Below are 144,179 nucleotides of genomic sequence, written 5' to 3'. Positions count from 1 at the left end.
GAAGAGTAGCGGCACACCCTCTGACCTTGGTTGCCTTTCTTTTTCTTCTTGCTCTTCTTTCCTTTCTCCTTCTTTTTCTCCACATCTGAGGCTTTTCCTGGTTTCTTTGAATCCTCTTTTGCGTCTTTTCCCTTCTTCTTCTTCTTGTCCGACTTTTTCTTCTTTACCTTTGACGGAGGCACAGGAGGTTCAGCCTCTTCCTCATCGTCCCCCTCTCTCTCCACGCCGTTCTCCACCTCTTCCTCCTCTTCTCCCTCCTCCTCTTTTGGCTTTTTCTCTCTCGCCCTGCTTTCAGATCCAGGTGAACGGGGAGCGTCAGCACTCTCCTCCGCCCCCTGCTGAGCAGCTGATTGGTCTTCACCATCACTCATCTTTCTGCCTTGTGCACGACCCTCATCCGTTTTCTCCTCAGCTTCTTCCTCTTCCTCTCCCTCTCGCTCTTCCTCTTTCTTTCTCTGAGCCTCTTTCTCGAGCTGCTTCTCCCTCCTCTCTCTCCTCCTCTGCTCTCTCTTCTCCTGCAGTTCCTTCTCCTCCTTCTTCTTCCTCTCTTCCTCTGCCAACTCAGCTTCCGTCTTTTTAACCCGCCAGCAGCCGTCCCTCCATTCCCACTCCATCTGGCTCTGCGTGTGCTCGGCCTCCGCTGAGTCGCCGGTCTGGTTGTTTCTTGAAGCCGTGCTGCTCGTGTCAGCGTCTCTGCTCATCGGCCACATGCTTTTCCCGCCGCCCTTCCCTTCCTGTGCGCTGGACGTCTGAGCGGCCCCCTGCCCGCCGCCGCTGCCCTCCCCGTCTTCCTCCTCGTGCACCTTCTTGATGACGGTGGTGACCTGCTCGGAGAGCTGGTCGCTGACGGCGTAGGTGGCATCGCTGACGGCGTTGGCCAGGTCGTCCACGCGGCTGGTGACCGAGTCCAAGATGGAGGAGATGTTAACAGACGGGAGGTTCTGCTGGAAGCTCTTGAAGAAGGCCATCTCTCAGCCGGGGATCCTGTCGCCACGCTGAGCGCTAGATCAGCTCATTAGAGGCACTGACACGGACATGTGGTCGTTAGCAGCGTCACACTGTGAGCTCAGACTCACACACACATGCACGTGAATATTGTGAAGATATAAAACATCTCACACAGGGTCTATGACTTCACTATTTTTATTTTTTTTACATTTTTACAACTTTGGAGGACAGTTCTATCGGTTATGATGGTATTTTAATTTCAATATTAAATCCTGATGTACAACTGCAAATGTGAGGTTTGCTTCTTCATGTGGATTCTGTGATAAATAATGTAAATATAATGATGTCTAAAATGGTAACAATGGAAAGGGTCACCTTTAATGAAGTGTTTTCTCTCATGTTCCGTTGTGTGAATAAATCAAATAACTTGAGGGTGATTAAATTAATTGTGGGTTTAAGTTTAGAATTTTGTTTCGGTTACATTTGAGACATCTGAGGGTTTAAAGGACTGAATCTCACCAGTAGTCCCCCTCACGTGTGTGTAGCCGCAGCAGCAGTGTGTGTTAAGTACCTGGCTGTGTGTTGTTATAACCACTGAGCTGTGACAGATCGTCGGGACTCCCCACTGACAGCTTGTTGCTGAGGTAAAGAAAAAACAGAGCCATCAACGCCATGAAGGCTGATATGGAAGACAGGACACCCAGAAGCTCAGGAGAGACTGAGGAGGAGAAGAAGAACAGAAATAAAGAAGGAGGGATGAGGGGCGGGGGAAGGGAAGACGGACAGAAAAAGAGACATTGAACAGAAATTAGACAGAAGACAGAACTTAAGCAATACTGATCATGGAGATATGCAGCTAGTTACGATTTGCAAAGTCAAACACAGAAAAAAATGTCCCCATGGCTGCAAAGAAAAACAAAAAGAGACGGCTTGCAAGATTTTAAAAAAGACTTTTTTGAACAAAAATACCTTTAAGGCCGTAAACAACTCTCCTTTGATTCCATAAATAATTTGGTTTGATGATAAGACGTCTTATTTTGGGATCAAACTCCCTGAATGTTGCCTCGTCAGGGAAGCATTAAGCAACGCGGTGGTTTTTCCACTTCAAAGACACATCAGATAGGATCTACAGCGAACACTGTATGTAGGCCAAGCGTACTGCATGGAGCCACGCAGCCCACCACCACCACCACCACCGCTGCTGCTGCTGCTGCTGATGGGCTATTTATACGACGGCCTCAAAGGGAACGAATCCGACTGAAACTCCGTATGAAGCCGGTGAAAGCGCCCAGGGCCTGAACTTAATGGGCTCCAACACAGACTCACATGCAGAGGAGGGGGCGACGGAGCACGGACGGTGTTTCCAGAGAGTGAACGGCTCCGAGGAAAGGGCAGCTGGGGAAGTAAAGGTCGAGCCACACGAGGGGTCAGAGCTCTCAGTTTTGATTCAGTGGTTTGGCCAATTAAAAATCCTCCATCTGTGTGTTTATGTTTCCTGATATGAAAACTCTGATTTTACAGAATAAACACTGCAGGAAAGATTTACATTTATATTTTTTATATTTACATTATTCATCATCATTTGTCTCATGTTCAGCTTTAAGGCGTCATGTTCGCTCCTTTCTGGGTTGTGATATGTTTGATATGTTTGTTTTCACCGCTCTGTTTGTTTGTTTTTAAGAAAGATTGAAACAATATCCGTTTTTCCCAGGGAGTCATTTATGGATCCTAATAAAAAATCTATGAGCGATTGAAATTTGGTGCAGCTAGATTGCATGTAAGGAGACGATCAGGCCTTGGTGGAGGTATGTATTTATATCTACTTTTAACTTGTGGTGTATTATTGCATTTTTGTAACTTATTACTTTTGCTGCCTGTCTTAACGAGGTTACTGTTGTTTTTGGTGCATTCCTGGTTAAATAAAGGTTGGATAAATAAACAATTACAGCTGAATTGATTAGTCGATAATTTTTCAAGTAAAAATCCCATTTTATAGTTTCTCAAATTAAGTTTTCCCTTTTTTATCTTCCTCTAATGTGATGCTCAGTCGTTCATTATGGGTTTGTGGCTGTTAATTGGACAAAATAAGCTTTTAGAAGACATCCACTTTGGTTTAGAACAAATGGGGAGAGACATTTTCCAAACAGTTAACTGACAAATGAAGAAAACATTCAGCCGACCAATAAATGATAAAATAATCATTGGCTGCAGCTTCTTGAAAAACTTTACTGGTACATTTCAGGTAGACGCCTCTGGTGAAGCAGAAACAGCTCAAACGTTATATTGCAACATGTTGTTTGCAGCAGGTGACAAGAGGAGAGGAAAAAAAACATAGTTTGTCAAACCTCCTCACTACAGACTGAACTTATTATGGACAGACTGGTTTCACCATGGCAACAGGCAGGTCCACTGCAGCCTGTCATCTGAGGCCGCCTGCTGCCGACTGCTGAGATGATCGATGCCTCGTTCCCAAAGAATGAGAAGAGGAAGAGAAACGAGCGAGAGCGAGACGTGGCAGCAGAGGCTTACCTTCTCTAAATGAGCATCCTATTCAAAAACAGCTGCTCCCGAACTAAAAAAGCACCACTGCAACGACATGATCTCAGAGGAGGGAAAAACAAAGCTGTGGTGCTCTGGAATAATCCGACGTTGTAATAAATCCCTCTCACTCAGCGGCCGTCCAGCACTCGCCAGGGTTTACGTATCGGCTCGCCCGCTGCTGACTCTCTGGTCGATTGAGCCGGAACGACCTCTGCAGCCACAGGCGCCTCAGCCTCCCTCAGTCAGGAGTGATCGGCTTACGGCCCCCGGTGCCCCGCAGAGTGATGACACACTTCATACACGGCCCTGCTCCGTAAATGTCGATGACAGCTGAATAATTCAGACACCTGAGGTAACCTGACCCCTGCGCCAACATACGCTGGGAAGTAGAGTGGCAGCGAGTCGGAGAGCTCACCCCGCGATCAGTCATTTTTTATGTAACAGCCGTCATTCTCAGTTAAAAGACGGATGTTTCTAAAAGCGAAGCAGGTTAAAATGGGATTTGTTTTTTCTCCCCTTGCACTTTCTGTGCCTTTCAACTCCCCTCTTTCACCCCCGAGTGTGTGCACGTACAGCTTGTGTGTCTGAAGTGAATCAACAAGAAAATATAACAAGAACAAAACTAAATAAATGTGTTTTCGCAGCGTATGAACTGACACTGAACTGTTTGAAATGAGCCTCAGGAGTGAATCTGTCAGGTATCGACTCCAGAAAGCTGACGAATAAACACGAAAACACAACCGTGATAATTATCTCAGAGGGCATCAACAAAATAAAGCTAATATTTACGACACGTTTCTGGGAACACAAACTACGTGAAAGTTCCTCATTAGGACTTTTAACCTGCATTTTATTTATTCATGTGTTGACTTTTTATTCCAGTTTAGGACCGCTGCATATTTAACTCTGCTGTTGTTGATCGGCTTGTTTAAGAAGGAGGTGGCCAATCTGGAATTGTTGCTTACACATGGAGCTCTGATACGAAAACAAAACCTCCGCGATGAATAAATCATGAACACACAGCTGCCTACTTTTGCTGAAGTGAACTAAAACCTGATATACGCCATGCATAATTCACCCGTAGACATTGTGCTCTCTGGGATCTCTATAGAGAAACTTTGTGGAGCATCAAACTTCAGGGACGATTCACAGGAAACAGGGAGGTTAAGAGCTTTGGGTCAAACGGAGTCGGGCAGGGGGGGGGCGGGGGAAAAAGAAGCAGACATTCATGCTTACTGAGACGCTCGAGTGCAGGGAGGAGGTCTAACGGGGCCTTACCTCTTCTGGCACAGACGAGCTCATGGACACCACAGTTTCGGCCCCCTCCTGGGAGAGAGAGACAGGTGTAAAGTCGGCAGTCAGAGGTTAATATACGATTTCGTGGGCTGGAGAAACATATGCTCAGGCCTCGGGTAAGAGGAGAGAGCAGATGGGCATCATGTCAGCAAACATTAAAACTGATTAGCTGGAACCAACCGGAAAAAAAACACAATTACACGGGTAATTTTGAAAATCAAGCTGACGTAAATTTACCACTACGGCGATGTGTTTGTAGAAATAGATTTTACAACACACGATGGAGGAATGTCATTTCAAAGTTTGACATTTTGGGAAATCGTTTTTTATTGTTTTCTTGCAGTTAGATGAGAAGGCCGATGCCGTGACTGAAAAACATTCAGCCACAAGCTAAGCTAAGCTAACCTGGTTTCAGCTTCATGTTTAAAGCAACTCAACTTTTTCACCTTGAGACAGCAGCTTCTAAATGAGTCTGATGATTCCCTGACCTCATCCCCACTCCGCTCCCTGAACATCTGCTCTTCACTATGTAACTTTGATGAGCGGGTCAGTCTCCTGTGAGATGAGTGGAGCTGACTGAGAGTCACAGTGTAAATCAGTTAAAAAGACTGATGAGTCATTAAGAACCAGCGTTTATCTCCAATACTCTGCGAGGAATCTTTTAAAATATCATGATATCTGAGCAGAGTTTGGTGTATTAATTGTTTTTTTGTCTAAATTAAATCCACCAAAAGATATAACATGGAATTATGTATCATTAAAATGTCCAGAAACGACGAGACTAAGTTATATATTGAGCGCATGGAGCCCAACCGAATGAATTACCACATGTGGCTGCAGGGGGCGCTGTTTCTCAGTAAACGTTTAACAGGGTTGCTTTAACAGGCAGATATAAGTATTTTTTAATCATTGCTAAAAACATCAACAAGAAGTTCCCTGTAATAAAGGTCAACTCAGTGCTAAAGACCAGTGAGTTAATAAATTAAACATGATTTTCTATACTTTCTATAATTTAGGTACGAACACACGCACGGTCTAAACACAGATCTGTTAGTGAATGAGGCCCAACGAGGACGAGTGGATTCACACTTTACTTTACATTACATTTTACTGACATGCTGTTACACGACCTGGTGGTTATACCAGTTTCTTTACCCCCCCCCCCCATGTCTTGGCTTGTCTCTCATAGAATAAGCCCGTCTCCAAAGTGCTGCGTCACCACAGGAGAATGGTCTGAGCTGCTGCACCCAGTGTTTTGCAGTTGGAGAAAGAAAATGCTCTGGTTTGTTTGTATTTTCTTTCACCACTCACATGTCGTGGGCGGGGCTAAGCCCCGGGATGCAGCGACGGTGCACCTGCAAAGTAGAGTTGGGGGGGAAGCTTATTTTAGTAAAATATTTGCGCGTGGGGGAAGTAAAGAAAGACGTATGTGGACTGTGTGATTGCACAATACAAAACTTGCCATTTTCCTCCTTAAGGTCACTAGTTCATATCATAGAAAAAATTATTTTGTAAACAGGAACCTATGTGGTGGTGAATCCTGATCACATGACTTAAAATACACCTACTCTCTTACTTCTAATGTACAAATACTTTAGACATTGACACACTTTTCCAGTTACACGCAGCAAATTTTGCCGTCTCTGAGGTTTCTACGTTTTTTCCGCCTGTTAATAGTTTTTTTTTGGGGGGGGGGGGGCTGTTTTGTCCAGAGAATGTTGCACCTTGTTCCGCCCAATGAGACAAATGGTGATGTTTGAATATGAGCTGTACAAATAGAATGGGATTGACTGATTAAAGTGGAGGGGAAGAGGAGAGCGCTGCATCAGGAGCCCAGTGGCAGGGTTACAGTCAGGGTTATCTATCTCGCTCTGACTCTATGTAGCTGTCTCTCTCTCTCTCTCTCTCTCTCTCTCTCTCTCTCTCTCTCTCTCTCTCTCTCTCTCTATGTCAGGTCTATCTCTCTCTTTACCAGGTCTTTCTGTCTCTCTCTCTCTACATCTCTCTCTCTCTCTATGTCTCTCAGGTCTCTCACTCTCTCTCTGTCTCTCTCTCTATGTCAGGTCTAGCACTCTCTTTATCAGGTCTCTCTCATTCCCTCAATGTCTCTCACTTTCTATCTGGTCTCTCTCTCTCTCTCTCTATCTCTCTCTCTATGTCAGGTCTATCTCTCTCTTTATCAGGTCTCTCTCATTCCCTCAATGTCTCTCACTTTCTATCTGGTCTCTCTCTCTCTCTCTCTCTCTCTCTCTCTCTCTCTCTCTCTCTCTCTATGTCTGGTCTATCTCTCTCTTTATCAGGTCTCTATGTCTCTCTCTCCCTCTCTTTCTCTCAGGTGTCTCACAGCATCAACACTGCTGCACACTTGGCTGCACGTGACACGACGAGCACAGTGACGGGTCACGCGCCTGCTCTTCAATGACTGCGTCTCTTTGACGGTGTCCCGGTCACTTTCAAACCCTGAGGAGACACATGTCCATCAACATGTCCGCCATTGTATGCAGATCCCATCCCCCCCCCCCACCCACCTGAGCTGTTCCCGGGACCATTAGAGCAGAGGCTCAACTGCACGTGCACATTTAGAAAGACAATAACAGCGCAGTGATTTATAACTCAACATGTTACTGTGTGAAATCGATAATAATCTATATTCATCCGCAAAGTTATCTAGTTCTTAAACAGTAGCAGAGCACAGCAGTTGGACACTGTTGTGAATTTATCATGAATCAATCACTACATGAATCAATCACTACACTGCCAAGTGTGTTTTAATCGATTATCCCCCCCCCAGGCGTGATCGGGACAACCGGAGCACCGGGGCTGTGTGTGCTCCTCCTGCCCGCCTCAGCATCCTCTCAGGCGGCTCGTGGCTCTGAGCATCCCTGCATCACCAGCCCCGCGAAGCTAGGTAGCTGCTGTCCCAGCACCGCGCTGCACCACGGACCCATTTATTAACACACAACAACCACCATGATAACAACAACAGACCGGGGAGGGACAGCAGGTCGTTTTCTACACGACGGTCTCTGTCCGTCCCGTTCAAAGTTTCACACGCGTCCCGCAGGACACCACAGTACTCACCGTCTATCGCCATGATGCTTCGTGTCGGACTCTACCAACTGTAAGGGGGGCGAGGGGGGGACGGGGGGGACAGGTTGTGTAAGGGTGCAAAGTAGAAGTTATGTTATGATACAGTATGATACATTATGTTATTTTATGTTACAGTATGATACATTATGTCAAGTTATGATACAGTGTGATACATTATGTTATGTTATGATACAGTATGTTACATCATGTTAATTCATGTTACAGTATGATACATTATGTCAAGTTATGATACAGTGTGATACATTATGTTATTTTATGTTACAGTATGATACATCATGTTATGTTATGATACAGTATGTTACATTATGTTATGTTATGATACAGTATGATACATTATGTTATTTTATGTTACAGTATGATATATTATGTTATGTTATGATACAGTGTGGTACATTAGGTTATGTTACGTTATGATACATTGCTTTGTTATGTAATGTGTTTTTAATGTTATGTTATTTTATTCTACAGTCTGTTATGTTATGTAATGTTGTGTTATATTACACAGGTACCTTATGCAAGCTTATGTTATACTGTTATGTTTTTAATCATATCTTAGGTTACAGTATGTTATGTAACATAACATCTTATTACAGTAAGTTACTATATGTTAGGTTATATTGGTATGTTATGTTACACTATGTATGTAATGTTATGTTACTGTACGTTACAGTATTTTATGTTACAGTGGGTTATATTATCTCTTGTTTTGTTATGTGACACTGTTACATTATTGGTATTTTATGTAATATAATGTTACATAATGTTACGTTATGTTATGTCATACTACATTGTTATGTTATCTTACATTATGTCATGTTACTTAATGTTATTATGGCATGTATCGATATCTGTTGTTATACCTTTCTCAGTTGTAAAAGGAACCACATCAGCCAGCAGGGGGATCCAGATGTTTTGAGGGAATAGATAAACCCAGACTGTTGCATAAAGTATTGTGTTAAATATCATCGAATATGTGAACAGAGCGCAACTTGATGCACTTTTGGAAAGAGGCTCAAACTACACAGCCCGGGGTGTCCACATACTTCTGGCCACATTCAAAACCCGCCCGGGCTGAAGTGATGCCCCTGCGACCGACCTGCTGACGTCACTTAGAAGACACGCCCACTCCGGGGTTTTCCTCCTCTTGCACTTCCGCAAAGTTTCCACCTCTTCACCTCCTCCTACCTCCTCTTCCTCCTCAGCGAGTCCAGACGCTCCGACACCTTCCGCAGAAACATGAGTGAAATCAAGCCCCCCAGTCCCAGTGGGGCCGAGGACAACGGGGAGGAGAAGGACTGGGCCGAGGCCAAGGCTTTCTTTGACAACCTCAAAACCAACAAACCGAGACCTGTGAGTATTTCCACCGGAGGAGGGAGAAACTTTCTCCTCTGCTGGTTCTGCACATCTGACGTCTTCCTGTCTCTCCTCCATTGCCTCCCAGCCCAAAGCGCAGTACGCCGTCACCATCGCCGTGTCCTCCCGCACCCTCTTCAACATGGTGGCCGAGAGGAAGATCTACGAGGAAGAGGGGGTCGAGAAGTACGTGGCGTACCAGGTGGAGCACGAGAGCGAGCCCCTGAAGCCAGGCGCCGCGTTCCCCTTCGTCAAGGTACGGTGGCCCGGAGTGCGCCGGCTGCGAGGTGTCCACAGGGTGGGGCCCAGGTCCCCCCCCCCCCCCCCCCTGTGGACTTTGTGTATAGCAGACAGACATAGAGTACAATGTGTAGTGGGTGACCTGCAGTGTGTAGTTCCTCTCTGTGTTGCACCTTGTGGGTGACACGCCCCAGTAGGTTGTGTCAGGGCAGGTATTTGTCTCTTTTGCACCGACAGGTCTACAATCAGATTCCTTTAAATAGTAGAAACTAGATTGGCACACAGTAGAGCGCACACACTCATAAATATCAGTTCATATTCATCAAGATCCATTGATTAATCCCTAGGAGAAACAATGGAAATGTGGAAAAATGCCCTATATCGCAATATTGGTTAAAAAGCTGTTTCTAGATCTGCCCCAAGTTTGATGGGTTCCTCCCTGACCCATCCAGCATCCTTCCAGATAGTTTTGTGGAAATGCAGCAAGTAGTTTTTGCGTAATCTTGTTCACAGTCTTAACTAAACTTTTCTGTGGCTATTGATGAAAATAATATTGTGATAATTACTGATATTGATTTATCCCCCCAGCCCTGGTCTCTCTTCATCATCGACAGATGTTCTCTCCTCAGTTTCAGGCAGTTTATTCTGTAAAAGTCAGATATTACCCAGCTTTCATTTCATAGAGGTTCCTCGCTGATTAATACAAATTCTTCCCAAGTGCCAGAACAAAGAAGAAAAAGGAAATCAGTCTTTAAAAACCTTAACGCTCATCTTTGCCTCAGAGCTGCTTCACTTCCTCCTGAGTGCTGTCAAACCAGCTCTGAAACTCCAGCATTCCTCAGCAGGAAGCTGTGTTTTGAAGGATAAAGTACTCTACAACTACCCACACGGGTTGATCGATGTCCAGAGCCGAGCATTGTGCCGGCCTGGTGATGCTCACCAGAACACTACTTATTCATGAGCAGTTTCACTGGGGGAGAAAGGAAACGACACAGGAAGAGTGATTGCAGCCGTTAACGCGACGACTCAGTGACACAACAGATCTGTTACCTGCTGGTGCACAGCTGACGGATTCTTTCCTTTGCATCAATGCTTTGTTCTGTTTGTTTTGATATTTTTCAAGCAGCTTTTTTGAATGGAAGATTTGCTCTAATTTCCTTTTTGACGGTAATCTCCAGCCTTGCATCACATGACCAGTCACCAGTGTCACACATGTCCATGCAAAGATGAGCAGAACTCCCTGATGATGCCGGTTCTGTTGTTTCTGTGTTGTTTCAATGCCTCGATGTTCCCCTTTACAGATTCTCTCTGACATTACTGAAAGAAACATGTGGTAACGATGTTCCAGTCGTTGGAGCCCCGTGTTGACACAACACCCGGGTGTCTGATGTGAATCTCTGCGTCCTCTCACACAGGCGCTGATGAACGTCAACGCTCGGCTGAGGGAGCTCTACCCCGACAGCGAGGAGCTGTTTGACATCGTTCTAATGACCAACAACCACGCACAAGTCGGGGTGCGCCTCATCAACAGCATCAATCACTACGGTACGCGTCGGGCTAAGACAAACATCGTGGATTTACTGATGTTTGCAGTCCAGTCACTCTGGATTCGAAGAGGAGCTGGGTAATTAGAGTGGGGTTTCTTCCACTTGCTTTTTATTCTTTCAGATTTGACCATCGAGAGGTTCTGTATGACCGGAGGCCAAAGCCCAGTGGGTTACCTCAAGGCCTACTTGACCAACCTGTACCTCTCCAAGGACTCAGAGAAAGTGACAGAGGCCATAGAGCAAGGTAAGCTGCCGCTGGTTGAAGAATCAGGACTTCTGTTAAACGCGATCCTCTCCGAAACCGTTTAGAATCTTAAATAGATCACAAGTCTCTCAGCAGCCGTGAGATGTTTCCGTACCTCGCTGATATTTACACACTCGCACGTTGACTTAGTGGCTGACTCATTCACACTGTGTGGAGAAATCCCGACCGCACACTGTGCAGCAAGAAGGAAGGCGGCGTATGATTTATGGCTCCCTGTCGTCTAAAAACTCACCAAACAAACGGTCATGAGGCGTAAACACTGAAAAGAATTCATCTTTAAAAGGTAAATTGACAAAAAGTGACGGGGAAAAATCACTGGCAAATAGCAGGTGGTTCCAGATTCTTAAAAATCCTTTATCTTTCACTCTCAACTGAATCTATCTGGCTTTCACAAAAGATTAGACTTGATTAATTAACATGTTTTTGTTCAACATATGCAAGTGTGAGGAATCCGTGTTTACGTCCACAGCCGCCCACAAACAGCACACGTGATGCTATTCACGCAGCCTGGAGCAGGTCAGATGAGACTGGATCTGACCTGCACATGGACAGACTTCACACCAGCTAATGCTTCGCCCGCACACTGGTGTTTATAACATGTTTCGGTCACAGCTTATCATCACAGGAGACGTGTGGAATTCAGATTTGTCTCCAGCAAATCTCTAAAGTGTTGTTTCACAGTTGTTACTTCTTGTGAACGACCACATCGATAGATAGATAGATAGATAGATAGATAGATAGATAGATAGATAGATGGATAGAGAGACATAGTGTAGTCAGTCAGCAGTGAAATGTAAGTCCACATGTATGATATTAGTCAAAACCTATTATGGTCTTTTAGTTCATCCTAGCCTTTGCTTTATTTGCTTTTACACATTTTTTAAGATGTCATCCTTTATTTTTTGATTTGTTCTGTTTTCGTTGCTATGTTCTCTATCTACCTTTTTCTTTTAAAGTACGTTATGCTGCATTTGATCAAAAGTGATATATAAATGAGGTCATCATTTGTATTATTTTTATTATAATATTATTAGTATTATTAGTATTACTATTAAACTACTGTTAGAACCATAAATACCTAGTGAAGTCTTGTAGGCGAGGAACTTTACTGAACTGTGTATAAAAGATATCAAATTAAAGGTGCACACTCCTCTCCCCTCGCTCAGGAATCGCTGCAGCCACGATGTTTACGATGGACACCCAGAGCCAGCTGAGCGACACTCAGCTCAGGGTGGCGTTCGACGGAGACGCCGTCCTCTTCTCTGACGAGTCTGAGATCATCGTGAAGAAACACGGCCTGGACACTTTCTTTGAGCACGAGAAGGAATTTGAGAACAAACCTCTTGCTCAGGTAACCTACACTTTAATTTAACCACCATGACTTTAATTTAATTATACCGGATCCTGCAGAATAAACTGTTCCTCTTCATGAGAATGCAGAGGTTCAAATGGACTTCCTAGTAATTATGTTTTGCATTGTCCTGTATATGAAGAGCTGTCAGGCAGGTTTAGAAACCCGCTCAGCTGAAAGTAAAGACTTTACAACCACAGCTGAATTTTTGTCTGTGTGGATGTGTGTGTGTCTTTAGGGTGGGGAATTGGGTTTAGATCAGAGTTAGTTAGTTTGTAATGGTTATGGTGAAGAGATAGAGAACGCGTTATGCTAGTAAGTGTTTTATTGATAGAAATACAATTATTTGTTTTATATTAGTCTTCCCATTACCTCTGTTGAAACACTTACTCCACATCATATGTGATATGCGTTAATATAAACCATATTGATACTATATATCATTTTATACAATAATACTGTCTTTTGCACACTCTGTCTACATATTCTTACACTCATAGTATGTTATATTATCTATTGTATCGTCAAATACTTATATTTATACCCGTACTATATATCATATATTATATCATACTCTTTGTATATTCTTTGTATATATAAGTCTATATACACATATTTATACATGTGTACATGTTATTATTATTATTATATTTACTATTATTATTATATATACTGTTGCTGCCATTATTACTATATACTGCTATTATATTGGTATAATTACTATCATATATAAATATATATTATGTTATATTATATACTATATATACTGTACTATTTTTTATATACTGTCTAACAATAACATTACCATCATATCATAAGTACTATTACCATCATCTGCCACTGCACCTTATCTACCTATTTATCTTGTGTTTCTGTTTTTTATTCTTTCTACCTCAATATTTTTTATTTTATTCTATTTTATTGTATTTTATTGTATTCAAATGTACCGGCTGCTATGACGACTTAATTTCCCTTCGGGGATGAATAAAGTAATCTATCTATCTATCTAAATCCGGTTTAATCAACTTGATACTCGAACTGTTTTACAGGGTCCTTTAAAGTGTTTCCTGGAGGCTCTGGGGAAGCTCCAGAGAAAGTTCTATGCCAAGAACGAGCGCTTGAACTGTCCCATCCGAACCTACCTGGTCACGGCCCGCAGCGCCGCCAGCTCGGGGGCTCGCGTCCTGAAGACCCTGCGCAGCTGGGGCCTGGAGATCGACGAGGCCCTCTTCCTGGCAGGTGCTCCCAAGGGGCCCCTGCTGGGGAAGATCCGGCCGCACATCTACTTCGACGACCAGATGTTCCACATCGAGGGCGCCAGGGATATGGGAACTATATCTGCACACGTGCCCTACGGGATCGGACAGAAGTACCACAAGGGCAAACTCATCGAGCAGCCCGCTAAAAAGGAATAATTATTTTCAAATCTAGAGGTTCACCATTATGCCTTACACTACTTCCCTTACTGCTGTTTTAGATGAGAAAAAACAGATTCCTCACCTGTTGTGACCACATGTTTACCTTTTGAACGGTTATATCAATGTGTAGTTTATTTTATATATCTTGTTTTTGGCTTCTGGTTCTTGTCATGTAATACATAACCACATTGGGATAATGCTGTTTATTTGCTGTGGTTCCTGTTTCTTCTACATTGGGTCTATTATAGTAACATCACCAGCCAGGTTGAGGGTATATTTCCAACTGCAGCCAACATTTTTTGTTGTCTCACATTTAATGTCTGTCTTTGCTGCTGATGCGCAAACATTACACTCAAACTTTCACAATCATCTCCTGTGAGTTGTTTACACTTAAGCTGTGTATATGTCGGGCATCGCACTGTAACCACACGTTGCTTTCATGCTTCTATACGGGAGTGACAACACGATGTCTGTATACTGGAGGCGTTTTAATGTATTTTATATTGCAAAAGCTCTAAGAATGTATAAATATCTGAATATCATCCAGGAGTTTACACAGTTACACTTGATTGTAAATATATCAACACTGATATTATTTCTCTCTATTTTGCATGTATTGTTTTTATGTTGCAGTAACACTGTAATATTTTTACACCATTTGACTTTTTCTATGCTGTGATGTGTGTGTTTTGAAAAAAAAAATGATGTGGTAGATAAATAAAGAAACGTGGACGACACTTGTTTGCTTCTGTAGTTGAAAGTAAATGGGACACAAGTACAATCTTCAGGTACTTAATACTCATTACATTTCAATATTTGGCGGGGGGGACATTTAGTTGTACTTTTACTCAGGTTGTCTGCTTCTATACTTTCTCCCGCCTCTGGTCTTTGTACATCTCAGCAGCAGATGGCGCTGTTTATCTGTAATTGCCCACCTCGATGTCTTTAATTGTTTCAAGTTTTAACTTTTATTATAGTATAAGAAATAAATCCTTTTCCCTCTGTTTGTTTCAACCGAGCTCCCCCCCCCCCCCCCCCCCCCCCCCCCCCCCTCCGCACATTGTTCTTTGTGCTGAAATATCACCCCAAGCAAAAATAACAATTAAAATCAGGCCTAATTGGAAGTTAATGAGATATGCTGCAGTTTCAGATGTATTAGAAATAGCTGAGGTTTATCCTCCTGGACTAACATAACACTTGATATGAGGATTGCTTGTGTCTGTGCGTGTGTTCCTACGTGTTTGTGTGTGCGTCCTTGTGTCTGTGTGTGTGTGTGTGTGTGTGTCAGGAAATAGCTTTGTTTTTAAAGGGAGAGATCAAGAACTCAAGTTATTAATGTATATGTATGTTTTATTCATACTGGACGTATTCAGATGCTTTATTTTTGTAACAGTAGAGTACCAACAATTCCATAGCAACTAATGGTTCTGCTTTTAAAATCCTTGAGTAAAAGTACAAAAATAGTGAAAGAAATAAAATAAAACGAGTATTTGATGCAGAAATTCTAAAAAGTATATTATGGGGTCCTTAAGACTGTGAGGTTTTTGGTGTAAAATCTGAATCTCCAAAGATAGTTGTCTACTAAATGTAAACAGTCAAGTATAACTGCTATAACTATTCAATTTATTGATCCCCATAAACTAGTTTTGCCTTTGACAAATGAGTTTAATCGTTTTAAGCAGAGTGTTCTGGTTCCTGTTTCTCAGAAGAGAGGATTTGATGCTTGTCTTTGTCCCACATGTTCGTCAACTGAATATATTTGAGTCTTTACACAGTTGATGGCATCACCACCAGCTCTGGGGAATTGAACAGGCATATTTCACTATTTTCTGACAAAACTCAAACAAACAAACTGATCTATTTGCACTTAAGTTTGCATAAAACGGAGAAGCTCAAGTAAAGAGGTCAACCTTCATTTCGAGGAGCGCACTTGAGGAAATGTTTTAAGTTTTCATCACAGCCAAATGGTTTCAGTTCATCGTTGTTGCTTCTGGATTCTGTTTCAGTTTGTGCGACGCTCGGATTCAGCAACAGGCATCTTAACCAATTTGGTCACTATGGTGATGACTGTGAATCTTATTCCCTGCCTTAAATTTTGTGAAGAGGAGAAGATAGTGAACGCCCGGGGGGGGGGGGGTCCAGGTTTATTCTAATTTTATAATATTTTCATCGGTGGAGAATCTTCGCGCCGAGGCGATGTTTTGACAGATTGTGTGTTTGTGTGTGTGTGTGTGTGTGTGTGTGTGTGTGCATCCCCGAGAGCTGGGACCAACTGGCTGTTGCCATGGATACTCGGTGCTGACACCACAAGAACTGTGTAGGCTTGTTGAAGATATAATTAATAACAAAGGATTAGAGGCAAAGGTAGCATGGGGCTCAGTGTGAGAAACCTCATCACACAGTTACTATAATTGGCATCTTGTCCTTGTGTGTGTGTGTGTGTGTGTGTGTGTGTGTGTGTGTGTGTGTGTGTGTGTGTGTGTGAAAAGTTACCAGCAGAATAACTGTGGAAACATGACTCTCGTTCTCGGCCGCTGCATTTATCTTCCTGACAAGCAATTTGCTCTAAATATGTTTTCTTGGTTGGTGGCCAGGAAGTTGTGAGGTAGATGTTTTTGTGAAAGTCGTTTGTTTGGACCAGTGTTGCCTTGTTGCCCTAATGCCGACAAGCTGGATTATCTCATAACCACTTATTTAACATAATTAGATAACTGACAATTATATAATAAATTATCGTCTCGGCAAAGAACACACGAATGGTGTGTCTGATGTTTACATGAAATAAAGACCAGAGTCCAGTTGTTGCCAGACCAGTTTTTGGATTGATTGCCTCTAAAATAAGAACAGATGTTGGTCTCAAAGTGAAACCTTAAATTTTTCGTCATCATGTCAACGTGTTAAATTGTCCGGTATTTTGGTTTATAACTAAATTCATTCAAAGCGAGTGTCAATCCTTATAGCTTTAGCTGTAGTTTGTGATATTGATGGTGTAACAAAGTAAAGCTGCTTTCAGACAAGCACTGAACTCCGAATAATCTCCTGACATCCTCCGAATAATCTCCTTACATCCTCCAGACAATCTCATGACATCATTCAGATAATCTCCTGACATTTTCCAGATAATCTACTGATAATCTCCTAACAATCTCCAGATAATCTCCCGACATTCTTCAGATAATCTCCTGACATCCTCCAGATAATCTCCTTAGAATCCTCCAGATAATCTCATGACATCATCCAGATAATCTCCTGACATTTTCCAGATAATCTACTGATAATCTCCTAACAATCTCCAGATAATCTCCGGACATTCTTCAGATAATCTCCTGATATCCTCCAGAAAATCTACTGAGATTCTCAGAGTAATCTACTGAGATTCTCAGAGTAATCTCCTGAGATTCTTTCTATATTTTCCTGATATCCTCCAGATAATCTCCTGATAATCTCCAGACAATCTCCAGATAATCTCCTGACCTGCTCTTGATGGTCTATATATGTGATTGCAAATGTCCAAGGGAAAGTCCCCGGAGTTTCTCCTGCCGGCTCCCTGGTATGAGTTCTGGATAGTGTCAAAATAAACTCATGTTAAAAACCCAGTAAGAGATCCTCCTCCGGAATCAGGCAAGTGGGCGTGTTGATGACTTTTTAAATATGCTGCAGATGCAAAAGAGAAAAAAAGAAAAGCAGTGCCACACACATAGAAGACACCAGTGAAGATGTCACGTGAGCTTTTGTGATAAGGGCACAGAGTACATAACACCTATCTAATGCATTTTTCACAGAGATTATAAATAGTTCTAGGTGCATAACAATAAAATAAGAAATAGCTTAGCTAATGTCTTTTGAATGCAAAAGAGCCAAAAAGTAAACAATGAATCGGACTGTGCTGTGTGTCGACCCATGTGTGTGTGTGTATGTTTTACATTAAGGCTCCGCTGACAGAAAACTGTGGTCTATGGTAATGACATGTATTGAGGTCAGCTGGTCCCCCTCCCTAGAAACGCATCCTTATAGAAATCAGGGTATATCCAGACCCGCTGTAGTCGAAGCTATAGATTGAGATTAAGTCGTTGTGCAGTTCACGTGTTCACATGTTTACATCTCTGACGTCTTTGATCCAGCACCAGTGCTCTGGAATAGTCTGTGCCAACATGCTTCCTGTTAGAGTGTAATTGCTGTCTTACTGATGCTGCAGCAGACCTAACTGCGTGCTCTGCAGGGATCCCAGGAAACCCATCTCCAAACTTCCACATTGAGCTGGCCCTCATTCAATTTAGTCCATTCTCATTTGATTGCACAGTGTGCTCCGCTGAAAGCGACCCCACGAGTCCAGAGGCATTGAGAAGTGCCTCCGCATGAGATGGATTAGTAATGCCTCATCGACGTGTTGCTTCCTCATTTAGCTCTTCACACGTGCACCTGTCTATTATTGACAAGCTCAGCCAAGATACAAGATGCTGTTAGCGAGCTCCACACCCCCGATACCCATTCTGCAGACCTGCAGATGGGAGCAGGTTAGGTGATTCACTGAAAAATGCTTCTAACGGGTTTGGAAATCAATCGCTGCTTTGCCTTTGAAAGAAACGAGCCGGAGAGAGGGAGGCAGCGATCGTGCTGATATCACGTCGCTTGAAGTTTTGGGTCGGGTTGCCCTCATGCACGTTATTAATTCACTGACACATTTTATGAGTTTGTGGGGTAAAAATATTAAATGGTGCAGCGTTAGAGTAGGAGATGACTTTTTCCCTCAGGCGTTTTAAAATCTATCTGGCCTGTGCGAAAGGGGATCGGCTGCTCTTTGTCACCGCCATCTTTAATACATGTCCCATGCTGTTTCATTGCCGTTGCTGTAATTCAGTCACAAGTCAAACTGGCTTTTGTCATTTTCTTTAGAAGCATCCCAGTGACCCTGTTTGCCGGCCAGTGTTTAGCACGAGGCTGTGAGGACAGATGGGAGAGCAGCCTCTGATGAAGTGCAGGCCGAGCAGGGACAAAAAGAAACTGCCATAGTAACAGCTGAGCAGGCCATACTTCTCCGTGGCTAGAGCGGATGGCATTCAGTCTTTTCTGCAGGCTTAGCAAGGGATGTAGAGCGTGGCCCCTGCAGCGGCAACACAGCCTCACCAGTAGCCAGCGAGGGGGAAGCAGGGTGCAACCACTGGGCAGGCAAGCATCCCCAATTATCTCCGTCTCTGTGCTGGTAGCAGGAATCCATTTCAGCACCATTACCTCTGGGCAGCCAAGGACTGACAGTCTCCCCCATCAGGGCGATAGTTCTAAATTGGCTCCCACCCCTCTACACTTCCTGAGATTGAGAAGAGATTATTAAAGTCATTCATCATAGTGGAGGCCTGAGCCTTCCCGCAAGGTCTGGAAATGGTGAGAAACGGCAGCACATTGCATTGGCGAGCGCCTGGAGGAAAGATGAAGAAAAGGAGCGATGGAACGGAGAGGAAGTGATAAAGAGATATGTCTGGCTGGAGGCTCGGTGCTCCTCCCTGGTAGCAGACGGGGGGGGGGGGGGGGGTCCGCTGGGGGTCCTGTGAGCTGGCTGGGAGTGTGGCCCCAAGCCTTGAAGAGCGCATGCGCAGAGCAGGCCACCCTGTCGTGACTAAAACCTTACATATCGGATTGGTCGCTAATGATATCCCCGGAGACCCAAACAGTCTGGCTCCCGCATGACAAGAAGCACCGCACAGTTTGTTATCCTCGTCTCTGATCCAGGTTGATTTCCTGGGGGAGGAAGGTAAAGGTAGGCCACGTTGAAGGTCTCCTGGCTTAGAGGTGCATTGTGGGAAAGACTGTTTTTACATTGTCGCACACAGCACTATCCTAAAGAGGGGCCGTTAGATGGAACGCTTGAATCTGAACCGAGTGGTTTGACTTTAAGGAGACTCCTGTGGCCCCGGGACGGCTCTGTGGCTTTTCGGTTTCTGTCCTACCGCTGCCACTCAGTCGCCAGCCCTGATCTCCTACGCTCTCCTCCCATGCGCCAGCCGACAGAGGTGTTATCGATGCAGTTATGTAACCCCCTGAATATTGATGATGCTACAGTATGCCCATATGAATACACTGTTCAGTATGTGAACGCTGTCTTCACGATACAGATGGCATGCATATCAGTGGGTGGTTACATTTAGAATTAGGACAAGACATCGTTGCAGCACAAAATGTGAAATGTGCATGTAACATGTGCATAGAGAGGTAGAAAAGGGAAACAACACAATTGAGTATTACAAATACTTTCACGTCTTGGTTGGACGTGAGGTGAGTAATATAAAATATGTTTTCTAGTCGAGCGCTAGATCGAGAGGATCGATACCAGGTATGGAGCTGTAGCAGGGAGGCAATTAGCTCAAGGGTTTTGTTGAGTAATGAATTCTGTGATCTCGTCAATATTGCTTATGAAAAAGCTCTAAGCTGTAGAGAGAGAAGCAGAGGAGAGTTTTGGATATTATTGACAAAGACGTAAAGACTGTAAACATCAGTTAAAACAACCTGAAGATTGTAGAACTCATAGAGACGGTGTTCCGGTTGATATTATGTTCTTGCTTTTTGTGTTTAGTGTGTAGCCGGAGCCAGCAGGCACTGAGCTTATTTTGGATGTAAGACTAAAAGCAAAAGAGACCCACATGTAGCCATTACATCTGTTTGTGTTTATTTATTGTTAATTTTACAGAATAAATAATGTAGAAAAGATGTCGTACATTTACGTTTTACTAATCCTTTTTTCAATTGCTTATATTTGGTTGTATTTGTGTTTAGGAATCATTGCCATTTAAAAAAGAATATATAAATCGGTCAAGATATTGTTATGGAATTTCTTTGTACTCCCTATTATCGGTATCCTCTTGTCCCCCAAAATGTATTTCGGCCGATGTCTATTCTGAAGTAAAAAAATATACCTATCAACACCTCTAAAGCTTACTTACATGTTGTATCTTGTTATGTTGGTGACAAAAAAACACATCGTTGTGAAAGCATCAATCTGCTTAGGTCTTCTTTCACCAGAGCCAGACCTTCTGTTTCCCTCAGCTTCCAGTTATAACAGACATGAGAGTGGTACGAGTTTTGTCATCTAACACTTAGCGAAATGGCAAAATAAGTGTGTTTTCCAAAGAAGAAAGACCAGAAAGGAAAAGAGAAAGTCTCCCTCCATTTTCAAACATCTCGGCGTCTTTCCATTAAGCCCCGCTCCTTTGTAAATGAGAGATATTGACGAGATCGCCGTGATCCATATTTCAAAAAGCTCGTCCATTAGTCCGTGTGTCTGTGTGTCTGCTCAACGTGTGCTCTGTTAGATCAATCCTCGACTACAACCGCTGACCTGGAAAAAGCTGAAAAAAAGCTTTGGCTGCTCTGCTATCAATAGACAGTCTAATTACCAGCAGCACCTCAGAGTAAGCTCTGCTCAACTAGCAAAGACACTCGCTGTAGGACTGCATTCAAATTCCCTCTCATTAAAGCCCGACCTGAAGCTTCTGCAGATTAACCGTGGCGGTGATTTTCACTCTTGTTGACTTTTGCCTCAAAGTATCTGTTTTAATAAAAAGTTATTATGATGTTTGTAGGCAACTATTAAAGAACCGCTGATAATTTTACTGGAATTACAGTAATAGGAAGTCTCCATAATTCTCTGCATTAAACTTTAAGTTGTGGATGTCCTCCCTTATCTTAGCAGGGGTTTATCCTGGCACTGAAGGAGGCCATCTGTTCAGCCTAGAGTGAAAAGTGCTGGCCCTCTACTGGGTCAGGCTTGCACAGTAATGACACAGGATTGGGGTAGAACTCTTTAAAATCAGAGCTTTCCACTAGACCATGCCAGTTGCAACAATTAGAGAGTCCATTAGAGAACACATCCATGCAGACAGAACCCAAACCAATGGACGGGGACAAGGCCGGCCATCACAGAAATGCTGGGCCTCCTCTACAGCCCTATAGGTCCCTTGTTTAATGGCGATCAGGTCTGGCTGGAGGAGCTGATAGGCCCCCCCTTACAACCAGTAGTCCTACAGCCAGCCATCCAGCAGTGAAGGCACCGGGAGTGTGTAAAGCTGGAGCTCGGGATCGACCAGCCTCCTGCACAGCTCCATCAAGAGACAGAGCCCGGGAAGCTTCTCAAACTCGACTCAGGGAGGAGAGGAGGTGGAGAGCATGTCCCTCCACAGGGCATTGTTGGAGAGTTCATCCACAGGCCGATCAGAGAGGAGGCAGCGATCGTAATAAGCTGCACACATCGCCAGAGAGAGGTGGGCTGTGTCAGGGGAGCGGCTCAGGACGGACCCACACGACCACTATCTGCCTGTTGGAGGAAGAGATTGAAGCCAAACAGAAGTTTTCGCAGTTCCTGGATGAGGCATCCGACGTGCTCGACCCAAACAGCCTCCAGGCATTTGGGAAACTGGTTTCTCCCTCCAGCTCCACCAACCCAAACCCAGATCAGCCTGAGGAAAAGGTCCTAGTGGTGAGTCAGCAGAGCCCCAGGCCGGCCCACTCGATGGCCCAGCAGCAGGGCTCTTTACTCAAGCAGAAGAAGCCCCAAGAAGAGCAGACTGCCCCTGTCCTGACACAGAAAACCTATCTGGAGACGGACATTGGCGCCGTGAGGAGCAATGGCGAGCAGCCGGACCTGGAGATAGAGGCCCACACAACGCCACAGCCGGATATAGGTGAGGAAACTGGGATTCCACCTCCTCCAGAGTTCTGTCGAGGGTTTAAGACGAGGAGTCTTTCTCCAGAGTTTTACCGTGACTTCAGCAGATACCCCTGCAGATCGGCCTCTCTGCCCAGGGGCGTCAACATGGTGAGTGATACAAATGGTCCCGGTCTCAATTCAAAGCCAGGCCTCCGAACATATGTTGTGATTGGAGCGGATGTCGTTTGTCACAGTCGGAACTGGCGTCAGAATAGATTTAGCTTTGGGTCATTCGGGGGAACTGTTCTAGATTCATTGTTCTTTTCCTGCTCTGTTATCAAAAGATATTGGGGGGAAAAAGAGGCAAGACAAGTTTGGGGTTTAGTTTTAGTCCATGTTTTAAAACACATACAGGAAATACATTCAACATATAGAAATATAGAAAATATAAATTATGGCAAACACCTAGCTGTCTGCTGCGTCCCAAAAAAACAATGCTAATAAAACTTATAACAAAGAGCTGGAAGATGCTGTGTATTACAAAGTGCTGTTATTATTTTCTTTTGATTCATTAATACTGGTAATCCCTTTCACAGGTAGATATCAAAGCAAAAAGCAAATCCAACTGCTTTGACTTCGTGCAAACAAAACAAACTTGGAGTGTAAGTTGTCCCTCTGATCCAGACAGAGAAGCGACCCACTCAGCTGCTCCTGGACTCAGACGTGTGACGATGACGCGTCGGAGCAGGAGCGCTGCTTCATGCTGACCAGCGAGCGGCGTGTTTTATCTGCTCATTAGCTTTCTACACATCCGCGGCTCCTCCACGCAAACAATCTGACCTGAACACAACGCAGCCATTTACTGAGTCAGCCCACTCACCAGCATTTATTGTATGACCGTCATCATTTACCAGCCATTGCTCGAGTGGCTGTGGATGCAGAAAAACTTGATTAAACAATTGTCTTTTCCTCGGGTAAAGCAACCGGTGGTTTCTCCAGACGTGTGGATGTCACAGGAGGACATGGTTGAAGGCTCAATTAGTCGTTACCGCCCCAATAATGAATGCATTCATCACAAGTCGTAGATTATTACTATACATCTTTCTCCCTGGACATTGTGAAGCATCTCTGAACGACTGATTCCGCCCGTTCTGATTCGCAGCCCGTCAGCGTCCTGTCGCACAACACACCTGGCAAAACAGACCCGTCCCACATCTCCACCAATCGGAACCGCCGCCATTTAATAATGAAGGAGAAGATCAAGTTGCCTTAATTTATTGTCTGATTAGAATTCAGCCGTTGCCGTCACCTTAGCAACTGCTTGAAAAAAAAAAAGGTGGGTGGTGTGGGTGCGGAGAGCCGAGGCATGTGAGGCTGTTGGTGTTCATCGCAGTGTAGTGTGTGAGAGTCTGTGTGTGTGTGTGTGTTTGTGAAGTTTCTTCTCCTCACACAAGTCCTTGCAGTAACAAAACATTCTTCACAGGCACACGACCTTCTGCTGTGCTCTCGCCGAAGACGCAAACTCAAAGACCAGGGGCAGATCTGCGATTTTTCTAAACCCGGGGGCACTAATGGGGCCACAATTTACACAGAGGGGCCAATTATAATGGGCAGCATACAAGCACAATTCCTGATTAAAGTGCATTTTTAAGTAATTCTCTTGCTCTAGCTCTATTATTTTGTGTCTAGTTCGAGCACATTGAGTTCTTCAATACTAATAATGAAAATTCTTAACAAATTGTCCTTTTTACTGTTAGTATTAGTAGCAAAGTAGTATTTTTCAACCCTTTAAGACTAAAGGTGTCGCATAAAAGCTCACTCTTAAACCTCAGCAGTGACATCGTCCGGGGCTGAATCTTCATTGTTATTTCCATTGTCGTTTTCATCAGGGAAATGCTTCTGTGCTCCTCTTCAACATCGCTCCTCTCGCTTAGATCGTCAGCCATTGTCTGAAACACTACTTTAAAAACTGGTATATGTGCTGAACTACATTTCCCATAATACATTTCACCTCTTCCGATGTATTTCAGCAGTCACATGTCTGGAAAGTGATGACGTCGTGAATGAACGTGTCTCTAAAGGTAGAAGCTTGAGAAACCCGCGCTTAGAGATAAATACACTCATAAGTTACCTCAGGACTTAATTGGTTAAGACTACTGCTGTGACAGGAAATAGGCACTTCAGGGGCCAATCAGATTTCACCGCTGCTGGCTCCGCCCATGAATACATTTGCAGTCTTAAATAAAGACATTTGTTCGACACACTGACTAACCCGACTCTGAAGATCAATCGCCTCCCCCATTAGCTATTCCCCACAACAGATGGGCTAACCCGACTTTTTCCCGCCTTTTCCAAATCACGGAACGCGCTAGCACAGCAGCGCGGACGCCACGCTCCGTCAGGCCTGCACCCTGAACCTGAACGAAGAGGAGGATTCTGGGGGAATATTCTCAAAATGATGCATAATTCATTGCCTTCAGAAAGAGGGCCAGCAGCAGACTGGGATATTCAAAAGAACGTATTCTCCCCAACAGCTTGGGACTTGAGATGTAAGATTCAACAGATTGAACCACCTGTTCCCCCTCACCTCCCCCCCTCTCTCCTACAGCTCCCCTCTTCCACCGTCCCTTTTCTCACCCTCCTTCTCCTCCTCCTCCTCCTCCTACTCTTTTTCGATCCAGCACCTCGACTGGGATATCGAGTTGCGGTTGGTGTCCCTCACGGGGGGGGCTTGCCATTTATCTGCAGTCTGGCTGCAATGGAGGTTTTCCGCTTCCCTCCCTCCCTGCTTCATTTCTCACCCCTCTCCTCTCACACTATGATATGATTGTTCTCTTCTCACCTCGAGTGTAAGTGTAGATGTAGACAGCCGGGATGCAGTCTGATGAGCGTTGCACAGGCTTGCTCACGAACACGAGGGGAAGGGAAGAGGTGGGGGTAGTAGGGAGCGAATCAGGGAGAGAGAGAGAGAGAGAGAGAGAGAGAGAGAGAGAAAGCGAGGCAGAGAGAGAGAGAGAGAGGGAGAGAGAAAGAGTGAGAGAGAGAAAGAGAGAGAGAGGAAACATAAACAAAAACAGAGGGAAACAGAGACTGTGCCTGCTGAATATGTATGTTTCATTTCTGTTTTTTCCAATGAGTGTGTGTTAGTGTGTGTTAGTGTGTGTGCGTGTGTGTGTGTGTGTGTGTGTGTGTGTGTGTGTGTGTGTGTGTGTGTGTGTGTTGCAGTGAGTCTCTACTTGGCGTCCCCCGGATCAGTTTGACGGGTCCCATCCACTAACATGCTGTCATTTCTTTTAGGTGCCTGAAAAAGAGATGAACAACATAGACGCTATCAGGTGAGCCTCTCTCTCTTTCCCTCTCCCCACTCTCTCCATCCCTCTCTCTCTGTGCACATATCTTCCAGCGCTCCATCATCACGCCCCCGCGTTCTCCCTGTCTTCTTCCTTTAAGCTCCTTCCCTCCCACTCTTCCTCTCTCCTGTCTTTCTACTCTTGCACAGTCTCTCTCCCTCACTCCCTCTGTATCCCCCCCCCCCCCCCCTCCTGGCTCAGCTGCTGATGCTGCTGGTGCTGCTGGTGCTGATGCTGTAGTGGCGTGGTTGTGTTGGAGGTGGCGACAGCAGCGTTGTTGGTTGTGGGGTGGCGTCGTTGGAGTGCATGTGTTGGGGTTTCTCTGAGCTTTAAGGGGGAGTGAGCCAATCCAGATAGCACACAGAAGAAAGAGGGGTTTTCTCCCGCTTCCCCGGTGAGGCTGCAGGGAGCAGGACGTTTTTTTTTTTTTTTAAACCTCTCCAGGATGAAGCTCTGCGTGCGTGGAAGGTATTGCAATCTTTGATTTGGATTACAAAGCTGCCTTGATTTTGTCTCTGCCTCCCTGTGTGTGGATGTGTGCTCATCTGTATGTGATGTGGCTGCACACGCACTGTCACTCCATGCTCTCTGTGTACTAATGCAGCGCCATGGGAGGAAGGAGCTGCTTTTGCTGATAGTTTGTCGAAGATTTGACAAAATTTGTTTTTCTTCGGTGGCAGGAAACCTCTCGGCTTGAAAAGCACCGCAGTGTGTTTGCGTGGCGTTACACAGAAAAGCTTCTTCTCTCAGGGATCGATCAATAGGTTTTAAAAAATTACTCTTCAGTACATTAATGTTGCAACACATATACACCTCTGCATGCTTTTGGACTGTCACCTGTCGGAATGCACCTCTAACAATAACTCACAATTTTCACTGTTTTACCAATATATGAATAACTAATTGCAGCTTTAATAAGTGATTTTTTTGCATGTGTATTTGTTTTGTGCATTTTTTGCGTCTAAAATCATGTAATAACACAGCTGATGCCTTCATGCGCCTGCACAAACACATTTTTAATGAGCTCATTACAAAAATTGCAAGCGCTCCCCCACTTTTCTGATTAAAGTTGCATTACACGGGAAATCGAGGCGGCGAGGCAAACATTGCTCTCCCGCTCTTCTTCTTCTTCTTCTTCTTCTTCCTCGTTCCTCATTGTGCTAGCGTAGATTTTAATTGGTACATAATACTAATGGGCCATTATTAATCTGGCACGGAAATAGATCCCGCGCTTCCTCTCTTTCGTGTTTGATTACTGACGGGTTTTCTTATTATTCCTAATACCGTGATTTCAGGCAGATTAGAGTTTGAAAGCCGTTTAACCGGCGGATGAGGGGTGATTAATGTGACGGGGGTGTTTCTCAATACGAGGCATCAATTGTCCTCACCTCTGTGTCACAGCTTTAATTGAATTATAGCAGCTCTGTCGAGATGAGAGAGAGGGAAGGGGGGATGCTTTTTTCTCCTTGCTTTTTGCTTAAGAGGAAAACAAGTTCGCCTGTGGCCTCTGTGAGGGGGTTAAACAGGAAGCTGCCTCCACCTGAGAGTCTGACCTTACATCCCAGCCACCCCCACCCCTCATCATCGAGACGCCTTCCAGACTCAATGATGAAATGTCCTGAAATCTCTCGTCTCTTTCTGTCTCACGCTCTCTCCCTCTGCCCCTCTTCCCAGTCCCTCCCTTGGCCGGGCTCCTGCGTCGGGGGCCCTGTGGCAGAGATAGAGATGCAAATTCTAACATGGAGACACATCAGAGCGTCGGAGCTTACACAGCCGAGCAGAGCAGAGCAGAGCAGATCTCGCTCATTTAAAGTTTTCAGAGTTTTCAAAGACAGAATATTCAGGCAAACAGCAAACGTTGATCTTCTGCTCGAACTAATTTGAAGTGTGTAATTCTAGAAATTAGATCAACACCAGTTGAGACTAACAAAAACATGGGGCAGCTGCTTTTTGGGAATGAAACAAGGCAAAATATATTCTGCTGCTCTCTGAAAGATGGATGACACGACGTTGTCCCTGAGTTTCAAGAAAACCCAGTTTGATTCAAGAGGAGTTTCCTCGAAAACTACATTTTGCATTCATCCAACTGTCCCCTCATGAAACCACATTTAAGTTCACTAGAGCTGGACTTTTATTTGGATCTTAACCAATTTTTTTTTTTAAACATCCAAACCCATGAATTATTCTCTGAGAAATCAGAGAAGATTCTGAAAAATGCCTTGATCCCGCCCCCTGATCTGTATCAGTACCATAATTCAATGAGTTCATTCCTGACCCTGACCCATACTGTATCCCTCCACTAAGTTAAATGGAAATCAGTTCTGTAGTCTCTAACGTAAACTTGCTTAACAACCAACCAACAAACAAACAAACGGACAGGGGGTGGAAACATAACCTCCTTGTCAGATGTGATCTTGAAGGAAGTGTTTTGTATTTGTTAATAGTAATAATACTGTATATTTTTCATTTTATTTATTTATTTAGTAGTTGTTCGTCTAAAATATAATTACAGTTTGCGCGGTTATGCTCAAAGCTGTTGAGGGTCGATGGACCAAGTAATGACATGATTAATAAAGGACTAAAGTATACACAAGGATTCAAACCGATCAAACACGCACGTTCTTTCATTTCACTTATGGATACTCAGCAGATGCATTAAACCCTTTGTGTCATCATGGATGAATCAGGACTTTTATCCGAGATGAAGTGGTGATGGATGAGAGCGCGAGCAGACATGTATTAGTATGGAAGTGCTGTGGGAACGTGGCTGGTCTGAAGAGGCTAGAAGTTAGTTTTAATCTGCCTAAGTGGACAGTGTTGGTGTAACAGACCGATGCTCTCATCTCTCCTCTGTGGTTCGCTCGGCCGGCCCCTCTCTCCCACTCTGTCTCCAGGCCTCTGTCTCCTGGAGCACTGATAGCTCCTCTGGGAGTCGTTAAGCGTATTTTATCTTAACCCCTGTTAGGACCTCAACAACCCCATTACTCCTCCTCCCCTCTGCCCTCTTCAGCACCAGAGGTCCGACACATGCAGGTCGGATTTATTCCTCGTGACGAAGAAGCAGTCGACCATTTAAATGTCTGAAGGGCTTCAGTGCATAACTCAATTTTTCGGCCATTTGACTCGAATTGAAGCTTTTACACAGAAGTTCACAGGATGTGTTGAGTCGGGGCCTTGATGCTTCTTGCACTGTAGCCAGGAAATGGTTTGTGTAGCTAAACATGAAGACTGATAACAATGGGAAATTTACAGCGTGCTGCTGTTTAAAGATTGAAATCAGTCTACCTGAACCTCTAAGGCCCAATATTAAGATGTTCAATATTAATTCTCATTTCTTTTTGCTTGATTCGTAGAAAAATGTCTACAAGAAACTATAAAAACCACACAATTATCTTTCTGTTTCTGCACTCATGCCTGAATGCTCAGCATGAAGCTAGTGAGCATAGCATATCCCTGTAAAACCACTACTCCTCGTTTTTAAACACTGCTCTGTGGATTAAGTTTTGACAGACCCAGACGAGCTGCTCGTGATCTTGTAGAACTCAAGAACAGTCTGAACGTATTTCCCAAGCTGTTGAACTTTTTTTTTAAGCATTGAACCAAACATAAACCTTTTAAATATAAATCACAGTGGATGCGCAGAATCAAACTGGGAGAGGTTTTTTATTTCCCCACAAATTAATGTTCTCTTGAAAATGTCTGTTGCTGTGAGGATCTCAAGCGGGAGGTCACAGATTACCAGTCCTTTTTTTAGCAACGCTACATTAATGGCGGTATGCGGGAAAAAGTGCTTTCTACATTTTCCCCACATAGTCTCTCTTTTTTATATAAAAGCTCCATTCATGCATCCCCCTGAGTTGAGGCTTTTTAGGATGCCTCTTGAGAGTCATGGATGGACCAGTGAGTACATCAGAGCCGCTGCCCGTGTTTAAGAGCGTGAGGTGAACACTTACGGACGCACACGCTCACCAACAACACTACCCCGCCAACAGGGGACCTTTGCACTTCGCCAAGTGTGGACTATAAGTAATACAATCCTGTAATGGGGCGACTTGCAGCCCCGTCTAAGAGGGGACCTCATATAGTTTCGCAAGCTAATAATATATACCTTGAAATACTAAAAATAACTATATATACTGTTTATATAGCATCTATTGATGGAGTAGGCAAATATAATAATGACTACTGTTCTAGTATGGATCTTTCAGTGCTTTAAACATTTTAAAACAATCACCTTAAATCTACAGAGCAGATCTTCATCTTACTCCGAGTCTCTGGGTTTGTCTCAAAAGGTTCAAACCAAATCCCTGAGCTAGTTAAAAAATAATACATATTTCCAATATTGAGTCTTTTAAGTAGTATTTTAAAATCATTTTAGGAGATGGATTTGAAATTTCAGTGCAGTGTCTGGGGATTGAACCGAAGACCTCAAAACAATGTGGTCCTCTAACACCATTAGCAAGTTGACCAGGAACACTCGAGCTTGGTTTGACTTTATCCTTTTGACAATGGAAAATTCAATGAGCATCAGAATGATCCAACCTTTGACCTAAAAAAACTGCCAAATCCCTGAGCTGGTCGGGTCCATTTCAACAGCATTTATGTCTTTATGTCTTTACTGTGACTGCAAGACTTCAATATTCACTTAGCCTCTCAGAGAAATGGAACCTCAGAACTTCTAAGTGGTCCTCAGCGATACTGAGCTAATTAGATGAAGAGTGTTTGCTTCATCTGAAGAGATTTTGACTCTTTCCTTTGAGGCCTGTCCAAAGGACAGATTGGGACGAGGTCATGGTGGCCAAGTGGAAAGGAACTGGAGTAACAGGATCATTCAGACATTTTAAGGTTGTGTGTTTGATCCGTTGGCAACTTGTTGTACTTTGAAGACCCAGCACCCACAGGGAGGATTAAAAGGCTGAGGAATAGAGTCCGACACCCAAAGTGAAGACTGATAAGTGCTCAGAGAAGAGCTCCCAGCGCAAAGCGGACTTCATGGGTTCAGGCACTTGTGTTGTCTGGTTCGAATCCCACCCAATGTCAGACCCTCGAGCATCAAAACACATCCCTCTGGGGGGTTCTGTGCTGTCCAGTTCCCATGCAGCCTGTAATTCAATCTATTATACAGACGCGATCAAAAATAGTATACCTGAATATGTTGTTGTGATACCTGCTCCAGCCTGCAGAGGCAGTGCTGAGTAAAAACTTCATCTCTCAAACATCTGCAGGTCCTCTCTTGGCTCAAAATAAAATGGATCTCGAAAATTTCCTCTCCATGGCCTCATTGTTTGTGAGTTTATAAGGTCTGTGTGTGTGTGTGTGTGTGTGTGTGTGTGTGTGTGTGTGTGTGTGTGTGTGTGTGTGTGTGTGTCTGTGTGTGTGAGAAAGTGTTTGTGTGTTAGTTACCTTACACAGATGCGTGGAAACAGAGCAGTGCACTGCAGACCAGCAGATTTGCAGAGGTGGTTTCTTTTGTTGTGTCTAATCACTACCTGTCCATCTGAGCTCTACTTGTAAACAATATGTTGTGATGGCGGGCGGCGTTCTGTGTGTGTGTATGTGTATGTCGGTGTGTGTGTGTTCTATTTTTAATGAGCTGAACCCTTTTGAAAGCTGCCTGTGCTTCTCCGTCCTGTCTCCTTTTGGTTGTGGCTGAAAAAAGACAAACATTGGCCTTATTTTTCTGTTAGAACGAGCCAAATATAAATGACTGCTCAGCCAACAAGTCATAAACCAAAGAAATGAGCCAAGAGAATTACGGACAGAGGCCAGATTTGGGATTTTATCACCCTCTCAATTATGGAGAAACTAAGAAGCGAAATTAATTAAGAACCACTGATATGTAACATACAATAATGAGAGGGAGCTTGGATTCTGGGTTGCGTTGAGTTTTGAAGCTATGGTTTTTAATCTATAAAAGGGATAGTTCACCCAAAAATGAAAATTCACTCCTCATCTACTCACCACTATGCCAATGGAGGGGGGGTTAACAATTGAAGTGAATGGCGACCACTTCTTCAAACGTAAAAGAACCGAAGAAAAACATAAAATGCCTTCATACTTCATAATACCTCCTCGTATAATATCCAGGAGAAGTCGGTTGATGCCAACACGCAACAGACGCAAACAAACCAAAAGTAAAACAAATTTCTCCCGGTGAAAAAGTGGTGTCCTACACGTAGAACATTGGTTCCCAAACTGGGGTACGTGTACCCCCAGGGGTACGCAAAGTGGTTCAGGGAGTACGCGGGGAAATATTTGATTTTGTGTCAATACAATTTGTGTCAGCTCTACGTAGCTGGAGATTGAATGTCTGAAGGGGTTCGCGACTGTTAAAAGTTTGGGATCCACTGACGTAGAAGATTATCAGTCAAGCGTGTGTTTGTGGTGATAGGAGACGACCCTGGTGTCGGTGTGTTTTTAAGAAAGTCACGTGATCTCCACAGCGGAGTCGAGACGTCGCTTCCACTTCTAAACTGAATAATCTAGAGGATTCGTTGTAAACACGTCTGTGCGGAGAACCTCCAGCTGTGTTGTGCATGTGTGAAAAGCAAACTGGGTAAACTCTGCATCCAATTCTCCGGATTTTGTCCCAAACGTCAATTCCGAACACGGCTTTAGGTGTCAGCTTCTGCGACAATCAATGCCCCGCACACACACACACACACACACACACACACACCTACAGACTGGATTTTTTCCAATAAGGTGCTTGAGTCATACTGCACTTGTCATTGCGCTGAGTGACTGCTGCAGGTTAGCTGCCTTGTTAATCTGAAGGCACACAGGGCAGACCATCTTCTTGGCTTTCTATCCCTGCTGCTGCTGCTGCTGCTGCTGCTGCTGCTGGATGAGTCAGCCACTCGGGTTCCCCCCGCTCTGACGCTGAGGTCTGGGCCTGTGATAAGGGCTTTTCCTGAGAGCCAATCTGTCTGCAAGGTGGATGCAGGAACCAGGAAGGCAGAAAGGGAGAAATGGATGGAGGCAGGGAAGGGGGAGAGGATTGAGCTGATTTTCAGTGAGGCGTCACACCCACCCTCTTTGCTTTTCCTCTCTAATTTGGCTTCTCCCTCTCCCCCCTGTCTTTTGGCTAAAACGCACTACTCTAGCTGGCATCCTCTACTTTTCCACCTCTCCCTTCCTCTCCTTTTTCATTGCTCCGAGTTCCTCTCAAATGTCAGCGTGACACGAGTGGGTGGCAGGCAGCGCCATCTGAACGAGCCCCGACTGTGGTTTTTGCTGCAGTGTGAGGATCGGAAGGAGAAGCAAGGGAAGGAGAGCGAGGGAGGAAGTGTGGATTTGACACCTGCAGACGTATCGCTAAACTAAACAGCTCTTCCTTTTCTTTTTTCTACTTTAATGGGCGATAGTGTTCGGGGATTGAATGGGCAGAGAAGCTGCTGCAGCAATAACACACACATAGAAATTACACAGACACGTGCAGGTACGCACTCATGCAAGAGCAAATAGACATGGAGACACATGTATTGGGCTCCATGTATAAAATCTCACTTTTTTACAGGTCAAGCAAAGACAAGCTCACACCCACCTAATCTTGCACACATGCGTACATGCACACATCCAAAGCTGGTGTGCTATGACTCACAGGGAAGCAGCTGGAGTGAAGGCTCCAGTGGCAGTGGTGAGCTGTCACCATCTGGAGGAGTACACGTCTCCTCTGCCTCCTCTGCCAACAGCATAAATCACCCCCCAACGACTGGGAGTCAGAGGATCAACACGTCTCTCTGTACGTCCAGTTTCCACATTCTAGTTCTCGGTGTTTGTCTTTCCGAGTGGACAGTCCGGCGCTCGGATTCAGAGCGGCTTTGATCAGGCTTTGATGCCGCACCATTTGTGTGGGGAGGGGTGGCGGGGGGGAGAAATATTGAGAAAGGAAGCGACGTACGATGTATCGGCCTTGTCAGGAGCTTGTCATCGGGATCGGGTGGAGGTTTCAGCTAATGTGTTTGGACGTAGAGGAGATGAAGATGTTGCAAAAGGGATTCAATCTGAAATCTGCCTGTGACAAATTCCCTGCATTGACCACCAGGGCTAGGAAGTAACTTAGTGTCAAAAAAGGATGTAATTGTACGTGTAAAACTCAAAAATACATTTTATTTTATTTTAAAGGCCGTAACAATACATGTTCCCCATCAGCCTCTTGGTGTTGGTGATGGGTTTCTACATTAAAGCTATTTTCTGTACTCCTTGTGTCCTCTGGGCTCTTCTGACTGGTTTGAGCTAGACGAGGCCCAAACGTAAGAAAAAGACATTTCATGTATTTCCCGGGTGACAGTTGTCGGGTTGTTTGAAATCTGATGAAACCAAAAGCTTACACTCGCAGAGATCTCAGATTAGTGGTTTTATTCTTCATGAATATTTAATGTCATGGAGAAATAAGAGGTTTTTATGGGTTTTAAAATCCACCAGTTTATCCCAATGTAGAACACATGTTGAGGGAAACAGTTCAATCAGGTTTGTTTGAAAGCATGGAACATTTCATCTAATCAGAATATTGGATATCGTGATTGTTGAACTTTAAATCTGAAGGACTGAGGCCAAAGTTTGACATTTAACACTGACGTCTGACTCTTTCATTTCCACTTCCTCTGTATCTTTGCAGGAAATAGCACAGCGGCTGTTGACCTTATTCAGAATAAGACATGATTTGGATTATAATGTTTGCACCAGTTGCTAATGGAATATTCCATTCATATTCCTGACTAAGGCGTGAATAGCTTATCAGAAAATATTGTTTTTATGGGGGTGAGTATTGGAAATGTTGGCGTCGGTGTAAAAGTGTCTACTAGTGTGATATTGTGAAGAAGAAAGTACAACCCCCCCAATAAAACCAGTATAAAATTTATTCCAAAAACTACATCAGCAATTGTTTAATTATGCATTGTACCATCCAGAAAGCTGCTAACCTTAAAAATGGGTTGTTAATCTGGATTTAGTTCGCTGCTGTTTCAACGTTTCTTTCCCTTCCAAAGAGAAAACTGTGTGGAATTTTGAAGTGATGTGAATATCTGGTAACATGAACATCGACTTTGTCCTTCACACAGGTTCCTCGCTTGAACCGCAGTTAATTGCCAACCTGTTCTTTTGCTTTGTCCGGCAGGGTCAACACAGGTAGAGCGCTCGGTAACTCCACAGGCCAGACTTAAGTGGTTTCCTTTGGGAAACGAACACACATGCTGGCACCCTGTGGTCGACCCCTATAAACACATGAGAGGGAAGGAACACAGACAAACCATGAAAAAGATATACATTGGCAAAACCGCCTTAAAAGTCCCCCGAAGTGGCGGCAAACATCCGAAAAAGAGGTAAGAGTGAACCAGTCAGACGCCGATCCATCCATCCGTGCTCGTTTGTACCTGTTTGTCAGCTCATCCGCCCACGAGGCGTCCCCTCCCGTTTGCCCAGTGGCGCCCGGGCAGCCTCAGCCCGCCTCTCTCTGGGCCCGGGAGTCACGCTGCCTCGTCATCTCATCTCGGCGGAGTGAAAGCACTCATTTCGTCTGAGTCAGCGCTCCGTTCGCAACAGGAGGTCACTAATGGGGGATTTTTCCTCCCTAGAGCTACTTCACGTAAAATCATCCTCCATCAAACAACAAACACCTGTATTCCCCTGCTAATGCCTGCCAATCAAAGGCAAGCAGGAGGTGAGGAGGTCTGGGGCTGCTGGGTAATGCGTCACTCAAATGCCATCCAGTCCGTGGAGATGAACATTGAATCGCTTTGTGTTTCTCACTCACTCACTGACTTGATTGTAGATGCTGCGGCTTTCTGTGTAAACTGAGGCTCAACAATAAACAACATTCAGGGTGCGGAGTGAGTTTATGGTTTCACTTTTTGAATCTATCAGCATTTATGTTGAGTTAGTTGATTTAGTGGCGACTGAAAAACAGTTCTTGGTGAAAAGCTGCTGGAGGCATAAATACTACAGAGGGAAGATGTCCGGGAAAAGGACAATAAGCGAGCGAGTGTGTTCATGACGACTAACATTTGACGGACACAAAACTGAAAAGAGCAAAACCTATTCAAACATCTCAGGATGAAAAATAGGCGCCATACACATAGAACACGCTGGCGAAGAAAGCTTGTGAATCTGTCTGACTCTGACAACCTCCTGCTGTGTCTTTCACATGCGAGAGACAAACTCCAGATAATATCTACACCCAATTCTCTGGACTTTTTCCAGAGTTCATGCCTGAAACCCGCTTTAGAGGAGGATAGTGGTGCCTATAAAACCTCTGACATTGATTTTGGCATCGATGTTGTGTCCAGATTGGGCCTCGTGGCCTGTTTCCTAACGTTTCTGTTCCCCATGAAAACCACATTTCATAAGCCAAAGTGAAATGAGTTGCCCAAACTTAATCCTGCACCGTGTAGTTTGTCATATTGAGAACACAAGCGATTAAAAAACAAAACAAATGGCCTAATTTGTCGTCTTGCAGGAGGACTTGCTGCCAAAAGAGTTTTTTTTTCACTGCAGTCAAAGTTATTACCCACCACTGAGGGTTTTTTGCATCTGAAGCAATTTTGTTTCTAAGAAATAAACATATCTCATAATTTCCTGCATCTTCAAGTCAATCTCTGAATACTTGTGACCAAACAAACCTCATGTTAGCAACAGACGCAAGAGCAAACGTGGCTAATCCCTTAAATCCACTCCCTGTGACCCCCTGAGATTATTAATCCAGTTTAACTGATTTATACGACCATATTTTTTTAATCTAAAAACCTCCAGATATCCACAGAGAAATGGTTTGACTGGTAATATTTAGTCTAAAAGCCGTAGTTCTGTATAAAATGTGGGCGGACCCAGTCTACCTCTCATTCCCCTGATTGCTTTAAAGATGACCCTGCGTGTTAATTAGACGGAAAGTGGATGACACCCCCACTTAGTCTGGAAAATGCACCGAAACGAACTCGCACCTGAATTCCGTTTCCGTCTCCCCGCCCCCCCACCCACCACCACCACCACCACCACCGTCGGCTGCATCTGTAATCTCGTTAAAAGAGACAAAAAGAGGAAGTGAAAAGAGCAAGGTGACCACATCTCCATCCGCTCTTCCCCTGCTATCTGTTATCCGGCGGGCAGAGAGAGTCATTACCCTCCTTCCTCCCATCTGTCCGTCAATACAGGGTCCATTAGGCCCGGCCGTGCACGCTCAGATACATCACGGCCGGCAGACATTTCCCTCTTCTCCCACTCACACTTGCCCTTTTATTAGATTGAAGCCCAGGTAATGCACCATGCTTTAAAAATAGTCATCATTGTGCTGTCTCGCTGAATTACATGTGGGGTGGGGGTGGTGGTGGTGGTGGGGGGGGGGGGGGTATCGTTGCTCCTGTAAATCTGAGCCTTCACAGTCCATTCATGTGATGTATTAGAGTTCATTGGCTCATATTTCATCGCAGATTACACCATCCATTTTTTTCCCCCCTCTTCCGTCCGTGGGGCCAATCTCACTGATGATTGGGTTTCCTGTGTGATGTGCTGCGTGGCTCTAATACAGAAGAGAGAAAGAGCCCTGGACCCTCGCCCGGATTCTTAATTAGAGATCTGTGTTTTGGTCTCATGCTTTCTTCATACAAAGCACTTTCACACACAACTTTTCTGCTTTCATCGCCCCCTCATGATGTTCTCATCACTTCTGCACGGCCATTCAGGGGCGCATTAAAAAAGATATATGGACCCTTATAAGTCCATTTAGATAAGGATATGCCCAAGTTACAGGCTCGTCTCCCTCACCATATGCCCTAAGAACAAGCATCTGCTGTGTGTGTGTGTGTGTGTGTGTCTGTGTGTGTCTGTGTGTGTGCACAGCTCGTTGCTGGAGCAGAAGGAGGACCTACGGAAGAGGCTGTCCTACACGACGCACAAGCTGGAGCTGCTGCAGAGCGAGTTCGACTCCACGCGGCAGTACCTGGAGACAGAGCTGCGCCGAGCCCAGGAGGAGCTGGACAAGTTCACCGACAAACTACGCAGGTCGGCCCCAAACACACCGTTCAACACTTTACTCATGAAACTGAACCAAAAGCACAAAACGAACTAGAAGACTCAGTCGAGAGCCAAGGCCCAACAGTCCCAAAATGAAACCACACTTGGGTTCACTAGATCTGGATCTTTTATTTGGATCCTTAAACTACACATACTCATAGATATCAATCCGCTAAATATTTCTGATTTGTTTCATGTAGGGAAATTGGTGGAAATGTCATAAAACGCACAACATTCTCACAATGTTGAAGAAAGGGATCCTGGATCTGCCCCTCAGCTCGGATCTGTGCGGAAATTTGAACTTCTATTATTTAAAATTTGGATTTTGTGTATCAAATCTCAACCATTGTACCTCAAGACGACAAACATGATTGCAATTTAATAAAAAGTACATAATAAATAAGATGTAAATTAGCTAGGTTAAAGTGCAAACTCCCACCACCATCCTAGAAACATCGTCCACACACATTTACGTTGTAGATTTAGTAGATTTTAGTCTTCAGCCAAACCTCTAGATAGCCAGGGGCCTCATTAGGGTGTTTATGACGATGGTGCCTCCTGCACACAGACAATCAGAGGATGCTGGTTGGTTCTCACGAAAATATCGTTCCTGTGGACTAATGTAATCAGCAGTTCCCAGAGGGAGGGGGGGGGGGGCTCTCTCAGCTCGTGGCCCCAGGTAATCACTTGCTTTGCCTCACCTGTTGCAAAGGCTCTGCCCAAACATTGTCCTGTACAGTCTCTGCCTTACAAGACAAAAGAAAAGGATAAAGCATTCACTAAATCATCATATCAGTAGAGTGAGGTCACAGCAGCTGTAAACTGGAGCCACAGCCTGTGATTTATCTCATCGGTACACTGAGGTGGTAGGCGAGGTCTCCCACTGTTACACTATACACATGTACAGTGTGTGTGTGTGTGTGTGTGTGTGTGCGTGTACAAGCAGTTATCTGCGTATGAGCATTGTTGTTTATTGTGTCGTTTAGAATACAAAGCAGCTACTCAGCACTGCAGCACATCAACCAAGATCTGGAGGAAAAGATCCATAGAAATGTAAGTGTTTAAAGCCTCTGGGTGGGTGTGTGTGTGAGAGAGAGTGTGCGTATGTGTGAGATAGTGTGCGTGTGTGTGAGTGTGTGTTTTAGAGAGAGAGTGTGTGTATGTGTGAGACTATGTGTTTATGAATTCCAGTGCGTATTCGCAGACGTAGAAGAAAAAGAAGGATGTAAGCAAGTCAAGGGGTTATAGAGTTGCTACAGAGCCTATTTGAATATGAATGCCTCGCTGTTGGGGCCCCTGACGTTAATTATGGCTCATTACAATTGGCTGTCCTCCTTCCAGGGGCAGAGTGATAGCGAAGCCTTTGTTCCCCAGTGCAGCGCACCTCACTTCATTTGTCAGACATTGCTTTTGCCACTGGGAAGATACAATTAAGCCGGCTGCCTGAGAACACGGCACGACCATCAGGTGTCTTGTGCTGAACAGACAGCTGAGGAAAAAGGTTCTCTGTTATTCCACAAGATAATAATCACATCGGTCATCATCCACGTGATGACAACGTGAGATACCAGGTTCAGATAATAAGGAGCCTGAGGTCAAACGGCTTTATTCTGAGAATAATTTCTTTTTAATAACGGCCATCAGTATTATTTCTTTTCTGTTCCGCTGTTACTGATTAATCTCACTTATTCCTTCCTCGTGGGTGAGAGGTGATGAGTAAGTCTCTCTGTAATCGTGAAAGCTTGTTTTCTCAAGAGGTGCCACAAACCCATCTGACCCCGTGGCCCCGCTCAACCGCAGACAACGTAATTACAAGACAGATAAACGAGGTGATAGAGCGCCACAATATTTCCAAGGAGGGAAATTTGGAGTCAAAAGAGCTCACGGCGATGGGTTTAAAACCTTTTATTTACGATGAGAGGATTTGACGCCAGTGTAGTATTCAGGATTTTCAACACAAGTCGTAGTGGATGTACAGTTTAAAGAAAGACGGTCCTCTGATGTTTGGTGCAAACCTAAATTATGGACTTCTTGTTCTCTACAGTGACTCGTGTGTAACAGATATTGAGCCAAAACAGTAGAATATTCTCTGTTTGCTGTCACAATCAGATGTTTCACTATTAGTTGAAGAAACAAGCAGCTGTAACATTTTCCCTGAGGAGAAGGGACTTTGTCTGTTTTAGCTGACGATGAAGTCCATTTCATGATTTACCAGGATTTCAGGATTGTATTTTTAGTAGTAAAATGTCCCACATTTCTTGTGACTTCTTCTGGAGGAATTTTCATAATATACCTGAGGTGTGTTTTAGGGAGTGGCAACTTTTATTTTGGAGAATCCGGAAAAGGAAAGTTGACAAAATGCTTCACTAGTGTTTGTAAATGTATTTCTATTTCAACGCTTGTTTTTATTTCTAAATCTCCTCTCCTGTTGGCGTCAGTCCCAGCACCATGATGACGAGAAGCGAGCTCTGAGCAGAGAGATCATCGTTCTCAACAACCACCTGATGGAGGCCAAGCTCACCATCGAGAAGCTGCAAGAGGACAATGTACGTGAGAGAACAGTGAAAAAAGATCTTTAGATTAGACGTGGTGACAGAGGGTGAAACAGAAAGTATCTTGATTTAGGATGATTTCATTTAGCTGTGCCTCTTTAACATGCTACAGAAGCAAAAGCCGAGTATCACCATGGAAGCTACAGATCATGATCAGATGCTGTCTTATAGTAATTAACAGCCAGATTTAGTTTTACACTTCTAAGGAGGAAATGTAAGATCTTGTGGGGAAGAAGTAAAAAGTGATATCACTCCAGCGGAGACCAGAAAAACAATCAGCAACGTTATTTTCTGACTCACTTTTCTCGTCTTGTTTCTGTGACGTTGTTTCTCCACAGGATGTTTACAGAAAAGACTGTAACCTGGCTGCTCAGCTCCTCCAGTGCAACAAGTCTCTCTACAGAGCCCAGCTCTCTGAGGTGAGTCTCTGTATGACTGGCAAATTTCATTTAATCTTTTTTATTCAGACTCAAATCAAAGAATCACAGAGTCTGACTCTTGTTTGACCAGTTTCTTTGATTTTATTCAGAGTTCAATCAGTTTAAGAAGAACATTCTCTCATCCAACAAATGCTAAAACCCCTTTGAGCCTCAAGCTTGTTGCCCCAAACTTTACACATTAACTCAAGACATTTCATACATGAGGAAAAAACAATCATGTTTCAATATAGTGGGATCTAGAAATATTTGGTAGAATGGCTGTGATTTGTGGCGAGAAGAGGAGCTGTGAGTGAGGTGTTTCTCTTGCGGCTCTGAGTTGGATTTGTTCAGCTCATGACACGAGACGGGGGGGGGAAAGTGCTGTCTCGACTAAACCTGAAGGTCATCTCATCCTCTGTGAAGCAGAGGAGATAAGAGACGAGAGTCTGCGGAGAGATGACGACTGCAGGTCACAGCAGGAAGGGCAGAGACTGAAGAAATAAGTGATTTTGTCCAGGGCAGAATAACCTCTGCTGAGTCCTGAGAGGTGGGAGTGAGACAAGGTTTTAAAAAGTTTGTAGCTGATATCATAGAGATTCGTCAGTAGGATATATACGCACTCATACAATAAATACAATAATACCATACTAAATAAATCCATATTAAAATATTTATCAATTGTAATTTACACTTTGTATCTACCAACCAGGTATAGAAACTTTCTGCTGAACTAGCGCAGCATCGTTTGTAAACCTGCTTGTTTGCAATTAAATCTCAAAAGGTATTTAGTTTGTTCAGTCTGGGCTACTGTAAAAAAAACATGGCTGCCTCCATAGAGAGGACCTGCTCCTGATATAAATATAAAGTATTTAAATATAAAGTGCTGATTCTAGGGTAAAGAAAACGACAACTAGTATAATTTAGTTGAAACACACTAATGAAAACAGCAGTAATGTCATTTTATTAAAAAAATTCTGCCAATAGCCTCTTCACCTGAATCTTACACACTGAACCTTTAATGCTGGTTGCAGTTCTCTTTCTGAAACGTACTGTGACCTGCAGTCATTAAACCAGTGCAAGTAGACCTGCTGCTGAAAGAGCTGTTGTGAACCAGGTGCTGTTGTCATGATCCACGTCACTTACGTCGATGACTCCCGGCCGCTGCTGTGGTCACCTGTTTATTCAAAGATTATAAAATATCCAACGTAGCCTCGAGCCACTTACAAACAGAGGCTTGTGGAATGTGCTAATGGCGTGAGCTGGAAGAAACCATAGACAGTTTGATTTTCAATGGCAGAATGGTGCTGTCCTTGTAGGCTATCCATATTGCTGTTTACCTGTTTATTTGACCGTTTGTTAATATTGAACGTATCACAATCTCACAATATTCAGCCATGAATTCTCTTGGGTGTGAAGCCGGAAAGACAAACTGTTCTCAAAAACAACCCCGAGCAGACGCACAGACAGAAAGAGTATTCTGGAATTACTAGATAGATCATTAATGTTAAAAAAAATTCAAAGAGCCAAAACTACAATATCAGTCAGATTGTTAATACAGAGCGCTCCGCGTCAGTTCCCTGCTTGTGCTTGTGAAAGGCGATTCATGTGTGTATTGATGAGCGTTGTAACACCAGACCGGCTTGGCACCACTTTTCACTGCGTCAGCCCTGGGCCCTGTGCCTCGTCCATGTGACACGAGTAGATTTTAAAGCTGGCGTGCGTCCAAAAGGTAAAATAATGTAATCCCCCCCCACACCACCACCACCACCACCACTGTTTTACCCATATAGGTGAATGGAAATGTCAATGCAAACTGCATTTGGTTACGTAACGCATCCCCCCCCCCACACAAAGACGGCTCTCGCTGGCTCTAAGCGGTATAGGATCTGTTATGGAGTGAAAAACTGTTCCGCAGGCTCGCTGCCAAACATAATAGAGGTCAGAGGTCATATATGCACTCAGTGTATGTCCATCGTTCCGCTGCTCCTGTGGGTGGAAGCTAATCGAAAGCGTATTGATGAATGGTGCTGCAGCATTTTGAGGAGTGCAGTGGCTCTTCAGCGCCCACTGAGGTTCTTTGGTCGTTTGTTTTGCTGCAAAACAAGCACAGAAAGGGGGGGGGGGATAAAAAACGACCTGGCTCGAGTTTCTGAATGCCACATAAAAGCTAATCGTGATCCTGTTCAAAACAACTGTAAGAAATGTGTGGACTGTAACGAAGGGCCTTTTAGTTTGGTCCAAGTTGTGGTAGAACTGTTCAAAAATGCATTTGTCTATTCTCTGGGGAGTTTGTCTTTTCTCTATCGACTAAGTTATAATTATCTCTTCTCTCGTTGCCAATTAGGAACAAGCGACTAGATCCCTGTTGATGATCTGCTGCAGTTGGTTTAGTGCTGGTTGCTATGGAGAGGCACAGATATTGGATGAAGGTTTTTTTTTTTTTTTTATCGAGAAATGCTCAGAATAGAACAATGTCTTTCTTTCTTTCTTTCTTTCAAAGAGGGTGACTGAGCTCTCCTGAATTCTCTCTCAAATCATATCTCTTTGTTCTTGAGGATCTTGTCACTGAAAATGATCCGTTAATTTATTTTCCCCACCGTGTTCACAAACACACATGCTGTTGTTATATAAATCACCCGCTGTACTATATGACATACGGACACACATAGGGCAGAAACTACAATTAGATGAAGAGACACTTATCAAGAATAATACTGTAATGGGAGCAATAGATATCGTTCTGTTGATATGCACTCATCGAGTACAGATGCAATGAAACGTTCTTTGGTTTAAAGGAGACACAGAATGCTCATTGATAGGTTCATAGTTTGAATGTGTGTGATTAGTTGACATTAGTTGCTCCAATGTTCAGGAAACACTTTCCTCAGACTGTCCATTGCTGCAGGACCTCTTTTCAGCCTCTGTCTGAAACAACTGGTTTTAGCTCCTGTCTCTTTAAGGCCCCCCCTCCTGATAAAGCCCAGCCTCCTGATAAATGCTCCGATTGGCCGTGTGCATTACCCACAGGGTCTCCAAACCAACCAATGAGAATAAGGTGTTCACATTATCATATAAGAATTAGCCATCATTTATAACAATACTTTAAACATATATTTCCCTGCCCTTCTCTTTTCTCTGACATTCCAGCTGCCTGCGGATTTTCAGGAGCGCCTGACCATGCACATGGAGGATTCTCCGCTCTGTCACACCTATCCGGACACTGTCCCGGCCTCCCTCATTGCCCAAGTACTCGAGAAGCCAGACGAGGCCTGCTGCAGCAGCCAGGTCTCCCGTTCTCCAAGCCCCCAAGCCCAGGAACAAGCTTTTATTTTGGAGAGCTTGGCCCCAGGAGCGCGTCTGGGGCTCCGCGCCGCTTACAAATCTGACCTTTACGCCAGCGACACGGCCCTGTACTGCCCTGATGACCGGCACCGTGAGCGGAGGCCCAGCATGGATCTCCATGGTCAGAGGAAGCTTCTGTATGGGCCGCAAAACTCAACCGACAGCAATCCAGAGGAGGGGTCTGTCGGGTTGAGGGCCGGTTTCTCCCAGGAGCACTTCGCAAAGTTCCAAGCCCAACTGCGTGGAGGGTCGAGCTCCTACTCCAGCTTCAGTGGAGGGGGATCTGAGGACAAAGGCAACGGTCCCCCCAGCAGTGTAGCTTCCTCTCCTCGACACCATTCCCTCTACATGGAGTGGAGAGATGCAGGGGACTATGAGAGGAAGAGTGACTCATCCTGGGAGAGAGACAGTCCAAGAGGCTTCGCCAACGCTCATCCCTTCCAGCAGCCGGAGCTGAGCCACCACCAGAACGGCAGCTCGCCCGTCTACAGCCGCACCATGTCCTCCTGTTTCAGTGAGCCCTACGAGCCGCTCCCTCCCTCCTCGTCCCCAAGTGTAGCCTACGGAGACAGTCGTCGAGGCAGTACCTTAGCCCCCGAGGAGGATGAGCTGATTGGTCGATGGAGACAACTTAGCGTGGAGGACTTAAGTGCCCACACCTACCGCAGCCCGGGCCGGGCTTCACCCTACAGCTTCTCAGAGCAGCACTTCTCTGTACGGCCCGCTAAGATTCGACTTGGGCCGCTCTACAGCAGCTTCCAGGAAGGGGCTGACCTTTATCATCAAGGAGCGGGCGCCATGGACCCTGCATGGGTGGCCGCCAGCCCCAGCCCCGAATGCAGCCCAGGGTTGCGGCAGGCACACAGCCAAGCCCACCTGTACCGAAGCGAGGACAGCCAGGAGTCAGAGCACAGCCTCTACCACTCAGGGAGCTCCAAAGACAGGGAGGGCAACGTGGCAGCTGGTGGCCAGGGCACGGATTACGTCGACCCCAGCCCCAACAGCTCCACCGAGTCTCTCCACCAGAGGTCCATGGAGATGGCCGCAGAGCTCCAGCATTACCAAGTGGAGATGCACAGCCTGCCAGCCCAGCCGAGCCAGTCGCCACCACCGGTTCCAGCCCCTCCTCCTCCGTACAAACAAACATTTGGCTCGCTGGGACTTTCCAGGAAGGACAGTCTGACCAAGGCCCAGCTCTATGGAACTCTTCTGAACTGAAGGACTTTTCCCCATCAGGTTCCTTCTTTGACAGGGTGTTAGACACAAAGCCCTGGTGAGCACCTTCTGGTAGAGCCGAACCACTCTGGGTTTTTAATCAAACCATTTTCTTGCAGAGTTAAATAACTCAGCACCAAGAACCTGTTACTATTGCTGGTTATTGAAAAGCTTGTGGATTGTGACAGATTGCACCACGACTGTCCAGAGCAGGTATAGTGACATAGTCATGTAGGGAGTTGGAATTGGGCCGACTTGAGAAGTGGAGCTCTAGCAGCACATACATTTGTATTGTTATGTATTTAAATTTACACATGTATAAATATATACTTGTAACTACAAATTGAGTGATATATTTTGTATGTGGCCGTTAGCAAGAGATACATCCAAAAACAATCCAACAAATCTTGATGAACCTGGAACTTGTACATAAATTGAAAAAACTGCCAATTCTATATTTGAAAACTCAGAGAGGTATATTAAGTGACAATTGACTTATAGATTAGTTTCAGTCATTTTTTTTTAATCGACTGAAACGGCGTTGGCCTTGTGAGGATTTAAATGTGAGTGTTAAACTTAAGAGAACCAATGAATCACTAATATGAACAACACATTTAGTTTTCCTCTGTTGATTGATCTTGACAGTATTGATGAGTGTTATATTGTTATTGATGGAACGTCTTGAGATCTGTCTGAACAGTCGGTATTACATTATTTCTGCTCTTCTATATTTCACGGAAAGTTTTTCTTATTCCCCCATTCTACCTCAGATTTGGATGCCCCGCCCCACCCCCCCATTAAGCCACTGTAAGTTTGTTTCTTTGACGACAATGCATGTTTATATATTTTGGTTGTTTTATTCACCTATTAAAGCACAAACTACACACATGAGCCCGGAGCCTTCCTTTCATGTTCGGGTGCAGCCGTGTGGGGCTTTGAAATGTGAGAGCGCAAGCGAGAAACATCGTGTTCAAGCGTCGTCTGTGATCAGTTGTTTTTGAGATAATGACTCGTCTGCTCAGCGTAAAGTCGAGCGACTGAACTGGGAGGCAGACCCTTCATCACTCACATTGCTGCAGCCATGTGGTGCGAGCCCGCTGAGTCACTCTATGAAGCCCTGCTTTATTACAGATTTGAATTTGGAAGTAGGTTAGTGGAGAATGATTTGTTTTTGCTGAGATCAGCAAACTTAAAACAGAGAGGAAGCTGATTTGTGTTCCCCAGATATGCATCGTCTAGAAAATACGACAGAGTGAGGAAATTAATCTTGTGCAGACTATTTATGATATTTGACATTCTGAATAATAGAATAAAAGCAAATACCCCAGCATAGTATAGTATGGAGTATATTTGCCTTTAATATGTTTAACATTGGAAGCAACACTATGCTTCATCTTTAAAATAGCAGCTCCTACCTAGAATGAGGCCACTTTATGATATTCATTTTTTTTTTCAATTCTTTCAAGTGTTAAAAAACTGTTAAACATGTCAATCCCAAGTTTCAACAGTCACATTTTCTTTGGTTTAAAGTTCCTTACCCAAAGATATCACTTCCTTTTATAGAAAACAGAGGACATCTGAAAATTTTCATATTGGAGAAAGTGAATATTTGTATTGACAGATTAACAAAATTATTCTTCGGGCAGCCAATTTAAATCAATTGACTAAAGATGACATGATGTAAAATGTGTTTTTTTTGGGGAGGATGCAATTTTCTGGTATTTACAGACATTCATATTGATTTATTATACCTGATCTATAATCAGTTATGTTTACTCCACCCTCTGTATTAAACATTTGTTACAAGCAGGGGTTTTCTAAGTATATAAAGGACATGCAGTCATCTCTTGAGTTTTTCTTGTATTTATTCTAGAGCATCTAAATTTCACATTATAGATTATTGCTTCATATCCTTTCACTTCTCTCTGGGGTAAGAAAGGATTTAGATATGAGACTGAATCCATCCACAGGAGGGAGCCACACTTCAGCAGTAGCAGCAGCAGCAGCATCTGGAGGATCACATCTGGAGTTTATCGATACCTTGTCTTTCTAGTGAGGTGAAAAGTAAGACACTAACTCCTGTCCACTCTTTAGAAGGCCATCAATTTTACAGGCTCATTTTTCACTTTTTAAAATGTCACACAATCTCTGCAACGTACTCTAAGCACACTTCAGCAAATACACTTAATTTACACACTTATTACAAGATGACATACTGTCAGGCCATTCATTATTTGATCCCAAAGGTGGCAACTGGTCTTTACACAAGCCGTCTCTCCCCGTAGAGTCAACGTGAAGCTGCTGGGGATTAATTATCTTGTCTGAGAATGCACCAGTCCCCTGAGGAACCATCGGCAGAGCAGGGCTGTGCTCAGTCAGTGAGTCCAACCATCCTGCTGCTTATGTCCCACAGTTTCTTGGCTGCTTGGTCATCTGTAGCTTTGGCCATCAGCTCCTCCTCCACGCAGTTAGCGAAACACTTCCCCGACACTCCCTCCACCTCTGGGGAGCAGGCCAGGTAGAGGGGAGTCTGGGCCCCCTCCAGTGGACTCTTGAAAAAGATCAGCGAAGCAAGGTAGAAGAGCGGCTTTGCCAGGAGAGGGATTTGAACATGCCTGCCGAGCCTGGTCCTCACGATGCCCGGGGTGAGAGCGTTGACCGTGACCCCCGTGCCCTCCAGCCGACGAGCCAGTTCCAGTGTGAACAGCAGGTTGGCCAACTTGCTCTGGCTGTAGCAGGAGGCCTTGTTGTAGTCACTCTCGCTGTTCAGGTCGTCGAAGTTGATCTGGCCGTACTTGTAGAGCTTCGAGGAGACCACCACGATGCGGCTGGGAGCTGACGTCTTCAGGAGGTCCAGCAGGAGGTGGCTGAGCAGGAAGTGACCCAGGTGGTTCACACCGAGCTGCATCTCGAAACCATCCTCCGTCATCATGTGGGGACACTGGTAGAGTCCCGCGTTGTTGACGAGAACGTCAATCTTGGACTCCTCCTAACGGGTCAGAGACATTTTAATACCAGACTCAAGGAAGGATTAAGGAATAATCTTAATTTAATCTGTATAATGAGGCGCTTGTAACAGAAAACATACTATTTATCTATCTTATATACACTGCAGACCTTTATCCTGAACCTGCATTCATTTAAGCTCTAATAGATTCTCTGAATAAGTATTTTGGTGTTCACACTGAGACACCCAGTGGTCGTGGGAGGTAAACGTTGGCTCAGGGGAAAGAAATGATGATTTAAATATTGCACAGAAATATCCCAAAGGGATATGGACTTACAGGAGTTAAAGTGATGCAACAATGGTGAAAAAGTCTGAACTTCCATTATCCCACAATTCAAAAAGTCTGATTAAAACATAGATGATTCAAATGACTTTTTTGGGGGGTTACTAGGAATATTCACAATATTCGCTTTATATTTCCCTCTATTTTTCTACTTAAAGTGTTTATTATGAAAAACTGATTCTACTTTCACTTAGGAGCAAATATTTTGAACAAATAAAAAACAAAACTTTGATATATATTGCAATGAAGTTTTGTTTAATCTTGATGTTATATTTTGGACTTTTCAGGTGACTGTGGGTTTAGTGACAGTTATGAAGTAAACAACTTTTACAGTCATTCGTAAAGCAGAACTGAACCATGATGAATAAACTGATGGAGGACATTTGATCCAAATTCTCCACCATCACGCTCACCTGAGAAATCTCCTCACAGAACCTCCGGACTGACCTGAGAGAAGCGAGGTCCAGGTGTTTGACGACCACCTCCCCCTGCTCCGCTCCAGCCGTCCTCCGGATGTCCCGGGCCGCCTCCTCCGCGCTCCCCCGGTCCCGACAGGCCATGATGACCCGGGCCTGGAGCTTCAGCAGCTCCTCGGTCAGGGCCCGCCCGATCCCGCTGTTAGCCCCGGTCACGATGACAGTCTTCCCCTGCATCGTGCCGGCCGCATACCGGATCAGCTTGCCGGCTTTTTTCACGGGAAACAAGCGGCGCATGAGGACGAGGACCCCTCCGCCGACAACAGCGGCGATCAGCACCGCGGTGGCCATGGAAGCGGGGACCGGAGACAGGTCAGCGGGAACGAGGAGCGTGTTACGGTGTGTTATGTGTTCAAGTTACAAAATGACCCCGGAAGTAATTACTACCGAAATCACAACACACACATATCAACGTTACACTAAATATTGCGGGTAATTTCCTTAATTAACAATAAAACGTATAATACTGTACTGATAATATTAATAATGATGATATTAATAATAAACAAATTTTGAATAACTGTTCACTCGTTTAGCAGCAATGTAAACATGCTAGCTGCATTAGCTTGTTTTCCAATGCTCTAAAACTACTTCCGGGTTACTTTCTCAACCGAACCACATCATACTATAAACTAATTGTAGCTCTTCACCTGTTTAAAAAATGTTTAAACACAGAAGACATTATAACTGAGTTCATTTATAAAGGAGAAGACTATCGGCCAAGATCGGTCGATAGTCTTCTGATATTGTCTTTGCACCAATTTCGATCTCATTTTAAGTTACAGGCATCAGCCACTAGGTGGAGCGCTATGCCTACAAAGTTGTTCTATGTATCTGTCTGTCCGTCCGTTTGTCCATCTCTCTCTCTCTCTCTCTCTCTCTCTCTCTCTCTCTCTCTCTCTCTCTCTCTCTCTCTCTCTCTTCTCTGTGTTGTTCAACTGTTCATAAGGACAAAACTATTATAAAACATTGCTGATTAATTATCTGTACGTCTACTAATCGATTAACTATCAACTAATTAAGTGCAGTAATTGTTGCATATAGAGCGTTTTTCTTATTATTTAAGCATTTACTAACGATTGACATTGCTCTTATTTACCCTATTAATATTTATTTATCTATTTATTCATTCATTTGTTTAATCATGCAAGTCTTTCAATTTTGTTGTTCTACTTTCTGCTATTGTTCCATTGTATTTATCTCATAATTTCTTCCTTGTAAAGCACTAAAATTGTTAAGAGAAGAGCTGTATATATATACAGCTTACTCTAATTATTGTTATTATTATTATTATTAGTAGTAGTATAAGAATTAGTAGCAGTATTAGTAGTAGTAGTAGTATGGGTGTTAGGGGCTATAATTTCCAAAAGGCCATTTTTGTGGCACAATAAAGAGTTTGTGCTTTTTTGACAAGTCTGACATTTCTCATAGTTGATCATAATATAACATTACTGAAACATACCTGGTAGAATAAGATTTTCAGGCTCTCTGTCTTTTGTGTATGAATTAGCAAAGTTATACACAAGGTGCTCTGCCACTGATGATCTGACTCACTCTCTCCTGATCCGTTGCCACAAAACAGACACAACTCATCAAAGTCTCAGAGGCAGCGGACAAGTTACTTCACTTCCTCTTGGCTCTCCGTGTCTCCAGTTGTGTAATCCCTCTTGTTTGTTTCAGGCTTTGCTGTACTTCCCGTTTCCTTGACGGCTGATACACACAGAGTATAAGAGAGGAAATGCGGTGCAGTGCAGGAAACAGTATGTTCTAACAGCAACTTTTAAAACGCTGTTCTCCAATGCCTCTGGATATCTGACACCTCTGAATGTGTCTAAGACGGGACTTTCTTTTATCTGTGGCAACCGGACAGAAGAGATGTATCCCTTCCAAGTGACATACATCCTGGCTTCAATCCTCTTCGCTGTTAAAGGTGAGAAATGCTTTTATATCTTAATTTGTCTTGTCGTATGCTGACATATGGTTTTAAAATGCAGATGCAGGACCTGACTTGTCAAATGCTGTTAAGAGCTTTCTGGAAAATGCTTCTTTTGTTTTGGTTTCATAACAAAGTGTTTACCGTGGATAATACGGGAGAGGTATTTATTATCTTAACAAAAGCTGTAAATGTTTTTAAATCAAATCAAACTTTCTAGATAATTTAGTGTCCAGAAAACATGTTTATCTCTGTGACTGGAATATGACGATGTAGTGGTGCTGGAGTGGATGATGTTTGGAGCCCATTTTTCTGCTCTGATTGAAACAAGATATTTCTCTAATGGGCTCTTCATACCGTCTGAGCTATTATGAAATAACTCGTGGCACTAATGTACTCTAAATGAAACTACAGTCTTCCTGTGCCTCCGCTTCAACTGGAAATCTAAGTCTCTGTTTAAAAACTCATGGAGATTAGGATGTTTTTTACCACTTTTTGTCAGAGGCTCAATTTCTAACACTACATGGACAATTAGTGTCTTAGCCAGGGGCGTCGTTAGGCCTTGTCGTTAGACATTTTAGGGGGGCTGAAGCCCCCCTAAAATGTGCTTCAGCCCCCCAAAATAATTATTGTGATTTTTTTTTTTTTTAATTAAACTATTGTTTTACACATGGACAAGTTATTTATAACTCTAACATGCTACATGTCATTTTAAATTGACTTCAGGGCCATGAACATGTCTTTTGATCTGATATTGACCTCAACCATGAATAAATTGAAATAAATGTGTATATATACAGTAAATATATAAATGATAATGACTTGTGTGTGTGTGTGTGCGTGCGTGTGTGTGTATGCGTGTGTGTGTACGTGTATGTGTGTGTGTGTGTGTGTGTGCTTGTGTGTGTGTGCGTGAGTGTGTGTGCGTGTCAGATGGGCCTGGTCAGTGTGATGGGTGGGCCCTCAGATGAGATGATAGTATTATTATTGTATTGTTGTCATAATTAATATATAGATTTGACCAAATGTAAAAAAGTTAAGAAACATTGTTTGTCTATGCTCTGCTGTGTTCATATGAATAGTAGCAAACTAAATGAATCACACTGATTTGTTTCACTCCAACACTGTGTTAATTGATCAATGAATCCTGTGTGTATATTCAGAAAGACAGAGGTAGATGTTACTATACTAGTTATTTTTATTCAAAAAGTTTAACATATTTACAACACATCATTAGATCATTTCAAATATGTACAAAGGGGGACAGGGGAGGGGTTTGTTTTGAGGAGTAGAAAAAGGGTGAGGGCGGGGGCTTCTCCAACTCTTCTCTCTCCTCCAGCTCATCTCGGCCTCCTCCTTTCTGTAGCTCAGTCCCATAGTTGGAGTTTTCTCCTGCTGCAGTTTCGTCTCCTTTCGGCCCTGAAGCAAGCACCTTCTCTTTCTCCTTCTCCATGTTGACCTCCACCTCACTGCTCACTTGTGCAGACTTGCTTCCAGAATTTTAGCCTTGGCCTGACAGTCAGTGAGCTCCGCCAAGCAGTCAACATAGGCCCTGAGGCGAGCATGCCCTTTCACTACCTCCTTCGTTATGACAACATCTTTGTCTTTCAGCTGGTTTTCCAGCTGCTCCACCTTCTCCGTCAGGGCCTGGATCTCATTCTCCTTCTCCGTCTCCATCTCCCTCTCGGTCTCAGTCTCAATCTTAATCTCCTTCTCCTTCTCCTTCTCCTTCTCCTCCTCCTTCTCCTTCTCCACCGCCATCTTTATGATATCATCTCTGTCTTTAAGATGGTTTTCCAGCCGCCACACCTCCTCCTTAAGAATCAAAATGTTCCTGTTGGCTCGGAGGATTTCGACATTGTAGATCGTCACAAGTTTCTCCTTCTCCTTGTCCTTCTCCTTGTCCTTGTACTTCTTCTCTTTCTCCTTCTCCTTCTCCTTCTCCTTCTCTTTCTCCTTCTCTTTCTCCTTCTCTTTCTCTTTCTCCTTCTCCTTCTCCTTCTCCTTCTCTTTCTCCTTCTCTTTCTCTTTCTCTTTCTCTTTCTCTTTCTCTTTCTCCTTCTCCTTCTCCTTCTCCTTCTCCTTCTCCACCTCCACCTCCACCTCACTGCTACATCCTGTATCAGGCTGGGGTGGCTCCTGGTGCAGCCATGCTTCCATCATCTTCATCTTGGCCTGACAGTCAGTTAGCTCAGCAAGGCAGTCCAGGTAGGCCCTGAGGCGAGCGCGCCGTTTCTTCACCTCCTTCGCTATGACAACATCTTTCTCTTTCAGCTGGTTTTCCAGCTGCTCCACCTTCTCCGTCAGGGCCTGGATCTCATTCTCCTTCTCGGTCTCGGTCTCAATCTCCTTCCTCTTCTCCTTCTCCTTCTCCTTCTCTTTCTCCTTCTCTTTCTCCTTCTCCTTCTCCTTCTCCTTCTCCTTCTCCACCGCCATCTTTATGAACTCATCTCTGTCTTGAAGCTGGTCTTGCAGCTGCCACACCTCCTCCTTAAGAGCATTAATCCTCCTGTAGGCTGTGAGGAGTTCGTCATTGAGGATCTTCAGAATATCTGGTTTCTCCATGGTTCACCACAGAGAGTAGATGTATCTTTTGAAGAAGCTGTTGGATGAGTTGATGCACTGTTTTCCGAAGAAGTTTCTGCTCTTGTCTGGAACTTGAAGTCAAAAGGCTTTATGTCTGCAGGTGACAGGATGAAATAGTGTGTAAGATTTAGGTGAATTTGATCAATCAAACATTCAATATAAAACAATTGACACAGATAGAGAGACACACGCAGAGAGAATGAGAGAGAGAGAGAGAGACAGACTGGCTGGTTTAAGCGAGAGATTGAGATTGAGAGAGAGAGAGAGAGAGAGAGAGAGAGAGAGAGAGAGAGAGAGAGAGAGAGAGAGAGAGAGAGAGAGACTCCCCTCCTGCTACTTGTGTATCTGGTTGCCATGGAAACTAAGAGAAATCTAAACTCTGAGTGCACCACTCAAACAACTATAATTCAGAAACTATAAGTCCTATCTGTGAAATAAAGACATCGGGAGAATTCCAAGACTTTGCCGGACACACAGATATATTGAAATTTGTGAGAGTAAAAAAATGGGGACGTGTGAAGTAGTTATGCAAGTTGATGCTCCTTCCAGAAAAGTTTTCTCTGAAATAACATTAGACCCAATAGAGAGGGATTGTTTTTTTCCTTAAAGCAGCTACACACCTCATGTAATGTGCTCCTAGCATTAACTTAAGCTTCCATCAACTTGTCCTTCAACACATTCAAACTACACATTAACCAAAAAATCACCAGTAAATTTTTTGGGAAAATAAAACTTCCCTCATCAATCACCATGGCACCAAGCCCCTTTGATTTGAATTTGAATCTGAATTTGATTGGCAGTGATGGAAGCTGTTGTTTTTTTACTTTATCTTAAATACTAAAGTTAACACCAAGGTTAATCTTCCCAATGTTACAAAACACATCGTTTGGTAGAATAAGATGTGAAATGGGAACATTTCCTGGTGCTACAGGTGTTTTGTCCACAATGCCTCGCTCTGCCTGGCCTCGGTGACCTAACGCTACTTAGCATCACGTTAACAAATATCACTCATTAAGATAAGCAGCAGAAAACACAAAAGAAGCCAGCAACAATATTTTCACATTTGTCATAATAGCAACAGAAAACCGCACATTATCAACATGTAACAGCAGAAGCTTCATATTATACAGTGGTTTAATTTCAAACTTGAATAATGAGCCTGAATTGTATTGGTTAGCATGCTGGGTAAACACAGAGAGAGGGTAAGACATGACTTACCTCAGTCAAGGTCAGAGTGCAATAGCAGCTGTCTTAAAATTTAACAGTATTTAAAGCAATCAACAGCCAATCAGAGGTCTCCTATCAAAATACCAACTTTGATGCTGTTCATTAAAGCATCAAAGGAGGTATTGAGAGAGTGTCCCTGTCAATCAAAATAATCTTCTATTTCAAATCTTAGCGTCTGGTTGCTATGGTGATATAACCACCTACTGATGAGGAAGTTTTGCGATCATTTATTTCTGTAAATAAAAACAGGACGTTTCATTTTGGTGGACTTTTAATTGCGTCATTCTTGCAGCATCTGATCTTTAATTTTTTTAATGGCTCCTGTCTTATCACCTTCTTGTCTTAGTATTTATATATATATATATATATACATATTATATATATTATATATATATATATATACAATATATATTTACATATATGTTTATATACATTAACATATGCATGTAATAATTGAAACAAAATACATTGTTCATTTCGTCGTGTAACTCTTAGCCGCAGTATTTCATCACAAACGAACATGTGAACATTATACAACCCAGGATATTTCCAAACAAAATTCAGACTTAAATAGTTTAAATTTATTTTACCAAGAGGTTCATGTCACACTGTATGGAGAATATTTAAGATAAGACGATTTTCTACAACCACAAATTCCATTGCACAAGTGTTTTGCAGCAGAAAATACCTTCATAGGTGTCTATGGATGAGAGTAATTCAACTCAGAGCTCAAACAAAACCTAAAGAATCACGGAGACGGATGACCAATTACAATACATATGATTAACTGGATATGAAATGACTTCTACAAGAGGATATGACATTTTGATCATTTTGCGCAGCCCTAGTTTTCATTGAAATGCTTGTTCTCTCACATGAAAATACTTTGTTCTTTAAAATGCACAACAATGTTTGTCAGTAGGACTTCCTGATATCTTCCTCAACGATGAATGGACACACATTCTGTTCATCCACCGACTGCCCTACCTTACACATGGCATGACAGTATGATTTTGAAGGTCGGATTTCAAAAACATCTCAGAGTTAATTTTTACTGTTTTAGATTCTTAGTACTGGAGATTCTTAACATCTTTCTGTCTAAAGTTGATTTTAGGTCTATTTAAGAAGACGTGTACTGTTTGTAGTGATCTTTTAATGCAAAATGCAACAAATTGGTAGCCAACATGGTCTATCAATGAGGCCTAACTGGTTTGACCGCTATAGAGGCTGTTGGAATATATGAACTTCATTTGTTTGGTTAATCTTTATAGTTATTTCTAGTTTCTTGGTAGTTGTTTGTTCTGCCTTAAAAGATATAAAACAAGCACGATGATTTCCATGACTTTTATAACTTCAGATGACAAGAAATAGCAAATAACGATTCAAAGGGAGCAAACAACATGGAACCTCGAACAAACACAGGAGAAATGATACATGTAAAATGATTTACAGTCAATTATATTAATGATTAGATAATAAGATATAACAAATACGATTCTTAGTTTCAAAATGTACTCAAAGGAGAGACGTTTAAATGTGCAAGAGTATTGACATTGACAAATGTGACAACTGAAACAATAACATTTGTATTGGAAGCTATCAAATCTGCACCATCAGCAAATGTAGTCATCCTTATAAATCCTAAACATCTCATTTAATTCAATTCAAAAATATATCAGGCAGCACTATTTTGACATGTGACCATCAAATACTACAAATTGCAGCACTGACTGAGCTTTCTCATAGGTTTGACCCAATAGTTAATCTCTGGGCTTCAGAAGAAAGTTTCCCTTTAAGTGCCACAATAAGAATCCTTTTCCAACAGTTTGGACATCTCCATCCACGACAGGTCCCACTGCACCTCCGTCACATCCAACTTGGTGGCAGGAAGCACCCCTGCTGGAACTTCCTGTTTGGAAACTGGCCAGCAGCTCCAAGTGCAGAACTTCTGGTACCTTCAGGAAAATACAACAGGCAGTGAATCATTTACTTCACCACCTGTTGGGCTTGTCGTTCATGCAGTAGAAAGTAGGAAGTCAAGACGTATGAAGATTTTATAAATACTAACCTGTAGTGACAAACGAGCCAAACAGTCAAAGGAATGACGATCAGAAGTAGAACCCCACATGAAGCAATGATCCATTTCCAGGAACCTGATCAAGACGACATAATACTTGTTTAAATAAATAAAACTGTTATAATAACAACAACAATTGGATTTCCAATCAACTTGGCGGACAGATGTAGTAAGTGTCAGGAAAGGGCCCACTGTATTTTGGTATTAAGCCGATCCAGTCATTTTTTAACTCTTTCTTTAACATTGTGCTTTTAAAACGTTTTCCCAGGGAATAATTCTTGGACCTTAATGAAAAAAATCTGCCGTATGTAGAGGACTGATATCTATGAGTGTGTGAAATTTGGTGCAGCTTGATTGTATTTAAGGGGACTGCTGGGCCTTGTTGAATATGCGCTCTACTGAGTCCCATTGTAGTTTCTTTCATCTCATTAGATCCTGAGGGATCTTCCTGATGAAATTAGACCTTGATGAAAAGACAGAGCAGGAGGAGAACCAGACAACCAAAAGGCTTCACTCAATAATGAAAAATGTGTTGATTAATATTGAGTATTTCCTCCAAAACAAGTAGATGTATATGAATAAGAAAAATAACAGTGGAGGCTGGAGTCTCCTCTGATGTGAAGTTTCCTAAAAGAAACAACAGTTGATATGTGACACTGATCCACTTCTATAGAACACACAGCAGAGTGATGATGTTCAGCTGACCTCTGTCCGGTCTCTCTGATAACCAGCTCTCTGGACTCTGCAGCTGTCTGTCGTGGGACGCACACCTGTAGAAGCCTTCATCTTCCCGTGTCACATTCTTAAGAGTCATCTTTATGACCCGGTCTGAACCGGACGAACTGTTAGAGTCAATCAATGCTCTGTTTTTAAAGAAGCTGGTTTGTTTGTGTTTGCCGCTCTGATGCTGATAACACAAGGTGACATCGCCATCCGTAAACACAGGGGAGGCTTGGGTCTTCAGAATTATGTCGCCATCTGTGGACAAAAAATAGAAGGCAAGATTGAACTCCTACTTCTTTTAGCCCCTAAGGATGCTGAATTTTTGCGGGCGCAAACATTCAGCATCCTTAGGGGCTAAGCCACCCCTTTCTTTCAACCCTAGAAACGCCCCTGGTCTGAGCTGAGTTTTACTGCATGTGAGGATGGGTCTGGATCGCTGCCCTATTTGACACAAGTCCGGAAAAGGAGTTGAATTAAACCAAAGGTTGCTTTCAGTCATGCACTGAACTGAATGTGAAACAGAAAATATCTGAGTCAGTTTCTTTGGAAATGCTCTGTAATGTCTCCAGCTTTTGGCGTTAAGGGCCGACACCAGGGTTTATGAGCTGTTTACAAAAACATTTGATTTCCCGTCCTGTCCTGCCTCCTGCATGCTCGACCCTGACACCCTCCCTCTCCTGAATGATTTTCCTGTTGGCGTGAAAATTGCTGATCAGGGCGACCTCCTGCTGCATTCTTCATACGAGAAAGATTAACTCCAGAGAATGACGGATATTCCTCAATAAATCACTTAATTCAGTTTGTTTGTGATGGAAGATTTCTGGAAGCTGGTGAAAGGAGAACTCAGGCAGCAGCTGATATCTTATGCAGAAGATGTTAATGTAGACTTGATGCATCTAAGAGACCAGCAGGTGATACAATATACTAACGCCAACAGAGTAACATGAGCAATCGTCACCCCCATGTCTAAAGATGTCTCCCACAGAATCCCAGTATGTCTCCCTCACCCTGCGTCACCCATTCCAACAGCACGTCAATGAAAGGCTAACATTGCTTTCACTCTCTGTGTTACATGTAAGTGTTCACATCCCATTGGATAGTTAAGCCTAAAGCATGCACTCTTAAATCACGTCTCTGTACTGATTTAGCATAGAAAAGAATTGGAGTTGGTGCCTCTCCGTCTGGAGCATCTGAATTAGGTTTAAAACTCCTGCGAACAAATGAGCTTGGACACTACAATGTACTGCTATGTGGATCTTTATCTACAACCTGACCTTGGGTATTGTTTGGAGAGAAAGGAGTATGTGTGGAATGAGACAGGCTGGATTTGCACAGATATAATGTGTGAGGACGGTCAAAGATTCCTTCTCAAGGGTCAGACGGTAGAATCGATGTCTGTTAAGTACAAAGCTGCAGCCTGGTGCTTTGAGCTTAGTTTAACTTAATTTAATATCTTCTCATTTAACCATTGGCAACATGAAGTGTCCCTTTAATGTAACGGTTTGTTGCATCATTAGGACGCACTAGATGTTCCTTCACATTTTGAGGTGTTGCATTACATTGTCTCTCCCTGCAGGCCAGCACGTCCCCGGCTGTGATGTTTACCCTAAAGATCCGTACATCGAGGTGGGATCGAACACCAAGGTATTTTGCAAGAGGTGTGTCCAAGGCGAAGTCTACTGGACCCAGGACAAGGAGCGCATCGACCAGAGTCTGTCAAACACCACCAACAACCACACACACTCCGTCCTGTCACTGACCAACTTCACACAACTCAGTGCTGTGCTGGAGTGCCACAGTGCTAAGTTACACCAAGTCCTGGGCGGCACCATCATCAAAACCTACAGTACGAAGCCTTTTATGTTGTTGCATTCTAGCCGTTTAGATGAAATATATACATGTTTATTTATGATGCAAAACTTCCTCTTTCCACAGCAAAACCCAGCAAGATATCATGCATGTTGCATTATCATAATCAAGAACGTGGAGGTGTACCACAACTGTTGACGTGCAAATGGGAGCATCAGCCTCGTACAACAAACTACACTCTATTGTGAGTAGCTTCTCTTTTCTTTTGTGTCTGTAAGAATCATTGTAGTAACATTTATATTCCCTTTATCATTTATCTACTTAACTCAAAACGTTTATGTTTCAGTTTCTCCTCGCCAAGGGATTCCTGGAATAAGAGCATCTGGAATGTAACCACATGCACCTCCCCAGGATATAAAATAATACTGTTCGAGAACTTCAATGTTACTGTGTGTGCTAAAACTGATGCTTGGGAAGCGTGCTCCGACCCTTACGTATTTGATCCCTTTAAGATATGTAAGTATCAAGAAGTACATTGTGTGATTTCACGATTATGTTCTATGCTCATCGGTGTATTTGAAAGTGCTGCTCTGATTATGTTCCCCCAAGTGAAAATTATCCGCCCGAAGATAGAGGTATCTGTCGAGTCTAATAATCTGAAGATTCAGTGGAACCGGTCAGAAGCCATGTCAACGGAAGAAATAAAGTGTCAAGACAAATACACTGAGGTATGTCCGACACATATAAGTAAGAAATACAAAAAAGTTATTTTAATGTGAAAAACTACCATTGCTTGGTTCGTTGATAATTTAGTGAATGCACATTTTTTAAATACCTCTGGTGCCTTTTCTCTTCCAGACTGTTGGTAACAAAACTCCAAACGTAAGACACCCATTTTTCCCTGGCACCTTAAACGGAATTCATGTTTTCAAGTTTAAAAAAAACCTACTTGTCTCTAGCTGATGTCCTTTCCTTGGTTTTTCTCGAAGGTGTCCGATATCACTTTAAAGCCTAGAAAAGCTGGGTTAGTTACTAGGAAGGTAGAACCCTGCAGGAACTACAAGGTTTCAGTCCGCTGTGCTTTGGACAGCGCCCCCTGGAGCGACTGGAGCCTGGAGAAGACGGTTCTGACTAAATTCAATAGTAAGAAGAAATGTTTGCTCCAAACTGCATCACACTATATCCAGCCGTTCAGAAGGCATCATCTCTCTATTCAAAACCACTCAAAGATTATTAGATCTGATCAAAGGAGATCATTTAAACAGATCATTTCCTTTCCTTGTGTGTTTGTTGGTTTGTATGTTTGTTTGTTAGCAAGATTACACAATAAACACGTAACAGATTCCTGCTAAACTTGGTGGAAGGATGCAACATGAGTTACGAAATAAGCGTAGTTCTATCATTCATTATTTGCATCTGCTGTAGCTGAAAGTTTTGGGCTTCGGTTCGCGGTGTGAACAGTTGTGTTGTGTTGATTTGTGTAGTGTTGTTCCCTTGTGTGACAGTTTGATCATATGTTTACAGAGAGCGATGTCAAGCTGCACCTGTGGAGGACAGTAACCAGACCGGATACAAATGGAGTCAGAAAGGTTCATGCCATGTGGACGGTGAGGAGCCCTCTTCACGTTGCCTTTGTGTCGCACATTTTGAAATTCACTTCCTTCTTTATAACCCACATTCTCTAAAGAAAAACCAAAGTTCCTTGCATCACTAAGTGCCACAAACTGTCTCCACAGCCGATTCCTGCAACATGTGAGGGCACATTTTTCTACAAAATCCAACAGATTCCCGTCAAGCAACACACAACTGGGCTCAATTACACAGAAACTTTATGCAGCAATTCGACTTGTGATGTCTATATGAATGAAGAGGAGCACAGAGTGGATCTCATCGTGTTCCATAATGAATCTCCGCTCGTAAAGGACTCTGTTTACGTTCCAGCCGTTGCAGGGAGTGAGTCTTAATGTTATAGATTACTTCCTTTTTAGCAATGTATCGATTGACTTGTTTTCAGTGCATTTGGCCTCATGCGAATGTTGGCGATGCGGCATCAATCAGTTTCTTTTCACTTGGCAGGCCTCCCTCAGGTGACTGAAATCCGGACTTCAGCCTCAGGAGGCGTTGTCCTGGTCAGCTGGATGGCTCCTGTGCAGCCCGTCAGAGGCTACATGATCGACTGGACCCACGATGGAAATCAATATTACTGGAATGAGACCACATCCACCAGCACGTTGCTGTTTGGTGAGTCAACCGACCTGAAATGGAAGATAAACGCCAGATAGAATGAATACTTAGTGACGGTAAACAGGAAAACATGGAATAAGTGGGTAGAACCTGAGTCAAGCCCATCACTGACTCACTGTTAACTTGGCTGACCACCAGATCAATTAGTGTCTCATCTTTCATGGTTCAAGTGAAAAACTTAATGGATGCACTGCTCGGTAGTGCATTCGCTAGTACAATCTTGAATCCTTGAGAAAGGCGGAGTTTTTGAGAAATATGACTCACCTCTCACCGAGATGACTCATACACTCCGTGGTAGAACGATTCAGAGTGCATTGAAAGCTCCAGTGAATAATCCCAGTGATGTTTTCACTCGTGTATTTCACTTTCATTTTAGGAGTTGTTGTTTTCTTTATCTTACAATGGGCCATTTATATTTGAATACTTTTTATGAACATTTGATTTTTTATAGTTACCTAGACAGGCCAAACTAAACAGCTGTAGAGTTTTTATGACAACTGACGGCCATCACAGGGTCTTTGTCAGGTTTGGAGGGGGAGGGTGAGGTGAGGGGTATTAGGCTGCAACATGATACTTCACCACTAGAATTCACTAATATCTACACACTGAACCTTTAATTCACCAATCGACCAATCCCGAGTCAGTCCCAGCTGTTGATCATGATTTTTCACACTGTTTTTAAAGCATAAAATAATGAATTAAAGCCAAACTTTAATGATCTCTTCTTTAATGCCGAGAACTACCTGAAAGGACAAAAAACCTCTTTGTGAAAAATGTATTTGATGTTTACTTTGACTTTTTAGTTTAGCTTATTTGGCTTCCCTTTCTTGCAGACCTCCTGGATAAGAAGCAATACAACATCACAGTTACTCCCCTCTTTGATGACCAGACGGGTCGTGGCTCACAAGCCGATCCGATCTGCTCTCGAATAGGAGGTACAACCCTCTTCATGCTTTACAATGACTCAGAAGTTTAACCACAGTCTTTAAACTTGAAAACATGATCTCCACAGATCCAGATAACATCACTGCCAGTGTTCGAGCTAACCACAATAGTGCCAGTGTGAGCTGGGTCACACAGACGCAGGAGGAATGCAGTGGTGCGGTAATCTATTACAGGGTATTCTACACCACTCAGGAAGGACCGATGCACAGTAAGGCAAGCACAGACCTGTATGAAGAGATTTATTACCTTTGACAATTCCATTCATGAAATGTCTGTGAAGGTTTCCTCCTAGATGTAACTGTTGATAACAAAAAGCGGGACGTAATTCTAAAAGACCTGAAACCAGACACCCAATACAGCATCTACATCGAGGCCACAGCTTCCACTGGAACTTCTAAAAGCAGCCAGAGTTTCTTCAAAACCAAAACATCTGGTAAGTATAACTTTGAAAGGGCTGAGGTGTTTCTGGTTTTCAAAATGAATGTTACACATCTTATTTTTGATTTTATGAGCACTGCTGCAGCCCTCGTGAATTTGCATATATCCTTGATTGACTGGGGATGAGGGATTACATCAGGAGCAAGTTTAGAGCTGCACACGCCGTGACTCATTCATGTTGCTGTGACACCAACAGAACATAACAGTGATTGTATGGAGATTTGAACATGGTTTGTTTTTTTCTATTACAGATCCAAGGCTGATAACTGTGCTCAGTGTCTGTGGAAGCATCCTCATAATTATTGTGATATCTCTTGGATTGTGCTGCGCTATTCGGTAAGTTTCACATTGTTAGTGTCTGTCATGATTTAATAAAGGTTGATTTCAAATTAAAACACTAAACCAATGGACATTTTCATGTAAACTAATTAAAAAAAATCGGAAATCTTTCTTTCAGATGTAAGAAATTCAAGGAGAAGCCGGTGCCGGATCCAGGCCTCAGCTCTCTGGCAGAGTGGCTGTTACCAGATCATCCAAAGGTGAAGAGGGAAATGGGAATAATGACTAAATAACATATTAAAGTGGCTGAGATAAGTACATTCCAGGTAATTTTCATTCGTGACTCAGTTGATTTGGAATAGACAATAAAAAAAGTTAAGTCACAGTTGAAACAGATTCTCTTTGGGTGGCAAGAAAATTCAAACATCTCATTTTCTGCTCTGATAAATTATAATAGACATACAGCATTTTACCTTCAGTTTACAGAAAAATATATATACTTTATTTAAAACATAATCTTTCGGTTTGCATAATGAAAATAATGCTCTGGGTTTTTTGTAGGTTTTATCTCCTGAGGAAAATACAACAAAAAATCCCTTAATATCTCTTTGGTCTTTTCTTTTATGTGAATGTTATGTCCGCAGGAAATGTGCCTCTTCCATCCTTTCAGTGATCCGTCTGAAAGCTTCTGCGATAGGGTTTACACAGAGGAAATGCAGAAATCAACCGACAGTCCATCAGCTACAGGCTATTACCCAGAAAGTGACGAGGCTGAGGATTACAACGTTTCCACCGCATCTCTTACATTGAAACTACAGAATGAAAAACCAGATGAACACGTTGAGACACATCCGAGCTCTTCTGGAGAACCCCCAGAGCTACTGTCGCCAGGGAACAAACTTGTCGGCCCATACCGAAGTCAGAGGTCTGTGGAAACACCTGATCTGGGGACGGGTAAACAAAGTAAGGGTGTTCCAGTAAAACAGTCAGAAACAAAAGGACCGATGACGGTCTACGTCAGTTTGAACATGTTGAAAGAAGGGCCGGTGTTAGAAACAGTATCAAACTCCAATATCCAGGAATACATCAGACCTGAATAAAGATTCATTTTTCCACACTAGTTTGTGGCTTGGCAACGTGTCCAAAAATCGTATGTATGTAGAGGCTTTATGAAATCCAGCTTAAGTATTTACCTGATGTAAAGAATATTGTGACAACTGTATATGCCTTTAGTAACAGTTTTTCATTTGAACAAAATCTATGTGGACTGAACATTATGCAATGTAAAACATATTCCTTTTTTTTATTATTATACTGTTTGAGATGTTTATTTCTTTGTTTTTACTGAATAATCAAACTGGTGCCAACGGTATTGGGTTGTATAGTACAGAGGTTGCTTAAAGTTGTACAGTTTATATTATAGGGAATGATAACCTCCACCTTTTTGTCCCTCAGTGAGCAAATGTAAATAGAGGAACTTATATTTTGTTGTTAACCCCGTAATATTAGCTATGTGTTGTAATAAAAATAAGATGTCCTGTCATTCCCTGTCTGTTATCATTGACATATTCACTTGCAAAACATAGGTGGCATAGTTGAGACTACAATGCTCCTACCCACTTGCTCACAGCCATTATCTAATGTATGATCACAAATAGCAAACTTTGAGAATAATTTTTAATTATTTAAGACTTTATTAAGTACCACATAGACACTCAAAATAAAAATCTGTCTACGATTTCACGTTTAAATTGCAACAATCACAACATTCCGTCCTTTCATTTACAAAAACTATTCAAAATGTTGAATATTTCAGAAAAATACATAATGGGATGAATCTGATCATTTCTGATGGAGTTCAATATTTTAAAGTTTAAATGTTGAAACATATATAATTGGTTACGAATGAGAAACGAGGAAAAAACGTTTTAGTAATGTCTTCTTTCATATTGATGCTTATTTTTTGTAGAAGGTATTTTTTTTTCCAGCTCAGTGACACTGCACCCAGCGTCCACAGGGGGCAGTGTGACGCTTGAAGTCGCCTAAAATACAAATATTAACAACCAGAGGAAGAAGGCTAGTTTATGTCCTGAACTAGCCAGCTAGCTACCTCCATCTGTGGCTGCTGTGGATTAAAGGATAAACACACAGGAAATATAACGCCGTCGCTGGGATACTGATATGCCGGGAGTCGCTGGAACGTATGTTTCGTGCACTGGCCCGTCGGCCCGTCAGAAAGTGGACCGGCCTTAAATTTCTTGGATGATTCGCCTGAATTAGCAGCTGAAGGGCCTCGAGTCCGCGGTGCTCGGGTGAACGACCAACCGGGGGAAAGCCACGACCTCGCGGGGGGTAGCATTAAGCCGCAGCCTGCTATTAACCGAGGATTCACTGCACCAACATGTCACACGTCGGACCCCCTCCTCGGTGGCGGAACTGTCCCAGAAAGGGACATCCTGTGGCGGGTGAGCAGAGAACCAAAAACCCAAACAACTCATAGAACCAGCGTTAGGTAGAGACAGCTTAATGCTCGCTGGGCTAGCATTAGCTCCGCGCCGTGTCTCACAACATGCTGGTGCAACACCGCCTGGTTTACTTGTCCTGCCGTTACAATCACTGTGTGGCTATCTCGGTTCATTCTCTGTCCGTCAAAAAACTGCCAGGTTAGCATCACAATGTGACGTCGTTAGCCGGTTGTGTGGTCCATGTTGACATAATTCTACCCATAGCTAGTTGTTGTTGCTAGCAGGTAGATAGCCGATGTATTGAATGAGCGCTGTGGATAATATTAGTGCAAAGTGTGTTACAAATAAGTGTGAACTTCTGCCATTGTCAGCGAGACTATCTTTATTTGCCAGATTTTCAAATGGAGCTCGGTATGAAGCTATATTCGTCTGCGTGCTCTTTAGCCGACTTTGCGCCTGTTGCTATCGGGCTGTCAAAGCTCAACGCCTCCCTGATAAACGTTGAATCTGCGAGTGTCTAACTCTAAATTCACTTGGATATAAACAAAGTTGTTGGCTGTGTTGCGTTTATTAGTTTGCCAGGCTTGTACAGCGCTTAACTTAGGTGTTGTTGATGTTTTAGCCTTAGCTAGCTGCGTTGTGGAGGCATCACGTGTCAAAACAAACCGGGAGCATGGTGCACAGTACATGATGCTGTGATTCTGTTACATGTCCCGAAACATAAACGCCACATTTTCTTCACACCAGTGCATCATCTAGAGAGGGATCCAGATTCAAGGTGCAGACGTATTACTCTTTAGAAAGTAGAGTCCATTGTTTTATTGATTATCACCTGATGGGACCCCAGGACAAACCTCTTCCTTGATGTGTGTACTTTTAATCCAAACAATAATACCCTGTCTTGGCCTCTCCCCACAGGGAATTTGACAGTTTTAGTAATTATACTTTTTTGGATTTTACTGTAATGCACTTCATAGTGTTCCCCTCAGCGCCATTGCTGAATTCCTGCCCCCCTATGAATATGCAGAGCCTCAGATTCTCCAGCTCTGGCTCTGCTGACTGTCACTAATTCCAAACTCGAGAATAAAAGGGACTGGGGTTTTGCAGTCAAGGCTCCTCAGCTCTGGAACTCCTGGCCCGAGGATCAGAGACTTGCAGAATTTTATAATTTAAATGTTTTATTAATAGTAGTACACCATTATTTTATCTACAAGCTTTGGCAGGTTTATTGTTATATATCGTTATTCTTTTTATCCTTTATTTCTTATAACGTATTATGCGATCCTACAATCTTATTTGTCTCAGTTTTGAAATGTTGGTTTATGTTTTTATCCTGTTTCAACCATGGAAAGCCCTTTTTTTTACCCAGTGTTGAAAAATGTATTATATTACCAGGCCAAAGCAGACAACTAGCCCACTGGCCCCAGATTCCCAGTTTTACTCCGTATTATTTGGGTTTTCAGATTTTCAAAATTCACAAACCTGTTGGAAATTTGTACCAGTGAGAGGCAATATCAGCTCTGATGGGTCGTCCATCTTCCACCTGCTCTTTGTGTGGGACTATCGGTGGAACTCTAGTTTGAAGGAATCTAATTGGTTTGGTTCTTTCATAATAGATAGAGAACTTTATAGAAATAATCAACAAGTCTTTCCATCCATAAGATGTCTAATTTTTTTTTCCTAGTTTCAGGTTAAAATACCATAATATCTTGTTTAGTCTGAAGAGCTGTCAAAGGTTTGAGGATGTTGGGGCTACTAGAATAGGAAACTAAAGGAAAATGGCAAATATTTAGATTTTGAGAGAACTTATTTTTGGGGCATTTCTTCTTTAAAAAGAGTGAGGGCACCAACAGGGAACATAATGAGACTGCCATGTGTAATGGCCGTCAGTCGGGGCCCGAACAACAAATCTTCCTCCTGAACCCCAACAGCATAAATCTGGTCATGCAGCTTTAACGCATTAGTAGTGTGATTAAGTGTTGTCATTGTGGTGGCTTTGGATACACATGTATAGATTATTTTACTAAGTTCTTTAGAAGTTCAGGTAATGAATGGATTAGAATACAGTGTGCATGAGGGCTCTAACAAAATTATCCACCTTCAAGGGTCTCTACTCAGAGCACAGAGGTTTTATACTTAATACTTTTACAAGGATCACAGATTGATTGATTGGTTTTTATTATCCCTCTCAGGTAAATTCCTTCCAATGAAAACAATGTTGGGCCCCAGATACGATGACCAAGTTGCAGAGGGGAACAGGTTCAATCCGGAAATGCTGTCCAACTTCTTAAAAAGCCTAAAAGTAAGTAACTCCACCATGACTTAAATTTCTGATTCTGAAACTGAAAAATTAACAACGCGCTCTTTCTGTGTCCGTCTCCAGGTGAAAATGGGTTTGCTTGTGGATTTGACGAACACTACTCGCTTTTACGACCGCAAAGACATCGAGACGGAGGGCATAAAATATATGAAACTGCAGTGTAAAGGGTATGAGAGGAGTTGGACAAATTGTAAGTTGCTGTTCATGCATTAATAATTATGTTGTAAGTCTAACGAGCCTCTGTTTGTTTTAGCCACGGAGAAAGTCCTTCAAAAGAGACCACTGAGATGTTCATCAGACTCTGCGAACACTTCATAGAGAAGAATCCAACAGAAATGATAGGTAAGCGAACCGTAGAGCCGTAACAGTTGGATCCAGCTTTTTGTATCTATACCATGTATCCCCTGGACAGGTCGCCTGCATGTCACAGCACCAACACATGGAGACAAACAACTATTCGCTCTCACATTCACACCTAAGGTCAAATCAGAGTCTCAAATTCACCTAACCCAAATTTAGCACGTCTTTGAACTGTGGTAAGAAGCCAGAGAACCCTAAAGAATATCCCCATACAAACACGTTTGGAACATGTTAACTCACACAGAAAAAGTGTATGTGTTGTATGTATTTGTGAAAAACTAATTGAAGGTTTCTATTACAATGTTGTAAAATGATTGCATTACCCTATGTTACCAGCAGAGAGCAGCCTTACTCTAACATTGGACAGATGCGAATAAAACCAAGGTTATGTCAAATTTAAAAACAATTCTGTAATGGTATTTCATTATTAACAACTTCCCTGTACAACCAGTCGGCTCAGTGTTCTCATGTGTTACTGCCCCTGAGTTGCACATGCACCTTTCCAGATGTGCATGACCGATAAACAGATCATCTATCAACACAGTCTTGTGCAAGTCATTTTATTTTTGGTTTTCTAAGTATGTAGGAGTTCCACACGAGAAACAAAACACCTCCCTCCCACAGAACTGTGTGTAGGTGATTTTCTAGGTGCAAGGGCATCAAAAGGCACCGAGGCTGAAACCCGGTTCAACATGTGGGCTGATGATTTTATTCTCTGTTGTTCTGACGATATTGTATTTTTTATTTCCATGAAAATTGTATAGTTGTATCAGTAAAAAAAAAAGGTTAGCAACAGCAGCAGTTACATTTTGATCAGGACCCTATCAAGTCCACTTGGATATCACAGGGATATTGAATTGTACTTTCACCTCAGTGACAGCAGGGTGCTCTCTTATATCAGTCTCACACCTTCTCATCCTGTCCAGAGCCGCTCGTACCCTTACCCGTAACAGCTGCCTGATGTGTAAATCCAAACTGCTCAAACATCAGCACAACGTGTGAACGTCACATCAACAATGTGCTGTCGTGAGCCAGCCGGTGATTAGGTTTTGTTGTCTCTGCGGTGCACATGTGCAAATTGGACAGTTGGGCTGCTAAATCTGATCCTCGTCCTCTGACACTGGTTCATTTTATCTTCATTAGCGTTGCCAGGCTAACCTCCTCTACTGGGGAAATACGAGATTCAGATGGTTTGATCTTGTGTGGCTGAATGCTGCTGTTAACCTTCTTAAGAAGATGTCACTTTGGTTACAAGGTTTTTCCGGAGGCTTTTATATTCCCCCTGGAATCCAGTTTCTCCTTTTTATAGAGAAGTCTGTTCCACTTCAAAATAGGCCGCACACTGTTTGTCTGTTTTCCTGGTTTCATTTCCCCTTTTCATCCACTCTTTACCTCTCTGAATGGTTCAACCATCTCTAGGTGGCCTGTGTGTGTGCAACGGGTGGTGTCCCCCCCCCCCCTAAGAAGAAGGGGATCTGCTTGTGCGTCTTTTGACGGTGGAACTTGACGCCCCTCGTTCAAAACATGGACTCAGCCTGAATACATTTCAAAGAGGACTGTTTTTGTGTTGTGTTAAACCACAAGGCACAATTCAAATGAGTGCTGATATGAGTTTCTGCATATTGCACCTCCAATAGTGTTTTTTTTTTTTTTAATGCTTATGATGTATTATAAATCTTGAGGTGGAGTTCTAAGTCTTGGTCTCTCTTTGTCCCGAAGGTGTTCACTGCACACACGGCTTCAACAGAACAGGCTTTCTGATATGTGCGTACCTGGTGGAGAAGATGGACTGGAGGTAAGGGCTGCCCCCCCCCCCCATTAATCACCTTGCCTGTTAAAACATGCACACATCAACACACACACAAAGCTTCACAGAGATGCTGGCCGTCTAACAGTGACAGGATTCGTTACTTCACAACAGAGATGTTTGAATAATTTACCACAGCTCAGCAGAGGTGGGGCGGGTGGGGATAAGCCTTTAGTGGGAGGTGGAGCAACAGTCTGAGGAGGCAGAATCCCTGGAAGCTATAGAGGAGCAGGCTGCATAGAACCCTCCCACCACTTCCTGTGTTATGAATATTCTGAGAGCATTTACAGCCCTGGTCTAGTATCATGCGATTGTAGATAATTCCTCTATCAAATGATCAACACTGCTTTATCTTTTATCATTTTGCATATAAATATATGCATTAACATTTTTTGCATTTAATGGAAGTCATATCTTTAAAGAATTTATTCAAGCAAGTGCATGTAACAAGTACTAATAAGTATTTGATTAAATAGTAGAATAATTTAACGGGCAAGGACCTCCAGAGAATAGCTTATCACAGACTGAGGAATATTTTTTCAATATTATGATCCTATCGGCAAATATTGTTTCCCTCCTTTGAAATCCAATCTTATATTTAACAGATAATGTATTTAAAGAAAAGTCTTCAGTTAGGCCATATTCTTGAAATAATTGCCAGTTACAGCCCTACATATAATTAACGTACACTAAGGAACAAAGGATTAAACCTTATCAAAACACACCCTGTCTGTGTTTTCTTTTCTTATCAGCATCGAGGCAGCTGTGGCAGCTTTCGGCCAGTCCAGGACTCCAGGGATCTACAAGGGAGACTACCTCAAAGAGCTTTTCCGTCGCTATGGAGACGAGGAGGACACGCCCCCGGCCCCCGCGCTGCCCGAGTGGTGCTTCGACGACGACAACGAAGGGGAAGTGGACGATGACGGCAACGCGGTCGGCCAGGATTCTGGCCCCAGCTCCTCGGGGTCAGGGCCTGGCAAACGAAAGAAAGAGAAGCTCAAACTGGTAAGACTTCCTGGAAGTGCCAGGAAATGGACTTTCAAGCAGAAAGTGCGTGGGTCCCTCTCTGCATGACACGGATCCCATGCAGGGCGATGCAGTGTCTCTAGGGAAGCTTCCCTTCTAAGTGATGGGACTGTTCAACTACATGTACAAATCCAGTAAATTTAATCTTTAGATTTAGAGAAAATCAAGGCCTTCATCTCCTCAACAGCTGGCGAAGGTATAATTTGGATTCGATGTCTGGCGTGTGGTGATGTGGCGCTTTCATCAGTGCCGCCGAGTGAAATTAGAAGTGTTGAATCATCTCCTGTTGCGTGTAATTGGGTTTTCTTCTGTTTGCAGATGCTCTCATCCGAATAATCTTGAGTAGTTACAAGAAGCTCAAATTAAAATGGCAGCACAAACATTTCCCGCACTCAGAGTAATGGAGGCAGAATGGAAAGACAGAAGTAAATAGAAAACATAGAGTTGTGCAAATTACATTTACACTCGGATACAAACTGTAAAGTATTTTCTTTATCAGCTTTATTGCTCACATAACCAACGGAAAACCTGAATCAAGCCGAATCTAATAGTTGAGAATGTGATGCAGCAGAGATGTTCTGGCTAGAAGAGAGAGAAAGCAGCAGCAGCAGCTCCTCTTGCAGACAACATTACTTCACTGTCATTAAACAATACTGTCTCTGGGTTGAGTGGTTTGCCTCACAGTCAGACTGGTTGGTGGCCAGTTGGCTATTATGCAGAGAAATGTCTGCTCGGATGATGTGGAAAGTTGAAACGTTGCTCAGCTATTTTGGAAAGTACATAGATTAATCAATGATTGGAAAAGTGTTCCTGCGCTCCCCGGGTTAGAGATACTGGATGTGGTCAAAGGAATCCGGTTTCAGCCTCTTGTGGACTCGTTTGCACTCTGCTGTAATATGCTTGAACTATCCACGGAGGAGTATAACTGTAGATGGCCTTACACTTAACACCAGGCTGTAATTCAATATCGTCACAGATCAACTTTCTGAGAAATCAGAATGATTCGATACTTACTTTTAAAAATACGAGCAAGTCACAGTTGCCCAGAGCCAAAGGCGGCGTGACAAGTTTGTAGATATTTGATTTACTACCGTATGCCATTCATCCTGAGACATTTGTGTTCCATTTGTGGAGCTTGTGTGTTCGGTGTGTTCGGATTAGAGCTGCAACTAATGATTAATGTCCTATTTTTCTTATTTCATTGATCAGTTATTAGGTCATAAATAGTGAAAATTGTACATCAAAGGTTCCTCAACCTAAGAGCTAGAGTCCAAACCTGAAGAAAACCAACAATTATTCTCCCTCTTTAACTCCCTTAAAAAATAAACTTTAAATGAGGAATTACTTGTCCAAAATATTACAGTTATATTTTTCTTTGGCGAGATACTGGCTGATTAATGAACTAATCGTATCAGCTCTATGTGGGCTGCATTTCTCATCTTGATACCATCAAAGTCAGATTAATGAATATTTCAGCCATGTCACCTAAAGCTGCTAACATGGCACCTTTTATTATCTTTGGTCCTACAGATGCATTTAACTGTGGAATGTGTTGCCTGAGTATGAGGAGTCATTTATTTAGATGACGTTCCCATAAAACAGACACTTTTGTGTTACCCGTAGAATTTAGAAAGTCGTGATTAATTCAGTTTTCAAAGAAAAAGTCCTTAGAAGCTAATGCAACTACTTGTGTGCTGTTGGATGTCCCATTTCTGTCGGCTGAAAGCACTAATGTCCCTGAAGTGGACTGTGTGTAGTTGCAGTGCTTGAATGCATCAAAGTACATTGACCCTGTGCTGTACTGTGCCTCGCAAATTTGAACACTTACTCAATTTTTTTACTACGTGTACTTTCACCTCGATTCAGATAGAAATACTGCAGCTTCTCCCCCCCCCCCCCCACCCCCGCCTCTGAACTGCATCCAAGTCCAAGCATCTTTTTCTTTCTCTCCTCCTCCCAGGGTGCAATATTCCTCGAAGGCATTACGGTGAGAGGCGTCACGCAGATCACCACGCAACCCAAACTAGGCGAGATCCAAAGAATGTGTCAGGAGTTTTCAGAGTGGGACAGGTAGGTCTCTCCGTCTCTCCTTGGCCTCCACATACCCCTGTGGGAGACTGTGCGTGTCTCCATGTGCATGTGTGGGTGTACTGTTCTGTGTTGTGTTTGACCCATTGGTCCATAACCACCTTTTCTTTAAGTTCTAGACGCCTTCAGACAAATGCAGTGTCAGACTATTTTTTTTTTCTGTCTTCCCTGAATTAACAAGCTGTTACATCTTTTTTTTTAATGACATCATCAAGTCGACTCTACTGCTGTTTGTTGTCCCAGCAGATGAAATGTCAAGTTGCCGTTTCTAATCAATACCTGCTGTTGCCATTGTTGTTTCTGTTATACCTCTGATCCAGGGGCCTGTTTGCTTGTATCTCGCATGTATGTGTTGTGTAAGATCTCATTAATGTATCTGTGTGTGTGTCTGTATATATATCATAAATCACTACAACAGACGAGTATCACTTCACTATATCATTCTTTGAGGTGAAGAATGATTTAGTGAAGTGATACTCGTCCGTGGTGGTGATTTATAATAATTGTTTGTCATGTTAGTAAATCTTCAATCGTTCCTGTATTTCCAAGACTCGACTTTATCATAAAAATGACCAGTTTATATCTACAATTCTTTTATTTTGTCATTGTTTTGTTTTCTTATTCTTTTTCAGTCACACTTACCAGTGTTTCTGTATTTTGCAGCTCAGTTAATATTACCCATTGCACCTTCCGCAATTCATTCTTATTTATTTATTATAATTTTGTAGTGAGGACAGTGTGCTAACACTTAGGTGTGTGTGTGCGTGTCACTTTAAATAAAACACTGAGGCAGGTGATTTCACATCTGGGATTCCCTGGAATCTAAAAAAGTCTTTAATGTCCTTAAAAATGTTCAAATATAATGTACTGGGTCTTACATACTTTAGATAAGTCTTAATTGTGTTAAACTTCATTTATTGCTACTTCCGTCTTGCTTTAAAAAATATTTTTAATAGAAATTTTCTGGCGACCTGCACAGTTAGCAATTTGACGTAGCCTGAAAAGTATAGATACGAGAGGGCATATTTTTCGGGGTTGGTTAACATATAAATTAATGTCACCCATTGTGTTTTGATAATTTTTTTCAGGTCTGGTTTTCCCGGCGCTCAGCCCGTTTCCATGGACAGACAAAACCTGCGGTTCCTGGAACAGAATCCATACAAAGTCAGCTGGAAAGCTGATGGCACACGGTGGGTCGACTGTTCATGGCTTTTCTTTACCATTAGTAACTCTCTGTCCCCATGTGTCGATACCAGTACCGCTATCTCCGAGCAATTGGTTCCTCTACCAGTTGATTAGGCTACCTTTCTAAGTCAATACACACAGTTTGTGTCCATGGGAGTTGACCACCAAGGTTGTATGTATCAGAGGTGTCAATTTACTTTCCTGGCTTGTTAGTGAAGACTGAGTAGAATACTAACATGGATTATATTTCTTATCTCGTTTTAATTACAGTACCTTTACATAGCTAATAGGCTTCAGTGGTTTTAAGTATTTCTCTGGAGATGTGGACTTTATTTTTATAAATTGGCTGCACAGAGCAAACAAGGATCTTGGTTTTGTCCAGTGTGGAATAAGAAATGCAGCGGGGAGATCTTCCTTTTCGCTCCTTCCGGGGTTGAATTTGCGTTTCCTTTTGTTGTTTTACTTTCTTGCCAAAAGCTAGTGTTCAGGGGGAAAAGGAGTTTTAGTATTCCTGTGGTCTGCTGTCTCTCTCGCTGGTGCAAATATGCAGTGTGCTGGTGAATATTTAATGACTGCAGTCAATTTCAGGTTTTAACATATCGCCGCTTTAATTTCCTCCTAGCAGAGCACAGATATGCCCCCAAACTAAGATGCTGCTGATGTGGGTAATCGACTGCCGTCATCTACGAATACTGGGAAGTGTATTTAAAAAAAGTTTTGCTCTTACATTCAAACAGAGAAACTGATCCTCTGCCGTCATGATCCTGTCCTTCATCTCTTGCCCTGCAGCTACTTGAGTCTGGGAGAGTAGTGACACCTTATGTCTTCAGTCATGAGGAACAGAAATAGAGGCACAGTACGCTGGGTATGAGTCATCCCTCAACTGCAGCACTCTCGCATATTACTTTCTCTTCATATTTTAGGTAAAAATGGTTTGGATGCAAAGCTGAGGATTTCTAATAAGATAAAATGAACACAGAATCAGTCAGTTCACTATGGAAGCCTATATAAAACAAGGTTTGTGTAGTAATCCAGTTACAATGATTAATCTATTTATCATTTGTTTGATTAACAGAATTCTTCTTTTTTGACAGTTGAATAATTGTTTTATTGAGATATTATCAGGTTGAAGTTTCTCAGATTTGAGGATTGAGACATTTTAAGAAATTACACTGGATGCACTGATAACAAAGGTACTGTAGTTGCAGCCATATTCACAAAAAAGATTTGATTCATTAGACGGTGAACTTTGAGGATTTATTTTGTTTCTCTTGTCTGTGAGGTGTCGAAGTTCCATTGGCATTCCTCTTGCCTCTTTCTGCTTTGTGCCGTGTTGTTGCTTTATCCTTGTTCCATTCAGATAATAAGGTTTTGCTCTCAATGGGAGAGAGCTTGCATTTATATGCATAAAGTGAATGGTCTTTATTCTGTCTGAGGGACGGCTTGTTCTGAAGCCGCTGGTCTGATATTACTTTGACTATTACCATTCAAGCGAGCTGACAGCTTTTTAAAAGTGTTTTACCTTATTAGTGCCTCGCCTGGACTGCCATGCATTTTAATTTATCCAGAAAATAGCCACGTCTCTCCTGCCTGTTTGGCTTTTGTGTGAAATTGAAGTGGCACCGAAGAAGTGACGATGAGAGGCAGTCTGGTGGGGGGGAGAATGTTATTAAGACTCCTTAGATGTGGCACTTCATTAAATCCAGGTGATACCACAAATTGATGTACAACAAAAATGGTGTAACAGCCAAGATACTGGGAATTTCCTTACCAATTAAGGATGGTATATATTTGTGCCATTTGATTCTGCTGTTAATCACAATATCCTGGGCTCTGTTCATCCTAAGCTGGCTTTTGTGTTTATATCATTTTAATTCTGAAAAAATATCGCTTAGGTGTACATCACGTACTATACAACTTAGGATATATGAGTTTGGAGCTGTGACTGTGTAATATCATTGAAATGTACTGACTCAATTGTGTGTTCTCAGTTTGTCATTCTCCACATGAATTGTGCGGATTGTGCAGAGAATTTCCCATTAAATGTTCTGAGTTGTAGCCAGTGGCACCTGAGGATCTGAAATGGGTTTTTAATGGGACATTTTACTCTTCAAGGTGGTCTGGCAAGATTTTTTTTCTCTTTTGCATATTGCCCATGGTTCTAACTTAAATGACGTAAAGTATTCTGAATCCTTCTGGCTTTTTCTTTGTTACTTTGTGGAAGATTAGAAACTAATTAGTACTTTTAGAATGAGCAATCTCCTTTTTTTGTATTTTTCATACAAAAACATCCTTAAAAAACCCAGTTGGAAAAAGTGTTCAAGAAAAACCAAAGCCCTGGATGTTTCAATGTAAACGTGGCTCAGTCACTTCATGTTATCATGCATTGTTGAAATGCATCGTGGGTCCATTGCTTTGCTTTGCTTGCAGTGTTTGTGGTAGAAGTTTAGAATTAAACTGTTCAAGCAGCAGCACTGGTAAAAGCCTATTCAATATTAAACAATATAGTGCAAGAGGAAGCCAATCAACTCACGTTAATGCAAAAACAGTTTCTGTCTGACATCAAACATCAAAATGAGCCTGGAGAGACGAGGCAGCTGTTGCACCTGGTATGTGTTTATCTGGTTGCTGAGTTCCATTTAGCATTGCGTGGACAGGCAACCGAGTGGTTAACTGTGATTGGTTGTGGTCGTTATCTTAATCGCACCTGCAACGAGTGTCAGGCACCACCGTCAATACGAGTGAGTATTGTGTTACACTCAGTCCCCTAGTGATGATTTTTGCAGTCTCTTCCTACGGCCACCTGGCTCTGCATCAACCCGACAGTTAAACTGCCTTGCTCAGCAGCAGCATACAGGCAAGATTCTGACAAAGTACTGCAGCTACTTCACTTATATATACATCTAATGCAGCCACTCCTGACAGACGTACCAGTCATATAGAGAAAAAACTGTCTGTGCAAGCTTTGTGTCAACAGCGGGGCTCCTAATGGGCTTTGGAAAAGACAAGAAAATCAGTGTGTTTACCAAGAGGGGAAACAAAGAGTTGGGTTTTTAATCAACTTGTTGTAGAGTCTTCTGTCAGGCTTAGATTGGTTTGTGCCCCAGAGAGGAGGACTTGGAAGGAAGACAGGGGCCAATTATGTGCTTGGGACCTAAAACTAACAATGCTGCTCAACTTGGACTTCATCAAAGAAACTGGATGGAGAAAGTCTTTGGCTCTCTTAAATTTGTTCTCCTCAGTCCCTGCACTATCTGACCGAACACTTCAGGCGCTGATTTAAAACATGGCATCAATAATCCATTATTTTTTCTGATGCCAGATTGGATCTTTTGAGCGAAAGAGTGTTCTCTGACTATTCGCTGGTAATTTATTAGTTGTATTTAACAGTCTCCGTAAGGGCTTCCATGGTTTTACCGAGGTTACACCATGACAGTACAGTTAGTGCAGAGTCAAACTGACTACTACACTACAGTGATGTATATGTATAGCTTCATAATAATATAAATACTAGTAATACATGAACTTCATTGTAAAGATGCAGTGCCCTCTTTGTTTGTCATAGACTGGTCTTTGGCAGCACCGAGTCAAATCCCGGTGGCTCCTAAAATAATCCATAAAGATTTTAGCCTCCTGTGTTTGTCTCTGTCTGCCTCATAAACCAAGACAATGCTACATTCATGAAATGTGGCCAGAATTTAAAGAACAGGAAGTGGCTAGCACGAGTGTTAACCATGTTTTAACACCATTTAAAATGCCTAAATTAGCATTTTTTGTTGGTTAAATATTTGTAGCAGTTTATTGCCAAGTTAAGCCAGATATAATCTTATGAATTGAGCTGAATAGATGCATTGGTGTAAATACTGGATATTATTTTGATTACACTGCCAGCAGCGGTGTTCATTCATTCTGCCACCAGCTTTTCTATTGTTCGTTTGGCCCAGTGGGAGAAACAGTCACTGTCAAAGTCAGAGGCTGATGTGAACGGTTATTGCCACTAGTCTGCTTGTAATTACTATTGAACCTGAGTGACTCTGTAGGAGGTCCCTGTCAGTAGAGATAGACATTTTACCCTGCTGCAATGACCAGTCATTTGTATTTGGCAAAATTGAGTCCTCTTGTCAGCCCAGCAATCACAAAACTTTAAAGTACGTATGAAAAAGTTATTTTAATGACAAATTCTTAAATGCCTGTGTAGAAAATTGACTTTCAGCCAAAGCAATTTACCCTCAAATGTGTCTCTTATGCACTCCCTTTGTTGCTTCTCTAGAAAAAGTAATCGTCATCAAAGATTAGACTGCGGAATATAGTCTGCGCCCCACAACATGGTGAGATCAGCATGGCCTCTTTGGGGCTAGGAGAGCAGCCCTGCCCGTTGACGCACCACTAATGATGTGCAAAGCTTGTGGCTCTGATCTAAGGCCTCCCCCGGAGCTCAGCTGCTGTCAGTAAAGCCGCGGGACTCGACTGTTAAAGCAGACACAATGGCCGTCTGTGCCTCATTAGGGCTAAAGTGCTAGGGGGACAGGGCTCGGGGATAAGGACAAAATCGGAGTCCCACGGCACCCATCAGGGGACGGGCGGAGAGGCGAGGGCGTGCGGAGAGGCTGGCCTACACTTGTGTGAATAAAGGCACACATGGGATTGACAATTTCCCTTTTTGGCCATATCAAAATAATTCAGTCTCTGCTGTTACCATAGCTTCAGAGAGAGAGAGAGAGGGGGGGGGGGGGGGGGTGTGCAGGTGAGACTGCGCCGAAGAGGAGGATAACTGGGAGGTACAAAGTACTAATGGTCTCCCTCTGCTTTCTTCAGAATATACCTGACAGCGTTAGCCATGGCTAACTGGCCAATTAGACAGCAGAGGAAGCACTTGTGCCTGTTTTGTCCTTACTGGTTGACAGATCTTCTCCGTTGTGACACTCATCCTATGCGTTTGATCATCTCTCACACTGGTCCTCCCCTGAGATTAAAGATTCCATCGCTGTGCACCAAGGACCAACCTGTCTGTGGGAATCTTCATTTGCTTTCACATGTTCAGGCATTTCTGTTCCCTCTCCTTATTCCCTGCATGTGTTTTTAACGCATTCATTGTGTGTTCACGCCCAACCTGAAAATGGAAGTGCAGCTCTATCTGGCCCACTCACCATTCTTTTTTGTTTTGTTTTTTTCCTGCTGTTTCTGTAAGACTTTTTGACAACCCTGATTTATATGTCTAGGCTCGTCTTTTTGTGCTCCCTCGTGTCACAACCGGAGGGGGAGCAGGGGCTCAGGGTCATCGCTCTCCACCGATCGTTGTTAGCCAAAGAGTGTGATGAGGGTTGTGATCACCACTTTCACTGGCCAGCACGCTTGAGAAGCAGTTGAGTCTATTGGGAAAAAATTATCCAGCTGCTCGTTTCCCCTCCGAAAACATAAAAGCCCTTTGTGAAACTTTAACAGTAAAGGGAGTGCCATCTACCTACACATTTAATCCCAGGGGTACAGACAGCAGAGCATCTCATCCCCACCCAACTTCATTCTGTCTTACAACTATTCACTGTCCTCCCAGGCCAGCAACTGAAAGTAGTAATTCTCTAAGATCAGGGAATTTTACACCATATACTTCAAATTGATGGACATTGTAAAAAAAAAAAAAAAGAGAAAGCAAGAAATGCCATCTAAAGAAATGGAATTCTGTCTTGTGTTTGGCCTCAAGAATGATGTCAACCTCAACAGGGGATTTTAAAGTGGGGAACATCTTATTTCTTATTATTTGATCTTTTATTTCTTTATTTCTTTTCTTTTGGTTTTTATGCCTCTGTGCTGACGACAATCGCTGCTTGAGGCTAAGAATTAATATGATAACTGTAACAAAATACACTCAAACCTTTCTTTGTTTTTGTTTAATTTCCTCTTAAGTTCTCATTACATATATTAAGAGTTGGACAGATATTGATTTAGACTCTTAATGAGTAGCAGCATAATATTGAAACTAGGCAATTGTCATATTTATCGATTTAAAACAATGATTTCCGTTAAGCTCCTCGGCTCATCCATAAAACAATTTTTTGGTTAAATCATTATCCCTTCTACTGATGACACCACAATTTATCTTTTAATACATCTATTTAATAACTGATACAACATTTTGTAATCTCTAAGCAAAAGATTTGTTCGGTCCAGTGTGAAGATTTCCCACCTTTTATCAGATTTACATCCTTGTTATCCATCAAAATTACATTAGGTTGAGTTTCTGACTTGACATGCTTTATTCATTAATTCAGAAAATATTAATTTACAATGAAAACAATCATTAGCTGCATCCCTATATTTTACAACTGTTTAGAACAATGCTTTTAAAAGCCACATCTCTGCTCTCAGTGCAGACTCAAGTCTGCTGGTGTTGTGTGTTTTACCAACACACTTGCGTCTCCAAGCTTGTCCAAGTTTCCCACTTTGAACCAGCTGGTACCGATGGCATAGTTATTACCTCTAATCCCTTTGTGATGCTGGTGGAGAGACACAGCAGGTATGATAAATGCATAGCTTTGTCAGGGGGAATCATTAATCTCAAATTCATCTCTGTCAAGGTGTTCTCATATTTTCTCACTGAGTTGCTTCTAATGTTGTTTATCGTCCGAGCTGTCTACTCACAATGGTCCAAATTTGCCCTAATATGCTCACTGCACAAGATAATACCCCCCAGTTCTTAGTTGCCTTGATTAAGATATTTAACCTTTCAAACTCTAGCGGTTGCTCAGTAGGATATTGATTTATCCTGCTTTATTCATCACTTGGTATTTTGTTTTAAAGAGCAGCAGGAAGTCCGCAAAGTGTAATTGGATTCATAAGAGGTCCACACAAGTCATTTCACAAGCGACCGTGACAGACATTTACTGCTCGTCTGTTTGTCGCATCAACATAAACTGAACACTTTTAGATTTCTGGCTATTTTTAAACACATTTCAAGATGTTGCTATGGGCTTAAAGAAACTTTGATGGACCTGGTAACAGTTGAGTTATAAAGCAGTCGTTTGAAAATATTTTCCCAGTCAATGTCTGCTGTTGTTAGTTGTTACAGTTAAAGCAGATTCTCGAAGAGGACACAAAGGCAACAATGGTGTCTAGCCCATTTTATTCAGTTTCCCTTGAAAACTAGCAGATGGGAGGATCAAGGATTTTGTCTGTATGTTCCCTCTTTTGAATTTGCCTGCTTCGGCTGCCAACTCAGTGACAAGCCGACACTGTTGACCAAACAATAAGCATTTGGCGTGAAGGTTCCTGCAACCAAAGGGCAGTCTAACCAAACGTGTCTAGCCCTGAGATGAACATATTTATTTGGTTATTACCTCTTTTGGGATTCGTGTCCAAAAGATTATGTGATTTTCATATATAGTTAAAAACAAAGCCTCTCAATTGTTTGACTGGAGGTCTGACTGGGTAGTCCCACTCACTGATCTGAAGCACAACTGAATGGATATTACCCATGATCCCCGGCTTCCTAACCCAGAGGATCTGTCGCAAGTACACCAAACTCTGAATATTGGGTATAAATGGTAGCCTGGATGCCAGACGAACTTAGCCCCGCCCACAACATTTTAGGTCAGGCGGTTCGGTCTGGAGTCGCTCCGTTGGGAAAAAATTATGCCCGACCGGGCCAATCAGATTGTCAGGGCGGGCTTTATACGATGATTGACAGATGATCAACGGTAACGTAATCAACCACGTCATCAAAGTGCCCTTGGGTTGAATTCGTTTTCAACAAACATGCCTGCCGCTGGCGAGCTGAGATGTGTAGATGCTGCCATTGAGTCTGTTTTAGAAGACATCGACAGCGCATTCATTTTGAAAGAGGAACACAGAATGTGGAGGCGACGCCAAAGCACCGCGCTAATCCCTATCGCCCGGCGCTTGGCTGTTCACAACGGACACTGAAGCGACGCTGAACCGCCGGGCAGCGCTAATAATATCACCCGTTGATCCAGTAGATCGCTGCACGGCTTTGTGCCAGTCACACCGGAGGCTGAAGCACCGCGCTGCGCCAAGGCTGCCTCGCGGTGCTTCAGCCTCCGGTGTGACCGGCACAAAGTTTTAACATGGGAGTGGATGGGAGCCAGCTGTTATTTAAGGCTTGGCGCTGCGCTGAAGCGTCCGGTGTGAACCCGGCGTAAAGGCCTCTGTATGCTTCTCCGAGTCCGTTGCGGACTGCCGGACGGACGGATCGGACGGACCCTTTTTGATTTATAGTTCTACGAGCCTTTTTGTTCCGAAAACAACTCACCGCCAGAACAGTAGATGGCGCAACGGAAGTCGAGCTTAGTGAAGCCTTCCTCATGAGGTATATAGAAGAAGTCCACGCTGGTTTATTTACGTCCTCCCGGCTCCTCACACACAGTGAACGATGGCAACTAACAGAAAAAGGATGTTGATGACGCGACAGTTTTGCTGAAATAAAGTGACACCCAGCGGGTCAAAATGCTTGTGTTATCGTGTCTTAACGCAGCGGTTCCCCGGTCTTGTTTCCAAACTGCGTTGCTAATTCAACAGCTGCAACAGCTTGAAGCTACACGGAGGCAGCTAGCTTCCCCCCAGCTTCCACACACAGTCAGCACGGACACCCGATACTAACTACTACCAAGTGTTTGCTTCTAACCTGACGGTGTTTGAGAAACAGTGTCATGAGAGCCGTGGGATTAAAGTCAGCGGGTTTTTGCGCTGTTCCCACCGCAGTTAGCATGGTGGCTATCCCCGTTACGAAAGTTCGTTATAACCGTATGTGACCGTACGTACACACATGCTGTAAGTGCTCTAACCAGCCACCGTCAGCCGGACAACGCCGCTGGCTTAACACACTTGTCACATTAATCAAAGAGTCGTAGTTGTGATTTTGGTTTATTGTGATGTAGGGAATGGAACAGGAAGTTTCCATTCCGAAATTCTGGCGTTAGCGGACCAATCACAGCCAAAGGCTATCCGTGGGCTCTCCGCCATTTCGACGTGTAGTTAGAAAAATGAGAGCTGCACGAAAAGCTCTCCGAGAGGCCTGGAGAGGGCGTTCCACGTTGGAGAAGGCGGTCCTATCTGTCCGTGTCCGTCAAAACGGAGAAGCATACATAACCCACAATGCGTTGCTTAGCATACGTCACATACTACGTTGCTCTGATTGGTTCTAGGTCTATCCAATTGAGCGAAGAAGAATTTTACTTCCTGGTCAGTTGAAACACGCCCCATAATCACAGCCCAATGGAGCAGTCTCAGACTCACATTCTGACTAGAATTGTGAGTCTGACAACGTCAGGCTATATAAATGGTGCTTTTTGATGACTTCTAAGGCTTTCTAAATGATTTACAGTTCAATATTCGTCTTGAATTTGCTGGAGCCTGATTCTGGCAATTTAAGCTTCTCACAGGAGATCAGACCCGCTCACCAAAGTTACACAGAGCAAGAACAGACTTTTAGAGTGACGAGTGGGAATGAAAAGACACATTCTCCCAATTTCAAGTCAGTGAACCACCAAACTAATTTTAAAGCTGCTATTTTTGAGGTAAAATGTTGCATATTGTGTTGCTTTTAGCCTTTTTTAACCAATCTAAAGTTAAGTTTGACTTTTTAAATTGCAGGTCCTTATTCTGACAGTCTAAGTTGCTGACTATCACTCAGTTAAACACTTTTGTCAGCATACCTGCTCACGAAAGGCTTCATATTGCAAAAGCAGGCTTTCGGGTGCAAAGGGAGAGCGTGGCCTAGGGGATAGAGTGGGTGCTCTGCAACAAGAAGGTAGCCGGTTCGAATCCCACTCTATCCCATCTGCATGCCTAAGTGTCCTTGGCAAGATACTGAACCCCTAAATGCCCCTCAGAAATGCTGAGTGTTCTAAAAAAAATGTAAGTCGCTTTGGATAAAAGCGACATGTAATGTAATGTAAAAAAGTGGGAATAAAAAAGACACAATTCTCTGTGTAGAAAGTCATTGGTTCAAAAACTAAAAAACAAACCGTCATCATTCAAAGAAGTCATCAAGAATCGTTTAATTTGGCCTCAACCATCGTAAAACATCCTGTTGCATGCGTCAGTATTGGTCTTTCTACATTTAGCATGCAGAGAAGAGTGGAATTGTAACTGCAGTTCAAATGATTTCACTTTTGTCCAGATGGAGGGTTTGTATCATCACGTTGTACATAGTAGGAGTAGGAGTAGTGGTAGTGAGAGCTGTTCACAGATCCGAGAAGAGAAGATTATTAGTTACAAAGAAGATAATCTGAATTCCCACCTGCAGTGCACTCGTGTTTTTTTTTAAGATACGCCCCCTCCACTATGATATTTCTCAGTGCAGAAGGAGCAGTGATGCTGATAAAAGTCCAAAAAGATGAATCTGAGGGTCTTTACGCTGCAGCAACCAAACACACCTGTGAGTGTCATGTAGTGTGGAGTGGAGTCAAATGAATACCAACCAAATGCTCATATCACGACGCATGCTGGTAAACTGGCCTGTATTTTAACAGTCCAACAGTCACTGCAGCCAAGTTTTTAAATATTTGATTCGAGTGCACTCATGGAAGAAAAAGTAATTTTCCAGTATTACCCCCTCTTAAGAGTTTCTCTTCTTAAATGCCCCATGAAATGAAACGTACATTTTCCAATTTTTAATCCCGTCTCCATGTGGTAATTGTCCATTCATCTTGTTATTTGCCAAATCAAAGTATTTTTATATCAAAATCCCCCTTTGCTTTTTTCGGTTGTAACAGTTTGATGACTCATCCTCCACTCAGGGATGTTAACTAATTTTGCGTCGAATAATGATGCTTTCACTTGGAATGCATCCTTGTTATTATAAATTCTGCCAGCCACCGACTGGTGCACAGGGACCAACGCTGCCGGATTCTTTTCCATGTTGAGCTGCTATGGTTATTGTCAACTCTTCTTGTGGGGGCATGGTGCATGCTCAGAGCTAATGGTGCCAGTAAATTCCGTTCAATATCTACGACATTACTTAGTGGTTTTACTAGACACAGAATCAAACCGCACTCTGACATTTGTTAAATAGCGTCTCTAATGAACCTCGGACTAAGTGCAGAACATCACACCACCACTAACAAAACTAAACTTCTATAACTAAAGTAAACTAAGGTGTATATATATATAGACTTCATTGCTTCAGGGTTTAGAATGTTCCTAACTAAGTGCTACACATTGTCCAATTTCAGTACATCATTTCCTCGATGTGTTCCTGCAGCGTTGGGACAGTGGAGGTGATTTTTATTTTTTTTCTGTTTTGTTACTAAGTCGTTTATCTCACCTGTAAAGGCTGGCATGGATTAGCCGAGCTTTTATGCTCATGCAAACAAAGCACCTAACAACCGGTGCCGTTTGCAATTGTTTATGTTGGTGCAGAGCAATTGGGGACTATCGGAAAATAAACTAAAATGTTCAGCATAAGACCCACTTTACTCACCTGTCTGTAAAAAGTTCAGGTATTTGTGAACTTTAATAAAGAAAGTTTCTGATTGAGATGTTTCGAGCAGCCACATTGATCAAAAACGCTTTCTGCTTGCAATGATAAGTGCTGCGAGATAAAAGGAAAAGTGGTCGCTTTGATAACAGCTGGTAATTAACAGGTATCTGTTTTGGAGATGCATTTTCCTCTCTCAGACATGATAAAAGCTTCACCTTTTTTTGTTTTCATTTGGATAGAGTGCAACCAATTTGCACATTAGAGGATGTGCATGGTCTTTGTTGTTTTTGTGCGCCAACCGGAGCCCAAGTCTCATGAGTTGTTTTTCTTTGCTCACAGCAAACAGGGTTTAAAGTATGATTAACATATTTAATCCTCCAAACAAACTAATTAAATGAAATTAAAGGCAGGGTTGTCCTTACCCCCATCAAAGAGGTTATGTTTTTGTCTACGTTTGTTTGTTAATTAGTGAGCAGGATTATGCAAAAACTACTTTCTAGGAAAGTTTGTGGAGGGCAGGGTCATGACCGAAGGAAGGATTTTGGTGCAGACCTGAAACGGGGTGGATCCAGTTTTTTTCTTTATCATTTCCAGATCAAGAGTTTAAAAAGAAAACAATCATTTGTTAAATTTAGTGGTTTCAGAGGTGGGGTTATTAAACCTTGTGCAGGTGTGCGCTCTGAAGATTGATAGTTGAAGATTGAAATATGAGTCTTAAGATTGTATACTTTTTTTTTATAGCTACATTGCCGATGTTTGCATTAACGGCTGTTTGCTTCTCAGTCTAGCTCTAATGATTCATGTTCATGATTAGACTTTATCCCTTTACTTGTCACGAGCAGGTATAACTTTAGCTCCTTTTCTTTTACTGAAGTTAGCATGCCATTCACATAGCCCTGGCCCGTATCATTTTGAAACCCTACTTTGCAATATAGCGCCTGTCCTCAGTCCAGCCTGACAGGATGAAGAAAGGGCTTTGAGATTGTATTCCATTTTTATATTTCTTTTTTAAATTGTCTTTCTTCGCTAGAGAATAGAAAGACAGACTGGGTTTCTCTGTTGCTGCCTCCAAGCTCTGGAATAGTCCCTTTTCCCATATTAGGTTCTGTCCCTCTATCAATAATTTACTTGGTCTAAATTAAAGTTTGATGGGTTTAATCTTACTTTTATTTCAGCCTTTGTATTACGATTCTGTTATTATTTAATCGTAATTACTTTGATCTATCTCGGTCTGTTAAGGCATTCTTTTCCATTGTTTTTCAATTATATTCTCCACACTCATGTTGTTTTGATTGCTAAGCACTTTGCTGCAACCCCTGTTGTTAATGTGCTATATAATTAAATGTGACTTAACTTGACATTAATATGGTTAAAGAGAGAAGGGGAATGACCTTTAGCAAATGGCTACTGCTCAGGTCAATTACGTTCACGATGTACGTACCCGAACCAATCAGCTATCAGATCGCCCTCAGAGAATGTTTTCTAACCTTGTGTTGTGTAAATGTCAAAATGTCTGAATCTCTTAATGAGCAACCATTATTACCACCGCCTCAATGTAAATGAAACATTTCTTTATTACAGTTGTGCCGTTTTATTGTTTTTAACAATGACTCAAAAACAACAGATAACATTTAATTATGAGTAACACTGATTACAGCTGCATAACGTGTTCTCCTCTCTTCCTGCAGGTACATGATGCTGATCAATGGAAAAAATGAAGTGTTCATGATCGACAGAGACAACTCAGTGTTCCACATAGCAAACCTAGAGTTTCCTTTCCGGAAGGATCCACGCGTCCACTTATCAAATACTCTATTGGATGGGGTGAGTTATTGTCCTGGCTTATACTTTGATTTTTGCAATTTTCCACATTGTGCCACATAAGCTGTTCTTAAAACTTTGCTGAAAATCCCATAAGTCGACCTGTTCTTCTCTTGACTGGAATTGCATGACCCCCCCAATCTCCAACTTTGTAACATTACCATTCTGCTCCTGCTGCTCAGTCTGGCAGGTAATTGACATCAGTCTCCAAACTTCAGGTGAAAGAAGAGCTCGTCTCGGTCTGTCGGCAGAGCCCGTCGAAGACGGCTGATTTAAAAGTGATCTTCCATGTTGTGGAGAAATAGCTAGTGAAATGTTTTACAGTTTTCTGGCGATGTTGCCTCTTTGTTCCGCTCTGTGTTGATCTGGTACTCTCAGCTTCGAGCTCCCTGGGGTGACACCTGGGATGGGTGACTTATCCCTTCCCTGTAATACCAGGCTTAGGCTTTTATCGCCGTGTTTTTGCGGTTCAGGTCTCAAAGGTCCCTACAGGTCCATGCTGCTCCCCAGCAGCAGGTGCACATGCATCATTTGTTACTCTCCTAAATTAAATTATTGGCAAGGATTGGAAATTGCTGCATGTTCATGTACTCAGATGAGATTTGATAATAAATATATGGCTCTGTTTTTGTGTTTGGTGTTCCAGTGCTGTTGATTGCAGATAAGTTGCCTCATTGTTTTTGCTAAGCAATTTTATCTAAAATAGGAGCGCGCTTCCTCTTTGAACAGCTGCTGATTGATGCGGTGAATTGAGTTTCCTCACTTAGGCAGGACATCTAATTGCAGCGTATTATTCCTCCGTTCGGAGGAGCTGTGCGGATGTGCTTCTAAATTGCTACAAGCTTTGTTTTGACTCGTGTTTATTCATCTGTTGATGCTTCTGGCTCTCGGTGCAGAGAGGCTGTGTTTGGCTGTTAGCGGCGAGCCCTTAGCAGCCTAGCTGTGTCGTCTGATATGCTTCATCTATAGCCCGAAGGCACTGGTCTTTGTCTGATGCTATTTTGCTGTGCAGTTCCCAATAAGCTTTACATCAGCTTGTGGTCCGGTATTTTATGAATGTGCAGTGTAGATTGAATTCCTGGCATTCATCTAATGCCTTCATCTAATGCTGTGTTCCCCTGCAACCGTCTAGAGCACCAGATGCAAATAGGGTGGCAGCCTCCGGGAAGAATATCATTTCCTCCCTCCAACCTCTCCCCAAGTGTTTGTAATACATGCCTCCCATTTACCCCCCCTCTCATCGCCACCTGTCTGCCTGCAGCAGTTTAGTGTTGTGTGTGGTTTTAGACCTTTTATTCCCTTTGGAAAACAGACATATGCATTAGTAGCACAGAACAATATTTATGTGGATGCCCGTTGAGACCTTAGACTTTATGTAAAAGATGGATGACATGGCAGAACCTAAAAGTGAAGTCAAAACTTCGGAGCAAGCATCATCATCGGACACGATCCCCGGCTGAGAGGTTGGAAAAACCTGCCTCCTCCGTGTTGGCAGATGGAACATGGACCCAACTAAAAAGCCCAAAGTTTATATATATACACTACCGTTCAAAAGTTTGGGGTCACCCAGACAATTTCCTGTTTTCCATGAAAACTCACACTTTTATTTATCAAATGAGTTGCAAAATGAATAGAAAATATAGTCAAGACATTGACAAGGTTAGAAATAATGATTTTTCCATTTGCAGCAATTACAGCATTGCAGACCTTTGGCATTCTAGCTGTTCATTTGTTGAGGTAATCTGTAGAAATTTCACCCCACACTTCCTGAAGCACCTCCCACAAGGTTTCATTCACTGGCCCAAGATGGTGGCACCTGAATCAGGGTATTTTGGCAGGCAGGTTTAAAGTGACCAGAACGATCATGATCATACATCATCGATTTATAACGAGATAAATGTGATCTACAGTTTGTTTGAAACGCAACAGGGATGAGGAGATCTCACACATGCACATACGCACACATGTACACTTGCACATACACTTGTGCAGACAGAAATTAAGTTCTTCCCGCAGATTATGAATCAGGGGTCTCTGAGGTCATAATGTTGCATGGTTGTGTTACAATTCTTTGAAAACTAATCGTGTGTCTGTTAGGTGTCCTGCACCAGCGCTGCACCTGCCTATCATCTTGAGTCTTACATAATGGATGTGCAGTGCTATTTTTGCTTCATGTCCTTCCACGTGCACACACACACACATGCACGTCCCCAACTCCCTGCTATCCTTCCCATCGCTGCCGGCATCTCCCTCTCTGAACATACATCCACTTGAGAGTGTTCACCCCCCCAGTGTCCCATCCTACATAACGACTTGCGCACAGACACCATTTTCCACTTGCTGTGATGTTAAGAGCACCCACTCTTTCTGTAGTTTTTGTACATCTTCTCCAATCCCATCCTAAATCTTCATGTTATTTACTGGGTGTGTGTCTCTTTGCCTCTCTTTTGTTCTCCGTCCCCTCTCCTGACTCGACTCTTGTCTTTATCTATGCAGGAGATGATCATCGACAAGGTGAACGGTCAGCCCGTCCCCCGCTATTTGATATACGACATCATCAAATTCAATGTGAGTAGCCTCGGCCGTTTGAGAATTTCCTGTCTTCCCTTGACCTGTCCCCCATGAAAACGTGCCAGATCAAGATCTCAGGCAGAATTTGCTTGACCCTCACGCCCTGTCACACACTGGGCTCGACCACAGCTTTGAGTCTGAACTGAGTATGACTCGTACTGAATATTTATAAGCTAAGTTTCTGAAGTTTTTACCTCAGAAACTTGTTTTCTCAAGCTCTGACCTATTTTTATGACAAATTCTTAGAACTAAAATGTCATTAAATATTGATTCAAACCTTTCACTTTTTCATTGAGTCATTGCATTGGAGTGAACCATATGGTCAGTCCATCACCGCGAGTTATACTTTGCAAGTAGAAGTTCCTCAGGTGTCTATCTGTGTATATCATTTTCTTTTGTATATTTAATAATAAAATAGCATATTTCTCCTCTCACGTCATTTTGATTCGACCATTTCTCTTGCACAGCCCCGAGGACAACGTTACAAGGTTGTTAACTGCTACCACTCTTCTCAACTGTAAATTAATTCATCCCTTCAACCAATGTGCGTGCTGCTAATGGCAATGCAGGCAGGCACCAAGACAAATGAGCTCACACTTTGCCCTTAGCAAGCCTCTGCTTTCTTCCTTATAAAAAGTTGATGAGTGCCTCGGGATACGGGGCGAGGTGTGGGCAGCGGGTGAGGGGCGGTTACTCCAGCCATTATGTTTGTCTGTCGCCTGCTTTTCTCCATCGATCAGAGGATCACAGAAGCGAGCAGCTCAATAAAGTCTCCCGTGGCGAGGGGAACGTCTTTGTGGGATGGTGCAGAGGTTAGCAGCTCCACATGCACCACAGCACCCTCCCTCCCCCCGAGCCATCACCAAAGCGCTGTTGTATCGATCCTCGCTGGCCATTATTAGCCTTCACCATTATCTGTGCTGGGCTGTTCCTTGGCACCGAGGCTCGATCCTGAGATTGAGGATGGAAATGCTGCAGGAGGGAGAGGACGCCTCCTGCCAGGCCCATGGCCTTACGTGACACCTCGCTTGTTTGGAAAGTCAGGGAGAAACACATCACTGGTACGCTTTTGATTAGTGTGTAATGAGGAGTGTGTGCCTTTTGCAGTGGTTGGTAATCTAGAGCCGGGTTTTAGACATGAGCTCTGCGCATTGAGTCTGGACTTTCGTCGGAGTTTGCCTTTCACATTTGAACAATGCAGCAGGACATTCTGTGCTTGCACACGTTCACGACAACACAGAAAACTCTGGAGCTTTCACGGGAGGGTGGAGCAACATGCAGGAAGCGGGATGTAACGTTTAAATTCTGCTCTGGAGATCTCCTGCTTTTGTTTCCAGCTCATCAACACCAGCATTGGCAGATATCACCAAAAGCTCTCTTGACATCTTTGTCTGTGTCTTCTATGCATGTGGAAGGTTTTCTCACATTCGGACATTCGGACATTCTCAGGATTTCTTACTAGGAGGCTGGCCGGAGAAACTCTAGAGCCCCTCACATACACACCCCCTCCAGAGAATGTCAGGAGATTATCCGGAGTTGGGTGCATGTCTGAAAGCAGCTAAACTTTACTTAGTTCTTTGGTTTTTGAATTTAATAAATTAGTTACGTCAGAGCCGTTGATATTTTCAGTCATTCAGCGCTCCAAAGTGTATTAGCTTTGGAGCGCTGATGTGTACAGTATCTCTCCAACAGAGAAAGTGATTCACCCTGATTATCACCCCGAGACACTGAGGGAAGTTTCTATTTCTGCTCCTTCTGCAAAGCAACAAAAAAGCAATTTTTTGCTTGTTTGTTTCTTGCTTGTCACTCATCTTCAGCTCCTCCACTGTGGGGGAACTTACGAGATGTAATGAAGGCACAGCAACAATTATTTACTTGTCCCTAATTTTCAAGTTCTTGTAGAAAGATTTCGAAAAATGTCCGGAGCAACTAACTGCGTTCTCAAACCCAGAACATTTCAGGAAACTGTCAGGACTTCATTGTATTTCTCAAAGCAGCTTAGGAGAAAATAATTGTCACCATCAGATGAATAGCTGAGCAGAGATTAATGCCAATAACGATCCGAGTAAGAACTTGATCAGTTGAGAGACTCTTACATCAGATCTGTTTACCTCTGTTAAAGAAGTTTGTGTGCATAGGTACATTCTGAATCTCTGCAGGACTATGAATAGTCACTAGGCTGCGTCACTCTTTTCAAACCACCGGCAGCATCACTCCGATGAGGCACTGCAGCTCCTCTGAAGTCACTTTTCACCTGCAGTTTGCTGTCACGTAGAGCAGAGTTCAAGTTTGTGCTCCTGCAGTTCTAATGCTGAATTTGTGTTGGCGTCTAGTGACTAAAACCGCAGTTGCTTTAATTTACTCGTAAATCCCTTTTCAATCCACATTTAGCCTGTGATTGTGACATCAGTCTCCACCCTCATGAGACATGGGGACATTGATTAAAGAAATAAGTGGTTGTTATGAGGATAATTATAGTAAATTGCGGCCAGTGCACTGAATTTTCTGTCGTATACTGATGTACTTTGTCGTCAGGCTCAAACCCCTACCACTCTCACTGTCTTTATTGTCAAGTTAATCCCTTTAACTGTTGTTTTATTGGATTAATAATATGAAGATAATGAAAATCCGTATTTGAAATAAAGACATTCGTGATTCAGTTATTTTCTCTTTCTGTAAATTATAGTCCAGCCCTTTAAACCGTGCTGTCATGATGAGACAACTCTTCGCCATGTGTAACTTTCTTTGTGCTCGTTCGGAAGCATATCTGACAGGTTAGCCCATCTCCTCATTAAAGTGACTCATAAAGGAGCAGAAAGAAAAAACCTTGGCGGCTCTTGCATAATAACTAGATGGACTGTTGTCATTAACTGGGGCCTTCAGGCTTTCAGTCTAGAGTATGAGACACAAACCGTCACCTAAAGCCAAAAGAATGGAGAGAGAGAGAGGGATCCTTGCTCTTAATGTTGATAGATGGCAGTCAAATTAAGTTGCAGGCAGGTAATTTGTTCCCATATTCTCTCTTTAGAACTCCAATAAATTGTTATTCTCTGTTGATGCATTTTATTTACGCAGTTGATAACACCATTTATTATCGTTAAAACACAGAATAACTGATAATCCATCGGACCGATAATTAATCCTTTACAGTTGTTGCCATGTTCTTCAGTTGATCCTCTTGATTCTGCATCTCTCTCATGTTTAATATTTAATGTGTGCTATATGTTGGTTTCCTATGCATTCTGCATAACGTAACCTAAAGTGGGTTATGTAATGCATTGAACTGTTTCATGTTGGATTTGGCACAATCGGTTAAGTTTTTCTTATTCGAGCCGAGTGTCCTTTGGAGATGATTGTGATGAGATTCATTTTTGGATTAATTGTGTTGAATTATCAATATTATTTAAAGAATCTATAGAGCTTCATATATAAATAGCCACATTTTATATATTGAAGATTGGAATCAGCAATTTCATGCCATTTCTTGTCAAAAAATGAGCAGAATGCAAATAAAACCCACAGTGATGATAGTAAGTGAATATTGAGCAGAACAAATGAGAGCCAAAAGCTATCGAGACACATTACCCCTGAGAGCGCGTCCCGCCACCCAGGTCCAAAAATCCTCTTAAATTCAATCAAGCTGCACCAAACTGCACATATTCATACATATCAGTTTCCTTAATGTGCCTGGTTCTTTTTTTTGATCAAGATCCATGAATATTTTTCCTGGGATATCTGGGAAAATGGAAAAATAAAATGGCCTTATCTCGAAATGTTAAAGAAAGTCATTAAAAACTCCTGGATCTGCCCGTTTGTCTGGTTCCGTGCCAAATATTCAAGGAGTTCTTTCTCTGTCTTTGTTCAAGCCTTCCATAAAGTTTCCTGGAAATCCTTTTTTGGCAGGGAAAACGTAACCTCCTTGGTGGAGCAAAAAAATAAATAATACGGTCCGATTTCATGGATGTAATAATCAGTCTTTTCCCTCTAATGTTGGATTAACAAGCCACCTATCTGCTGATCTGCTGCGTTTTCCCCAACGAGCAGGCATGGACAGCACATGCCTTGAATCATCCACACTTACATCTCGTTCTGTCCTGGTGACACAGCTGACAGATGGTGCAGAATGTGTGGGACTTGATACCAGCTGTTGCTCCAGGAGAAGGCTGTGTGGTTTCTACACTCTAAAGTAAAGCCTCAATGAGAGCTGGAACTTTGTTTGTGCCTGTGACCTTTTTAGTGGTTGATGGATTGCCCATATAGAGTTGTTAGGGATGCATTAAAACGAGTCGGACAGACTCACAAACAAAGTCGTGGAGACACAGTCACGGCATAAAGCTCCATTATCAAGCGTATGCATTGGCAAACTACTTAGACATCCACGATGGTGCAACGTGAGCAATGCAGTCATAGCAGGAAACCAATATCTGATTTTTTTTTTTAACCCATTTTGGTTCACGATCTCCTCCTGGATCCGCCCTCTGATGCAGATTGGCACCCAAATTTAATTGGTTCTCTCCTGACCCATACTGCATCCGTTGTAATCAGTCCTGTAGATAACTAACAGACACACTTAACCTCCTCAGCAGGGGTATTCATATTAAATGGAGAAAAGCAGCAAATGTGAGGTTCTGAAACCAGAGAATATTTGTTGTTTTCACATTTAAAACCATCTCAAAGCTTAATTGATTATCAAAATACTCTGATTAAATTCCCCGAGATCAATTTATTGCTTCATTCCTAAGTTCAACGTGGTCAAATGGACTAAATCGTCTGGAATAAAGAAGAATCCACCCGTACCACATGCAGTTCTAATTGTGAAACTCGGATATTAGTTGAAGTTGGTTTCCAAACTGTGTATTTCATATTCAACAGCTTGAATGCAATTTTCTTCCTCCTGAGAGCTACATTTTCAAATCTTCTCTGTATTGTGGAGAAATAATGAGTACCAAATGGACCCATACCTACTTATGAAAAACACAGCAGTCAGGCTTCCCAACATGTTTTAAAAGGAATGATTGTGTTTTTATCAGTACACATAGCTGGCAACGCTTTATTTTCTCTGGTTATATACAGTCTCATAATTGCACCCTACTGTATATAAGAGAGGAATTATTTGAAGATGCATTCTTAAAGATTTTAATTGCACTTGCTCACAAAAGAGGACATCCCCACTCTGATCTCATTTGTCCTTTCTGGGATATGTATGACTCACAAGACAGTGTGTCTTGTATTTGTAATTAATCTTGATTCATTATTGTTCATCCACCTACTCATCCACTTCGAACAAGAATCTTTTTCCTACCCCCACTTCCAATATTCCTATAAAAAGCTCTGGAGAGGAGACATGGCCTTAACCAAACAGTAATAAAAGCAGAAGTAGAATATTTGTTTTCAACCTTTATTTTACATTCAACATTATAAACAACACACACACTTTACAATGAACAAAAAGACTTTGGATATCAAGAGAATAATTATAAGACAAACAAAATATAGATGCTAATGTCAAGATGGTTTATATAAGGAAAAATCAAGAGTCCTAAAATAGAACCCTGGGGCCCTCCATAGGAAAACAAATTGACTTTGCTGAGGATACTGGTGTGTTAGATAGATTAAAGCTGTCAGAAAGTGTTTGTTGGAAGTTATTTTTAAATGATCTTATCAGCTCGACTTCTCCAGGTGACGTAGAAAATGTCACGAATGAAATGTCAGCTTGTTTGCTGAGTTTTAACTCGTTCTCTCTCTCTAATAACTTGTGAGAAATGTTAAATGTCAAGTTTGTTTTCCTGCGTTCCGTCCATGTTAAACACTTTCAAGTGGTCTTACAGTCACGTTTGGCTGTGTCGCTTAGCTTGGCTGCTCTCATTTTCTTCTGAGCTTCTTTATTAATAGAACGGGGGCAGGAACTGAAGTTTTGTTGTCATTGCGTTTTTTCTTTCCCTCTGCCTCCGTCTCTGTGGTTCACCAGATGGGTTCGATGCCCCCTTTGCTCCGCCCTGGTGGCCCTGTCTGTTTGAGAGGCAGTGATGGGGCTCCGGTTGCTGTGCTCGACTGTGCACGTGTGGCCAATCAGGGGAAGAAGCGGTTGTCATAGTGACAAAAAAACTAATTCCACTGTGCTGTGTAATAATATTCCCCCGGGCTCCACTGATGCTGAGGTCTTGTTTTCCATTGCCCACTGTACTGCTCACCTATGGTGTAGCTATAAATGAGACATCTAAAGCTGGATGTTATTATGTACAACATGCTTTTTTGTTACTAGTCGGGGCTGCATTTATTGTTTTCTTGAAAGATCCACGTGCTGGCATAAATTACTGCAAAGACGTCCAATTACTTCCCAAAGTCCAAAAGACAATATGATAGCAAAACAGTAAATGTGCAGTAATTTGATATAATAAATCATAGACTGCATATAAAAAAAATGGACGTAGACTTTGCATCCAGAATAAGAAGTCAAAGCTGAAGGGTCTACATCTTGCATGACCAGCAGAGGACGTCTCCACTGGTTGTAAATAATTCCTTTCTATAGAAGTCTATGAGAAAATGAGTTATCAGAGTTATGACAAACGATGATTGTAATGTTCTTACATACATGTTTACATCGATTACCTTCTCGCGGTACATTAAGAAATGGTTGCTTGTGTGTTTCAGGGGCAGCCTGTTGGCCAGTGTGATTTCAACATTCGTCTGTTATGCATGGAAAAGGAGATAATCTCTCCGCGGCTGGAAAAGATGAAGCAGGGACAGATCGACAAAACCAAGGAACCTTTCAGTGTCCGGAATAAGCCCTTCTTTGACATTCATGCAGCAAGAAAGGTGAGGTGAACTCTCTCTCTTTCTTTATCTTTCCAACACCCTTTCTTCTTTCCATTTCTTCCACAGGTGTGGCCAAGTCAATTCCAGCTTCTGCTTCTCACACAGAGCAGGCACAAACAAGTTGCATGTGAAGTTTGTGAGAAAGTAATTTCACAGCTACCTCCCCGGTAACTGTTTTTCAGGGCGGCAGTTCTTTAATGGACATATTTATCCCGGGAAACTAATAGAGCAAATGCAACTGAACTCAACTCGGGCTGGTGTCTTAGAGAAGGTGGGTTCTTGGGTTGAGCACGGAAACAGGGCCCCTTGGAGTCAGCCATGAAAAGTAATATGCCACAGTCCTTGATGTCTCCTGCCATTTGTTACACCTCAGATGCTCATTTCAGACCAGGAGGGACCTTTTGATGTTTGTCCGGCCATGTTTCGTAAACCTTATGAGCATGTCCCTCCAGATGCATTCTGGGATGTAAAAGTGTGTTATTGTTGAGCAAAAATATCAGAAATTATCTTTTTACTTTGTTTTTGGAGTCTACCAAGAATTTGAATTCATTCGCTATGAATGCAGGAACTTTTCAAGAGGGTGTCCGGATTTTTGATTCAGTTTTGACCATAGGAGCTGGTTCTAAATGTTAATACCTTTCTTTAACTATTGGATGACTTTTATGGAACAAACAAGTCGTCGTCTAATTAAGAAAAATAATCAACATATTAACTGATATTGGAAATGATCATTAGCAGTTTGAACTGGGTTTCACTGATTGGTCAAACACATGCAGCGAGCCATGTCCATGAATCTCAGCTGCCTGAAAATGATTGCCTCCTGCTGTGTCCGGCTTACTGAACACACATTTCATATGATGAGATACCACCTGAGTAGAGCATTTCAATACACTGCTCATCTAAGTCTTTATTGTGTGCGCTTGTAAGTAAAGGAACAGACAGGATTGCATAGATATTGTGGGACTTAGCTTAGCTCCGGGGCATTTCTGTAATTTGCTCTGTAGATGTAGTCCCTCTATATCACTATTTCAGTTGACATGCGAATATATTTTGTGTTTAGCCTTTTTCTCTTGAATTTGTAAGATAATAAATGATCAAATGTCCGGTTATAGCAGTGTGCAGTTCACAGTGGGAGGACAGCAAGGCTTTTATCCTCTGAATAGCTGCTCGGCCCTCCTCTAAAGCTTGCACTTGTGCCCTAATATCCGTCTGTGGGAGGTCAGAGCGCATTAATTCCATGTTCTACTCGGGCCAAGATCAGTCGGAAATGTTGGCGCTGCACATTCACAAATGATCAAAGTATAGGGAGGGGGTGAGGTTTGAGACATTTCTCGTCTTCCTCTGCCAACACTGATATCTGTGTGTTTTTTTTACCTAGTAAAATTCCTGGTATGAATGGCTTGGTTATCCCTGATCTAACCCTGTGCTACCCACTCCTCTAAAAACCTTTTGTAAGAGATCACCCCCGACTCTTTGGGGGGTTCATGTTGATGAAGATACTGAAGAAATGAAGTCATCGGGACCCCGGCTGCTTTCTGACTGTGCTATTGTGTTGTTCGTCGGCCATCTGCTCCCCAATACAGTCATATCTCTGTTGTATGGCACATGAGAAGAGGGAAACTGGAATCTGTCTCATTAATTCGTAGCAGCACAAGTCTCCACTGCATGGCATATCGAGCAGAAATTCCATTTGGGGATATTTCAGTCACAAGCTGGAGTTGTATGATGGCTTTTGTCTGTTGCTAGGCTGCTGTTTTTCATCTCTGACACTTACATATTCATGTCGGCACTTTCTCACGAGATAGGTTTGTTTATTCCTTTTGCTTCCTCCACTTGTCCAATTATCTTACAAAGACCCCCTTTTGTGGCGTGGAATCTGTACTCCAGGACAACCAGATAATTTCGGTTTGGAATTTCCCTCCTATTGTATGTTGAATGGACGTGAATGACAAAATGCTTTTTGAACGGAAAATAATTCTGAATTTAATGAAACTCTGTGGGTCCAGTTTCTGGGTTGCAGTCATACTTGCTTTATCTTTAAGCAATTCGACTAACTTGATTTGTTAGCATACATCTGATGTAAACCAGGCCCCTTCAGTTACAGTACATGCTAGAGTCATGTCGGTATCTGCGTTTATATTTTCTGATATGTACTGACAGGAAAACTTTTTTTACGGAATAACCAATGCAGAAAACATGTGCATCTATTTTTATATTTTAAGTTAAAAATCAGATTTTATGAATTCAGGTTCTATATATATATATATATATATATATATATATATATATATATAGAACCTGAACCTGAACCTGAATTCATAAAATCAGATTTTATGAATTATGAATATTTGCTTGTATTAAATTAACTGAAAAAATACAATAAAATACAAAACTCATTATTAAAATTAGTTGCTTGTATCTACACATTCACTTTAAAAACCAAATAAAATGTGATATGTAAAAAGACTATTATTTTGCTTTTCGTATTCAATTATTGAATTAATTGCTCTTTGTTGCACCTCAGATTTTTCAGGCCAACTTTACCTCAAATCACAACACAAAACATAAAGTAGCTTTCATGAATTTTCATGAGGGGCTGTGGAGGTGTAAGGAACCTGTTTTTTTGTGCTGCATCTTCCATGCCAAAATGAAAGCAATCAAATGTCCAGTCACAGCCTGGGGGCATAAACCCTTTTTGCAGCCTTTCATGTCTGAGACAAGCTGACGGCAGCACTGACAGTCTGCCATTCTCGTATAAACCATTTCCTAGGGCACCCCAGTGGCCTGGAGTTGATGGTGCAATCCACATACCTGCAAAGTCCACAAGTCGACCCCTTGTTGCTGGTCATACACCTCTCTTTCTTCTCACATTTCCTGTCTAGATCAGTAAATATCGCCAAGAAATAATTGAACAAGGAGGAGCTGCTACAGTAACCAGGGAAGCAGCTCTCCTCTTTAAAGTGTAGGTTTTTATCTGGGCGTTTTTTTAAACCTACCATAGAAATCTCCAAGAACACGGTGTGTAGCAAAATCCAATCATTGCCTGACATCGTTGGCAACAATTCTCCGGGTTTTACACTCGTGTCTGAAAACAGCTGAATACTGTTCATGAAATCCTGTTCCCCAGTCTTATTGTGTTTGTGTCCACCGTGTACTGAATGATGTCGGTGCTTCCAACTCTTGCATACACATTAATAACTCCATTTATACAGCACCTTTCGAAACTGTCATTATAAAGTGCCTCAGAAAGGACAAATAAAGACAACAAGAAAAACAATCAAAATCACACGAGGGCTGTCAAATAAGCTCTTGTATCAATTTAACAACATGCGCAACAAGGAGATTAGTTTGTTTTCTCAGTGTAATGCACTTGTATAATGTGATTTGAGGCTTGCTGACACAGTACATTAAATACACACACGCATTGCAAAGCTTAGCAATTTTAGAAATGTCTCTGTTGGTGAGGGCACCGGTGAGTTAGCCACAGAGTGCGTTTCTTTTCAGGGAATTGGGAATCAAGTGAATTCTGGGATTCCTGGTCATTTTCTTGCTCAGTGAATACAAGGTGGAAATTGGCAATTTGGCAAAATGTAGAGATTCATATTCCTTCGAGCTTTATGGGAGTGAGTGTGGGAGAGTTATGAGGCCACAGAGAGCTGATGCTGATATTTGCAATTTCCATAGAAAGTGGGCTTAACAAGTCAAGAAGCTCGAAGTAAAATCTTTTTGTAAAATTGTGTTTCTATACTAACCCTAAGTTTTCCTTAGATTTTTGTTAACCACATCAGGTTTTAGAATGTTTTTGCTCAGAATGAAAAAATCCCTAATTTGTTATGCTTTTGGTAGCCGACACAATAAAGGTGCATAGGATGAAATCCGCCTTTTGTAGGACTTTTCAGTTCCCCTTCATTAAAACATTATTATCTGGATTGAATATGATCTGAATCTGAATACATCCCTGGATGTGACATCCACCAATTATTTGTACAAACTAAAATTGTCAAGCTCCAAAACTGAAAATATTTTGAATAAGAATTATTTTACCTTTTCAGTACTCTGAATTCTAATCCTGAGACATGTTTAACATTTTAGAAGAAGTTTAATATTTGCAGAGCGCAACCGTAATTAATTTTTGACTCAGTCTATCCAGATTTAATAAAGTCACAATTTTCTAAAGGAAATTGGATGGTGTTAATTGTCTTTGCCCTTCACAGAATATCTAATATCCCTCGCTCGTTTATCATCCCCATAAAGAGATTAGAGCCTAAACTGAATAAAGTTTCCCCCTCATAAGATTGAAAACTTCAGTTGACCCCAGGCCACCACCCAGGGACTCTGAGGTGTTAAAGTGATGAAGACTTCAGGTGAGAGAATGGATTTTCTAACCCGAGAGTAGATTTCTTGTTGATATACCTTTTCAAGATTGAATTTGGATAGAGACCTGAAAAGTTGTTATCTAGATACTTTTTTTTAAAGATTTCAGTCTTTTCATGGAGGTCGAAACCTAATCACATCGGTTGAGATTAGGGTTTAGTTTAGGAACTGAATTCTAAGCAGCTGAGAGAATAGACTACCGGAGAATGTGAAATGAATATTGATGTGTGGCACTTGTATTGTTTGCTTGTTTTTTTTTATCTTTCACTGAAGTTGCCACTTTGCAGCTGCAGTTTCATCAAAAGAATATGACTTTAAAGGTACTCTAAATTTATTTTCTGTTTTCAGTTTCCTGATTGTGTTCTTCATGGTTAATTCTTGATTATAAACCAAGTTTCTGTTCAGGTTGAAGCTTTTTAAGAGACAAATCTACATCGAGGTCTCTGACTTATCATGGGTACCTGTGGCTGTCACCGTCATGAGCTAGCTTCTTTGTATTCAAGAAATTTAAAGTAAAGATAAGTTAATCCACATTGATTTATAAGTTAAACCAGTGTTTTATCTGTGCAAAGAAAGAAACTCTCTCTCCCTGTCCAGCTTTCTAGATAAGTGGTAGCGCAAGGTTCACCATTGTGTCTGGTTTAGTGGGTCTTGACAATCTACAGTTGAAAGGACAAGTGCGATGCCAAGACTCTTCATTCTTTCCTTCCCCTCCCATCTGCTCAGTCATCTGTGACAGTCCTCGAATCAATTTTAATGTCACCCTCTCATTGTCCTCCTCCTGATGTTATACCTGGACCCAGGATGAGTCAGAGTTCTGCCTTTCGTGTCACAGCATGTTTGTGGTGGCCTGGCTTGAAATAATGGAACTCCTCCCAAGCAGCAGGTCTCATTAGCTGAGTGCTGTCAGTCTGCAGGTTCCTTGCTGTTCAGCGACCTCACACCTCTGTCAGCTGTCGAGTCTCCAGCTGTCTGAGATGGAAAAGCAAGACCCTTGGTCTCTACTGGCCTTGTTGGTACATGGCTGACTGAATGTACATTTAAGTGATTATTTCTAACCGGCGCTTTTTAATTGATAATCAAGCATTGGCCGATGAGATAAAAATGTAATATGATGGAATAATTTCTAACGGATAAAAAAATACCAATGCAGCACTTTTTTTCCCACAAGGTGGTAAGATTTACATAAGCACGTAGATGCATAAGCAACATAAATTGAGGATTCTCTCTCACTCACACAAACCCATCTGTCACAGTCAGGAGAAATCCAGCTGCTTCAGGTGAGTGGTGGACAGTTAAAACATCCATGGTTTTTAGTGTCCTAGGCAGGTAGACATCAGCGGAACTTTACCCTTTTAGATGTAGATGTTTAATGGCAACAGGGCACTCCATTGCACATGGGAGTAACCTGCGTACACTTTTAGTGGGCAATCACAGTAATTACCCCCAGTTTGAGACCAGGCCAACTCACGAGACGGCCTGCTCCTTTGAATTCAATTTCAAAGAGCAAAATGTCCACATACTCTGGGAGTCTGTCAGTTTGTTAATTGAGACCCACAGTAGAGAATACCTGCTCAGATGGTAGTGAAGACCAATCGTATCAATGAGTCGAATTCCTCTTTGCTAGTTAATGTCGAAAATCCTTTTGCTGAATCTGAGCTTCATATCTGAGTTATTTTGTGAAGACTCCAATGTATCGATTTGAGTACAAAATAAACGTAGATGGTTCTTTGAGTCTGTGTTTCAATCACTGTGTTTCAATCAACCTTATTGGCCTCTCAACCTACTGTGTTATATTTGTTTGACAGAAAGAAGATGGGATCTTTGTGGCGTTGATGGTTAATATTTCACAGCTTTAACCACATGTCCTGCTTGATTTACGCAACGCTCTGCTACAAAGCATTCATCGGCCTCCACCTTTGGCCTCGGTAATACTCTAATCCTCCACACTTGAGTTCAAGAGCGAGCTGCACTTCATCACCTGCATCGTCTCCCCCTCTCTCTCTCGCTGTTGCACCCACTCACAGAGGGAAACATGTTCACGGTTGTGTAAGGGCTTATGCTGTTTGGAAGCCAGACGACATGGACTCGATGACTAATATTTGTTTACCTCAGTTGCTTTGAGATTTTTAAGTTTTCTCCAAAGCCTCCAAGACATTATGCAATATCTGATGATGCACGGCACATCTATACAGTAAAGGTCAGACTCGCTGTGGAGAGAGAGATCGGCTCAATGTGAGGTAGTATTGAGTGTAACGCCTCATTTCATTTGTTCCGCCTGCCTGCTCTCCGTGTGCCTCGCAGGCTCGGAGTGGATGTACCGGAGGAAAGGAACATGCGTCCTCTGGGTCAGATTAACAGGTGTTTTTCTTTGGATGTTCTTTGGATGGGTGTGTTTATTACACATTATAAAACTTTCCCTACCTTCAGCCTGCTGTCCGTCCTTTCTGTGGGACCCATGGTGATGCCCGACACCGCTGCTGTAGTAACAATATAAAGCCACTGTGTCTATTGTCATTTTTTTTTCTGTACTGCACAGATTTTTATATCGAAACATTGTAAAACAACCTCTTTTTCATTAGAAGTGATCAGCTGGAGAGATGTCAAGGCCAGACATTGTGTCTGGCTGTGCAGATGATCAATCCTACCGCCTGCACGTTTTAACGAGGTGCCACACCTCACCTGATACAAACGGAAAGTTTCCTGTTGTGTAGTAACCTGATACATAGACCTGTCCTGTAGTGCCCTTTACTATAGCTTAGGTGTAGACGTGTCTGTAATAGTAAATGTCTAGCCTGGATGCCAGACGAATTTAGCCCCGCCCACAACATTTTTGGTCGGGCAGTTGGGTCTGGAGTCGCTCCATTGGGAAAAAATTATGGGGCGTGTTTCCACTGACCAGGAAGTAAAATTCCTCTTCGCTCAATTGGATAGACCTACAACCAATCAGAGCAACGTAGTATGTGACGTATGCTAAGCAACGCATTGTGAGACCCGGGTTCACACCGGACGCTTCAGCGCAGCGCCAAGCCTTAAATAACAGCTGGCTCCCATCCACTCCCATGTTAAAACTTTGTGCCGGTCACACCAGAGGCTGAAGCACCGCGAGGCACCCTTGGCGCAGCGCGGTGCTTCAGCCTCCGGTGTGACCGGCACAAAGCCGTGCAGCGATCTACTGGATCAACGGGTGATATTATTAGCGCTGCCCGGCGGTTCAGCGTCGCTTCAGTGTCCGTTGTGAACAGCCAAGCGCCGGGGCGATAGGGATTAGCGCGGTGCTTTGGCGTCGCCTCCACGTTCTGTGTTCCTCTTTCAAAATGAATGCGCTGTCGATGTCTTCTAAAACAGACTCAATGGCAGCATCTACACATCTCAGCTCGCCAGCGGCAGGCATGTTTGTTGAAAACGAATTCAACCCGAGGGCACTTTGATGACGTGGTTGATTACGTTACCGTTGATCATCTGTCAATCATCGTATAAAGCCCGCCCTGACAATCTGATTGGCCCGGTCGGGCCATAATTTTTTCCCAATGGAGCGACTCCAGACCGAACTGCCCGACCAAAATGTTGTGGGCGGGGCTAAGTTCGTCTGGCATCCAGGCTAGTAAATGTCCTCTCCTTGATGTTATATCCAGACTCAGACCCTGTCACAGCAGGTCAGTAGTTACCTGGCTTGAAAGAAAGAAAAACCTCCTGCCCAACAGCATCCTCATTATATGAGCGCTGTCAGTCTGCAGGTTGCTTGTTGTTCAGTGACCTCACACCTCTGTCAGCTGTCGGGGCTCCAGAGAAGGAAAGCGGGACCTCTGGTCTTTTTTGGTTTTGTCTCTTTTATGTGATGTTGGACTGAATCTGAGCTTAATATCTGAGTTGGTCTGTGATGATTCAACTTTACACTCAAATTAAAATGCTGCTTTGAGTTTAACCCACTTATGTTTCCATCACTTCAGCATGTTGTTATAAGTCTTAAGTCAATAATGGCATAAGTAGTGGATTCTAATCTGCTTCACTGGCCAGTAAACCTACTGTAAAACAGACAGAATGGGGGGGTCTTTCGACTTGACAATCAATATCTCATGTTCTGCCATAAAGCATTCATGAGCTTGCACCTTTGGTCTTGGGCATTGAGATTCATGAGAGATCTCATGTGCTGCTTATGCGAACACAACATGCCCTGTGCAGACACGGGGTGTGATGTGTTGGTAATATTGATGCTGCGCTGGGTAGCTTTGGTGAGTTCGACATCTTGTCTCTGTACTGACCTTTCGCTCTCCAATTAAAGGCCTTAGCCAATCATTGTACACTATCATAGTGCAAGTCGTTCCTCTGCAGGATCCTGTCTGATAATTGGAAAAAATCTAGTCTTTTCCAAAAAGTTTTATGACACAATTATTATAAAAAAATAGTAATTAATTAAAAAAAATAAGGATTTGACTGAGGTATTAAATTAAGAGTTTAATTGAATTGACCTTAAATCTGAAACTTAAATGAATCCAATAAAATCAACTTGTTGCATACAAAGGCTTATTAGCTCTTCGAAAAACAACAATTCAGTTTCCTGCTATGCCTTGTTATTTCTCTTCTTCCATGCCTTTTCTACTTAATAGTTTATTGGTTTAATCTCTAACTGTTAATGTCCCTACTTATCTTTTCCATGTCATCACCAATGGCCGTGTGAAATATGGTCTTAATTGCAGTTGCAGTCAAACAACAATCCATCAAAAGAGACATTTTTTAAAGACCTGTAAGTTCTGCAGACTCTGTAACCTTGTTTGACTCTGGTCCAGCCAGTCAGTGGTTTAGCAGCCCCGTCTGCACACTCTGATGTGGGCTTTCCGTTTAGTAGGGAACTGCAAACTGGCTTCAGACGGGCTGTTCACATTAGGCTTGAAAAAAGCCCCGAGCATGAGCCTCGTGGTCTGATTGGAATATCAATCCAGCCTCTCCAGCTTTGATTCAGCCCCCGCACAGAAACCTCTCAGTGCAATGAGCAGGAGCAGGAGCAGACAGCATGGCTTCAGAAAGGGAACATCCATTGTGTCCGACCAGGGATTTAAGGAATAACTTTGGACATTTTAACTAGAATTAACCATATTGTTGTTGTTTTTTTTACTAAGGGCTTTTGCCATTGTTCTGCTTGCATACAGTGTGCATAAAAAATCCAAAGTATATTTGACTACAAGGGGAAGATATATTCAAAACGCATATTTAAAAAATACTTATAAGCTTAAACTACAATAGCAAGAAGAAAATAACCAGACCATATCACCTCAAGCTGTATTTGGAGCTTTTAAGGAAATTGTTTTATCCTCATTGCAAATTTTTACAGATTTTATGGACTTTTTATCCATGAATTAAAAAAGTTGAGGGCTAGAGTTGACTCCTTACCAGTCTCACCTTACTGTCCATATAGTAGCCATTTTGCTGCTTTTAGTTGTATATAATGATGTTATTAATTTAAATCTAGATGTTAATGATATAACAAGGATCTTGAGGTCAGGTTGCCTTTGAACTTATGCGCAATGTCGAGTCTAATTATAAAGGAGCGTGAGATCCCAAAATCTAATTTCAGGATGAAGGCGAATTTCATATCTAGCTGATGACTCATATCGTTACTTATACCTTTTCTCGCCCGTGTAAATTGGGGTTGTGCCGTAGCAGATGGACGTTTTAACGACAGTCGTTATCTCCTTCCATCGCTGTGATTATTTGCCATATGGTGTGCCGTGGGCAAAAGCTTTTGCGACGTTGTTTGGGATACGATTTTAGAAAGTTTGTTGCCGTACTCTCCTCCGTCTACTCTCTCCCTACTGTTCGACATGATTCTCACGTAGGTGGGGAAAGAGGTCTGTTGTGGGGTCTGCAGCATTATTTGCAAAATACAGCTTTCTTGGCACTGTTAGACTTTTCCCACCACAAAAAAACGTCCATGCAACAGAAGTCGTCTGGTTTCTAAGTGCAAGCACCTCGTTTTTGTGTTGCCTTCTCCGGTCTTGGAATGCTTAACTGCTCTCCGAATGACAAAATGACAAAGAGCGTTATTTTCAGACTGAATCATTTATTTGAATTTTTCACTAGTAGAGCATCCATTTTTTTGTAACAGTTGTTATGCAGGTGACATTCATTCACAAAGTAAAGTACTAGTTTTCTCGTGGTTTGTTGTCACTTTGGTCTTCAGCTGATCCCTGTGGATTTCACCTCAGGTGGAAATGAGGAGAGACTGTATTCTACATTACACTGATTCCTTGTGTGTTTGTTATGCAGAACGTATGATCCATTATTCTAACCACAAAAGGGAATAGTCGTTCAGAGTAAAGGTTCAAAACCCTCGTTTCTACACTGGGGATTAAAGTGCATTGGCAACACATAATAATGTCGCAGTCTAATATTTTCAAATAAGATAACGTGTCTTTAAAACAAACTCCATTACTCTAACAGTTATTATAGGAATAATACAACAACATAGCATTAACACATATATATTTATATACACACTTGTCAATGTTTTACTCTTAATTTGAATTTGTAGTTGAGTCTTTCTTGAGTGCTTATATGGACAGCTTCTTAAAGTTATCAATACCTTACCAATTGGTTAAAATAATTCTAATATGCAAAATTTTATACTCTTTCTTATTCTGCATTTCATCAATGTAAGATTAAGAGACCACCAGAATTTATGGAAAGTGTTCCTTCTGTCTGATTGTCAAATTAAAATCCGTCCTTCTGCAGAAGACAGACGACAACGTGTGCAAGTGAAGCTGAACGACAGACTTCATGTCATTTCAGTGCTATCATCATATTATCCATTCATCTTTGTGCCCTTCTGTGAAATGAGCCCAAACATGAATCACTGGAAGGGAAAATGGTCCGACTTCCATCACCCCGACATATACTCTCTCAAGGGTAGAGAGCATGTCCGTGGTTGATTTATCTCCCCAAGCGCTTCCGTTGTCCCGTCTCTGCCCCGGAGTCTCCAATGAAAGCTTGATCTCTTAATGGGGCTTTGCTGTTTGCCTCCGCCCACACAGCAACACTGTACCAGGCAGCGCTTTGTATTTTCTTCCTAAAGAGAGTTTACCATGAAAGCAGGGTCGCTGCCCCCTCTCCACATTATCGCTCCAAGGAACTTCCTCACTGTAGGAGGATGTGTGAGTGGAAGTCTTCTTTCTTCTCATCTTTCCCTGCAAGGTTCACTGTGCTCGATGAAGGTGGTGGGTGGGTGTGCTAAGATGGCAGGAGAACTGAAATGGAACTCCCAGATCTTACCGCCTACGCGCCGTTCCCTCATAAAGGCATCCGTTCTCTTTAGTCTGGCTATCTGCCTTCTCCATGTCAGCATGGTTGTCGAGCTTTGTGTGATCTGCCGTGACTCATTCATCATCGTGGAAAAGCAGTGATGTTGCTCTGCTTTATTTGCAGATAGAGCGTGGAGTGCAGGATTTAGTTTGCTTCTGATAAATATATGCAGTGTCGAGGGGTTGTGGCTTGTTCAGACGTGTCAGCAGGACAGAGACGATTTAACACCGCAGATAGATTGTTGAAGGACATTAGAGACATGTCCACAAAACCTACAGTACTTTTAGTTTTGTGCTGCTATGTCTGTAGACTGCAGACACTGTAGATGAATGTGAATATGCAATTATATCCTCATATTCACATTCATTATGTGAGCTATTACTTGAACAGACTGCATGTTCTAATGTTCAGAAAACACATCACTTTCCTCAAACTGTACATTTAGTTCCTCTCTCTTAAAGGCCTCCTCCCATTGTAGCCCGGTCTGCTCTGATTGGCCGGCTGACCCACCCTGTTTTGAATGATCAACACATGGAACAAATGTCTCTTATAAGACATCTTTGTTTAAATCCGTTTCTTTGTGTCCTGATGTATTTTCCAATGTGAATAGAAGTCCTTGATATTATTTAAAGTCAGTATCTTCAGATTTTTTAGAGGATTTTTGCCGAAGACTGAATGTGTCCTCATAGAAGTTTATCGATAGACCAATTTGGTCAGAGGCTGGATCAAATACATACTGTACGTCAGAGGCTTCTTTGTATAAGAGAGACAGAGTGCTTCTGTCTCCGACGTGGTTTGCGTGCGTTGCATTGAGCACAAATATAGTTATGTTATATTACACGCTTTCCTGTGTTTATGATTAAGGTTTTAATTTGATTAATCTCCAAGCAGATAATGACAATCTGTCATCTCCTGGATACTGAGTGTTACATGGCTCTGATGATAGTTGACCAATTTCCTATGAGCTTGTCAACAGGAACCTACAATGCCCGTGCTCACTGATTAACATTGAGTGCAGAGATGCAGGGAATCTTATAAGATACAATATGTTATATAAGGTCTCTTTTATGTACAAGGTTGTTGTTCCACTTTTAGCAGTATGACTAAAACGTATTGCTTTTTGCTTCAGTTCATCTTGATGGGTTCTATATGACACCTGATATCTAATGTGGTGCACTAATGCATTTGCTCTCTATTCTATTGATCCATTTCCTGCTTTCCTAAATATGTTTACCGCCCTGCATGAACATACAGAATAGCAAAGATGGGTTGTCGAGTTTGTGCATGAGGGGTTTCAAAAAGTACACAAAATAACGATGAAACTACTTTGACTGCCAGTGACTCATCCTAATTTTCTGCACATGCCCTTCTTTTGGATTCTTCTTTTTGACCTATTTCTATTTAAGACATTTCAAAAAGAAGAATCATCCACCTACATCACTTGTTTTTCTTTTGTCAGCCATTCAGAGGCGGCACAACAAGCTGTAAAAATAACATATTATATTATATATATAAAGTTTTGAAATAGGTTCACAGTAGAAAGTCAAACAAGTAAACTGGGAAAGTAATTGTTCAGTATTCCTAGATTTATTTGTGTGTGTACTTGGCCGTCAACCCAGATAGCCAAAAGCAATAGCATTCATTCATTCATTCTCAGGATGTATTTGTGTTTTGACAGGGTTGACCTGAGCTCGGCTACACAACAATGATAGTAATCAGTTGCATACAGCTCTAACAATAAATTATTTAAGTTTTTTTTGGCGTTAGTAAACTGGTATCTGAAGGGTACTGACACTATCTAAAGTTCAGGTATCAAATTGGTTTTGGAAGGGGGAGAAGTATTGGAGCTCTCTAGCTCTGTAACAAAATCTATATTTGTGACCATTCTTTGCTTTGCAGCCCTACAGCGCTTATTTTCAAAATTGATGATCGATAGTGCTCCTGCAATCTCAGATTCTGCTCTGTGTATATCTTTGCAGTCATATATTATATTTGATATTTGGTATTACATTACAACTGGACATTTTCTAAGGTATATGATACATTTTTAGATTGATTTCTCCACCCTCTGAGCAGCAGCAGCAGATTTCTCTTGCATACCAGTGCAGAATACTAACATATTTGCTTCAGTCTGCTACTCCATTGTAACATCGTCATACACAACATCACATTGAAGTCCAGGCACATTTTTATTTGGCTGAAAGTAGTTGAATTGCCAATGCCCTTGCAGTTTCATCTTGTATCAGATGTTCACTTTTAAAACATTGAATTAACGGTCCTGCAGTTCAGCTCCTTGCTTTTCAAATTTCACTGGAGATGGAGTTCAGTTAACCTTGCTCAGGATCGTCACATTATTTCTTTTGTCTGAAGACAGAAGTCTTCACATTCATACTTGACTGCACAGAATTCTCGACTTACAATTCAGCTCCTCTGCTTTCACACTGTTTGTATTTGTTTCTAACATTCAGCCTTTTTTCATCTCTCATATTTTATTGAGGCTCCTGCTAGTGTCCACACAGTCGGTGGAAGCATTTGCTTCAATTTATTCATCACCATAAATGTCTGGACATAACAGAACATGATGAACTGTCAAGAACACAGTGACACGGAGAAGAACATGCAACGTGACAAATAAAGAAAACACAAAATGACAACAACAAACAAAACACAGAGCTTATGTGGTTATGAGGCACAAGACAGTTCAGAGTGAGGTGGAGGCATCTCAAATGTCTCACAGCAGTGCAGTAAAAAGTCTGACTATTAAAAATACCTGCTTGAAGATTTGAAATTTCTCCAGGAATGGAAAAAGGAAAGGCCTAATTCTTAAATTCGTCCTTCAGAGAGAACCTGCTTTCTTTCAGCTAACATGATCATTTTCATTTAGTCAGTGTTGTGTACAGCAGGTGGTTCTTGTATTCTCCAGTGTTACAGAAGGTTTGTTTTTGTTGTAAGTCCATAAGCCACAAACAGTATTTGCGGCACTCGCTTTCATGTTCATGTTTTTTCTCCTCTTTCTCAGTAACTGGAAATCTTATTCAGATATTCTTGCTATACAAAATTGGTTTATTTGCGTTTATGTCTGAAGATATTGTTAATCATGTATTTGAAATTCAGGAGTGCCAATATTTTTGAGGACTGTATTTAATAAGGCTCTTGCGCAGCAGAAAAGTTGACCTGTGGCTGCAGGAACAGCACAGTGATAGTTTGAAGGAGTCGTAATATGCCCTTTCAGTTTGTCTTTCCTCTCGTGTTATGTTTAGTTGTTTTTATGGGTGTAAAATACCTGTATAGTTAAAAAGCTTAAAAAATGAAGAAGGAACAACAATTGGTTTTAGATCTAATATTTTCGAGATGGAGGCTGGAAAAGCTGAACAAATTCAAGTGTGGAATGAAAACCCCTCAGTTTCTGTAATGAGAATGCAGAAACCCCCGTAGGAGAGCACTCTTGAATTAAGGCATCTCTTCTTCTGTGCAGTTCTCATATTTCGTTTTAATTTTGTGCCTCTTATATCGTTGCTCCGGTTGCTGTTGATGTGCTTCATGATGTTGAAAATATGCTTTAATTGTACAGTAGCTCTTCCATGTCTCCAGGGAGTCCCCCCCTCCATCTAGGTGCTGTAGGTTCATTTCCCCTGCAACAGCTGCAGCGTTTCATGGTTGCCGCTCATGGTGGATATGAAATTCACTCTCTCCAGTTATCGGGGACTAAATGATTTGTTGCTATTCTTGTCCTCAAACTGGCCTGTCAAGTTACAGATATTGATCTCAATCAAAGTGATGAATGCCGAGTTTCAGGGCTTGATGGATAAAAATAAGGCATCAGACTCTGCAGGATTTGTCAGATGTAAGCCCAGGGGTTATGGTAAAACTCAATTCTCGCCTCACTTTTTGAGGGATAGATGTTATTTGACTCCTGAGCTGTAACCGACTTTATACATCACTGTCACTTCCTGTGTTTCCAGGTAGAGCTCTCAGCTGCCCATCTTGTCATTTCTCATCTTTTCCTTGGCTAAACCTGTATCCTCCTTTTTTTCTTTTTTTTTAATATTTCAGCTACTGGAAGGCAGCTTCACATCCCAGGTCAGCCACGAAGTTGACGGGCTTGTCTTCCAGCCATGCGGGGTAAGCCTCCATCTCTGTATGTACGGCAGTCTGTCCTTTTGTCAAAGCCGCAGCACCATAGCCGCAGGTTGATTGTCAGGCGCAGTCCTTTCTTCCACCGTGCTCCTTCATGAGACAGTTTGTCAGTACCAGCCGCCATTTGTCACTCTCCATTTCAATCTTGCCTACAATTGTAAAGGAAACCACCCTCCTACATGGATTCACATAAACACAGACCTCACTGTGAGAGGTTGCACAGTAAACCAGACACATGGCAGCGTGTGTGTTTGTTTGTGTTATGGCAGAACCGTACTTGTTTGGAATACTGATTTGTATAAATTCATTTTTGAATCCGTGACAGTAATGCGAATGCCTTTTGTCCTGCGCTGGACTCGAGGACCCTTATTCCACTGTGTGATACACCGACCAGCAACAACATTAAACCAGTTACAGGTTTTAATCCTGAGGCTGATCTGTGTAAATAAAATATTGTAATATTAATGTAGATAATGGACAGATGCAGTGTATCCAGTTTTTTCGGCCTCATGCTACAAAATTTCACATTTAGCTTTTCACCTACACTCAATACTCACATTGACATAAGTATTCAGACATTTTACCACGACTCTCAGGTGCTTCTGCTTCGTTTGATCATCTTTGATCACACGCCATATGAGCTCTCACAAATTACAGTGGATATCAAAGGGAATAATAAAGCCCTGAGGTCAACTGGACTGCCTGCAGAGCGTAGACAGGATTATGTCGACAGGGGCTGCAAAGAATCTTCTGCTGTAACGATTATTATTATTATTTGTTTTCTACGTACTGTAGAGGTTCATTCAGAGCCGATGAGGGATAACCTAAAAATCCAACTTGCCATGTTTTGGATCCAAAACCTGAGTGACTTATCTTTAAGTGAAATACAGGACAATGGTTTTGTTACTAAAATACCAGAATAACGTATCTTGGTGACAGATGAAAAAAATAAACACTCAACATCACCGGCGCCGAGGAAGTTGAGCATTAAAATTGAGCTTTTACATGATTATGAAATGAAGCATTGCAGTGCAGCTTTGATAAGAGCATTTTTCAGAGGGCTGCATCTGTTAATTACATTTAATGAAGTGGACAGAACGATACCAGATGTCACATTAGCATGAGAGAGTTTCTGTTGTTTTAAAGCCGAATATAACGGATTTCAGAATTCGGCCCCCCCCCCTCAACAAGTCGTTTGTTTCTCCCTCTTGTTGAGGTTTGGCAGCTCCTGTCTGTGATTTGTGAAGTAATTATCATACATCCATCAGACAGAGACAGTCCTCTGGAGAGCTGGCGATGAAATTTGGCGGCGGCCTGTTTCAACAGCTGTGAGAAGATGTGCTTCTATAAAGCAAACCTAGCTCCGAGGCTGGCAGATTGCTGTCTTGATCAATACATATACATATATCCGAAGATACTTTATATTAGCATGTGCGTGTAGTTCCTTGTTCAATATAATTTTTCCCTTATAAACTTGTCATGTATTTGGATGTCAGTTGGAATTTAAAAAGGGTTTAATTTACCACATTTCACTGACATAAAAACAGCGCAGCTAATTAGATCAGTTTCTAATTTACCAAACTGTAGAAAAATGATCCTTTACTGCATGTTTATTTACCTAAAAATAGGGTTTGATAATTAGTTTCTTTTTTAAGCCGCCCCGTTTTGTAAGAAAAGCTTTTGAGAATATTTTTGGACACCTTATTTATTCTCCAATTTACATGCAATCGACACCGGGGAATGTTCTGGGATTTAGAGCACTGGTTTTGATGCAGCCCTATATTGATTCGAGGTGATGTTGTCCTCTCTAACAACAGTGAAAAAGATGGATCATAAAAAATCTAGGCAGGAGGAAGGTGTTGAAAGCATCGAAGCCCCCCCACGGATGTTAATCAACCAGGGATTGATTTGTTGTGGCAGAGGTGCTTTTTACAGTTTTTTGAAGTGGTTGCTGTTCATCAAGCAGTAACAGAATCATCAGGACCATGCTGCAGATGTCGTGTCAATAAGTCGACTGATTCTAAGGACAGGTCGTTGTTCAGTAAAAAAAAAAATCAGATGCTTTCTTTGAAAATCCCTTTTCATATGATTCGCTGTCAGGGTGGAAGTCTTCTTTGTATACAGTTGATTTCAGAGATTCCCACCCTAGACAGAGATTTCTCTCATGTCCCATTGAAACTGTTCAGGCTGATCTGTTATCAAATCACAGTTCACAATGATTTTATAACAGTTTCATAAAGCTGACAGAGGGAAATCGCTCCAAACTCTTGAAGGTCAACAGCTGGTCGCCACTCAAAATAATGGGCCGAAAAACTGATGATGGTCATGGTACTTAATGGTGAGCCTCACTAAGGGCAAATTGTTTAACACTATCTGGGTTTAGTTTTCTATTGCATTAAACATTTTAACAGCTTGTGCAGGAGGTTTAGTTTTTTTGGGAACTGGCATAGACAAAGAGAGGCTGTCAAAAGAAATACAAATAGATTTATTAATTTGCATGCATCTAACCACACTCCACTAATGAGACACAGTTGCTAACAGAATACTCGCTGTAATATCTTTAATCTGTATTGCTGTTTTGTGTACACAGATACTGTTCTGATGATACCAAGGCCATTGTTAGACATATTTTAATGGTACAAACATTCCTTAAAAAGCACAATCCTGGAAAAGCAGTGACACAATTAACTTGCCAACATAACAAGTAGGAACAGTTTTAGTTTGACATACAGTATGTAACTCTAATAGAAAATGGTCGTGCTAATATCAGTAGCTCAAACTGGACTGTACCCGTCTGTGTGTGTTGTTCCCTAGTTACACTGTCTAGTCCTCCTGCTGCAGTGAGCGTGTTTAGAAGAAACACACTCGATAACAAGAAGCCTCATGTGAAAGGAGATAGTGTTTTGTGATGGCCTTCACCAAATACAATTTGTGCAGCACAATTGTAAACAGCCATTTCCAAGAGGTTATTAAATATTCACAAGGAAGAATTAAGATTGCGATGGATACGGGGATGGAGCCTGTCTGCTGCTGCTGATGCTGCTACTGGCTTTTTTTAAATTGAACATTCCCTTTTATAAGAAAATATTTTATTGAGTTTAATATTTCATTGTTTGATAAGGAAAAGGATGAAGATGTTATTTTGCGGTACATTTGTTGCCCTCCCCCCTCACACACAGTGTGTCCACAAACCCTCACCATTGTCATGGTCACCTTGAATATAAAATAATAAGTTGGTCACTGTGTGGTTTTCTGAATTAATTAGCTTTTTAAAAGGCATTTAGTCTTTCGACCTTTAGCCTGTGTCATTGCATTATTGATTGACCCTGTTTGAAGTCCCCTTTATATGCCAACCTATGTAAATAAGCCATTATTTGTGATGGATGCAGAGCAGTGGGAGCTCACATTTTGGGTGGAGGGGGGTGTTTTAAGATTTGATGTTCTGCGACTGGAAATATTTTCTCTTTTTGTTCATTGTAGAAATCCTATGTTAGTGAAAACAATGACATACTGGTTTATTTTCTCTGATTTATTAATTCATGAGTAAATCAATATCAAAATATATTATCCCGTTGTGCCCGATATGTCATGTTCAATTACTCCTTTTACTGCATTGTACGTCACAACAAATACATTTTAAAGTGAAGCTGATAACCATTATGCATACCACCGTTTATCAAAATTGACGTTGACTTTTGCTTTCACTTGAATTATAACATTGGGAGCCATTTTCCTAAGAAGTTCCTCTTAGCTTCTTTTTCATTTACATGCTGACATTAGCCTTAATCTCATGGTTCCATTGCGGCTAACTAAGTCTTCATTAAGCTGCTAGAATGAGTGGAAACTTTTTTGTTTTGTTTTCAGTTTCCCCTGGTCAATGCAGACTTTTCTGAGAACAGAAAGCATTTGAATTCGATGTGTGAAGATGCATTTACCTGGTTTTAGTTTGAGAGAAAAGAAGATGGAGCGACCCATCCTGTGTCAAAGAGAGACACTGTTATCTGATCTATAATCAGTATCCGTTCCCCAGGTGGAATCAATATGAGAGGATGGAAAAAGACATCATTGCTGTGAAATCCCATCTAATCAATAACAGAGAGCAAAGGGTTTCACTTCATAAGACTTCTGGTCCCAGACTAAATATTTGATTAGATTTCTTCTTACAAACTCATTACTCGTATATTAAAGGTCTATTCACAGCAGTTTACAGCACACGCAGCAGTAGGATGAATTAAAATAGCTTGTTATCACCAGCACTGCAGGCGTATATTAATGTGTGTCTGCCTCAGATTGAGATTATTTTCTAAAGTCATTGATTTTGGTCAACCACTACATCAACTTCTGTGATGTTAATCTCTTTATGTGGATGGGATTAGGGGGGTCTCGAGGTTAATCTCAGCAGGGGTTTGAAGTCAGTTTATGTGAGCACAAAGGTTCGCCTCTGCAGCCGCTCCGCCGATTGCTGGGCGTGTTATCTCACCCGACACACGGCGTCCTTGGAATATGGTTTCTTTGTATAGGGAGGACTGGAAAGAGTGAATTTATAACGGGGCCATTGTCACAGATGGCAGAATTGCTTATGGGGGAGTGCTCCAGGTGGTGATCTCTGCACAAGGAGTATCAAGAAGCATTTCTCTTCTCACTGTTGTTTTATGGCAAATCATTTTAACTCCACTCAAAAAGCCAAAGCGGTACAGAAGATGTGATTTGTATCAATTCAGAGCCCAGAGAAGTGGATTTATATTGTGAAACAGTCTTGGGCTCAGGTCGAAACATTGATTATGGTGCATTTTGTGGTTTCTTGAATCCATTTAATCATTTTATGTGGGATTTGTTATTCTTCAGAGTATCTGTATGTCACAGCTCTGCACCATCCACCTCAATATCTAAACTTTCCCCTGTCCCTGTATTCCTCAACTAAATTTATTCTGAGACACATCGTGAATACTGCTTCTCCATTTTGTACATTTACACCAAAAGACACACACACACACATACACAAGCACAATGTGACTCTCTTACAAATGGGCCAGTGTGTCTGAGCTGTAACAGAGGAAGCTTTTTCTCTGGGGAACAGATTTATTGGACTTTTCCAGCCTTTTGTCTGTAATCCGCAGCACACTTAAACAATAAGTCTGCCTGGAAGCAAAAAGCTGTTATTGAAATGAGGCTTTGAAAACAAGGGTAATCAAAGGATGCATCTTGAAGCACATCCTCAAGCAAGATTCTTTCTCCTCAGTAGAATAACATTTTCATCATTTATTTAGCTTTTATTTACCATGCATGGCTTCTGGCATAATTTCTCACATCTATAGTTAGCAATTTGTGCGTGATTATAGACCATCAGCCCTTTTCTCACTTTGTTATTCTCCATTTAGGATAGCACTGATAGCAATAATACGAACAAGCACAAAACAAACCATAAGAAACGCAGAGACAAGTGCAAGACAACAAGACAGTTGTAAAAGCTCTTTGAATATTTTAGTGGCGAGATGAGCCTGTCATACTCTATAGTCATATGGTAATGGGGTGTTTCTGTCACAGATCTGTAGGCACAGAGACATATTGGCACAGAGTGGGAGGGAAGGGAAAAAAGGGGAGAAACGACAACAGCAACTGTACAATACAGGGAGGGTGTGCAAGTTGTGTACAAAATTGGACATTGACAAGCTGCAGTCAAGAATATAGATTACCCACTTATATTTAATAGAAGGAATCCAGGTTCTTGAATCATTTTTAGGCGATCTAGATGATTGGACCTCAGCTCCTCCATTTGTAGACATGTCATTGTTTTGCTCTATTGTATGAAAGAGGGGCCAGACTTCCTTCTATCTAATCAGGTTGAGTCATTGTGCCAACAGTGAAGTATACCTCATATCATATTGTACATCACATATACATTTATTCAAAGTCAAGATGAGTCACAAAGAGCGAGTGGGTGTTTGAATGTCAGACGCAAAGTGAAATGCAGAACAAATCTCCTGTGTGGACCCAATTTTCTGGACATTTTCTGGAGTTCATTTCTAAAAGAAGTACAAAAAAGGGTTATAAGCTTTATTAGAGTCTGCAATTCCCAGAAAGTCATTAAAAAAAGAGTTAATGTAATTGGTGGATATTCAGTCATTTTAATTTACATTTATTCTTAATGTTAATTTTTTTATTTGTCAGAAGCCATGCAGCCACACCTGTGCTTTCAGTGTGTATAACCCTCAGCTCCCCCCCCCCCCCCCCCCCCCCCACCCAGAGCCTCTGAAGTCACATCCCAAACCAGCAGCAGGAGCCGATTTTATCATTACATGCAAATGAGTTTTGATAGATTGGAGATGTGTTCCCTGCATTCATGGTCAGGTTTTGAATGTCTGAAGGGCACTTCAATAGAAAGCTCTTGTTTTATATGTGCAGTCACTTATCGACAAGACTAACAATAGTAATGAAAGCGCGAGTAGGACTGGCAGCACTCTTTCCACTCTGGCATTAATTCGAAGGTCGTCTATTTATTTAATCTGCAGTCTGATTGGGGTTTTTTTTCGCGATGTTGTTGCTATGGCTCTGCTGGCTTGGATTCGTTTAAAGTGAAATTCGCTCTGGTTGAAAATGTTGTTTCAGAGTTTTAAACATAAACCTTGTGGATTCTCCAGGGCCAGTCGAGGTGCACAGTTTATATACTATTGTTTTCTTAACACATAAACCATCAGACATTCTTCATGATGCATCTTAGCTTAGCTCTAAGTTGGTATTTCTCTCTCTTTAGCTCAAATCATTTATCAAGTAGCCAATCAACAGTAGGAAGAGGAATATTTCATCACTTAATGCATTTGTAGATTTCCCTTTTTCTGTTTCATTTCACATTACAGCTACATAAGTGGGCAAGTTATTTCACAAATGGTTATTTTGATGCCTGTGCAGGATAGCATAACTAAATGCACTGAAGAACGTTTCCTTCCACTCCCACGTTTTCAGAAGAAGGAAAAAAATTGTTGAGGTTCTTCAAAAGATACATGCCCTCTCTCCCTGCTGTCTAGTTAACTGCGGTGAATAGCCTTTTAAAAGAGGTTTGAAGGACGCCTCCCACACTGAGAGCACCACAGTGGACAAAGCAGAAGGACACTTCACACTCTGTTCCCTTCTTTTTACGCCTAAAACAACAAAGTCAAACTACCCATAACTCAACCAGTTGGCTTTTTGTGTTAGTAGACCTAAAGCGAGTCTTTCACATACAAGTGAATCGCCCATTTGTTCGTTCTCATTAAGCCAATCACTGCCTGTTGAATCTCGTTTTAGTTTCCATAACGACAACTCTGCACTGGCCCATCGGAGCTGAAAGCTGGACCGACCGTAAAGTGAGGGAGACGAGAATGCTTCAGCAATGTGGTGTAATGGTGAAAAAACGTTTGTGATGCTCCAAATGTAAAAGAAACTCAGCGTTCAGAGGAAGGATTAGAGTCTCAAATTAAAATACATGCATCAGCCGTGTGTGTGTAATTACTCTCAGAGCCAGACGGAGGAGAAGTGGCACTGAACTTTGACTAATGGCATACAACATGGGATGTAGAACAAGACAATAGCATTGTATAATATAAAGAGTATAAGGGTACTTTTAGGAATTGGCCTTCATTGAAAAAGCCTTTTTGAAAACTTTGATTCCACCTGCATGCTTTTCATGCTATTCAGCAATCTCAGGCTTTGGGCTGTACTGTACGTTTCTTCCCATGGTGATTTTTTTTTTTTTTTAAATCCTGTCAGAGGACCATACGTGGGTGGAGCCAGGAACTCCTCATTTGGTCATGTTGTTCTGACAGCGCAGGTCCTCCTGAGGAATCCTGTCCATTTTCCACACTTCTGTTACTGGGCAACCTGACAGTGACAGAATCTGGTCATCTGTTCCCGCCTCCACCCGTCACGCCTTTACACGCCTCATGTTCTACTGCACTTGTTTCATGTCGCACTAAATGTCAGGCAGGCATGAATAATCCAAGAGACGTTAATGCACAGTGAACCACAGTGGTGATGTGTGAAAAAACTCAATCATATTAAATCATAATTTGTCAGCCTCATTATATTTACATAAGTATTCTTATGCATATTTATTCTCATTCATAAGCTTATACGACCGTAATATTTCACACTTGTAATCACTTCATTTCGAATATGAAGTTCATGAACAAATGATACATTCGGCTCTCTTTGTTTTTTTGCAAGTAACTTGTTTGCATTTCCTGACGCTGTTGATACACAGACTCACATTTTTAACCTAAGATTACAGTGGAGCCGAATTAGAATGAGAAATTATTCTGTTGTTTAAAAATTCTGCCTGGCCTCACAAATCACTCAGCCATTAAGTCGGCGCGCGTAATAGGTTGACAAAAATAAATGACTTCTCGTGGAAACACATTTGTCATCCGTGTTCAATGAAAGGAGATTTCAGATTTATTTACCCCACAAATCATCTTCTTCTGTATTGTAATTTGTTGTTTTTTTGTATCGGGTGTCCCTGCAGAGATACAAGGCCGGGAGGTGTGATGAAATTCTCAAGTGGAAGCCGCCCAATCTCAACTCTGTGGACTTTCGCCTGAAGATCACCAAAGTCGGAGGAGAAGGGTAAGTCACAGTTGCTAGGGAAACGCTCTGCTTGACGAATGGGATAGAATCCGTCACCTTGAAGGACACGGCATCACACGCATGCCGACACGCATGTACATTACCCTAACCCCTCATATGTGTGCAGAGGTTAAAAGCGACCATTTCAATGAAAGGCACTGAATATCTTTGGCATTAATCCTTTCGGTTTCATTCCTTTTCGGCCTCAGGGTTCAGTTCCTCTCACGGTCCGTAGAGTTAATATACTTTACCATCATCGCCTTCATTCACTTTTTATATCTGCAATCCCATAAACTTGTTGCATAGGGCTATATGTGCAAGGAGAAACATAACTGCCCTTCTCTTTTTCCATCGTTTCATGTTTATTATTCTCTGTAGTATAAATTATTCAGACGCACCAGTGCTTCTCGTAGCCCTCGTCCTGGTAAACATCACATCTCTGCAGACAAACAATTCTACACTAGAAAAAGACAATTGATATCCTGCAGGTATTTTGAAGCCTTGGATTTATTTCTGTTATTTTTATTGAGAAGCACTCAACTCTTTCTAAAGTTCCAGTCTGAAAGATTTCAACAACTTTGGAATATCGTTACATTTTTCACAGATGCTCATGTTCTCCAAACGTTTGAAGCTCCATCAGCAGGTTGGTGTTTTTGTGGAGGATGATGTCACGGAGGCTGTGGCTGAGGAGGAAGAGCATATCATCCTCTAATGACTAGCTCCTCCTGTCCACATGTCGAAATGTTCTTGGGCAAGACCGTAGACTATAAATAAAGACGGATGATGCATCTCCACTTCCGCCCACTGTCCAGAAATGAAGCTAAAATATATACGGCATACAAACAGCCATCTTGTGCATGCGGAGCCAGATTCTGGAGCCACAGTTGCAAGGTCTTGAGTCAGGCTCAGCTGTCAATGTTCTAAAAATCAAACTTATATTGGTCCTAATTAATACTTGAGCACACATATGTACCCACAGTGACCGAAGCCATCTTTGAGAACAATTAAATTGAGGTGTAACACAGAGTCCAGTTGCTTCACCTTTGAGAAGCTGTCATGTTGTCCATCTGTGTAGACGTTAAGCCATGTGGAGGCCGTTTCCCAACAACTATTAAGTGAGTTGGGGGATGAAGCACTTTGTTAAAGTTTAAGTGCCCATTTACAATTTCGTGTGGTTACATTCCAACCGAGCATTTCAGCTGATGTTAGGATTTAGCTGACACAGTTGCTAGCATGGCTGCAGCCTGTGTTATTTTCCATCAGCACGACGCACATCCCTTGGTGTACTTTACCGCCGCTCGGTCTGTGAGTATCTTCTTGAGTGCGAGTACACAGAGCCACAGCTGTCAGCTCACTGGTCAAGCTGTCCTTTCCTCTGAGAGCCAGGTGACCTCTAACACCGTCCAAGCTTTGCAGCAGCGAGCCGGCCACCACTCCCCGACAACAGACTGAGCTGATCACAACAGGCCACCGTCACTCATCGTGCACCAAAGCCGGCCAGCAGGCCAGTTAGTCAGCGTCTTGACTCGTCTCTGCGTGGGAGAACACAGACCATTGTTGTTACCGTTTCAGAGCGTTCTGATATTCCCCCCCCCCCGAAAGATGAATCTGAGGAGGTGGAACACTTCTCAGAGCTCACACTCAAATCTTTCCTTTAGTTACTGTCTGAGAGGGAGAGATGGACTGACCTGTTTATTCGTCAGCCCACACAATAAATCCTTGAGCACGTCTTTGTGTACCGCTGAAGCATACGCCCTTCCAAGTCTTATTACCTTCTCTGAGAGCAAGCACAGAGGCAGACGGTGATTATTGTGGAGGGGAGGAAAAGGACCAAATGGAAAGTTGAAGCAATCCCATAAAGCGTGATAGCGCCCCTCCCAAGTGTGGAGGTGAACAGTCCTGAGTATTGTATAGATGGCCTGAATTATGGATAATTGGAGCCAGCCTTCTGTCTCAAGAGGCAATGAGTAATGGTTACATCATTATTCATTAGGTGCGTAGTGACATTGAAGACCCAGAGAGGAGGAGCGGTACAGTCTGACTGGCTTGGTTCGGCTCTCCAGAGGCCTGCATCCACGATTCTTGTTACTCTGTGGACTCGAGTGTCATTACAGCATCAGAGTCTTTAATTTGTATAGAGGATCCACAGTCCCAGTCTCAATCAGGTACTCACCGTCTTGAAGTATCAAAGTGACAGAGAAAAATACCCGAAGAAAGAAGCTTTTGAGGCTCATTGACCAAACTAAAAGTACACATTTAAATGTTTTATCTTAAAGATGATTTCTGTTATAAGTAATTCTTAACACACTCGTGCCCAAATATGCGTTAAATTTAATTAAATTAAAATTTCCCTTTTTCTCATTTTCCCAATTTTAAGTTTCCGTGGTAGACCATTTTGCCGTTAGAGTTAATATATTTTGAAACAATTCAACAATATTATGAAAACCCTGTTTCATGTCTGGGAATTTGATTTGAGTTTTATTCTGACAGCTTCAGTTTTAAGATCCAAACAAATGTCACACACCATTTTAATAAGCTGCAGAGAAGGATTTGTGCGAGGGAGACATTCACTGCACCTGTGGCGTAGTTCACAGCAAGTGGATTTCAGATGTGTATGTTTCAGTCGTCAAACGGGAAAGACTCTGCACAACAAATACGGAGCCTGTCTTTCCACTCTGAACCCCTCGTGAATAGATTTTGCTGAATGGACACAAAGAAGCTGGAGTTGGCGTCTCAGACGGCCCGACTGTATCCAATTGGCTTAATCCAATAAACATATTTTATGGTCTTAATGTCTAATTTTCCTCTGTGGAAAAGTGTTCACAGTGTGATTATGATTCATGAATATTAATATTTCTTTGCAGCATACACCTCAACTCTCATTCATCACATTTATTTTTTTACTGCTGAAAAATCCCCAAACACCTAAACCAGTAATGCATTGGTGCATCTCACAATAAGTTTACAAGTGCATAGTGTGGACCAGTACCACACACACCATATAAGTTATTAGCTTAATGTCCATTGCTCCTTGTGAATTTATATAAATACACATAGTTCCACAAAGTGAAAGGGCACCTGAGCCGCTGAGGCAGAAACTGAGAGCTACCAACATACTTGTGTTAGGATCTTATTAAATGTGGTGACATTTAAAAGCTTCTTGATTTGATTTAATAAATTAAAAAAACGGCCTTGTGTCAGATTCTATTTTTATCACCGTTTTGTGCCGTAAAGGTCTCTTGGTTTAACATAACTCATCTGACGCTCAGTCTGTGGAAAATTGCAGTGCAGTTAAAGACAGCAGGACTCCCTCACCTCCAACATTATGAGTGCAATATCAACTTAGCATCGTGAAACAGCTTGTGAACGGAGGAGTCGGTTCCTCTGCTCTATGTTCTCATCTGTTTCCTCATCTGTTCCACCGCCTCTGGCAAAAGCCTCGCCAACATGCTAGTGTTGTTTTCAGAAAACTGTGTCATCAGTACCGTGCTCTGGCTTCGAGTCCTGCAGGTTTAGGGAAGAAGTCTTTATCACCCAATATGTAATTCACAAGTATTAATAGAAACAACAACGGGAATAGACTTGGCATTGAAAGGTCTGCAGAGTGTCCATTACTACATGGCAATTTTGCTCTCTTAATGTCTACTGCTGCTTCCTTCCTGCTTGTGCTAGCTATCATTACACAGGAGGGGGGCTGGGGTCGATGGAAAGACAAGTCTCCAATTTCAGCTCCAATTGAAATCCCTGAATGAGGTTGCAACTCACCAAGTAGTCGCAGGGAGCAGCTTGTGATTAAGACATCAGTTGGGTGTGAGCCCCTTGGATGAGACAAGAGAACCGCAGAAGTGTAAACGTAAACCCCAATGAACCACGGTGAGGGCTCACAGTCCGCTCTCTGACAGAGCCGCTGTAATGCCATGAGTTTCTAATATTATTGCCTCGGTGTCTCAATGGGCTCACACGCTCGTTTTTCTCTGTGGGTTCAGAAACATGAAGCTGCACAGGGAGACAGAAGGGCTCTGATAGGTGTAATCTCACATTTCTGCCGTTCTGTTACTAGCTGCAAGATGGAAGCGACGTAGTGATTTCTCTCTGCACCACTGTTACCACTCAGACACGTCTCCTGTTGAGATCCTGCGCTGAGGGTGTTAACCGTGATCTGTCTTATCTCCGTAGGCTGGTCCCGCAGACTGTCGGCCTGCTGTACGTCGGCAGCTATGACCGGCCCTTTGCACAGATGAAGGTGAGAAAGTACATGTGTTGTTTTGTTGAATTCATCTGCCAAGATTTAAAGGAGTACACTTAACATTTGGCAAAATAGTTTTTTTTTGTAATCTGTTGTGACATGAAGATGCAACACGTAGCAGTTAGATTAGTTGTTTGTGTAAATGTACTGAGCCAGGCCTCTATCTGACTTGTTTTAGAGTGTTTTAATAAATGATTTTAATAAAGTCAGAATCATTGCAGCAACATTTTCACATCACCACCCTGCTGCTGCTCTTGACTTTCTATTTCTCACTGAAATAACTGCATTTCTTCTTCATTCATTCCAGTCAAAGCTTTGCTTCCAAGGTGAAAAGTCCTGATTCAGTCTTTTGTAGCTTTTAGCAAGGTCTGCTCAGTTATATCAACAAATGTCACCTCTTTTCTCCAGAAGATAGATATTTTTTCACAATTTTTCAGACAATTAGATAAATAGATTAGATAGATAGATAGATAATGAATCAAGGCATTGAAACTGCACGTTTTGTCAAAGAAAGTAGTTTTACACTCGTGATTAATCGATTATCAAAGTAGCTGCTGGTACATTTTCACATCATTCAGATAAACTATTGATTAATTAATCAAACTTGAATTCTCATTATCTCGCGTTCATTATTTTCCCATTTTTTCTTTAATTCAGAGCCATTAATTCAGTTGCACTTACTGCAATAATGAGATCATGTTTTCCTGGGTTCATAATATCTGTGTGAATACAGAGTTGTGCATCACAATAGTAGCTTACCATTGTTCTATGATTTCTATTCTGATGCACATTTCTATACAGCTATTTTGCTGTGTGGAAATTTCCACATGTACTAAATGGCTCTTATTATGGCCTTCCTGACAGTGGTGGTTCAGACACACAGTAAACAAGTGTCTCTGCTCCCTCAGGTATTGTCACTGTTATGGTTTATTCCCATGTATCAGCCCTGAGCCCTGTGGCTGAACAAGGTGCAGTCTCTGTTCACTACTCGGCCTGTGAGCTCCTCTCTGGGAGACCGAGCTGTGACCTGCCGCCCCGGGGTCCTCTTCTGTCTGCTCCCATCTTTCTGTTTTTGTCGTGAAACGTGTTTTACAGTCAGACCAAGTGCGAGTATGCTAAAAAATGGTAATTACATGCCAGCACAGGACGGGGCGACTCGTGGTTCTGGCAGCCTGAATAATGTTCCTGATATATCTGACATGAAGTTCAACCTCTGCACAGTCTCTGTGTGTTTGTTTGTGGCCTGCAGGGCTCCTCAGCAGATATGTAATGCCTTGCTCATCGGCACATTAGAAAGGTGGACGTGTCGGTTCGATCGCACATACATTTTCCAGCTCATTTGGAAACCCTCAGCTGCTTGTAAACAGAATTAAAGCTACTTTTTCTGTAATTAGACAAATGTCGAAATCCTAATGAAAACCTGTTTTATTGGTTAAATTCTTCCAATTTATCTCATTGTTGTAATTCCTCTCACGGTCGATACCTACAGGGGTATAAATGTTTACTTTTCCAGACTTCAATGCTAGAAGTCCTTTAATTTGGAAAAGCCTTTCCAGACCTACATATGAATTAATGCATGTTAAAAATTGTGATCACGATGTGAGATGTTCTGTTTATTTCTCCTCAGTGAGGAAGAAATGTAATAATGTGGTTTCCTGTGGCGCTGCTGCCTTCTTGTTTATCAGGTGGAATTAGCGAATGTTGCAACTAATGCACTTTCTACCACTGCATCGCATGGCCAAATAGTTTCTGTCAGTTGTAATCTATCACTTTGTAATCAGCAACTTAATTAGTAACAGGTAGCCTGGAGGTCCAACACAACGAGCAGGATGGCCCAATGAGGCAGCTTTTAAATAAACGTACAGGTTAATCAAACATTCAACGGTTTTCCTGATAAAGTGAACTGTTATGAAAGACTCGGCCTAACTAACTTCCAGCTAATAGACTGAAAACATCGGCTTGTTTACAAACTGTCTCACCGTTCATGCTTGTGGGACCTATTTTTAGTGATGCACAAATCTGTCTCCCTCAGTGTTGATTCAGATTCCCAGACTCAAGGTGTTGACAGCGACTGAAAACTGTTGTGACACCAAAGATCCACTTTAGAGTCACGATTCTCATCTCCTGTGATTCTGAATCCATTCACAAGTGACGGAAACATTCGTCGACAACATTATGTTGCAAAGAGAAAAGTGTGAATCCACTGCAGCAGCTCAGTGAAGCGCCTGAATGCTGTGCACACACGTGGCTCATCTTTGTACCTTTTAGAAATACGGCAAGTGTATGCAAGATAAAAGTATTTTCTGAATATTTAATACGCCCACACCTACAGACCAACCAACACCCACTGCAGCACTTTACAAAACATCAACCACCTCTGTGCGCTGAAGAGAATAACTCCACCGTCTGTTTCATTTCTAAAGCCTGTGCATCACGACAGCATTTTGGATTACGGTATTAGTATTGGAGCAGAGAAGCTGTTAGATTGGACACACAACTTTAAAAATAACAACACAGTAGAAAACTCTATTCACCTTTTACTCTGTCTATACAAAAAAACATTTAAATGTGATGTTGAATGCTGTAAGTTACTCTTTCCGTAGGTTTGAGACTTAAAGATGAATACAAATTAATGAAGTTAACTTAAATATTTTTAACTTAAAATCCCTCGTAACTCGTTTTGGTTAATCAGACGATGATCTTCATCAAGACCAGCAAGCTAAGATGTAAAGTATAATTCATTTGCATTTCATTGGGCAAAGGAAAGGAATCAGTTCATTGCAGTTGAAATATAGTTCCTTGGTTAAGACTAGTTGGTGATCGATTTAGATTTCCAACCCCCGAAAGAGTCGCCACTTATTTTAAAAGTTTCCAGTGAACATTTGCTGTTTTCCAGGTCTGAATATCAAAATCCTGCTCTAAATTTAATGGCTGTTGATTTCCCCCCATTTAGGTTTAGTTTCACAGTCTGATTGAGTCAGCTTCCTGCGGCGCTGCATGAGAGCTGCTCATTAATCATAAACAATCTGAATGGTGCCTGACAGGTGGAGCCACCAGAGACGGAGATAAGAGCAGCTCTCTGTCAAAGAGCGGCGGCTTTGATGAGGCGTTGAGAGTTCGGCACCGTGCACTTCACCTGCTGAGAGCTGATACGCCTTTGACTGTTTTTTTTTTTTTAACCTTCAGTGATTTCCCCAATTTGTTCGACCCCCGTATGCCTCATTAAGTGAGTCGGAGACCAAGTGCTTTTAGGTCTAATCAGAAGTAGCAGCTCCTCACTGAAGCTAAATTAAACCAGAGAGCAGCTCATGATGGAGCCACACCACCACCACCACCACCACCACCAGCACCAGCGCCTGACAACATGTTGACGTCTCCGACTCCTGAATACTTAGTTTATCGCTTCTCATCGCTGACATGCATCACAGGTGGCGTGATGTCATGGCAAGTTCATCTGTTGCTATGCTTGATGGAGGGAATGATTGAAACTGGGATACAGCGATATCTGAACCATGATAAATGTGGGCTCACACATGCACATACTAGATATCCATAGTGGGACTTTGCATTGACTTCTATTCATTATGAACACCCAAAGCAAAACTTGACCCCGAACCTTAACCATCTTACCTCTAACCTTAACCAGGACCTCAGAAATCAAGATACTAACTTAAGTACACACGTGTTGTACTTCTATCTTATTGAGGACACTCATTGGCATAATGCATTCTCCATTCCCTTACCATAACCATCCAAAATATAGTCTCAACCCTCAAACAGCCCTTTGAAGAAGTGATGGCTGGCCAAAAGGTCCCCACTTTTCAACAAATGTCCTTCTACTGTAGAGTCTCTGCTTAACGTGGTCCTCACAAAGGCAGAAGTACGGGACTAATCACACACACACACTTTCGGCGCCTTCTAGACCACACCCATCTTCAAACCTGACCGTCATTCTGATTCCTGTGACGTTCTGTGACTTCCTAAGTATGATTATGAATCTATTAAATAGTCAAAATCTATCCATGATCACACACACACACACACGTACATACAACATATACAGGGTGAAAAACAACCTGTCACAGCTGGTGAATATTTGCATAAGTTAGACTTTTCTCTACTTTTCCTGACTTTTGTTGCCCACAGCTTCTGTCTATTATTTAAGACCTGGCATTAATAAAAGAAGCTATGACTGACAGTAATTGAGCGTTCTGCCCACGGAACACCTAAGAAGAGATGCTTAATGATGCGGCACAAAAAAACAACCTCATTATTTAAAATGTAAAAGGTAAAAAAAAAGACACTGCTGTGGGTTGTGTCTTGAAAGTCTTTGGAGATTCTTTTTGTTGTTTTGTCTCTTGTCTCTTGTGGAACTGCACAAGTGACAGTTCCTCACATTAATATGAAGGTTTTTTTTCCGCCCTCAGTCCGGATGTGAGCGTCAGTCTGAACACATGAGATGATGATACATGTTGTGCATGTTCACCGGGGACCTGGCTCTGATGTCAGTTAATGGGTCGTTGGACGGGCGTTGTAATTGGTCGTAATCACATTGTAGAAGCTGCAGCATTTGTTTGAACTCTACAATCCAGTTTGCCGGGTCACTCAGGTGCTTATTTTAGTGGGAGCTGATATTACTGGAGAGAAGGCGGATAATGTGTTCTGCTTGAAAGCATATATTAAAGATTGAACATTGGTTTTGATGGGTCCCATCAGCGGAGGGAGCGTTTGCGCCTCTTTCTCCTTTCCCTCTCTACTTATATATTCTTTCATCTAGTCTCTCCTTATTGAAATGGGCCTGAGTGCTGCCGTGCTGCAGACCTCGGGGGCCGCTTCTGATTAACTCTGGAAAAAACGAAAAAACAAAGGCAGGCTCAGGAAAACAAAATAGGGCTACTCAAGGAAATTACAAACTTTGAATGTTGGTTCGTCTGTGTCGGCATCTCTGCGAACGTTTTAATAAGCCGTGGCGCCCGGATTCCAATATTTGATATAGAAGCAGGTCGACTGGGTTTGTTGTGCTGAGGCTGGTAAAAGGTCAGATGTCATAAACTTGGAGTAGTTGTTTGTTTTCCGGTTCCAGTTTCCTCCTCGCTGCACGATACAACCAACACACTACTGTGAGCAGAACTTTATTTCTATGTGTCGTTGTTGTTTTTCCTTTCTCAGGTTGAGATTAAGGTTTGGATCCTGTCAGTTTGGGGTCCAGCTACTTCCTGGCAGTCCAAGTCCTCTGCTTTTCTCATTAGAGAAAAAACCCACCTGTGGGATCCCAGTATGCGTTGTCTGGCTGTGGCAGTGCTCTGTAGGCTGAAGGGGAAATAAAGATGCTGGGCCCTCTGCTGAAGATGCACTCCAGCCTTGACATGCTGTTTTTAAAATAATATAGCAAGTGGTGGAGGAAGTGTCGGGACCTGTTTTTTAAGCAGCAGAAGGAGTCGCTGAAAACAAAGTCGATAACAAGTAAAAAGCTTACGTTTAAAACTTTTTCTTTACTCTCAGTAAAAGCCTCGAAACTTATAATCCATTATCTTTACCACTAAGATATAATATGTGATAAAAGTGCTTTGCCCGTCTCTTCTGTAGCGGCTGAGGCAAACAACGGATGACGAGGGAAATACACACTGATGGCCAGTTAGCCTGTTTTTACATTCCCCTGTTTGTAGTGGATCAGGAGCGATGTGAATAAAGCTTTAACACATTACCCGGGGCCAGAGCCAATGTCAGCTGTGATTGGACGAGAGGCAGGTTACAGTGTAGACAGGTCACCAGCGTGTCATAAGGCTTGTTAATGGCACGACAAGTCAAATCATCTGTGTACGGCTGCTACTCCACACATTAAGAAACTGACGACAAAGATTCTGAGCTAAACAAGAGAACGGCATCAGGTGATTATGTATATTTTGGATTTGTCCACGTCAGAGTGCAGAGATTTCATTGGGGTTTCGTGAGGATTTCCCATTTTGGACATAAAACAGAATTCTCTTGAAAATAAAGTCCAAATAATAAAGACTAGAAGGAGCGCTTGCATCATTTCCATCCCTCTTGCATCATTTCCATCCCTCTTTATATTCTTTACAATAAACATGAGCTTTATATTGGAGCAGAAAGCAGAGACCTCGCTCCTCTTCTCCTAGCAGCCGCTGAAGACTTCGACCGCCAAAGTCCCTGATAGCTGGTGGCGCACGTGTGTCGCCGTAATGATACGGATTTGGACGGATTAGGCGCCAAGTGGTGATGGAGAATGGCAGCCAACATGTCACCCTTCACCAGCAGGAAGAGATCCCAGCCGGTCGCAGCGCGCTCCCCGGCTGCCTGTGAGGCCCCTTGCAGTTTCCTGGCAGCGAGTCGCGTCGAGCTTTAGGACAGATTAGAGATTCTGTCGCTGCTTTCACGCCGGCCGCCGCCTCTTCTCTAAAATCATAAACATTGGATTTCCAGTCGGTCTTAGCAATGAAACTGAATGTCTTCAATTTGAGATCAGAGGGAGAAAAATATACACATTTTAAACAACAACTGTCGTCAAATGTCATCTGAGGAAATCCAATATCTATCACGTCTTTCTCCTGGAACGTATTTTCTCTTTCTCTCTCTCTCTCTCTCTCTCTCTCTGTGTGTGTTGGTCTTCCTCACACTTTTCTTGCTTCCTGTGTGAGTCCGACCCCCCCACTGTGAGCCCAGATGCCCCACACAAACACAGGATCAGACAAACTCTCCCTTCGTGGTTTTTGTGTGACTTGCCAAACACCAACACCTTCCTGGCACCAGCCTTCCGCTCTGACCTTCGCAGCAGGTCACGTGGTCGCCCTGAGCCGTCTGTGTCCACAGGGTCTCCACACAATCCTTTTATGAAATGTCACCGACGAGCCCATCGCAGGGACTCGTGTTCATGTCGCTGTGTTCTCCGTCTCTTTAAAAAACCCGTTACACTATCTCAGTTTCACGTTTTGCTTCCCGCGGCTCCAGGATGCGTATTTTCCAAGTCCAGAGAATTCTCAGTGACTCCTTCGACAAACAAACAGCAGATGCTCAAATGTCTTCTTTGACTCATACTTGGTCGTCAGTATCGTGAGCCACTTCCATACACTTCAACAGTGACACATTGTGCTCAGCGTGTAGAGTGGATTTTGTTTTCAAGGCAGAATGTGATGTACTAATCAGCGATGGGATGAGCTGGAGCTGCTGTCGCTCTGCGTCGATGAGGACAATATCAAAGAGATGCAGACGAGGGGATCTGTCTTCATTAAAAAGACCTGTGTTGTATGTTTTATCAACATCATCCAAAAATGTTTCCTACAATGTTTGAACTCAGTGGAATCCACAATTTTATTAAAGGATGTTTCATTTTGGCATCCCATCGGCTTTTTCCATCTCCCTGAAGTTGCATATTGTACGTTAAGCAGTATTACAACACTAACAAAAAATCCATGACATTTTAATTATTTGATATTGATAGTATGTTTGATTTTAATGTTTGCACCTCCCTCATCACGTTAACATTGATTTGAGTCATCCATCAGAATCAGGTCATATTGATCCGGACTCTCACTGCGTCACGTTTATTTTGTCCCTGAAAATGATAGAAACGCAAATTAAAGTTACTCACAAAAAGTCACTGTAGATTCCACCTTAAAGTTCCTACTCCTCAAATCATTATTGATAGTGAAATTACTTTTTTTTTCATTTGAACAGTAAAATGTGCTATTTTCTGCAGCAGATTTAAACGAAAGTAACATCATAGTGTTTTGTTTTCTCCCTCTTACCATTTTAAAAAGGCAGAAATATCAAACTAACACATGTTGTTTGCTGCTGGTGCCAGAATCAACAGAATCCATCATACTGGGCCGCACATTTATTGTTTATCGATCCCTCTTGATTCTTAATTTAATATCCCCTGTAGCTTTCTTTCAGATTTGTAAATTCCATTTATTGCATTTTGATTTTCAAAGCTCCCAGAAGTCTCACTTTGCATCTTAACTGCTGCTGAGTCAATAATAATAAGTTTCAGTGTTTCACATCAGTCCTGAAACTGCAGGTACAGTCGTTGTGTGTCTGTCGGCGGTAGCGCCTCTGAAGACCGGCTCATCACCATCAATGCCTCCCACTGAGACGCATCCGTCTCCATTTATAATCGCACATGAGTATTTCTGTCTCTCTTTTCTAAAAGTACAAACCGTTGTCTCCTTCTCTTCTGTGTCTGCACAGGCGTCTAAAGAGCTGAGAAATTACGACAACAAGATCATCGAGTGCAACTTCGCCAACAACAGCTGGGTGTTCATGAGGCAGCGGATGGACAAGAGCTTCCCCAACTCCTACGAGACAGCCATGGGTGAGAGCGCCACAGATTACTCTCCACTAATATCTGAGTTTCTCCGATACCTTCCATCAGCCAACCCCTTTTGAATAAATGTGGTTTAGAGACACAGATCCCAAACAGTTTGATGTTGTGGCCTGTGATAACTGCGTTCACCACGTGTGTAGTAACTTCCTGTGTGTGTTCTTCCTCCCTCCCCCCTCCAGCTGTGTGTAACAGCATCAAGGAGCCCGTCACTAAGGAACTCCTGCTGGAGTGCGTGGACCGCTGCACTCAGGGACTCCAAGCCCAGAACCGGAAACACCCGCCAGACCCCGACGCCGAGCTAATGCCCCCTCCCCCTCCAAAGAGACCCAACCGGGCCATCCCGTAGCCCACAGCCGGGGGGGCGGGGGGCTGCGGGCCTTCTTCCTGGACTGCTCCACAGTCACTGTGTACATCCACGTCGACCAGCCTCATCATCACAATGACGGACGTTTCAAGTCTTTCTCGCCCGCCACAAGTTTGCTAGTTCAGCGTGTCCATCAGAAACCTTTCATCGAGCGCCTCAGCGTCTCTCATTTACCGTGTAGACTTCTTTGTAGCTTTGACTGCTGGTGTTCTTATTAAAATGGAAAACCTGATGCTTAGTTTATTTTTGTTTTTGTTTTTCTATTTATCTTTTTTTAAAATCTGAGCTAATTGGAATCGACAGGGACGTTGTTGCGGCTACAAATTACACCGGCCGGTGTCGGCCTTGTTTGTGTTCTGTCCACCAGTTCCTTAATTTGTACTGAAGGAGGAGTAAACATTATCAAAGCTCATTGTCCCGTCGTAATGTGTTTAAACCAGGAAACAACACTTCAGAAGTCCGAGATCTTATTTATAGATACAACACAAAGCTGCGTGGATTCTGCCTCTGGGTTCAGTTGAGTTATTAACGTCCTTGCTGCTGGTCAGTCGGAGGCGTCTTCTGATCAAATGGATCAAGAAGGAAAATCTCAGTTCTTTACTGATGTAAGACTTTGTCCGTCTGTGTGAGGTCTTTGGTTTTGAAGGCTCCAGTCTCAACAAAACAAGAAGCAATAAAAGGTACAAATAAAAGAGAGAAGCATCTTTAACTAATCATAGAGATAGATTTGAGTCTTCCAGGAGATTTTACTGGATGTGGAGATTTGATGGTGGTGTTGGTGGAGAGCAACGTTCAGCCGGTGGCTCACATCTGCCGACTGCAACTCGATCGTAACAAATCCTCCTGATTGTTTTCAAACTCGTTGGTGTGGACGTCCTCATTAGGATACATGATGTGTTACGTAATAACTATTTAAATACATGTCTCAGAGCAGGATGTGCAGCTCAGTAATCGGACTGTTTCATCAGTGGTTCCTCTTTTGTTTACCTTATCTGCACCGATCTCATCTACACTTTGACGGAAGATGGCGTCGCTGTTAATTCAGCTCCAAAGATATTTTATAAATAATATAAATATATATAAAACAACTAACGTTAGACAATTCTCAAATTGTATCTAATAAAAAGCGCATAACAGAATTGAGAAAATACATAAATCTAATGAAAGCATTGAAAATATTTCCCATCAAGCTGCTGGTTGCCTCTATCAAACCATTCTTCTGCTTAAATCGTTTTTTTATTATTAGCTCTAATGTAATATCACTATTGAATATTTATCATCCACCTCCACAAATGCTATTTGGCCTTGTTGAAGAAAGCCAAGACGATCCTGGATCCGACCATTTATCCAAATCCCCTCCGTAAGTGTTGAATTGTTCCCTGCGACCTGTCACACCCCTTCACCAAATGTCATAGAAATGAGTTGAGTAGTTTCACAGTGCTGCTACATAACAAATGAAAATGTCACATTCCTGGCGAAGGGAAATCTTTCTCTTCAGCTCCTGGTGGAGAAAAAAAAATGTGATTAGACAATCTCCCATCAGCCGTGTGTGAGGAAATGTGTGTTTGCCATTTGCAGAGGACGTGTCGCACAATAACTCATCGACCTGCCCCCCCCCCCCCCCCCCCCAGCAGCCACATGCTCCACTGGAGGATCCTCTGGGCAGCAGCATCCATCCGCTCTCCACCTCACGCTCCCATTGTTAACCACTGACCTCCCAGTGAAGGGGGGGGGGGGGACATGCAGATCATTTCCCGTCCGATTTTAAAACGTGCTCATCTCGCTTCCCATTGGAAAACCTTGTTGCTAGGGAACCTTTCTTCTTCCTCTCCTCCTCTCATCGTTGCTCTCGCTCTGTTTTCCCATCGGCACGTTGATCAGTGTCTGTGGAGGAGATGAACTCGCTCAACACGTAACGGGAGGTGACCTGTGCATTGAACAGCTTCGCCTGTAATCAGAGCAAATGAACATCTCAGTGTGTTGTTTCAGTCTCTGACCGAGGAGCCGACCTGCTGCTGCTGCTGAGGAGACTCAAGTGAAAGCATCTTCAAGGCCTCTCAGAGCAGCTGGGTCGTGGCAGCTTGTTTTCAGAACTCCGACATGTGTGTTTATTTTAAGACGCGGGTGACGACAGCGCTTCGTCATGCAGCGGGGAGAATTTAGATCAGGAGTGTTAGAGGAGGAATTGTGAGTCAGTGGAGTTCAGCACACGAGGGTGGAACAAAGCCTGTGAGAGTGTGTGTGTTAGTGTGTGTGTGTGTGTGTGTGTGTTGGTGCCTGAGGCGACTGCTCCTATGGCGGAGATGGATGAGCTCGACTCCCCGGGCTCTCTTCCCCTCTGGCTGCACATAAAAGCCGGACTCATTCCCATCAAAGCCTTCGCTAACCTGTTTGCCGTTCACGCTGCAGCTGCATGACCCCGCAGCACCAGACACATCTACAGCCACCACCATGTTAACCAAAACCTCCCCTTTGGTAAAATACACTCTATTTGGCGAGTAAGGTTTTTTCATCTGCATCTTTCACCTCTCGTGAAAACACTGCGGCACAAACACACGCACACAAACATCAATAATGTGTTTTTTCCTCCTTGTGTGCATGTGTGTGTTTGTTCCCCCGAGTGCAGGAGGCATGAAGGGCTCCGCTGTATGGATCTGGAAGTGTAAACACACTCTGTGGCTTTTTTGCACCGGGGCCCAGGTGGTGCAGGGAAGATTATGCAGCTCCTGGCACTCTCTCTCTCTCTCTTTGCTCAGGTGTTGGAGGCTGGAAGACGCTCGGGCTCCACCAGGATATTAAATCAGCAGAGACGATTTCCAGGCCATTATCATCTGCGTTTTGAATAATGCATTCACGATGTCCTCCCTGTGATCCGAGCTGCGGGAGTCAGGTTTTCTGTGGACCTTGAACCAGCGTGTGTCCTCTCACTTCGTCTGATTGGACCCACTTAAACCATAAACGACTTATTATTATTATTATTGTGTTGAAAGGGCAACAATGGCAAAATATACATTAATGCCTTTGAACATAGTCATTACTCCAGGCTGGATCCAGGTGAACCCACTCAAAACGCACTTCAACATTGATTTGTGTAGGTGTTGCATCCTTCAGAGGCTGCGACCCACCAGGTCTCCACCCGATGGAGGCTCAGTTTCATGGGGATGGAAGGAAGCTCAGATATAAGACGGTCTAGTCTCGCCGCTGTGAAGCAATTTGTCTTGAAAACAGAAAAAGGACACTTGCAGGTCAGGACGGTGGAAATCACAGATCCCTTAACTTCAAGGATTCGTCATCATGAAGTCTTTTATTCACACGGTGGCTTCGCGATTATAATTCACTTCAGTAGACACACGCCTCTGAGTGATTAGAATGAATTCACATTGAACACGGCCCAATTTGAATAACAAGTTTTTTGATCTCGCTTAACGAAGTCAGACAATTGTGACCCGACCCGCTGAAATTAGAAATTTAATTGCATGCAATTTTCCATCCTGCCGGAGTCGAGGAGAGAAATCTATTATCGCTGATTCTCCCTCTCGTGAGCTCTTCTCAGGCCTGATGCCACCTGGAAATGAGAATTCAAATCTGTTTTTATTAAAACACAAGTCGGGTTTCATTTCTACAGGTTCAGCCCCTGCAGTGGATAATAAGGAATCCACCATCTTGAAGCTACACAGCAACTTTCTCACCTTGAAACAGCAGCTTCGACATCAGTTTGACGGATTACTGACTTGGAACAGAGGGAATGTTTCTCCTTTCGTTTCCACTCGTCAACCTGAGCGTCTGTTCTGGCTCTTCACAGCGTTTGTCTCCAATATTCAGTGCGGAAACCTAAAATATGAAAGAATTCAAAACAGTGTTGGGTGTAGTTCAGGTAGCCGGGGATCATATGTAATATCCAGAGTCCAGTAGTGTTTCAATTTCTTAACCTAAAAATCACTTGAACCGAGGCGAAATAATAACCACTTGAGGCTCCAGGGGGCGCTGCTGGGCTCAGTAAAAGTTTCACAGTGTTGCTTTAACTTTTTTCTCTCCACAGCTGAATCAGACCTGTTCAGATTTAAAACACTTGCCACAATATAAACAGAGAGAGTGAAGACAACAACACGTGACGCAGATTTGATTTCTTCGGTTCTTGTAAAGCCGACAGTCATTCATACCAAAAATCATTTAAGCAAACACACAAACCTACACACAAACACACACACACACACACAGGGAATTTCCTCAGCTGTGTTGTGCATAAATAGATCAAGTGAATGAAGAAACCACATAAAAATATTAATACAAATATATAAATAACAAATAGAAAAATGGAAAAACTGTGAAAGAACTATAATGAAACCCGAATGAAAAGTGAATCACAATATGAAAGATATTTTGCCTTTGTCTTTGGAATCGTCGCTGTAGTACTGTGGTTGCTTTGTATTGTATTCTGTGGTTGCTGCTAGCTGAGGCTAACGGATGTGGGTCCCTTCAGGCGATGATGCTGCACTTCTGTCCTCCTCGTGGTCCCGGACAAAATGGATGTGAACCTAAAGTTGCACCACTTGTAAAAATAGTAAATGTGGCCCGAGTACGAGCCAGGTGGTGCTCCAGGTACGGGTTCGACTGGATTTGAAGCTGATGTGGCCCATGTGGTTAATTGGGACTTTGGCCCAAGTAGCACTAAACAAATGTGGGCCGGATGTGGGACTAGTGCACACACACCTCTGATGTGTTGGCTGCCACATTCCCTATTCGCCTCATTTCCTCTGTGTCGGCTCCATTTACGCCTCGGAAGCAGAAAACTAAGCTGCGACAATCCACTGCACGTTGTCTGAGAAGGTCAGAACGTTTTTTAATTGAAGTTTCTTTCTTTCAAAGATGTCTCCAGCGACTGACACGCAGCCCTCAGCCCTCAATATTCGCTGTAATCACTTCACCACTCGATTACTGCAGCTCCCACAAGTTTGTTTACAATCAATGATTTTTGGTTTCTTCCCTCCAGCGACCGAGGTGTAAGAAACCCAGTAAACATAAGAGTGGGTCCAGATTCACGCTTTTTTCTTTACCCCATTAACTTTGCTGCGTGTGAGAATGTCGGCCCTGAAGGACACGAGGTGGGGGGGCAGTTCAGCCAGTGGCGGTTATTTGCGGTTCTTGTTTTTTTAGGCTGTGACATTTTCAACTTCTTCGACAGTCATTAACGGTTCCTGCTCCTCGGACTAAAAGCTGTAAAGTGGAAGCTTACAACACAAAGTGGGCTGAGAAGACAGAAGGTCGCAACACGCTTCATAGAGAAGCTGCAGTGTCCTCTAGTCAAACTTAGCTTTGGTCATTCCCTCTGTTAGCCATGATGACAAAATAGTAACTGAATTAGCTTCTTATGATGAAGCTAAATATGAAAAGCTTTGGAGCAGTGATAAATAACCTCCATTTTAGAATTGTTATGATCTAATTTCACCTTTCACTTAAACAAGGCTGTAGATTGTGTCTCTAATATTATTGGTTGCAAAAGTGAATGCATCACTCCCCTATATGATGTCATCTCTGCATTTCATAGCGATGTCATGATGACGTTGTTTCTACTATATGATCATTCATTATTTTATTATCTATATATAGATAGAACCCTCGGGTCGTGTTGAATTATTTAAACTCTGCATGAAGCCATTTCCGTCTTCTTCATGAAACCAAGCAACTGAAAACGCTCCCGAGTCATAATCCCACCACATTCAGGTGAAACTCCATCGATGTGTATTGGGATATTCTGTACATATACACAGATCAGTTCTTGCTCGTGTCCGATGGTTGTGTAGATTCAACTAACGGCTTCACTCCTCCCAAGGATTTCTGGCGGTACTGCTTCGTCTTCCCAGTTTTGTCCGTGTCCTTCAGAGGACGTGCACAGTACGAGTGGGCACAGTGGGCTCTGTCCGTATTCAGTCTGTATATGGAGAAGTTGCAGCGGCGTTTATTCTATTCGATGCCTTCATAGGTGTGTGTGTGCCATTATTACCTTTTGTGTGATTCATCACAACACAACGAAGATTTGCGAGGTGCATGGAGACCTTCGTTCTGTCTGCAGCCCCGGCACCAGAGTATCCGTGGACAGCAGTGATCCTCAGCCGCCCTCACGCTCTCACATCGTCAATACAAGGTCATCCGTTGAAAGGCCTGACGCTCCCGGCTCCTTGTTGATGATCAGTGGGAGAGTTCAGGTCTGCGTGGCCCCTGACTCTCTCTCCTCCCACTTCCCCCAGTCGCCTGTAGGAACAGACACCTTGATGTTTCAGACTCCAGCGGCTGCCGGGTCGACGTGGACGCCCTGCAGCAGACATGTCTCCTGGGTGCTGCTCTCACCCGGTTGTCGGCATCGAATCTTTTATTTATTTATATTTTATTTCACTTCCATTTTACACTTCTGACTGAATCCTCATTTTAATTTTTCTGTAAATCAAATCTCCAGTGCAAAACACTGTGGAAACAAGACTTTGTTTATGATTTGACTCGAAACAGAACTTTAATTAGGAATACAGGAAGATGTTGACTAAACCAATAAAGGTTTTAAAACCAGACGGGACCGATCGTTAGCTCCCGGCGCAGCTAGCAAAGAAACTTTACACATTAGTGATAAATCAAATTACCAAAACCAGTAGTGATGGATGAATGAGGGGTGTTTGGGAACAATCAGGCTCTGCAGCCCACAGTTGCCCACTTTGCCCTGTTGGTATAGTCCAGTTCCCAGAGCTCACCTCCCTGGCTCCTCGTCGACTCCCATGAATCCTGGATTTGAGTCGTTGGGAACGTGGCTGTTGTGTCTGCAGATTCAGCCACTCAGTCACCAACTGCCGCCATTTTGGGTCCCTGACATATCAGGTTGCCAGCTTCGATATCCAGTTAATGGGGTTTGGAGGCTCCACGTCGACCAGCAAATGGTTTTTATAGATGCTGTATTTATGTCACAGGAGCAGACAGTGTGTTCTAATGTTGCTCTGAATAAATCTCGGCTTTTCCCTGCAGGTTAGTCGTCGTCACCTGAATATATTTATCATCCCTGAAGCCCTAAGGGCAGTTTCCAGATGTAATGAATCTCTCCTCGTGGCAGGTCTCGCAGATCTGCAGATAATCGTACTCACAGAGGAAGCAGAGTGTTTTGGAAACGGGTAAATTGGATTTTTCTCGTGTGGCAGAGCTGCAGGAGCACGTTGCTGCTGCTGATGTGTGAAGACGATGGACTCCCTGCTCAGTGGGCACGTCTGCATACTTTACTTTTTCCCTTCAACGAAGTTTCATCGCACAGACGCCAGAGGTAACGGCCTCATCGGTGCCACGCGTCATTATGTTCAGGGGGGGGGGGGGGGACAGTGAGACGTGAGGAACGCTGTAAAGGAAATGGCCTCGACGAAGAAACAGCTGCAGTCCCAACGCTGACGCAGGAGAATCACTGATGTCCTCGCTGCCTGAGGCGCTGAGACAAACCTCTGGTGAAATATCTTTACATTATTGATACGTCTCTCGTGCTCTCGGGTTCTCTCAGCCCTTCGATCTCGGTCTGTGAAGCTGCCTTCACGTTCCCTTTAATGAGCGGCCGGCGCTGAGCACGGCCCCATTTCAAACCACAGTCCACTCACCCACCACCGGACCCATTACACTGATGCACCATAAAAAGCAGAAGACCAAAGAAATGGTTTGTCTCGCTCCGCATGGACTCATTGTTTCATGAGTGAATATTGCAATCGGTGCTTCATCTGTGAAAACGGGGCCGACACAGTTAACGTGAGACATCCCATCAACACACGATCGATACATGGGGAATATTTCAATGAAACTGCCGACTGAGGAGAGATCAAAGGGATCGATTGGTCCATTTCCATGAATACAGTCACTCTGATGAGTCCGAACACAAGTTAATTTGGGAATCACAACGTCTCCACAACATCACATTCTAACATTGCCTCCTTATTACTTTTGTGTGTCTCCCTCACTCACTCACTCAAACAAAACAGTGGCAGAGAGATGGTGCTCATTGGAATTCATAGACTGGCATGTCCTTCAGTGGAGCACACACCTCGGCCAAGGCCCAATCTCCATGCAGCCATTATCTGTCCTCCTGAGGGTCGCAGTGGGGGGGGGGGGGGGGGGTGGAGCCAATCCCAGCTGACATTGGGCGAGAGTCATGGTTTGACTCCTCTGACCCGGTCGCCAGTGTATCACAGGGAGAAACTAAGAGCTGTTTGACTTCTCTAAAGAAGAAGGAAAGGAGCTTCAGTGCTTCCTCTCTTTTGTCCTTTAGGATAGAAAACATCAACATCAGAGCAGCTGCTTTATTCTCATGACACGATCCAGACCTGATGTGAATCCTCACGTGGTCAAGAGGATATAAAAATAATGGCTTAATAATAATATGTATAACATATCATATATAATTCAATGTTTCCTCTGTTTTTGACAGGAAACTTTATTATAACTGTCACAGCACAGAGTACGATACAGCCTGTGCAACATTCTGAAATAAAGTCCGATCTCCTCCTCACCATTTTGTTTATTTGCTCTTCAGGCCTCGTTTGCTTGCTCACTTCTAATTCGACTTTATTCCTGATTCCTCAGTTCCGAGCCTGCGTCCTTCTCGTCAGAGCCGGAGAGAGTTTGAACCCGCGGCCGCCTCCTCTAATAGAACCCCCTTCCTCTGCTCGGCCTCTACAGCTGTCTCCACAGGGATCCATCTGATTCCCTTGAACCCCTCCTCCTCCCGGCTTCCAGCTCCACTAATGACACGTCTCGGTGTCACCGGCGAGGTGTTTGATTCCCGAGGACGAGGCGCTTTAGAGCGGTGGAAACTGGAAGCTTCATTTAGCCGACAGTGGGCTGCTCAACACCGGGCTCATCCAGCCCGACGCCGGCTGACTGACGTGTCAATGAAAACATACGACTGTGTCTTTCTTATTCTAATTTCTCCAGAGAAAAGATAAACACAATAAGTCAATTTTCACGCTGATGAATTTCGCAAACGATCGTCAACTCAAAAAACAAACAAAAGGAGTAATCTATTCCAAATTGCCTTTCAAAGTTGTTATGCATCAACATGCCATGGCTGAGAGGCTGGAGTGAGAATAGATGCTGGAAGCTTCTTTTTTGTAATTATGCTTTTTTGAGCAGAAAATGGAGTTGAGGATTTTGGTGTGAGGGGGAGTTTGTAATTGATATAATGGAGCTCGGGGAAAGGCTTTGAAAATGAGAGCTTCAGCAAAGGAGAGCAGAGAAAAGCCTTTGTGCTGCACAGGCTTATATTATATTTTATTATATTTGACCTCTTATTCCGAATAAACAGT

General features: G+C 42.6%; 6 protein-coding genes across 9 annotated transcripts in view; 4 read left to right on the top strand and 2 right to left on the bottom strand.

Annotated features, from left to right (window-relative positions):
• The window catches only part of LOC128460292 (synaptotagmin-14), a 7,932-nt gene extending 3,082 nt beyond the window's left edge, over window positions 1-4,850 (bottom strand). The window contains exons 1-3 of the mRNA XM_053445410.1: window positions 4,768-4,850; window positions 1,520-1,587; window positions 26-1,024 (exon numbers count right to left, since the gene is read on the bottom strand). Coding sequence (XP_053301385.1) covers window positions 26-968 — 943 coding nt within the window. The 5' untranslated portion in view covers window positions 969-1,024; window positions 1,520-1,587; window positions 4,768-4,850. The remainder of the gene's footprint in view (window positions 1-25; window positions 1,025-1,519; window positions 1,588-4,767) is intronic.
• A 4,158-nt stretch (window positions 4,851-9,008) lies between these two features.
• Window positions 9,009-14,807, top strand: LOC128460513 (cytosolic 5'-nucleotidase 1A). The gene is made up of 6 exons (XM_053445739.1): window positions 9,009-9,246; window positions 9,338-9,505; window positions 10,905-11,034; window positions 11,158-11,280; window positions 12,468-12,652; window positions 13,702-14,807. The coding sequence occupies exons 1-6, from the start codon at window positions 9,133-9,135 to the stop codon at window positions 14,065-14,067; spliced, it is 1,086 nt and encodes a 361-aa protein (XP_053301714.1). The 5' UTR covers window positions 9,009-9,132; the 3' UTR covers window positions 14,068-14,807.
• A 20,333-nt stretch (window positions 14,808-35,140) lies between these two features.
• si:dkey-174m14.3 (uncharacterized protein LOC563117 homolog) lies at window positions 35,141-46,325 on the top strand. The gene is made up of 6 exons (XM_053445413.1): window positions 35,141-35,378; window positions 37,888-38,049; window positions 39,048-39,114; window positions 40,500-40,607; window positions 40,952-41,032; window positions 44,180-46,325. The coding sequence occupies exons 1-6, from the start codon at window positions 35,281-35,283 to the stop codon at window positions 45,590-45,592; spliced, it is 1,929 nt and encodes a 642-aa protein (XP_053301388.1). The 5' UTR covers window positions 35,141-35,280; the 3' UTR covers window positions 45,593-46,325.
• A 1,111-nt stretch (window positions 46,326-47,436) lies between these two features.
• On the bottom strand, window positions 47,437-49,708 carry rdh14b (retinol dehydrogenase 14b). Its single transcript, XM_053445231.1, has 2 exons — window positions 49,293-49,708; window positions 47,437-48,578 (listed from the first exon to the last, which is right to left on the bottom strand). The coding sequence occupies exons 1-2, from the start codon at window positions 49,644-49,646 to the stop codon at window positions 47,961-47,963; spliced, it is 972 nt and encodes a 323-aa protein (XP_053301206.1). The 5' UTR covers window positions 49,647-49,708; the 3' UTR covers window positions 47,437-47,960.
• Window positions 49,709-50,970: 1,262 nt separating this feature from the next.
• LOC128460166 (interleukin-6 receptor subunit beta) lies at window positions 50,971-65,159 on the top strand. 2 transcript variants are annotated; one of them, XM_053445230.1, is made up of 16 exons: window positions 50,971-51,285; window positions 59,478-59,747; window positions 59,837-59,954; window positions 60,057-60,226; window positions 60,320-60,438; window positions 60,569-60,592; window positions 60,700-60,853; window positions 61,235-61,317; window positions 61,447-61,663; window positions 61,787-61,951; window positions 62,788-62,889; window positions 62,967-63,107; window positions 63,180-63,332; window positions 63,589-63,673; window positions 63,795-63,942; window positions 64,261-64,343. In XM_053445230.1, exons 1-15 carry the CDS (start codon window positions 51,231-51,233, stop codon window positions 63,907-63,909), a joined length of 1,971 nt encoding a protein of 656 aa, XP_053301205.1. In that variant the 5' UTR covers window positions 50,971-51,230; the 3' UTR covers window positions 63,910-63,942; window positions 64,261-64,343. The 2 variants fall into 2 exon arrangements, with proteins under 2 accessions (XP_053301205.1, XP_053301204.1); XM_053445229.1 differs by having other exon boundaries at window positions 50,973-51,285; window positions 63,795-63,876; window positions 64,261-65,159.
• A 528-nt stretch (window positions 65,160-65,687) lies between these two features.
• rngtt (RNA guanylyltransferase and 5'-phosphatase) lies at window positions 65,688-135,277 on the top strand. Of its 3 annotated transcripts, XM_053445508.1 has the most exons (16): window positions 65,688-66,081; window positions 68,274-68,383; window positions 68,465-68,568; window positions 68,655-68,743; window positions 70,481-70,556; window positions 71,321-71,573; window positions 73,555-73,664; window positions 74,771-74,872; window positions 87,990-88,125; window positions 90,619-90,690; window positions 97,345-97,509; window positions 113,233-113,301; window positions 121,814-121,914; window positions 126,091-126,157; window positions 134,366-134,489; window positions 134,681-135,277. In XM_053445508.1, the coding sequence occupies exons 1-16, from the start codon at window positions 66,018-66,020 to the stop codon at window positions 134,845-134,847; spliced, it is 1,809 nt and encodes a 602-aa protein (XP_053301483.1). In that variant the 5' UTR covers window positions 65,688-66,017; the 3' UTR covers window positions 134,848-135,277. The 3 variants fall into 3 exon arrangements, with proteins under 3 accessions (XP_053301483.1, XP_053301485.1, XP_053301484.1); XM_053445510.1 differs by lacking the exon at window positions 90,619-90,690; XM_053445509.1 differs by lacking the exon at window positions 113,233-113,301.
• Window positions 135,278-144,179: the final 8,902 nt, after the last annotated feature.

This window comes from Pleuronectes platessa, chromosome 17 (assembly GCF_947347685.1).
Source record: "Pleuronectes platessa chromosome 17, fPlePla1.1, whole genome shotgun sequence".
NCBI classification, from domain to species: Eukaryota; Metazoa; Chordata; class Actinopteri; order Pleuronectiformes; family Pleuronectidae; genus Pleuronectes; species Pleuronectes platessa.
The sequence above is the reverse complement of the archived record's forward strand: the minus strand, read 5'-3'. Positions and strand labels throughout refer to the sequence as shown.

Bases quoted from the DNA above. Each gene is read 5' to 3' on its own strand.
- LOC128460166 (XM_053445229.1), top strand. From the start codon at position 51,231: ATGTATCCCTTCCAAGTGACATACATCCTGGCTTCAATCCTCTTCGCT. The intron at 59,748-59,836 runs GTACGAAGCCTT...CTCTTTCCACAG, and splicing joins CACCATCATCAAAACCTACA to CAAAACCCAGCAAGATATCA. The intron at 60,593-60,699 runs GTAAGACACCCA...TTTTTCTCGAAG, and splicing joins TTGGTAACAAAACTCCAAAC to GTGTCCGATATCACTTTAAA.
- si:dkey-174m14.3 (XM_053445413.1), top strand. From the start codon at position 35,281: ATGAGAGGGAAGGAACACAGACAAACCATGAAAAAGATATACATTGGC. The intron at 38,050-39,047 runs GTCGGCCCCAAA...TGTGTCGTTTAG, and splicing joins TTCACCGACAAACTACGCAG to AATACAAAGCAGCTACTCAG. The intron at 40,608-40,951 runs GTACGTGAGAGA...GTTTCTCCACAG, and splicing joins AGAAGCTGCAAGAGGACAAT to GATGTTTACAGAAAAGACTG.
- rngtt (XM_053445508.1), top strand. From the start codon at position 66,018: ATGTCACACGTCGGACCCCCTCCTCGGTGGCGGAACTGTCCCAGAAAG. The intron at 88,126-90,618 runs GTGAGTTATTGT...TTATCTATGCAG, and splicing joins CAAATACTCTATTGGATGGG to GAGATGATCATCGACAAGGT. The intron at 90,691-97,344 runs GTGAGTAGCCTC...TGTGTGTTTCAG, and splicing joins ACGACATCATCAAATTCAAT to GGGCAGCCTGTTGGCCAGTG.
- rdh14b (XM_053445231.1), bottom strand. From the start codon at position 49,646: ATGGCCACCGCGGTGCTGATCGCCGCTGTTGTCGGCGGAGGGGTCCTC. The intron at 48,579-49,292 runs GTGAGCGTGATG...CTGACCCGTTAG, and splicing joins TCTGTGAGGAGATTTCTCAG to GAGGAGTCCAAGATTGACGT.
- LOC128460513 (XM_053445739.1), top strand. From the start codon at position 9,133: ATGAGTGAAATCAAGCCCCCCAGTCCCAGTGGGGCCGAGGACAACGGG. The intron at 9,506-10,904 runs GTACGGTGGCCC...CCTCTCACACAG, and splicing joins CCGCGTTCCCCTTCGTCAAG to GCGCTGATGAACGTCAACGC. The intron at 11,281-12,467 runs GTAAGCTGCCGC...CCCCTCGCTCAG, and splicing joins GACAGAGGCCATAGAGCAAG to GAATCGCTGCAGCCACGATG.